At 58.4% G+C, this 132,595-nt stretch overlaps 3 protein-coding genes and 37 non-coding genes across 44 annotated transcripts in view; 36 read left to right on the plus strand and 4 right to left on the minus strand.

The window, feature by feature from the left end:
* Positions 1-1,849: 1,849 nt before the first annotated feature.
* Positions 1,850-1,922, plus strand: TRNAK-CUU (transfer RNA lysine (anticodon CUU)). Its single transcript has one exon. It is a non-coding gene; the product is annotated as a tRNA-Lys (tRNA).
* A 2,443-nt stretch (positions 1,923-4,365) lies between these two features.
* Positions 4,366-4,438, plus strand: TRNAK-CUU (transfer RNA lysine (anticodon CUU)). Its single transcript has one exon. It is a non-coding gene; the product is annotated as a tRNA-Lys (tRNA).
* Positions 4,439-6,881: 2,443 nt separating this feature from the next.
* On the plus strand, positions 6,882-6,954 carry TRNAK-CUU (transfer RNA lysine (anticodon CUU)). The gene has a single exon. It is a non-coding gene; the product is annotated as a tRNA-Lys (tRNA).
* A 2,443-nt stretch (positions 6,955-9,397) lies between these two features.
* TRNAK-CUU (transfer RNA lysine (anticodon CUU)) lies at positions 9,398-9,470 on the plus strand. The gene has a single exon. It is a non-coding gene; the product is annotated as a tRNA-Lys (tRNA).
* Positions 9,471-11,919: 2,449 nt separating this feature from the next.
* On the plus strand, positions 11,920-11,992 carry TRNAK-CUU (transfer RNA lysine (anticodon CUU)). The gene has a single exon. It is a non-coding gene; the product is annotated as a tRNA-Lys (tRNA).
* A 2,449-nt stretch (positions 11,993-14,441) lies between these two features.
* Positions 14,442-14,514, plus strand: TRNAK-CUU (transfer RNA lysine (anticodon CUU)). The gene has a single exon. It is a non-coding gene; the product is annotated as a tRNA-Lys (tRNA).
* Positions 14,515-16,963: 2,449 nt separating this feature from the next.
* Positions 16,964-17,036, plus strand: TRNAK-CUU (transfer RNA lysine (anticodon CUU)). Its single transcript has one exon. It is a non-coding gene; the product is annotated as a tRNA-Lys (tRNA).
* Positions 17,037-19,479: 2,443 nt separating this feature from the next.
* TRNAK-CUU (transfer RNA lysine (anticodon CUU)) lies at positions 19,480-19,552 on the plus strand. The gene has a single exon. It is a non-coding gene; the product is annotated as a tRNA-Lys (tRNA).
* A 2,453-nt stretch (positions 19,553-22,005) lies between these two features.
* Positions 22,006-22,078, plus strand: TRNAK-CUU (transfer RNA lysine (anticodon CUU)). Its single transcript has one exon. It is a non-coding gene; the product is annotated as a tRNA-Lys (tRNA).
* Positions 22,079-24,531: 2,453 nt separating this feature from the next.
* TRNAK-CUU (transfer RNA lysine (anticodon CUU)) lies at positions 24,532-24,604 on the plus strand. The gene has a single exon. It is a non-coding gene; the product is annotated as a tRNA-Lys (tRNA).
* A 2,453-nt stretch (positions 24,605-27,057) lies between these two features.
* On the plus strand, positions 27,058-27,130 carry TRNAK-CUU (transfer RNA lysine (anticodon CUU)). Its single transcript has one exon. It is a non-coding gene; the product is annotated as a tRNA-Lys (tRNA).
* Positions 27,131-29,583: 2,453 nt separating this feature from the next.
* TRNAK-CUU (transfer RNA lysine (anticodon CUU)) lies at positions 29,584-29,656 on the plus strand. Its single transcript has one exon. It is a non-coding gene; the product is annotated as a tRNA-Lys (tRNA).
* Positions 29,657-32,109: 2,453 nt separating this feature from the next.
* TRNAK-CUU (transfer RNA lysine (anticodon CUU)) lies at positions 32,110-32,182 on the plus strand. Its single transcript has one exon. It is a non-coding gene; the product is annotated as a tRNA-Lys (tRNA).
* Positions 32,183-34,635: 2,453 nt separating this feature from the next.
* Positions 34,636-34,708, plus strand: TRNAK-CUU (transfer RNA lysine (anticodon CUU)). Its single transcript has one exon. It is a non-coding gene; the product is annotated as a tRNA-Lys (tRNA).
* Positions 34,709-37,161: 2,453 nt separating this feature from the next.
* Positions 37,162-37,234, plus strand: TRNAK-CUU (transfer RNA lysine (anticodon CUU)). Its single transcript has one exon. It is a non-coding gene; the product is annotated as a tRNA-Lys (tRNA).
* Positions 37,235-39,677: 2,443 nt separating this feature from the next.
* On the plus strand, positions 39,678-39,750 carry TRNAK-CUU (transfer RNA lysine (anticodon CUU)). The gene has a single exon. It is a non-coding gene; the product is annotated as a tRNA-Lys (tRNA).
* Positions 39,751-42,203: 2,453 nt separating this feature from the next.
* On the plus strand, positions 42,204-42,276 carry TRNAK-CUU (transfer RNA lysine (anticodon CUU)). Its single transcript has one exon. It is a non-coding gene; the product is annotated as a tRNA-Lys (tRNA).
* Positions 42,277-44,729: 2,453 nt separating this feature from the next.
* Positions 44,730-44,802, plus strand: TRNAK-CUU (transfer RNA lysine (anticodon CUU)). Its single transcript has one exon. It is a non-coding gene; the product is annotated as a tRNA-Lys (tRNA).
* A 2,453-nt stretch (positions 44,803-47,255) lies between these two features.
* TRNAK-CUU (transfer RNA lysine (anticodon CUU)) lies at positions 47,256-47,328 on the plus strand. The gene has a single exon. It is a non-coding gene; the product is annotated as a tRNA-Lys (tRNA).
* A 2,453-nt stretch (positions 47,329-49,781) lies between these two features.
* Positions 49,782-49,854, plus strand: TRNAK-CUU (transfer RNA lysine (anticodon CUU)). The gene has a single exon. It is a non-coding gene; the product is annotated as a tRNA-Lys (tRNA).
* A 2,453-nt stretch (positions 49,855-52,307) lies between these two features.
* TRNAK-CUU (transfer RNA lysine (anticodon CUU)) lies at positions 52,308-52,380 on the plus strand. Its single transcript has one exon. It is a non-coding gene; the product is annotated as a tRNA-Lys (tRNA).
* Positions 52,381-54,828: 2,448 nt separating this feature from the next.
* Positions 54,829-54,901, plus strand: TRNAK-CUU (transfer RNA lysine (anticodon CUU)). The gene has a single exon. It is a non-coding gene; the product is annotated as a tRNA-Lys (tRNA).
* Positions 54,902-57,354: 2,453 nt separating this feature from the next.
* On the plus strand, positions 57,355-57,427 carry TRNAK-CUU (transfer RNA lysine (anticodon CUU)). Its single transcript has one exon. It is a non-coding gene; the product is annotated as a tRNA-Lys (tRNA).
* A 2,448-nt stretch (positions 57,428-59,875) lies between these two features.
* TRNAK-CUU (transfer RNA lysine (anticodon CUU)) lies at positions 59,876-59,948 on the plus strand. The gene has a single exon. It is a non-coding gene; the product is annotated as a tRNA-Lys (tRNA).
* Positions 59,949-62,391: 2,443 nt separating this feature from the next.
* On the plus strand, positions 62,392-62,464 carry TRNAK-CUU (transfer RNA lysine (anticodon CUU)). Its single transcript has one exon. It is a non-coding gene; the product is annotated as a tRNA-Lys (tRNA).
* Positions 62,465-64,897: 2,433 nt separating this feature from the next.
* TRNAK-CUU (transfer RNA lysine (anticodon CUU)) lies at positions 64,898-64,970 on the plus strand. The gene has a single exon. It is a non-coding gene; the product is annotated as a tRNA-Lys (tRNA).
* Positions 64,971-67,413: 2,443 nt separating this feature from the next.
* On the plus strand, positions 67,414-67,486 carry TRNAK-CUU (transfer RNA lysine (anticodon CUU)). The gene has a single exon. It is a non-coding gene; the product is annotated as a tRNA-Lys (tRNA).
* Positions 67,487-69,929: 2,443 nt separating this feature from the next.
* TRNAK-CUU (transfer RNA lysine (anticodon CUU)) lies at positions 69,930-70,002 on the plus strand. Its single transcript has one exon. It is a non-coding gene; the product is annotated as a tRNA-Lys (tRNA).
* A 2,443-nt stretch (positions 70,003-72,445) lies between these two features.
* On the plus strand, positions 72,446-72,518 carry TRNAK-CUU (transfer RNA lysine (anticodon CUU)). The gene has a single exon. It is a non-coding gene; the product is annotated as a tRNA-Lys (tRNA).
* A 2,445-nt stretch (positions 72,519-74,963) lies between these two features.
* On the plus strand, positions 74,964-75,039 carry TRNAK-CUU (transfer RNA lysine (anticodon CUU)). Its single transcript has one exon. It is a non-coding gene; the product is annotated as a tRNA-Lys (tRNA).
* A 2,443-nt stretch (positions 75,040-77,482) lies between these two features.
* Positions 77,483-77,555, plus strand: TRNAK-CUU (transfer RNA lysine (anticodon CUU)). Its single transcript has one exon. It is a non-coding gene; the product is annotated as a tRNA-Lys (tRNA).
* Positions 77,556-80,008: 2,453 nt separating this feature from the next.
* On the plus strand, positions 80,009-80,081 carry TRNAK-CUU (transfer RNA lysine (anticodon CUU)). The gene has a single exon. It is a non-coding gene; the product is annotated as a tRNA-Lys (tRNA).
* Positions 80,082-82,524: 2,443 nt separating this feature from the next.
* TRNAK-CUU (transfer RNA lysine (anticodon CUU)) lies at positions 82,525-82,597 on the plus strand. The gene has a single exon. It is a non-coding gene; the product is annotated as a tRNA-Lys (tRNA).
* Positions 82,598-85,040: 2,443 nt separating this feature from the next.
* On the plus strand, positions 85,041-85,113 carry TRNAK-CUU (transfer RNA lysine (anticodon CUU)). The gene has a single exon. It is a non-coding gene; the product is annotated as a tRNA-Lys (tRNA).
* Positions 85,114-87,561: 2,448 nt separating this feature from the next.
* Positions 87,562-87,634, plus strand: TRNAK-CUU (transfer RNA lysine (anticodon CUU)). The gene has a single exon. It is a non-coding gene; the product is annotated as a tRNA-Lys (tRNA).
* A 2,448-nt stretch (positions 87,635-90,082) lies between these two features.
* On the plus strand, positions 90,083-90,155 carry TRNAK-CUU (transfer RNA lysine (anticodon CUU)). The gene has a single exon. It is a non-coding gene; the product is annotated as a tRNA-Lys (tRNA).
* A 14,977-nt stretch (positions 90,156-105,132) lies between these two features.
* On the minus strand, positions 105,133-105,214 carry TRNAS-UGA (transfer RNA serine (anticodon UGA)). The gene has a single exon. It is a non-coding gene; the product is annotated as a tRNA-Ser (tRNA).
* A 4,056-nt stretch (positions 105,215-109,270) lies between these two features.
* LOC106737511 (uncharacterized) lies at positions 109,271-116,351 on the minus strand. Its single transcript, XM_059714072.1, has 5 exons — positions 116,336-116,351; positions 115,726-116,106; positions 114,814-114,945; positions 113,956-114,092; positions 109,271-111,540 (listed from the first exon to the last, which is right to left on the minus strand). The coding sequence occupies exons 1-5, from the start codon at positions 116,349-116,351 to the stop codon at positions 111,442-111,444; spliced, it is 765 nt and encodes a 254-aa protein (XP_059570055.1). The 3' UTR covers positions 109,271-111,441.
* Positions 116,352-121,440: 5,089 nt separating this feature from the next.
* On the minus strand, positions 121,441-123,676 carry LOC102565861 (protein S100-A16). Of its 4 annotated transcripts, none has more exons than XM_019478763.2 (3): positions 123,145-123,676; positions 122,128-122,290; positions 121,441-121,772 (listed from the first exon to the last, which is right to left on the minus strand). In XM_019478763.2, the coding sequence occupies exons 2-3, from the start codon at positions 122,269-122,271 to the stop codon at positions 121,635-121,637; spliced, it is 282 nt and encodes a 93-aa protein (XP_019334308.1). In that variant the 5' UTR covers positions 122,272-122,290; positions 123,145-123,676; the 3' UTR covers positions 121,441-121,634. The 4 variants fall into 4 exon arrangements, with proteins under 4 accessions (XP_019334308.1, XP_019334307.1, XP_059570288.1 ...); XM_019478762.2 differs by having other exon boundaries at positions 122,128-122,313; XM_059714305.1 differs by having other exon boundaries at positions 122,128-122,391; positions 123,145-123,675.
* Positions 123,677-125,846: 2,170 nt separating this feature from the next.
* LOC102565696 (nuclear factor 7, ovary) overlaps positions 125,847-132,595 on the minus strand; it is an 8,519-nt gene continuing 1,770 nt past the window's right edge. Inside the window, exons 2-6 of one of the 2 annotated variants that reach the window (XM_019478830.2) lie at positions 131,741-131,836; positions 131,288-131,476; positions 130,762-130,784; positions 129,804-130,114; positions 125,847-129,490 (exon numbers count right to left, since the gene is read on the minus strand). In XM_019478830.2, the coding sequence (XP_019334375.1) occupies positions 128,967-129,490; positions 129,804-130,114; positions 130,762-130,784; positions 131,288-131,476; positions 131,741-131,836 (1,143 nt within the window). In that variant the 3' untranslated portion in view covers positions 125,847-128,966. Of the gene's footprint in view, positions 129,491-129,803; positions 130,115-130,761; positions 130,785-131,242; positions 131,477-131,740; positions 131,837-132,595 lie in introns of both variants that reach the window. The other variant, XM_019478829.2, reaches the window with a different exon arrangement.

A 132,595-nucleotide genomic window follows, 5' to 3' on the forward strand; every position in this document is an offset into this window, starting at 1 on the left:
AGTTGGCCTAAGGTACAAGATGGCTTCCCTCTTGGGAAAGCCCAAGTCTCCCCAAGGAGGCAGGCACCAACCTCGGAAGAAAATGCAGGGACCTGTGACAAGGCAAGTGAGACAGCGCTGCAGGAGGCCCTGAGTCTCCGGGCTGCACTTTCCCTGGTGGTCTAGTTGCTGGGATTTGGCGCGTTCATCGCTGAGGCCTGGGTTCCTTTCCCGGCCAAAGAACGTGGGCTTTTTCTCCAGCGCCTCCTTCCAATTCAAGCAAAGCCCAAACAGACATGGGAGTGGCAGGACAACCAGGACCTTGTGTGGCTTCTCAGCTTCAGCTCCAGGCAGGGGGAGGCAGAAGCCAAGAGCTGGCTGAGAGGAGAGGCCGGGAACAACCGCTTTCCAAGGGGGGACTGACTTGGGCAGGTCCAGCACCAAAGCTTGCCCTTGCTAGGCCTGCTCCTGGCAGAGGTGGTGCAGTGGGAGGAACCCTGCCCCCCGCCACTTGATTGGACTGCAGCTGGGCTTTGCCCTATGCAGAGCTGGCCTCCACTCTCCTTCTTGCAGGCCCTTGTATAGTTGATGGTCTTAGATTTTCTCCAGGCAACGGGGAACTTACACAACCACGCAGGGCTTGGTCATGTTCCCCTGCCGCAAAACTGACACGTGCACCCGCACAGCAAGTTTGGGATTGGGGCCCCTGGGCATGGGCTCTTCCCTAGCCAGGGCCTATGTGGGGCTAGCTTCTCCGCAAGGAAGAGAAGCACCCTTCCCCTCTTCTTCCCAAGCAGCTGCATCCTTAGGAACAGAGCCAAGGAGATGGAGACTTTGTGGCAAGCGAGTTTGGGAAGCCGGCCTCCAAGGAGATCTGGCCACCACCTGGTGCCTAGGTCTACCTGGGCCTGGCCTGCCAAATCAAGCGTGATTTCCACAGGGCCTTTTTCTGGTTGACAGCTCTCTTTCCTTTCCAGTCTTTGGGAAAGATGAGGGGCCCAGCACTGAAGCTCCGCACAAGGCCCCCACAAGAGCCACACCCGCTGTGGCTTTGCTCACTTGGAACGCCTACGAGTGTGGGTCAACTCTCGCTGGGCCAAAATTGTGGTCCATATGCGGTAGCGGGGATGGCAATCCGCACGCCCTCTCCCGGAAGGGGCACTGGCACTTCCAATTCCCCGTGTTCTCTTCACATGACAACGGGCCCAGGATTGGAGGTGGGCTGAAGCAGACCCGCAGCCCTGGGCCTGTTCTTCTCTCTGTCCTTGGCCAGCCCCATGCGCAAGCTAGCTCTGACCTGAGATGGAGCTCCTGGATCCCAACAGCATGTGTAGGCCAATGGCTCTCTCTCCTTGCCAAATGGAGGGGAAAAAAGAGACAGGCAGTGGGCAAGAGGGGGAAAAAAGCAGGGAATGGGGCGGGGCGGGGTGGGACGGGGCGGGGCGGGTGGTTTTTGCACCTGGAAACTGATCTTTTGCCACAAAGGTGAAAGCGCCAAAGCCAAAGCAGTCCAAGCCCCTGACCTTTGAGTTGCCACGTTTGTTGACTCACCGTCGGATCTCTTGTCCTGGCAGGAGCGTTTGGACTGCTCCAGGAGTAGAGACGAGAGCAAGATGAGCTCAGGGCTACAGGAAGCTTGGCTACCCAAAACCATAAGCAAACAAAACCCGCGGCTGCTCCTGTTCCTGTTCTGTGGCACGTCCTGGCCCCAAGTTCCTCCTCCTCCTGCCACAGCGCCTCTCGGACCCTTGCGCCCGAGCCCTGCTGGCAGAGGCTGGGCCTGCCGGGCCCTGGTGCTGACAGCTGATGCAGCCGTTCCCTAAAGACAGTGCAAGGGCAGAAAAGCGAGGCACGGCCCCTGCCCACAGCTGCCCGACTAGCTCAGTCGGTAGAGCATGAGACTCTTAAACTCAGGGTCGTGGGTTCGAGCCCCACGTTGGGCGTATGGACCTTTGATCCCACGCGTGCCTTTTGGTCCCAGGCCAAGACTCGGCACCAGCTTGCCCCCAGCCGCCGCTCTTGGCGGGAAGGCACCTGGCACCTCCTGCCCGCACAGCCCCGGCCATGCCATTCACGTTCCTGGGCGCGGCCAGGCCGGTGCCGGGAACACACTGCAGCCACTTCCCCCGGCTGCGAGGGCCAGGGACGGCATGGCGGGTAGCCACTTGGGGAACACAACCAGGACTCGGCCCCACCTCCAAGCGCCGCTGCCCTTGGGGGTGAGGACTCGGGTCTCGTGGGGTGGGAGCGGGCGGCCAGGAAGTGGTTCTCCCAGGTGGACCAGGCGCTGAGCGTGGCTGGGCGCATCCCAGCCATGAGTCTGGCCAGGCTGCTCCGCGGAGCCCGCCAAGTGCCGGTGCGCGGCGTGTGCTGGGAGAAGCAGCCATGCAGGAGTGGCTGCGCTGAGCTCAAAGCGCAGCCTGGCAGCACCTGGATTTCAATGCCAGGAGCGAGGAAGATCAGGCTGGAAGGGCTCGGCCCCGTGCGGGCGGCTCGCAGATCCCCACACCCTGGCATTTGCCCAGTTGGGGAATTCAAGTTGGCCTAAGGTACAAGATGGCTTCCCTCTTGGGAATGCCCAAGTCTCCCCAAAGAGGCAGGCACCAGCCTCGGAAGAAAATGCAGGGACCTGTGACAAGGCAAGTGAGACAGCGCTGCAGGAGGCCCTGAGTCTCCGGGCTGCACTTTCCCTGGTGGTCTAGTTGCTGGGATTTGGCGCGTTCATCGCTGAGGCCTGGGTTCCTTTCCCGGCCAAAGAACATGGGCTTTTTCTCCAGCGCCTCCTTCCAATTCAAGCAAAGCCCAAACAGACATGGGAGTGGCAGGACAACCAGGACCTTGTGTGGCTTCTCAGCTTCAGCTCCAGGCAGGGGGAGGCAGAAGCCAAGAGCTGGCTGAGAGGAGAGGCCGGGAACAACCGCTTTCCAAGGGGGGACTGACTTGGGCAGGTCCAGCACCAAAGCTTGCCCTTGCTAGGCCTGCTCCTGGCAGAGGTGGTGCAGTGGGAGGAACCCTGCCCCCCGCCACTTGATTGGACTGCAGCTGGGCTTTGCCCTATGCAGAGCTGGCCTCCACTCTCCTTCTTGCAGGCCCTTGTATAGTTGATGGTCTTAGATTTTCTCCAGGCAACGGGGAACTTACACAACCACGCAGGGCTTGGTCATGTTCCCCTGCCGCAAAACTGACACGTGCACCCGCACAGCAAGTTTGGGATTGGGGCCCCTGGGCATGGGCTCTTCCCTAGCCAGGGCCTATGTGGGGCTAGCTTCTCCGCAAGGAAGAGAAGCACCCTTCCCCTCTTCTTCCCAAGCAGCTGCATCCTTAGGAACAGAGCCAAGGAGATGGAGACTTTGTGGCAAGCGAGTTTGGGAAGCCGGCCTCCAAGGAGATCTGGCCACCACCTGGTGCCTAGGTCTACCTGGGCCTGGCCTGCCAAATCAAGCGTGATTTCCACAGGGCCTTTTTCTGGTTGACAGCTCTCTTTCCTTTCCAGTCTTTGGGAAAGATGAGGGGCCCAGCACTGAAGCTCCGCACAAGGCCCCCACAAGAGCCACACCCGCTGTGGCTTTGCTCACTTGGAACGCCTACGAGTGTGGGTCAACTCTCGCTGGGCCAAAATTGTGGTCCATATGCGGTAGCGGGGATGGCAATCCGCACGCCCTCTCCCAGAAGGGGCACTGGCACTTCCAATTCCTCGTGTTCTCTTCACATGACAACGGGCCCAGGATTGGAGGTGGGCTGAAGCAGACCCGCAGCCCTGGGCCTGTTCTTCTCTCTGTCCTTGGCCAGCCCCATGCGCAAGCTAGCTCTGACCTGAGATGGAGCTCCTGGTTCCCAACAGCATGTGTAGGCCAATGGCTCTCTCTCCTTGCCAAATGGAGGGGAAAAAAGAGACAGGCAGTGGGCAAGAGGGGGAAAAAAGCAGGGAATGGGGCAGGGCGGGGCGGGACGGGGCGGGGCGGGTGGTTTTTGCACCTGGAAACTGATCTTTTGCCACAAAGGTGAAAGCGCCAAAGCCAAAGCAGTCCAAGCCCCTGACCTTTGAGTTGCCACGTTTGTTGACTCACCGTCGGATCTCTTGTCCTGGCAGGAGCGTTTGGACTGCTCCAGGAGTAGAGACGAGAGCAAGATGAGCTCAGGGCTACAGGAAGCTTGGCTACCCAAAACCATAAGCAAACAAAACCCGCGGCTGCTCCTGTTCCTGTTCTGTGGCACGTCCTGGCCCCAAGTTCCTCCTCCTCCTGCCACAGCGCCTCTCGGACCCTTGCGCCCGAGCCCTGCTGGCAGAGGCTGGGCCTGCCGGGCCCTGGTGCTGACAGCTGATGCAGCCGTTCCCTAAAGACAGTGCAAGGGCAGAAAAGCGAGGCGCGGCCCCTGCCCCCAGCTGCCCGACTAGCTCAGTCGGTAGAGCATGAGACTCTTAATCTCAGGGTCGTGGGTTCGAGCCCCACGTTGGGCGTATGGACCTTTGATCCCACGCGTGCCTTTTGGTCCCAGGCCAAGACTCGGCACCAGCTTGCCCCCAGCCGCCGCTCTTGGCGGGAAGGCACCTGGCACCTCCTGCCCGCACAGCCCCGGCCATGCCATTCACGTTCCTGGGCGCGGCCAGGCCGGTGCCGGGAACACACTGCAGCCACTTCCCCCGGCTGCGAGGGCCAGGGACGGCATGGCGGGTAGCCACTTGGGGAACACAACCAGGACTCGGCCCCACCTCCAAGCGCCGCTGCCCTTGGGGGTGAGGACTCGGGTCTCGTGGGGTTGGAGCGGGCGGCCAGGAAGTGGTTCTCCCAGGGGGACCAGGCGCTGAGGGTGGCTGGGCGCATCCCAGCCATGAGTCTGGCCAGGCTGCTCCGCGGAGCCCGCCAAGTGCCGGTGCGCGGCGTGTGCTGGGAGAAGCAGCCATGCAGGAGTGGCTGCGCTGAGCTCAAAGCGCAGCCTGGCAGCACCTGGATTTCAATGCCAGGAGCGAGGAAGATCAGGCTGGAAGGGCTCGGCCCCGTGCGGGCGGCTCGCAGATCCCCACACCCTGGCATTTGCCCAGTTGGGGAATTCAAGTTGGCCTAAGGTACAAGATGGCTTCCCTCTTGGGAATGCCCAAGTCTCCCCAAGGAGGCAGGCACCAGCCTCGGAAGAAAATGCAGGGACCTGTGACAAGGCAAGTGAGACAGCGCTGCAGGAGGCCCTGAGTCTCCAGGCTGCACTTTCCCTGGTGGTCTAGTTGCTGGGATTTGGCGCGTTCATCGCTGAGGCCTGGGTTCCTTTCCCGGCCAAAGAACGTGGGCTTTTTCTCCAGCGCCTCCTTCCAATTCAAGCAAAGCCCAAACAGACATGGGAGTGGCAGGACAACCAGGACCTTGTGTGGCTTCTCAGCTTCAGCTCCAGGCAGGGGGAGGCAGAAGCCAAGAGCTGGCTGAGAGGAGAGGCCGGGAACAACCGCTTTCCAAGGGGGGACTGACTTGGGCAGGTCCAGCACCAAAGCTTGCCCTTGCTAGGCCTGCTCCTGGCAGAGGTGGTGCAGTGGGAGGAACCCTGCCCCCCGCCACTTGATTGGACTGCAGCTGGGCTTTGCCCTATGCAGAGCTGGCCTCCACTCTCCTTCTTGCAGGCCCTTGTATAGTTGATGGTCTTAGATTTTCTCCAGGCAACGGGGAACTTACACAACCACGCAGGGCTTGGTCATGTTCCCCTGCCGCAAAACTGACACGTGCACCCGCACAGCAAGTTTGGGATTGGGGCCCCTGGGCATGGGCTCTTCCCTAGCCAGGGCCTATGTGGGGCTAGCTTCTCCGCAAGGAAGAGAAGCACCCTTCCCCTCTTCTTCCCAAGCAGCTGCATCCTTAGGAACAGAGCCAAGGAGATGGAGACTTTGTGGCAAGCGAGTTTGGGAAGCCGGCCTCCAAGGAGATCTGGCCACCACCTGGTGCCTAGGTCTACCTGGGCCTGGCCTGCCAAATCAAGCGTGATTTCCACAGGGCCTTTTTCTGGTTGACAGCTCTCTTTCCTTTCCAGTCTTTGGGAAAGATGAGGGGCCCAGCACTGAAGCTCCGCACAAGGCCCCCACAAGAGCCACACCCGCTGTGGCTTTGCTCACTTGGAATGCCTACGAGTGTGGGTCAACTCTCGCTGGGCCAAAATTGTGGTCCATATGCGGTAGCGGGGATGGCAATCCGCACGCCCTCTCCCGGAAGGGGCACTGGCACTTCCAATTCCTCGTGTTCTCTTCACATGACAACGGGCCCAGGATTGGAGGTGGGCTGAAGCAGACCCGCAGCCCTGGGCCTGTTCTTCTCTCTGTCCTTGGCCAGCCCCATGCGCAAGCTAGCTCTGACCTGAGATGGAGCTCCTGGTTCCCAACAGCATGTGTAGGCCAATGGCTCTCTCTCCTTGCCAAATGGAGGGGAAAAAAGAGACAGGCAGTGGGCAAGAGGGGGAAAAAAGCAGGGAATGGGGCAGGGCGGGGCGGGACGGGGCGGGGCGGGTGGTTTTTGCACCTGGAAACTGATCTTTTGCCACAAAGGTGAAAGCGCCAAAGCCAAAGCAGTCCAAGCCCCTGACCTTTGAGTTGCCACGTTTGTTGACTCACCGTCGGATCTCTTGTCCTGGCAGGAGCGTTTGGACTGCTCCAGGAGTAGAGACGAGAGCAAGATGAGCTCAGGGCTACAGGAAGCTTGGCTACCCAAAACCATAAGCAAACAAAACCCGCGGCTGCTCCTGTTCCTGTTCTGTGGCACGTCCTGGCCCCAAGTTCCTCCTCCTCCTGCCACAGCGCCTCTCGGACCCTTGCGCCCGAGCCCTGCTGGCAGAGGCTGGGCCTGCCGGGCCCTGGTGCTGACAGCTGACGCAGCCGTTCCCTAAAGACAGTGCAAGGGCAGAAAAGCGAGGCGCGGCCCCTGCCCCCAGCTGCCCGACTAGCTCAGTCGGTAGAGCATGAGACTCTTAATCTCTGGGTCGTGGGTTCGAGCCCCACGTTGGGCGTATGGACCTTTGATCCCACGCGTGCCTTTTGGTCCCAGGCCAAGACTCGGCACCAGCTTGCCCCCAGCCGCCGCTCTTGGCGGGAAGGCACCTGGCACCTCCTGCCCGCACAGCCCCGGCCATGCCATTCACGTTCCTGGGCGCGGCCAGGCCGGTGCCGGGAACACACTGCAGCCACTTCCCCCGGCTGCGAGGGCCAGGGACGGCATGGCGGGTAGCCACTTGGGGAACACAACCAGGACTCGTCCCCACCTCCAAGCGCCGCTGCCCTTGGGGGTGAGGACTCGGGTCTCGTGGGGTGGGAGCGGGCGGCCAGGAAGTGGTTCTCCCAGGGGGACCAGGCGCTGAGGGTGGCTGGGCGCATCCCAGCCATGAGTCTGGCCAGGCTGCTCCGCGGAGCCCGCCAAGTGCCGGTGCGCGGCGTGTGCTGGGAGAAGCAGCCATGCAGGAGTGGCTGCGCTGAGCTCAAAGCGCAGCCTGGCAGCACCTGGATTTCAATGCCAGGAGCGAGGAAGATCAGGCTGGAAGGGCTCGGCCCCGTGCGGGCGGCTCGCAGATCCCCACACCCTGGCATTTGCCCAGTTGGGGAATTCAAGTTGGCCTAAGGTACAAGATGGCTTCCCTCTTGGGAATGCCCAAGTCTCCCCAAGGAGGCAGGCACCAGCCTCGGAAGAAAATGCAGGGACCTGTGACAAGGCAAGTGAGACAGCGCTGCAGGAGGCCCTGAGTCTCCGGGCTGCACTTTCCCTGGTGGTCTAGTTGCTGGGATTTGGCGCGTTCATCGCTGAGGCCTGGGTTCCTTTCCCGGCCAAAGAACGTGGGCTTTTTCTCCAGCGCCTCCTTCCAATTCAAGCAAAGCCCAAACAGACATGGGAGTGGCAGGACAACCAGGACCTTGTGTGGCTTCTCAGCTTCAGCTCCAGGCAGGGGGAGGCAGAAGCCAAGAGCTGGCTGAGAGGAGAGGCCGGGAACAACCGCTTTCCAAGGGGGGACTGACTTGGGCAGGTCCAGCACCAAAGCTTGCCCTTGCTAGGCCTGCTCCTGGCAGAGGTGGTGCAGTGGGAGGAACCCTGCCCCCCGCCACTTGATTGGACTGCAGCTGGGCTTTGCCCTATGCAGAGCTGGCCTCCACTCTCCTTCTTGCAGGCCCTTGTATAGTTGATGGTCTTAGATTTTCTCCAGGCAACGGGGAACTTACACAACCACGCAGGGCTTGGTCATGTTCCCCTGCCGCAAAACTGACACGTGCACCCGCACAGCAAGTTTGGGATTGGGGCCCCTGGGCATGGGCTCTTCCCTAGCCAGGGCCTATGTGGGGCTAGCTTCTCCGCAAGGAAGAGAAGCACCCTTCCCCTCTTCTTCCCAAGCAGCTGCATCCTTAGGAACAGAGCCAAGGAGATGGAGACTTTGTGGCAAGCGAGTTTGGGAAGCCGGCCTCCAAGGAGATCTGGCCACCACCTGGTGCCTAGGTCTACCTGGGCCTGGCCTGCCAAATCAAGCGTGATTTCCACAGGGCCTTTTTCTGGTTGACAGCTCTCTTTCCTTTCCAGTCTTTGGGAAAGATGAGGGGCCCAGCACTGAAGCTCCGCACAAGGCCCCCACAAGAGCCACACCCGCTGTGGCTTTGCTCACTTGGAACGCCTACGAGTGTGGGTCAACTCTCGCTGGGCCAAAATTGTGGTCCATATGCGGTAGCGGGGATGGCAATCCGCACGCCCTCTCCCGGAAGGGGCACTGGCACTTCCAATTCCTCGTGTTCTCTTCACATGACAACGGGCCCAGGATTGGAGGTGGGCTGAAGCAGACCCGCAGCCCTGGGCCTGTTCTTCTCTCTGTCCTTGGCCAGCCCCATGCGCAAGCTAGCTCTGACCTGAGATGGAGCTCCTGGTTCCCAACAGCATGTGTAGGCCAATGGCTCTCTCTCCTTGCCAAATGGAGGGGAAAAAAGAGACAGGCAGTGGGCAAGAGGGGGAAAAAAGCAGGGAATGGGGCAGGGCGGGGCGGGACGGGGCGGGGCGGGTGGTTTTTGCACCTGGAAACTGATCTTTTGCCACAAAGGTGAAAGCGCCAAAGCCAAAGCAGTCCAAGCCCCTGACCTTTGAGTTGCCACGTTTGTTGACTCACCGTCGGATCTCTTGTCCTGGCAGGAGCGTTTGGACTGCTCCAGGAGTAGAGACGAGAGCAAGATGAGCTCAGGGCTACAGGAAGCTTGGCTACCCAAAACCATAAGCAAACAAAACCCGCGGCTGCTCCTGTTCCTGTTCTGTGGCACGTCCTGGCCCCAAGTTCCTCCTCCTCCTGCCACAGCGCCTCTCGGACCCTTGCGCCCGAGCCCTGCTGGCAGAGGCTGGGCCTGCCGGGCCCTGGTGCTGACAGCTGATGCAGCCGTTCCCTAAAGACAGTGCAAGGGCAGAAAAGCGAGGCGCGGCCCCTGCCCCCAGCTGCCCGACTAGCTCAGTCGGTAGAGCATGAGACTCTTAATCTCAGGGTCGTGGGTTCGAGCCCCACGTTGGGCGTATGGACCTTTGATCCCACGCGTGCCTTTTGGTCCCAGGCCAAGACTCGGCACCAGCTTGCCCCCAGCCGCCGCTCTTGGCGGGAAGGCACCTGGCACCTCCTGCCCGCACAGCCCCGGCCATGCCATTCACGTTCCTGGGCGCGGCCAGGCCGGTGCCGGGAACACACTGCAGCCACTTCCCCCGGCTGCGAGGGCCAGGGACGGCATGGCGGGTAGCCACTTGGGGAACACAACCAGGACTCGGCCCCACCTCCAAGCGCCGCTGCCCTTGGGGGTGAGGACTCGGGTCTCGTGGGGTGGGAGCGGGCGGCCAGGAAGTGGTTCTCCCAGGGGGACCAGGCGCTGAGGGTGGCTGGGCGCATCCCAGCCATGAGTCTGGCCAGGCTGCTCCGCGGAGCCCGCCAAGTGCCGGTGCGCGGCGTGTGCTGGGAGAAGCAGCCATGCAGGAGTGGCTGCGCTGAGCTCAAAGCGCAGCCTGGCAGCACCTGGATTTCAATGCCAGGAGCGAGGAAGATCAGGCTGGAAGGGCTCGGCCCCGTGCGGGCGGCTCGCAGATCCCCACACCCTGGCATTTGCCCAGTTGGGGAATTCAAGTTGGCCTAAGGTACAAGATGGCTTCCCTCTTGGGAATGCCCAAGTCTCCCCAAGGAGGCAGGCACCAGCCTCGGAAGAAAATGCAGGGACCTGTGACAAGGCAAGTGAGACAGCGCTGCAGGAGGCCCTGAGTCTCCGGGCTGCACTTTCCCTGGTGGTCTAGTTGCTGGGATTTGGCGCGTTCATCGCTGAGGCCTGGGTTCCTTTCCCGGCCAAAGAACGTGGGCTTTTTCTCCAGCGCCTCCTTCCAATTCAAGCAAAGCCCAAACAGACATGGGAGTGGCAGGACAACCAGGACCTTGTGTGGCTTCTCAGCTTCAGCTCCAGGCAGGGGGAGGCAGAAGCCAAGAGCTGGCTGAGAGGAGAGGCCGGGAACAACCGCTTTCCAAGGGGGGACTGACTTGGGCAGGTCCAGCACCAAAGCTTGCCCTTGCTAGGCCTGCTCCTGGCAGAGGTGGTGCAGTGGGAGGAACCCTGCCCCCCGCCACTTGATTGGACTGCAGCTGGGCTTTGCCCTATGCAGAGCTGGCCTCCACTCTCCTTCTTGCAGGCCCTTGTATAGTTGATGGTCTTAGATTTTCTCCAGGCAACGGGGAACTTACACAACCACGCAGGGCTTGGTCATGTTCCCCTGCCGCAAAACTGACACGTGCACCCGCACAGCAAGTTTGGGATTGGGGCCCCTGGGCATGGGCTCTTCCCTAGCCAGGGCCTATGTGGGGCTAGCTTCTCCGCAAGGAAGAGAAGCACCCTTCCCCTCTTCTTCCCAAGCAGCTGCATCCTTAGGAACAGAGCCAAGGAGATGGAGACTTTGTGGCAAGCGAGTTTGGGAAGCCGGCCTCCAAGGAGATCTGGCCACCACCTGGTGCCTAGGTCTACCTGGGCCTGGCCTGCCAAATCAAGCGTGATTTCCACAGGGCCTTTTTCTGGTTGACAGCTCTCTTTCCTTTCCAGTCTTTGGGAAAGATGAGGGGCCCAGCACTGAAGCTCCGCACAAGGCCCCCACAAGAGCCACACCCGCTGTGGCTTTGCTCACTTGGAATGCCTACGAGTGTGGGTCAACTCTCGCTGGGCCAAAATTGTGGTCCATATGCGGTAGCGGGGATGGCAATCCGCACGCCCTCTCCCGGAAGGGGCACTGGCACTTCCAATTCCTCGTGTTCTCTTCACATGACAACGGGCCCAGGATTGGAGGTGGGCTGAAGCAGACCCGCAACCCTGGGCCTGTTCTTCTCTCTGTCCTTGGCCAGCCCAATGCGCAAGCTAGCTCTGACCTGAGATGGAGCTCCTGGTTCCCAACAGCATGTGTAGGCCAATGGCTCTCTCTCCTTGCCAAATGGAGGGGAAAAAAGAGACAGGCAGTGGGCAAGAGGGGGAAAAAAGCAGGGAATGGGGCAGGGCGGGGCGGGACGGGGCGGGGCGGGTGGTTTTTGCACCTGGAAACTGATCTTTTGCCACAAAGGTGAAAGCGCCAAAGCCAAAGCAGTCCAAGCCCCTGACCTTTGAGTTGCCACGTTTGTTGACTCACCGTCGGATCTCTTGTCCTGGCAGGAGCGTTTGGACTGCTCCAGGAGTAGAGACGAGAGCAAGATGAGCTCAGGGCTACAGGAAGCTTGGCTACCCAAAACCATAAGCAAACAAAACCCGCGGCTGCTCCTGTTCCTGTTCCTGTTCTGTGGCACGTCCTGGCCCCAAGTTCCTCCTCCTCCTGCCACAGCGCCTCTCGGACCCTTGCGCCCGAGCCCTGCTGGCAGAGGCTGGGCCTGCCGGGCCCTGGTGCTGACAGCTGATGCAGCCGTTCCCTAAAGACAGTGCAAGGGCAGAAAAGCGAGGCGCGGCCACTGCCCCCAGCTGCCCGACTAGCTCAGTCGGTAGAGCATGAGACTCTTAATCTCAGGGTCGTGGGTTCGAGCCCCACGTTGGGCGTATGGACCTTTGATCCCACGCGTGCCTTTTGGTCCCAGGCCAAGACTCGGCACCAGCTTGCCCCCAGCCGCCGCTCTTGGCGGGAAGGCACCTGGCACCTCCTGCCCGCACAGCCCCGGCCATGCCATTCACGTTCCTGGGCGCGGCCAGGCCGGTGCCGGGAACACACTGCAGCCACTTCCCCCGGCTGCGAGGGCCAGGGACGGCATGGCGGGTAGCCACTTGGGGAACACAACCAGGACTCGGCCCCACCTCCAAGCGCCGCTGCCCTTGGGGGTGAGGACTCGGGTCTCGTGGGGTGGGAGCGGGCGGCCAGGAAGTGGTTCTCCCAGGGGGACCAGGCGCTGAGGGTGGCTGGGCGCATCCCAGCCATGAGTCTGGCCAGGCTGCTCCGCGGAGCCCGCCAAGTGCCGGTGCGCGGCGTGTGCTGGGAGAAGCAGCCATGCAGGAGTGGCTGCGCTGAGCTCAAAGCGCAGCCTGGCAGCACCTGGATTTCAATGCCAGGAGCGAGGAAGATCAGGCTGGAAGGGCTCGGCCCCGTGCGGGCGGCTCGCAGATCCCCACACCCTGGCATTTGCCCAGTTGGGGAATTCAAGTTGGCCTAAGGTACAAGATGGCTTCCCTCTTGGGAAAGCCCAAGTCTCCCCAAGGAGGCAGGCACCAGCCTCGGAAGAAAATGCAGGGACCTGTGACAAGGCAAGTGAGACAGCGCTGCAGGAGGCCCTGAGTCTCCGGGCTGCACTTTCCCTGGTGGTCTAGTTGCTGGGATTTGGCGCGTTCATCGCTGAGGCCTGGGTTCCTTTCCCGGCCAAAGAACGTGGGCTTTTTCTCCAGCGCCTCCTTCCAATTCAAGCAAAGCCCAAACAGACATGGGAGTGGCAGGACAACCAGGACCTTGTGTGGCTTCTCAGCTTCAGCTCCAGGCAGGGGGAGGCAGAAGCCAAGAGCTGGCTGAGAGGAGAGGCCGGGAACAACCGCTTTCCAAGGGGGGACTGACTTGGGCAGGTCCAGCACCAAAGCTTGCCCTTGCTAGGCCTGCTCCTGGCAGAGGTGGTGCAGTGGGAGGAACCCTGCCCCCCGCCACTTGATTGGACTGCAGCTGGGCTTTGCCCTATGCAGAGCTGGCCTCCACTCTCCTTCTTGCAGGCCCTTGTATAGTTGATGGTCTTAGATTTTCTCCAGGCAACGGGGAACTTACACAACCACGCAGGGCTTGGTCATGTTCCCCTGCCGCAAAACTGACACGTGCACCCGCACAGCAAGTTTGGGATTGGGGCCCCTGGGCATGGGCTCTTCCCTAGCCAGGGCCTATGTGGGGCTAGCTTCTCCGCAAGGAAGAGAAGCACCCTTCCCCTCTTCTTCCCAAGCAGCTGCATCCTTAGGAACAGAGCCAAGGAGATGGAGACTTTGTGGCAAGCGAGTTTGGGAAGCCGGCCTCCAAGGAGATCTGGCCACCACCTGGTGCCTAGGTCTACCTGGGCCTGGCCTGCCAAATCAAGCGTGATTTCCACAGGGCCTTTTTCTGGTTGACAGCTCTCTTTCCTTTCCAGTCTTTGGGAAAGATGAGGGGCCCAGCACTGAAGCTCCGCACAAGGCCCCCACAAGAGCCACACCCGCTGTGGCTTTGCTCACTTGGAACGCCTACGAGTGTGGGTCAACTCTCGCTGGGCCAAAATTGTGGTCCATATGCGGTAGCGGGGATGGCAATCCGCACGCCCTCTCCCGGAAGGGGCACTGGCACTTCCAATTCCCCGTGTTCTCTTCACATGACAACGGGCCCAGGATTGGAGGTGGGCTGAAGCAGACCCGCAACCCTGGGCCTGTTCTTCTCTCTGTCCTTGGCCAGCCCCATGCGCAAGCTAGCTCTGACCTGAGATGGAGCTCCTGGTTCCCAACAGCATGTGTAGGCCAATGGCTCTCTCTCCTTGCCAAATGGAGGGGAAAAAAGAGACAGGCAGTGGGCAAGAGGGGGAAAAAAGCAGGGAATGGGGCAGGGCGGGGCGGGACGGGGCGGGGCGGGTGGTTTTTGCACCTGGAAACTGATCTTTTGCCACAAAGGTGAAAGCGCCAAAGCCAAAGCAGTCCAAGCCCCTGACCTTTGAGTTGCCACGTTTGTTGACTCACCGTCGGATCTCTTGTCCTGGCAGGAGCGTTTGGACTGCTCCAGGAGTAGAGACGAGAGCAAGATGAGCTCAGGGCTACAGGAAGCTTGGCTACCCAAAACCATAAGCAAACAAAACCCGCGGCTGCTCCTGTTCCTGTTCCTGTTCTGTGGCACGTCCTGGCCCCAAGTTCCTCCTCCTCCTGCCACAGCGCCTCTCGGACCCTTGCGCCCGAGCCCTGCTGGCAGAGGCTGGGCCTGCCGGGCCCTGGTGCTGACAGCTGATGCAGCCGTTCCCTAAAGACAGTGCAAGGGCAGAAAAGCGAGGCGCGGCCCCTGCCCCCAGCTGCCCGACTAGCTCAGTCGGTAGAGCATGAGACTCTTAATCTCAGGGTCGTGGGTTCGAGCCCCACGTTGGGCGTATGGACCTTTGATCCCACGCGTGCCTTTTGGTCCCAGGCCAAGACTCGGCACCAGCTTGCCCCCAGCCGCCGCTCTTGGCGGGAAGGCACCTGGCACCTCCTGCCCGCACAGCCCCGGCCATGCCATTCACGTTCCTGGGCGCGGCCAGGCCGGTGCCGGGAACACACTGCAGCCACTTCCCCCGGCTGCGAGGGCCAGGGACGGCATGGCGGGTAGCCACTTGGGGAACACAACCAGGACTCGGCCCCACCTCCAAGCGCCGCTGCCCTTGGGGGTGAGGACTCGGGTCTCGTGGGGTGGGAGCGGGCGGCCAGGAAGTGGTTCTCCCAGGGGGACCAGGCGCTGAGGGTGGCTGGGCGCATCCCAGCCATGAGTCTGGCCAGGCTGCTCCGCGGAGCCCGCCAAGTGCCGGTGCGCGGCGTGTGCTGGGAGAAGCAGCCATGCAGGAGTGGCTGCGCTGAGCTCAAAGCGCAGCCTGGCAGCACCTGGATTTCAATGCCAGGAGCGAGGAAGATCAGGCTGGAAGGGCTCGGCCCCGTGCGGGCGGCTCGCAGATCCCCACACCCTGGCATTTGCCCAGTTGGGGAATTCAAGTTGGCCTAAGGTACAAGATGGCTTCCCTCTTGGGAAAGCCCAAGTCTCCCCAAGGAGGCAGGCACCAGCCTCGGAAGAAAATGCAGGGACCTGTGACAAGGCAAGTGAGACAGCGCTGCAGGAGGCCCTGAGTCTCCGGGCTGCACTTTCCCTGGTGGTCTAGTTGCTGGGATTTGGCGCGTTCATCGCTGAGGCCTGGGTTCCTTTCCCGGCCAAAGAACGTGGGCTTTTTCTCCAGCGCCTCCTTCCAATTCAAGCAAAGCCCAAACAGACATGGGAGTGGCAGGACAACCAGGACCTTGTGTGGCTTCTCAGCTTCAGCTCCAGGCAGGGGGAGGCAGAAGCCAAGAGCTGGCTGAGAGGAGAGGCCGGGAACAACCGCTTTCCAAGGGGGGACTGACTTGGGCAGGTCCAGCACCAAAGCTTGCCCTTGCTAGGCCTGCTCCTGGCAGAGGTGGTGCAGTGGGAGGAACCCTGCCCCCCGCCACTTGATTGGACTGCAGCTGGGCTTTGCCCTATGCAGAGCTGGCCTCCACTCTCCTTCTTGCAGGCCCTTGTATAGTTGATGGTCTTAGATTTTCTCCAGGCAACGGGGAACTTACACAACCACGCAGGGCTTGGTCATGTTCCCCTGCCGCAAAACTGACACGTGCACCCGCACAGCAAGTTTGGGATTGGGGCCCCTGGGCATGGGCTCTTCCCTAGCCAGGGCCTATGTGGGGCTAGCTTCTCCGCAAGGAAGAGAAGCACCCTTCCCCTCTTCTTCCCAAGCAGCTGCATCCTTAGGAACAGAGCCAAGGAGATGGAGACTTTGTGGCAAGCGAGTTTGGGAAGCCGGCCTCCAAGGAGATCTGGCCACCACCTGGTGCCTAGGTCTACCTGGGCCTGGCCTGCCAAATCAAGCGTGATTTCCACAGGGCCTTTTTCTGGTTGACAGCTCTCTTTCCTTTCCAGTCTTTGGGAAAGATGAGGGGCCCAGCACTGAAGCTCCGCACAAGGCCCCCACAAGAGCCACACCCGCTGTGGCTTTGCTCACTTGGAACGCCTACGAGTGTGGGTCAACTCTCGCTGGGCCAAAATTGTGGTCCATATGCGGTAGCGGGGATGGCAATCCGCACGCCCTCTCCCGGAAGGGGCACTGGCACTTCCAATTCCCCGTGTTCTCTTCACATGACAACGGGCCCAGGATTGGAGGTGGGCTGAAGCAGACCCGCAACCCTGGGCCTGTTCTTCTCTCTGTCCTTGGCCAGCCCCATGCGCAAGCTAGCTCTGACCTGAGATGGAGCTCCTGGTTCCCAACAGCATGTGTAGGCCAATGGCTCTCTCTCCTTGCCAAATGGAGGGGAAAAAAGAGACAGGCAGTGGGCAAGAGGGGGAAAAAAGCAGGGAATGGGGCAGGGCGGGGCGGGACGGGGCGGGGCGGGTGGTTTTTGCACCTGGAAACTGATCTTTTGCCACAAAGGTGAAAGCGCCAAAGCCAAAGCAGTCCAAGCCCCTGACCTTTGAGTTGCCACGTTTGTTGACTCACCGTCGGATCTCTTGTCCTGGCAGGAGCGTTTGGACTGCTCCAGGAGTAGAGACGAGAGCAAGATGAGCTCAGGGCTACAGGAAGCTTGGCTACCCAAAACCATAAGCAAACAAAACCCGCGGCTGCTCCTGTTCCTGTTCCTGTTCTGTGGCACGTCCTGGCCCCAAGTTCCTCCTCCTCCTGCCACAGCGCCTCTCGGACCCTTGCGCCCGAGCCCTGCTGGCAGAGGCTGGGCCTGCCGGGCCCTGGTGCTGACAGCTGATGCAGCCGTTCCCTAAAGACAGTGCAAGGGCAGAAAAGCGAGGCGCGGCCCCTGCCCCCAGCTGCCCGACTAGCTCAGTCGGTAGAGCATGAGACTCTTAATCTCAGGGTCGTGGGTTCGAGCCCCACGTTGGGCGTATGGACCTTTGATCCCACGCGTGCCTTTTGCTCCCAGGCCAAGACTCGGCACCAGCTTGCCCCCAGCCGCCGCTCTTGGCGGGAAGGCACCTGGCACCTCCTGCCCGCACAGCCCCGGCCATGCCATTCACGTTCCTGGGCGCGGCCAGGCCGGTGCCGGGAACACACTGCAGCCACTTCCCCCGGCTGCGAGGGCCAGGGACGGCATGGCGGGTAGCCACTTGGGGAACACAACCAGGACTCGGCCCCACCTCCAAGCGCCGCTGCCCTTGGGGGTGAGGACTCGGGTCTCGTGGGGTGGGAGCGGGCGGCCAGGAAGTGGTTCTCCCAGGGGGACCAGGCGCTGAGGGTGGCTGGGCGCATCCCAGCCATGAGTCTGGCCAGGCTGCTCCGCGGAGCCCGCCAAGTGCCGGTGCGCGGCGTGTGCTGGGAGAAGCAGCCATGCAGGAGTGGCTGCGCTGAGCTCAAAGCGCAGCCTGGCAGCACCTGGATTTCAATGCCAGGAGCGAGGAAGATCAGGCTGGAAGGGCTCGGCCCCGTGCGGGCGGCTCGCAGATCCCCACACCCTGGCATTTGCCCAGTTGGGGAATTCAAGTTGGCCTAAGGTACAAGATGGCTTCCCTCTTGGGAATGCCCAAGTCTCCCCAAGGAGGCAGGCACCAGCCTCGGAAGAAAATGCAGGGACCTGTGACAAGGCAAGTGAGACAGCGCTGCAGGAGGCCCTGAGTCTCCGGGCTGCACTTTCCCTGGTGGTCTAGTTGCTGGGATTTGGCGCGTTCATCGCTGAGGCCTGGGTTCCTTTCCCGGCCAAAGAACGTGGGCTTTTTCTCCAGCGCCTCCTTCCAATTCAAGCAAAGCCCAAACAGACATGGGAGTGGCAGGACAACCAGGACCTTGTGTGGCTTCTCAGCTTCAGCTCCAGGCAGGGGGAGGCAGAAGCCAAGAGCTGGCTGAGAGGAGAGGCCGGGAACAACCGCTTTCCAAGGGGGGACTGACTTGGGCAGGTCCAGCACCAAAGCTTGCCCTTGCTAGGCCTGCTCCTGGCAGAGGTGGTGCAGTGGGAGGAACCCTGCCCCCCGCCACTTGATTGGACTGCAGCTGGGCTTTGCCCTATGCAGAGCTGGCCTCCACTCTCCTTCTTGCAGGCCCTTGTATAGTTGATGGTCTTAGATTTTCTCCAGGCAACGGGGAACTTACACAACCACGCAGGGCTTGGTCATGTTCCCCTGCCGCAAAACTGACACGTGCACCCGCACAGCAAGTTTGGGATTGGGGCCCCTGGGCATGGGCTCTTCCCTAGCCAGGGCCTATGTGGGGCTAGCTTCTCCGCAAGGAAGAGAAGCACCCTTCCCCTCTTCTTCCCAAGCAGCTGCATCCTTAGGAACAGAGCCAAGGAGATGGAGACTTTGTGGCAAGCGAGTTTGGGAAGCCGGCCTCCAAGGAGATCTGGCCACCACCTGGTGCCTAGGTCTACCTGGGCCTGGCCTGCCAAATCAAGCGTGATTTCCACAGGGCCTTTTTCTGGTTGACAGCTCTCTTTCCTTTCCAGTCTTTGGGAAAGATGAGGGGCCCAGCACTGAAGCTCCGCACAAGGCCCCCACAAGAGCCACACCCGCTGTGGCTTTGCTCACTTGGAACGCCTACGAGTGTGGGTCAACTCTCGCTGGGCCAAAATTGTGGTCCATATGCGGTAGCGGGGATGGCAATCCGCACGCCCTCTCCCGGAAGGGGCACTGGCACTTCCAATTCCCCGTGTTCTCTTCACATGACAACGGGCCCAGGATTGGAGGTGGGCTGAAGCAGACCCGCAGCCCTGGGCCTGTTCTTCTCTCTGTCCTTGGCCAGCCCCATGCGCAAGCTAGCTCTGACCTGAGATGGAGCTCCTGGATCCCAACAGCATGTGTAGGCCAATGGCTCTCTCTCCTTGCCAAATGGAGGGGAAAAAAGAGACAGGCAGTGGGCAAGAGGGGGAAAAAAGCAGGGAATGGGGCAGGGCGGGGCGGGACGGGGCGGGGCGGGTGGTTTTTGCACCTGGAAACTGATCTTTTGCCACAAAGGTGAAAGCGCCAAAGCCAAAGCAGTCCAAGCCCCTGACCTTTGAGTTGCCACGTTTGTTGACTCACCGTCGGATCTCTTGTCCTGGCAGGAGCGTTTGGACTGCTCCAGGAGTAGAGACGAGAGCAAGATGAGCTCAGGGCTACAGGAAGCTTGGCTACCCAAAACCATAAGCAAACAAAACCCGCGGCTGCTCCTGTTCCTGTTCTGTGGCACGTCCTGGCCCCAAGTTCCTCCTCCTCCTGCCACAGCGCCTCTCGGACCCTTGCGCCCGAGCCCTGCTGGCAGAGGCTGGGCCTGCCGGGCCCTGGTGCTGACAGCTGATGCAGCCGTTCCCTAAAGACAGTGCAAGGGCAGAAAAGCGAGGCGCGGCCCCTGCCCCCAGCTGCCCGACTAGCTCAGTCGGTAGAGCATGAGACTCTTAATCTCAGGGTCGTGGGTTCGAGCCCCACGTTGGGCGTATGGACCTTTGATCCCACGCGTGCCTTTTGGTCCCAGGCCAAGACTCGGCACCAGCTTGCCCCCAGCCGCTGCTCTTGGCGGGAAGGCACCTGGCACCTCCTGCCCACACAGCCCCGGCCATGCCATTCACGTTCCTGGGCGCGGCCAGGCCGGTGCCGGGAACACACTGCAGCCACTTCCCCCGGCTGCGAGGGCCAGGGACGGCATGGCGGGTAGCCACTTGGGGAACACAACCAGGACTCGGCCCCACCTCCAAGCGCCGCTGCCCTTGGGGGTGAGGACTCGGGTCTCGTGGGGTGGGAGCGGGCGGCCAGGAAGTGGTTCTCCCAGGGGGACCAGGCGCTGAGGGTGGCTGGGCGCATCCCAGCCATGAGTCTGGCCAGGCTGCTCCGCGGAGCCCGCCAAGTGCCGGTGCGCGGCGTGTGCTGGGAGAAGCAGCCATGCAGGAGTGGCTGCGCTGAGCTCAAAGCGCAGCCTGGCAGCACCTGGATTTCAATGCCAGGAGCGAGGAAGATCAGGCTGGAAGGGCTCGGCCCCGTGCGGGCGGCTCGCAGATCCCCACACCCTGGCATTTGCCCAGTTGGGGAATTCAAGTTGGCCTAAGGTACAAGATGGCTTCCCTCTTGGGAATGCCCAAGTCTCCCCAAGGAGGCAGGCACCAGCCTCGGAAGAAAATGCAGGGACCTGTGACAAGGCAAGTGAGACAGCGCTGCAGGAGGCCCTGAGTCTCCGGGCTGCACTTTCCCTGGTGGTCTAGTTGCTGGGATTTGGCGCGTTCATCGCTGAGGCCTGGGTTCCTTTCCCGGCCAAAGAACGTGGGCTTTTTCTCCAGCGCCTCCTTCCAATTCAAGCAAAGCCCAAACAGACATGGGAGTGGCAGGACAACCAGGACCTTGTGTGGCTTCTCAGCTTCAGCTCCAGGCAGGGGGAGGCAGAAGCCAAGAGCTGGCTGAGAGGAGAGGCCGGGAACAACCGCTTTCCAAGGGGGGACTGACTTGGGCAGGTCCAGCACCAAAGCTTGCCCTTGCTAGGCCTGCTCCTGGCAGAGGTGGTGCAGTGGGAGGAACCCTGCCCCCCGCCACTTGATTGGACTGCAGCTGGGCTTTGCCCTATGCAGAGCTGGCCTCCACTCTCCTTCTTGCAGGCCCTTGTATAGTTGATGGTCTTAGATTTTCTCCAGGCAACGGGGAACGTACACAACCACGCAGGGCTTGGTCATGTTCCCCTGCCGCAAAACTGACACGTGCACCCGCACAGCAAGTTTGGGATTGGGGCCCCTGGGCATGGGCTCTTCCCTAGCCAGGGCCTATGTGGGGCTAGCTTCTCCGCAAGGAAGAGAAGCACCCTTCCCCTCTTCTTCCCAAGCAGCTGCATCCTTAGGAACAGAGCCAAGGAGATGGAGACTTTGTGGCAAGCGAGTTTGGGAAGCCGGCCTCCAAGGAGATCTGGCCACCACCTGGTGCCTAGGTCTACCTGGGCCTGGCCTGCCAAATCAAGCGTGATTTCCACAGGGCCTTTTTCTGGTTGACAGCTCTCTTTCCTTTCCAGTCTTTGGGGAAGATGAGGGGCCCAGCACTGAAGCTCCGCACAAGGCCCCCACAAGAGCCACACCCGCTGTGGCTTTGCTCACTTGGAACGCCTACGAGTGTGGGTCAACTCTCGCTGGGCCAAAATTGTGGTCCATATGCGGTAGCGGGGATGGCAATCCGCACGCCCTCTCCCAGAAGGGGCACTGGCACTTCCAATTCCTCGTGTTCTCTTCACATGACAACGGGCCCAGGATTGGAGGTGGGCTGAAGCAGACCCGCAACCCTGGGCCTGTTCTTCTCTCTGTCCTTGGCCAGCCCCATGCGCAAGCTAGCTCTGACCTGAGATGGAGCTCCTGGTTCCCAACAGCATGTGTAGGCCAATGGCTCTCTCTCCTTGCCAAATGGAGGGGAAAAAAGAGACAGGCAGTGGGCAAGAGGGGGAAAAAAGCAGGGAATGGGGCAGGGCGGGGCGGGGCGGGACGGGGCGGGGCGGGGCGGGTGGTTTTTGCACCTGGAAACTGATCTTTTGCCACAAAGGTGAAAGCGCCAAAGCCAAAGCAGTCCAAGCCCCTGACCTTTGAGTTGCCACGTTTGTTGACTCACCGTCGGATCTCTTGTCCTGGCAGGAGCGTTTGGACTGCTCCAGGAGTAGAGACGAGAGCAAGATGAGCTCAGGGCTACAGGAAGCTTGGCTACCCAAAACCATAAGCAAACAAAACCCGCGGCTGCTCCTGTTCCTGTTCTGTGGCACGTCCTGGCCCCAAGTTCCTCCTCCTCCTGCCACAGCGCCTCTCGGACCCTTGCGCCCGAGCCCTGCTGGCAGAGGCTGGGCCTGCCGGGCCCTGGTGCTGACAGCTGATGCAGCCGTTCCCTAAAGACAGTGCAAGGGCAGAAAAGCGAGGCGCGGCCCCTGCCCCCAGCTGCCCGACTAGCTCAGTCGGTAGAGCATGAGACTCTTAATCTCAGGGTCGTGGGTTCGAGCCCCACGTTGGGCGTATGGACCTTTGATCCCACGCGTGCCTTTTGCTCCCAGGCCAAGACTCGGCACCAGCTTGCCCCCAGCCGCCGCTCTTGGCGGGAAGGCACCTGGCACCTCCTGCCCGCACAGCCCCGGCCATGCCATTCACGTTCCTGGGCGCGGCCAGGCCGGTGCCGGGAACACACTGCAGCCACTTCCCCCGGCTGCGAGGGCCAGGGACGGCATGGCGGGTAGCCACTTGGGGAACACAACCAGGACTCGGCCCCACCTCCAAGCGCCGCTGCCCTTGGGGGTGAGGACTCGGGTCTCGTGGGGTGGGAGCGGGCGGCCAGGAAGTGGTTCTCCCAGGGGGACCAGGCGCTGAGGGTGGCTGGGCGCATCCCAGCCATGAGTCTGGCCAGGCTGCTCCGCGGAGCCCGCCAAGTGCCGGTGCGCGGCGTGTGCTGGGAGAAGCAGCCATGCAGGAGTGGCTGCGCTGAGCTCAAAGCGCAGCCTGGCAGCACCTGGATTTCAATGCCAGGAGCGAGGAAGATCAGGCTGGAAGGGCTCGGCCCCGTGCGGGCGGCTCGCAGATCCCCACACCCTGGCATTTGCCCAGTTGGGGAATTCAAGTTGGCCTAAGGTACAAGATGGCTTCCCTCTTGGGAAAGCCCAAGTCTCCCCAAGGAGGCAGGCACCAGCCTCGGAAGAAAATGCAGGGACCTGTGACAAGGCAAGTGAGACAGCGCTGCAGGAGGCCCTGAGTCTCCGGGCTGCACTTTCCCTGGTGGTCTAGTTGCTGGGATTTGGCGCGTTCATCGCTGAGGCCTGGGTTCCTTTCCCGGCCAAAGAACGTGGGCTTTTTCTCCAGCGCCTCCTTCCAATTCAAGCAAAGCCCAAACAGACATGGGAGTGGCAGGACAACCAGGACCTTGTGTGGCTTCTCAGCTTCAGCTCCAGGCAGGGGGAGGCAGAAGCCAAGAGCTGGCTGAGAGGAGAGGCCGGGAACAACCGCTTTCCAAGGGGGGACTGACTTGGGCAGGTCCAGCACCAAAGCTTGCCCTTGCTAGGCCTGCTCCTGGCAGAGGTGGTGCAGTGGGAGGAACCCTGCCCCCCGCCACTTGATTGGACTGCAGCTGGGCTTTGCCCTATGCAGAGCTGGCCTCCACTCTCCTTCTTGCAGGCCCTTGTATAGTTGATGGTCTTAGATTTTCTCCAGGCAACGGGGAACTTACACAACCACGCAGGGCTTGGTCATGTTCCCCTGCCGCAAAACTGACACGTGCACCCGCACAGCAAGTTTGGGATTGGGGCCCCTGGGCATGGGCTCTTCCCTAGCCAGGGCCTATGTGGGGCTAGCTTCTCCGCAAGGAAGAGAAGCACCCTTCCCCTCTTCTTCCCAAGCAGCTGCATCCTTAGGAACAGAGCCAAGGAGATGGAGACTTTGTGGCAAGCGAGTTTGGGAAGCCGGCCTCCAAGGAGATCTGGCCACCACCTGGTGCCTAGGTCTACCTGGGCCTGGCCTGCCAAATCAAGCGTGATTTCCACAGGGCCTTTTTCTGGTTGACAGCTCTCTTTCCTTTCCAGTCTTTGGGAAAGATGAGGGGCCCAGCACTGAAGCTCCGCACAAGGCCCCCACAAGAGCCACACCCGCTGTGGCTTTGCTCACTTGGAACGCCTACGAGTGTGGGTCAACTCTCGCTGGGCCAAAATTGTGGTCCATATGCGGTAGCGGGGATGGCAATCCGCACGCCCTCTCCCGGAAGGGGCACTGGCACTTCCAATTCCCCGTGTTCTCTTCACATGACAACGGGCCCAGGATTGGAGGTGGGCTGAAGCAGACCCGCAGCCCTGGGCCTGTTCTTCTCTCTGTCCTTGGCCAGCCCCATGCGCAAGCTAGCTCTGACCTGAGATGGAGCTCCTGGATCCCAACAGCATGTGTAGGCCAATGGCTCTCTCTCCTTGCCAAATGGAGGGGAAAAAAGAGACAGGCAGTGGGCAAGAGGGGGGAAAAAGCAGGGAATGGGGCAGGGCGGGGCGGGGCGGGACGGGACGGGGCGGGGCGGGTGGTTTTTGCACCTGGAAACTGATCTTTTGCCACAAAGGTGAAAGCGCCAAAGCCAAAGCAGTCCAAGCCCCTGACCTTTGAGTTGCCACGTTTGTTGACTCACCGTCGGATCTCTTGTCCTGGCAGGAGCGTTTGGACTGCTCCAGGAGTAGAGACGAGAGCAAGATGAGCTCAGGGCTACAGGAAGCTTGGCTACCCAAAACCATAAGCAAACAAAACCCGCGGCTGCTCCTGTTCCTGTTCTGTGGCACGTCCTGGCCCCAAGTTCCTCCTCCTCCTGCCACAGCGCCTCTCGGACCCTTGCGCCCGAGCCCTGCTGGCAGAGGCTGGGCCTGCCGGGCCCTGGTGCTGACAGCTGATGCAGCCGTTCCCTAAAGACAGTGCAAGGGCAGAAAAGCGAGGCGCGGCCCCTGCCCCCAGCTGCCCGACTAGCTCAGTCGGTAGAGCATGAGACTCTTAATCTCAGGGTCGTGGGTTCGAGCCCCACGTTGGGCGTATGGACCTTTGATCCCACGCGTGCCTTTTGGTCCCAGGCCAAGACTCGGCACCAGCTTGCCCCCAGCCGCCGCTCTTGGCGGGAAGGCACCTGGCACCTCCTGCCCGCACAGCCCCGGCCATGCCATTCACGTTCCTGGGCGCGGCCAGGCCGGTGCCGGGAACACACTGCAGCCACTTCCCCCGGCTGCGAGGGCCAGGGACGGCATGGCGGGTAGCCACTTGGGGAACACAACCAGGACTCGGCCCCACCTCCAAGCGCCGCTGCCCTTGGGGGTGAGGACTCGGGTCTCGTGGGGTGGGAGCGGGCGGCCAGGAAGTGGTTCTCCCAGGGGGACCAGGCGCTGAGGGTGGCTGGGCGCATCCCAGCCATGAGTCTGGCCAGGCTGCTCCGCGGAGCCCGCCAAGTGCCGGTGCGCGGCGTGTGCTGGGAGAAGCAGCCATGCAGGAGTGGCTGCGCTGAGCTCAAAGCGCAGCCTGGCAGCACCTGGATTTCAATGCCAGGAGCGAGGAAGATCAGGCTGGAAGGGCTCGGCCCCGTGCGGGCGGCTCGCAGATCCCCACACCCTGGCATTTGCCCAGTTGGGGAATTCAAGTTGGCCTAAGGTACAAGATGGCTTCCCTCTTGGGAAAGCCCAAGTCTCCCCAAGGAGGCAGGCACCAGCCTCGGAAGAAAATGCAGGGACCTGTGACAAGGCAAGTGAGACAGCGCTGCAGGAGGCCCTGAGTCTCCGGGCTGCACTTTCCCTGGTGGTCTAGTTGCTGGGATTTGGCGCGTTCATCGCTGAGGCCTGGGTTCCTTTCCCGGCCAAAGAACGTGGGCTTTTTCTCCAGCGCCTCCTTCCAATTCAAGCAAAGCCCAAACAGACATGGGAGTGGCAGGACAACCAGGACCTTGTGTGGCTTCTCAGCTTCAGCTCCAGGCAGGGGGAGGCAGAAGCCAAGAGCTGGCTGAGAGGAGAGGCCGGGAACAACCGCTTTCCAAGGGGGGACTGACTTGGGCAGGTCCAGCACCAAAGCTTGCCCTTGCTAGGCCTGCTCCTGGCAGAGGTGGTGCAGTGGGAGGAACCCTGCCCCCCGCCACTTGATTGGACTGCAGCTGGGCTTTGCCCTATGCAGAGCTGGCCTCCACTCTCCTTCTTGCAGGCCCTTGTATAGTTGATGGTCTTAGATTTTCTCCAGGCAACGGGGAACTTACACAACCACGCAGGGCTTGGTCATGTTCCCCTGCCGCAAAACTGACACGTGCACCCGCACAGCAAGTTTGGGATTGGGGCCCCTGGGCATGGGCTCTTCCCTAGCCAGGGCCTATGTGGGGCTAGCTTCTCCGCAAGGAAGAGAAGCACCCTTCCCCTCTTCTTCCCAAGCAGCTGCATCCTTAGGAACAGAGCCAAGGAGATGGAGACTTTGTGGCAAGCGAGTTTGGGAAGCCGGCCTCCAAGGAGATCTGGCCACCACCTGGTGCCTAGGTCTACCTGGGCCTGGCCTGCCAAATCAAGCGTGATTTCCACAGGGCCTTTTTCTGGTTGACAGCTCTCTTTCCTTTCCAGTCTTTGGGAAAGATGAGGGGCCCAGCACTGAAGCTCCGCACAAGGCCCCCACAAGAGCCACACCCGCTGTGGCTTTGCTCACTTGGAACGCCTACGAGTGTGGGTCAACTCTCGCTGGGCCAAAATTGTGGTCCATATGCGGTAGCGGGGATGGCAATCCGCACGCCCTCTCCCGGAAGGGGCACTGGCACTTCCAATTCCCCGTGTTCTCTTCACATGACAACGGGCCCAGGATTGGAGGTGGGCTGAAGCAGACCCGCAGCCCTGGGCCTGTTCTTCTCTCTGTCCTTGGCCAGCCCCATGCGCAAGCTAGCTCTGACCTGAGATGGAGCTCCTGGATCCCAACAGCATGTGTAGGCCAATGGCTCTCTCTCCTTGCCAAATGGAGGGGAAAAAAGAGACAGGCAGTGGGCAAGAGGGGGGAAAAAGCAGGGAATGGGGCAGGGCGGGGCGGGGCGGGACGGGACGGGGCGGGGCGGGTGGTTTTTGCACCTGGAAACTGATCTTTTGCCACAAAGGTGAAAGCGCCAAAGCCAAAGCAGTCCAAGCCCCTGACCTTTGAGTTGCCACGTTTGTTGACTCACCGTCGGATCTCTTGTCCTGGCAGGAGCGTTTGGACTGCTCCAGGAGTAGAGACGAGAGCAAGATGAGCTCAGGGCTACAGGAAGCTTGGCTACCCAAAACCATAAGCAAACAAAACCCGCGGCTGCTCCTGTTCCTGTTCTGTGGCACGTCCTGGCCCCAAGTTCCTCCTCCTCCTGCCACAGCGCCTCTCGGACCCTTGCGCCCGAGCCCTGCTGGCAGAGGCTGGGCCTGCCGGGCCCTGGTGCTGACAGCTGATGCAGCCGTTCCCTAAAGACAGTGCAAGGGCAGAAAAGCGAGGCGCGGCCCCTGCCCCCAGCTGCCCGACTAGCTCAGTCGGTAGAGCATGAGACTCTTAATCTCAGGGTCGTGGGTTCGAGCCCCACGTTGGGCGTATGGACCTTTGATCCCACGCGTGCCTTTTGGTCCCAGGCCAAGACTCGGCACCAGCTTGCCCCCAGCCGCCGCTCTTGGCGGGAAGGCACCTGGCACCTCCTGCCCGCACAGCCCCGGCCATGCCATTCACGTTCCTGGGCGCGGCCAGGCCGGTGCCGGGAACACACTGCAGCCACTTCCCCCGGCTGCGAGGGCCAGGGACGGCATGGCGGGTAGCCACTTGGGGAACACAACCAGGACTCGGCCCCACCTCCAAGCGCCGCTGCCCTTGGGGGTGAGGACTCGGGTCTCGTGGGGTGGGAGCGGGCGGCCAGGAAGTGGTTCTCCCAGGGGGACCAGGCGCTGAGGGTGGCTGGGCGCATCCCAGCCATGAGTCTGGCCAGGCTGCTCCGCGGAGCCCGCCAAGTGCCGGTGCGCGGCGTGTGCTGGGAGAAGCAGCCATGCAGGAGTGGCTGCGCTGAGCTCAAAGCGCAGCCTGGCAGCACCTGGATTTCAATGCCAGGAGCGAGGAAGATCAGGCTGGAAGGGCTCGGCCCCGTGCGGGCGGCTCGCAGATCCCCACACCCTGGCATTTGCCCAGTTGGGGAATTCAAGTTGGCCTAAGGTACAAGATGGCTTCCCTCTTGGGAAAGCCCAAGTCTCCCCAAGGAGGCAGGCACCAGCCTCGGAAGAAAATGCAGGGACCTGTGACAAGGCAAGTGAGACAGCGCTGCAGGAGGCCCTGAGTCTCCGGGCTGCACTTTCCCTGGTGGTCTAGTTGCTGGGATTTGGCGCGTTCATCGCTGAGGCCTGGGTTCCTTTCCCGGCCAAAGAACGTGGGCTTTTTCTCCAGCGCCTCCTTCCAATTCAAGCAAAGCCCAAACAGACATGGGAGTGGCAGGACAACCAGGACCTTGTGTGGCTTCTCAGCTTCAGCTCCAGGCAGGGGGAGGCAGAAGCCAAGAGCTGGCTGAGAGGAGAGGCCGGGAACAACCGCTTTCCAAGGGGGGACTGACTTGGGCAGGTCCAGCACCAAAGCTTGCCCTTGCTAGGCCTGCTCCTGGCAGAGGTGGTGCAGTGGGAGGAACCCTGCCCCCCGCCACTTGATTGGACTGCAGCTGGGCTTTGCCCTATGCAGAGCTGGCCTCCACTCTCCTTCTTGCAGGCCCTTGTATAGTTGATGGTCTTAGATTTTCTCCAGGCAACGGGGAACTTACACAACCACGCAGGGCTTGGTCATGTTCCCCTGCCGCAAAACTGACACGTGCACCCGCACAGCAAGTTTGGGATTGGGGCCCCTGGGCATGGGCTCTTCCCTAGCCAGGGCCTATGTGGGGCTAGCTTCTCCGCAAGGAAGAGAAGCACCCTTCCCCTCTTCTTCCCAAGCAGCTGCATCCTTAGGAACAGAGCCAAGGAGATGGAGACTTTGTGGCAAGCGAGTTTGGGAAGCCGGCCTCCAAGGAGATCTGGCCACCACCTGGTGCCTAGGTCTACCTGGGCCTGGCCTGCCAAATCAAGCGTGATTTCCACAGGGCCTTTTTCTGGTTGACAGCTCTCTTTCCTTTCCAGTCTTTGGGAAAGATGAGGGGCCCAGCACTGAAGCTCCGCACAAGGCCCCCACAAGAGCCACACCCGCTGTGGCTTTGCTCACTTGGAACGCCTACGAGTGTGGGTCAACTCTCGCTGGGCCAAAATTGTGGTCCATATGCGGTAGCGGGGATGGCAATCCGCACGCCCTCTCCCGGAAGGGGCACTGGCACTTCCAATTCCCCGTGTTCTCTTCACATGACAACGGGCCCAGGATTGGAGGTGGGCTGAAGCAGACCCGCAGCCCTGGGCCTGTTCTTCTCTCTGTCCTTGGCCAGCCCCATGCGCAAGCTAGCTCTGACCTGAGATGGAGCTCCTGGATCCCAACAGCATGTGTAGGCCAATGGCTCTCTCTCCTTGCCAAATGGAGGGGAAAAAAGAGACAGGCAGTGGGCAAGAGGGGGAAAAAAGCAGGGAATGGGGCAGGGCGGGGCGGGACGGGACGGGGCGGGGCGGGGCGGGTGGTTTTTGCACCTGGAAACTGATCTTTTGCCACAAAGGTGAAAGCGCCAAAGCCAAAGCAGTCCAAGCCCCTGACCTTTGAGTTGCCACGTTTGTTGACTCACCGTCGGATCTCTTGTCCTGGCAGGAGCGTTTGGACTGCTCCAGGAGTAGAGACGAGAGCAAGATGAGCTCAGGGCTACAGGAAGCTTGGCTACCCAAAACCATAAGCAAACAAAACCCGCGGCTGCTCCTGTTCCTGTTCTGTGGCACGTCCTGGCCCCAAGTTCCTCCTCCTCCTGCCACAGCGCCTCTCGGACCCTTGCGCCCGAGCCCTGCTGGCAGAGGCTGGGCCTGCCGGGCCCTGGTGCTGACAGCTGATGCAGCCGTTCCCTAAAGACAGTGCAAGGGCAGAAAAGCGAGGCGCGGCCCCTGCCCCCAGCTGCCCGACTAGCTCAGTCGGTAGAGCATGAGACTCTTAATCTCAGGGTCGTGGGTTCGAGCCCCACGTTGGGCGTATGGACCTTTGATCCCACGCGTGCCTTTTGGTCCCAGGCCAAGACTCGGCACCAGCTTGCCCCCAGCCGCCGCTCTTGGCGGGAAGGCACCTGGCACCTCCTGCCCGCACAGCCCCGGCCATGCCATTCACGTTCCTGGGCGCGGCCAGGCCGGTGCCGGGAACACACTGCAGCCACTTCCCCCGGCTGCGAGGGCCAGGGACGGCATGGCGGGTAGCCACTTGGGGAACACAACCAGGACTCGGCCCCACCTCCAAGCGCCGCTGCCCTTGGGGGTGAGGACTCGGGTCTCGTGGGGTGGGAGCGGGCGGCCAGGAAGTGGTTCTCCCAGGGGGACCAGGCGCTGAGGGTGGCTGGGCGCATCCCAGCCATGAGTCTGGCCAGGCTGCTCCGCGGAGCCCGCCAAGTGCCGGTGCGCGGCGTGTGCTGGGAGAAGCAGCCATGCAGGAGTGGCTGCGCTGAGCTCAAAGCGCAGCCTGGCAGCACCTGGATTTCAATGCCAGGAGCGAGGAAGATCAGGCTGGAAGGGCTCGGCCCCGTGCGGGCGGCTCGCAGATCCCCACACCCTGGCATTTGCCCAGTTGGGGAATTCAAGTTGGCCTAAGGTACAAGATGGCTTCCCTCTTGGGAAAGCCCAAGTCTCCCCAAGGAGGCAGGCACCAGCCTCGGAAGAAAATGCAGGGACCTGTGACAAGGCAAGTGAGACAGCGCTGCAGGAGGCCCTGAGTCTCCGGGCTGCACTTTCCCTGGTGGTCTAGTTGCTGGGATTTGGCGCGTTCATCGCTGAGGCCTGGGTTCCTTTCCCGGCCAAAGAACGTGGGCTTTTTCTCCAGCGCCTCCTTCCAATTCAAGCAAAGCCCAAACAGACATGGGAGTGGCAGGACAACCAGGACCTTGTGTGGCTTCTCAGCTTCAGCTCCAGGCAGGGGGAGGCAGAAGCCAAGAGCTGGCTGAGAGGAGAGGCCGGGAACAACCGCTTTCCAAGGGGGGACTGACTTGGGCAGGTCCAGCACCAAAGCTTGCCCTTGCTAGGCCTGCTCCTGGCAGAGGTGGTGCAGTGGGAGGAACCCTGCCCCCCGCCACTTGATTGGACTGCAGCTGGGCTTTGCCCTATGCAGAGCTGGCCTCCACTCTCCTTCTTGCAGGCCCTTGTATAGTTGATGGTCTTAGATTTTCTCCAGGCAACGGGGAACTTACACAACCACGCAGGGCTTGGTCATGTTCCCCTGCCGCAAAACTGACACGTGCACCCGCACAGCAAGTTTGGGATTGGGGCCCCTGGGCATGGGCTCTTCCCTAGCCAGGGCCTATGTGGGGCTAGCTTCTCCGCAAGGAAGAGAAGCACCCTTCCCCTCTTCTTCCCAAGCAGCTGCATCCTTAGGAACAGAGCCAAGGAGATGGAGACTTTGTGGCAAGCGAGTTTGGGAAGCTGGCCTCCAAGGAGATCTGGCCACCACCTGGTGCCTAGGTCTACCTGGGCCTGGCCTGCCAAATCAAGCGTGATTTCCACAGGGCCTTTTTCTGGTTGACAGCTCTCTTTCCTTTCCAGTCTTTGGGAAAGATGAGGGGCCCAGCACTGAAGCTCCGCACAAGGCCCCCACAAGAGCCACACCCGCTGTGGCTTTGCTCACTTGGAACGCCTACGAGTGTGGGTCAACTCTCGCTGGGCCAAAATTGTGGTCCATATGCGGTAGCGGGGATGGCAATCCGCACGCCCTCTCCCGGAAGGGGCACTGGCACTTCCAATTCCCCGTGTTCTCTTCACATGACAACGGGCCCAGGATTGGAGGTGGGCTGAAGCAGACCCGCAGCCCTGGGCCTGTTCTTCTCTCTGTCCTTGGCCAGCCCCATGCGCAAGCTAGCTCTGACCTGAGATGGAGCTCCTGGATCCCAACAGCATGTGTAGGCCAATGGCTCTCTCTCCTTGCCAAATGGAGGGGAAAAAAGAGACAGGCAGTGGGCAAGAGGGGGAAAAAAGCAGGGAATGGGGCAGGGCGGGGCGGGACGGGACGGGGCGGGGCGGGGCGGGTGGTTTTTGCACCTGGAAACTGATCTTTTGCCACAAAGGTGAAAGCGCCAAAGCCAAAGCAGTCCAAGCCCCTGACCTTTGAGTTGCCACGTTTGTTGACTCACCGTCGGATCTCTTGTCCTGGCAGGAGCGTTTGGACTGCTCCAGGAGTAGAGACGAGAGCAAGATGAGCTCAGGGCTACAGGAAGCTTGGCTACCCAAAACCATAAGCAAACAAAACCCGCGGCTGCTCCTGTTCCTGTTCTGTGGCACGTCCTGGCCCCAAGTTCCTCCTCCTCCTGCCACAGCGCCTCTCGGACCCTTGCGCCCGAGCCCTGCTGGCAGAGGCTGGGCCTGCCGGGCCCTGGTGCTGACAGCTGATGCAGCCGTTCCCTAAAGACAGTGCAAGGGCAGAAAAGCGAGGCGCGGCCCCTGCCCCCAGCTGCCCGACTAGCTCAGTCGGTAGAGCATGAGACTCTTAATCTCAGGGTCGTGGGTTCGAGCCCCACGTTGGGCGTATGGACCTTTGATCCCACGCGTGCCTTTTGGTCCCAGGCCAAGACTCGGCACCAGCTTGCCCCCAGCCGCCGCTCTTGGCGGGAAGGCACCTGGCACCTCCTGCCCGCACAGCCCCGGCCATGCCATTCACGTTCCTGGGCGCGGCCAGGCCGGTGCCGGGAACACACTGCAGCCACTTCCCCCGGCTGCGAGGGCCAGGGACGGCATGGCGGGTAGCCACTTGGGGAACACAACCAGGACTCGGCCCCACCTCCAAGCGCCGCTGCCCTTGGGGGTGAGGACTCGGGTCTCGTGGGGTGGGAGCGGGCGGCCAGGAAGTGGTTCTCCCAGGGGGACCAGGCGCTGAGGGTGGCTGGGCGCATCCCAGCCATGAGTCTGGCCAGGCTGCTCCGCGGAGCCCGCCAAGTGCCGGTGCGCGGCGTGTGCTGGGAGAAGCAGCCATGCAGGAGTGGCTGCGCTGAGCTCAAAGCGCAGCCTGGCAGCACCTGGATTTCAATGCCAGGAGCGAGGAAGATCAGGCTGGAAGGGCTCGGCCCCGTGCGGGCGGCTCGCAGATCCCCACACCCTGGCATTTGCCCAGTTGGGGAATTCAAGTTGGCCTAAGGTACAAGATGGCTTCCCTCTTGGGAAAGCCCAAGTCTCCCCAAGGAGGCAGGCACCAGCCTCGGAAGAAAATGCAGGGACCTGTGACAAGGCAAGTGAGACAGCGCTGCAGGAGGCCCTGAGTCTCCGGGCTGCACTTTCCCTGGTGGTCTAGTTGCTGGGATTTGGCGCGTTCATCGCTGAGGCCTGGGTTCCTTTCCCGGCCAAAGAACGTGGGCTTTTTCTCCAGCGCCTCCTTCCAATTCAAGCAAAGCCCAAACAGACATGGGAGTGGCAGGACAACCAGGACCTTGTGTGGCTTCTCAGCTTCAGCTCCAGGCAGGGGGAGGCAGAAGCCAAGAGCTGGCTGAGAGGAGAGGCCGGGAACAACCGCTTTCCAAGGGGGGACTGACTTGGGCAGGTCCAGCACCAAAGCTTGCCCTTGCTAGGCCTGCTCCTGGCAGAGGTGGTGCAGTGGGAGGAACCCTGCCCCCCGCCACTTGATTGGACTGCAGCTGGGCTTTGCCCTATGCAGAGCTGGCCTCCACTCTCCTTCTTGCAGGCCCTTGTATAGTTGATGGTCTTAGATTTTCTCCAGGCAACGGGGAACTTACACAACCACGCAGGGCTTGGTCATGTTCCCCTGCCGCAAAACTGACACGTGCACCCGCACAGCAAGTTTGGGATTGGGGCCCCTGGGCATGGGCTCTTCCCTAGCCAGGGCCTATGTGGGGCTAGCTTCTCCGCAAGGAAGAGAAGCACCCTTCCCCTCTTCTTCCCAAGCAGCTGCATCCTTAGGAACAGAGCCAAGGAGATGGAGACTTTGTGGCAAGCGAGTTTGGGAAGCCGGCCTCCAAGGAGATCTGGCCACCACCTGGTGCCTAGGTCTACCTGGGCCTGGCCTGCCAAATCAAGCGTGATTTCCACAGGGCCTTTTTCTGGTTGACAGCTCTCTTTCCTTTCCAGTCTTTGGGAAAGATGAGGGGCCCAGCACTGAAGCTCCGCACAAGGCCCCCACAAGAGCCACACCCGCTGTGGCTTTGCTCACTTGGAACGCCTACGAGTGTGGGTCAACTCTCGCTGGGCCAAAATTGTGGTCCATATGCGGTAGCGGGGATGGCAATCCGCACGCCCTCTCCCGGAAGGGGCACTGGCACTTCCAATTCCCCGTGTTCTCTTCACATGACAACGGGCCCAGGATTGGAGGTGGGCTGAAGCAGACCCGCAGCCCTGGGCCTGTTCTTCTCTCTGTCCTTGGCCAGCCCCATGCGCAAGCTAGCTCTGACCTGAGATGGAGCTCCTGGATCCCAACAGCATGTGTAGGCCAATGGCTCTCTCTCCTTGCCAAATGGAGGGGAAAAAAGAGACAGGCAGTGGGCAAGAGGGGGAAAAAAGCAGGGAATGGGGCAGGGCGGGGCGGGACGGGACGGGGCGGGGCGGGGCGGGTGGTTTTTGCACCTGGAAACTGATCTTTTGCCACAAAGGTGAAAGCGCCAAAGCCAAAGCAGTCCAAGCCCCTGACCTTTGAGTTGCCACGTTTGTTGACTCACCGTCGGATCTCTTGTCCTGGCAGGAGCGTTTGGACTGCTCCAGGAGTAGAGACGAGAGCAAGATGAGCTCAGGGCTACAGGAAGCTTGGCTACCCAAAACCATAAGCAAACAAAACCCGCGGCTGCTCCTGTTCCTGTTCTGTGGCACGTCCTGGCCCCAAGTTCCTCCTCCTCCTGCCACAGCGCCTCTCGGACCCTTGCGCCCGAGCCCTGCTGGCAGAGGCTGGGCCTGCCGGGCCCTGGTGCTGACAGCTGATGCAGCCGTTCCCTAAAGACAGTGCAAGGGCAGAAAAGCGAGGCGCGGCCCCTGCCCCCAGCTGCCCGACTAGCTCAGTCGGTAGAGCATGAGACTCTTAATCTCAGGGTCGTGGGTTCGAGCCCCACGTTGGGCGTATGGACCTTTGATCCCACGCGTGCCTTTTGGTCCCAGGCCAAGACTCGGCACCAGCTTGCCCCCAGCCGCCGCTCTTGGCGGGAAGGCACCTGGCACCTCCTGCCCGCACAGCCCCGGCCATGCCATTCACGTTCCTGGGCGCGGCCAGGCCGGTGCCGGGAACACACTGCAGCCACTTCCCCCGGCTGCGAGGGCCAGGGACGGCATGGCGGGTAGCCACTTGGGGAACACAACCAGGACTCGGCCCCACCTCCAAGCGCCGCTGCCCTTGGGGGTGAGGACTCGGGTCTCGTGGGGTGGGAGCGGGCGGCCAGGAAGTGGTTCTCCCAGGGGGACCAGGCGCTGAGGGTGGCTGGGCGCATCCCAGCCATGAGTCTGGCCAGGCTGCTCCGCGGAGCCCGCCAAGTGCCGGTGCGCGGCGTGTGCTGGGAGAAGCAGCCATGCAGGAGTGGCTGCGCTGAGCTCAAAGCGCAGCCTGGCAGCACCTGGATTTCAATGCCAGGAGCGAGGAAGATCAGGCTGGAAGGGCTCGGCCCCGTGCGGGCGGCTCGCAGATCCCCACACCCTGGCATTTGCCCAGTTGGGGAATTCAAGTTGGCCTAAGGTACAAGATGGCTTCCCTCTTGGGAATGCCCAAGTCTCCCCAAGGAGGCAGGCACCAGCCTCGGAAGAAAATGCAGGGACCTGTGACAAGGCAAGTGAGACAGCGCTGCAGGAGGCCCTGAGTCTCCGGGCTGCACTTTCCCTGGTGGTCTAGTTGCTGGGATTTGGCGCGTTCATCGCTGAGGCCTGGGTTCCTTTCCCGGCCAAAGAACGTGGGCTTTTTCTCCAGCGCCTCCTTCCAATTCAAGCAAAGCCCAAACAGACATGGGAGTGGCAGGACAACCAGGACCTTGTGTGGCTTCTCAGCTTCAGCTCCAGGCAGGGGGAGGCAGAAGCCAAGAGCTGGCTGAGAGGAGAGGCCGGGAACAACCGCTTTCCAAGGGGGGACTGACTTGGGCAGGTCCAGCACCAAAGCTTGCCCTTGCTAGGCCTGCTCCTGGCAGAGGTGGTGCAGTGGGAGGAACCCTGCCCCCCGCCACTTGATTGGACTGCAGCTGGGCTTTGCCCTATGCAGAGCTGGCCTCCACTCTCCTTCTTGCAGGCCCTTGTATAGTTGATGGTCTTAGATTTTCTCCAGGCAACGGGGAACTTACACAACCACGCAGGGCTTGGTCATGTTCCCCTGCCGCAAAACTGACACGTGCACCCGCACAGCAAGTTTGGGATTGGGGCCCCTGGGCATGGGCTCTTCCCTAGCCAGGGCCTATGTGGGGCTAGCTTCTCCGCAAGGAAGAGAAGCACCCTTCCCCTCTTCTTCCCAAGCAGCTGCATCCTTAGGAACAGAGCCAAGGAGATGGAGACTTTGTGGCAAGCGAGTTTGGGAAGCCGGCCTCCAAGGAGATCTGGCCACCACCTGGTGCCTAGGTCTACCTGGGCCTGGCCTGCCAAATCAAGCGTGATTTCCACAGGGCCTTTTTCTGGTTGACAGCTCTCTTTCCTTTCCAGTCTTTGGGAAAGATGAGGGGCCCAGCACTGAAGCTCCGCACAAGGCCCCCACAAGAGCCACACCCGCTGTGGCTTTGCTCACTTGGAACGCCTACGAGTGTGGGTCAACTCTCGCTGGGCCAAAATTGTGGTCCATATGCGGTAGCGGGGATGGCAATCCGCACGCCCTCTCCCGGAAGGGGCACTGGCACTTCCAATTCCCCGTGTTCTCTTCACATGACAACGGGCCCAGGATTGGAGGTGGGCTGAAGCAGACCCGCAGCCCTGGGCCTGTTCTTCTCTCTGTCCTTGGCCAGCCCCATGCGCAAGCTAGCTCTGACCTGAGATGGAGCTCCTGGATCCCAACAGCATGTGTAGGCCAATGGCTCTCTCTCCTTGCCAAATGGAGGGGAAAAAAGAGACAGGCAGTGGGCAAGAGGGGGAAAAAAGCAGGGAATGGGGCAGGGCGGGGCGGGACGGGACGGGGCGGGGCGGGGCGGGTGGTTTTTGCACCTGGAAACTGATCTTTTGCCACAAAGGTGAAAGCGCCAAAGCCAAAGCAGTCCAAGCCCCTGACCTTTGAGTTGCCACGTTTGTTGACTCACCGTCGGATCTCTTGTCCTGGCAGGAGCGTTTGGACTGCTCCAGGAGTAGAGACGAGAGCAAGATGAGCTCAGGGCTACAGGAAGCTTGGCTACCCAAAACCATAAGCAAACAAAACCCGCGGCTGCTCCTGTTCCTGTTCTGTGGCACGTCCTGGCCCCAAGTTCCTCCTCCTCCTGCCACAGCGCCTCTCGGACCCTTGCGCCCGAGCCCTGCTGGCAGAGGCTGGGCCTGCCGGGCCCTGGTGCTGACAGCTGATGCAGCCGTTCCCTAAAGACAGTGCAAGGGCAGAAAAGCGAGGCGCGGCCCCTGCCCCCAGCTGCCCGACTAGCTCAGTCGGTAGAGCATGAGACTCTTAATCTCAGGGTCGTGGGTTCGAGCCCCACGTTGGGCGTATGGACCTTTGATCCCACGCGTGCCTTTTGGTCCCAGGCCAAGACTCGGCACCAGCTTGCCCCCAGCCGCCGCTCTTGGCGGGAAGGCACCTGGCACCTCCTGCCCGCACAGCCCCGGCCATGCCATTCACGTTCCTGGGCGCGGCCAGGCCGGTGCCGGGAACACACTGCAGCCACTTCCCCCGGCTGCGAGGGCCAGGGACGGCATGGCGGGTAGCCACTTGGGGAACACAACCAGGACTCGGCCCCACCTCCAAGCGCCGCTGCCCTTGGGGGTGAGGACTCGGGTCTCGTGGGGTGGGAGCGGGCGGCCAGGAAGTGGTTCTCCCAGGGGGACCAGGCGCTGAGGGTGGCTGGGCGCATCCCAGCCATGAGTCTGGCCAGGCTGCTCCGCGGAGCCCGCCAAGTGCCGGTGCGCGGCGTGTGCTGGGAGAAGCAGCCATGCAGGAGTGGCTGCGCTGAGCTCAAAGCGCAGCCTGGCAGCACCTGGATTTCAATGCCAGGAGCGAGGAAGATCAGGCTGGAAGGGCTCGGCCCCGTGCGGGCGGCTCGCAGATCCCCACACCCTGGCATTTGCCCAGTTGGGGAATTCAAGTTGGCCTAAGGTACAAGATGGCTTCCCTCTTGGGAATGCCCAAGTCTCCCCAAGGAGGCAGGCACCAGCCTCGGAAGAAAATGCAGGGACCTGTGACAAGGCAAGTGAGACAGCGCTGCAGGAGGCCCTGAGTCTCCGGGCTGCACTTTCCCTGGTGGTCTAGTTGCTGGGATTTGGCGCGTTCATCGCTGAGGCCTGGGTTCCTTTCCCGGCCAAAGAACGTGGGCTTTTTCTCCAGCGCCTCCTTCCAATTCAAGCAAAGCCCAAACAGACATGGGAGTGGCAGGACAACCAGGACCTTGTGTGGCTTCTCAGCTTCAGCTCCAGGCAGGGGGAGGCAGAAGCCAAGAGCTGGCTGAGAGGAGAGGCCGGGAACAACCGCTTTCCAAGGGGGGACTGACTTGGGCAGGTCCAGCACCAAAGCTTGCCCTTGCTAGGCCTGCTCCTGGCAGAGGTGGTGCAGTGGGAGGAACCCTGCCCCCCGCCACTTGATTGGACTGCAGCTGGGCTTTGCCCTATGCAGAGCTGGCCTCCACTCTCCTTCTTGCAGGCCCTTGTATAGTTGATGGTCTTAGATTTTCTCCAGGCAACGGGGAACTTACACAACCACGCAGGGCTTGGTCATGTTCCCCTGCCGCAAAACTGACACGTGCACCCGCACAGCAAGTTTGGGATTGGGGCCCCTGGGCATGGGCTCTTCCCTAGCCAGGGCCTATGTGGGGCTAGCTTCTCCGCAAGGAAGAGAAGCACCCTTCCCCTCTTCTTCCCAAGCAGCTGCATCCTTAGGAACAGAGCCAAGGAGATGGAGACTTTGTGGCAAGCGAGTTTGGGAAGCCGGCCTCCAAGGAGATCTGGCCACCACCTGGTGCCTAGGTCTACCTGGGCCTGGCCTGCCAAATCAAGCGTGATTTCCACAGGGCCTTTTTCTGGTTGACAGCTCTCTTTCCTTTCCAGTCTTTGGGAAAGATGAGGGGCCCAGCACTGAAGCTCCGCACAAGGCCCCCACAAGAGCCACACCCGCTGTGGCTTTGCTCACTTGGAACGCCTACGAGTGTGGGTCAACTCTCGCTGGGCCAAAATTGTGGTCCATATGCGGTAGCGGGGATGGCAATCCGCACGCCCTCTCCCAGAAGGGGCACTGGCACTTCCAATTCCTCGTGTTCTCTTCACATGACAACGGGCCCAGGATTGGAGGTGGGCTGAAGCAGACCCGCAACCCTGGGCCTGTTCTTCTCTCTGTCCTTGGCCAGCCCCATGCGCAAGCTAGCTCTGACCTGAGATGGAGCTCCTGGTTCCCAACAGCATGTGTAGGCCAATGGCTCTCTCTCCTTGCCAAATGGAGGGGAAAAAAGAGACAGGCAGTGGGCAAGAGGGGGAAAAAAGCAGGGAATGGGGCAGGGCGGGGCGGGACGGGGCGGGGCGGGTGGTTTTTGCACCTGGAAACTGATCTTTTGCCACAAAGGTGAAAGCGCCAAAGCCAAAGCAGTCCAAGCCCCTGACCTTTGAGTTGCCACGTTTGTTGACTCACCGTCGGATCTCTTGTCCTGGCAGGAGCGTTTGGACTGCTCCAGGAGTAGAGACGAGAGCAAGATGAGCTCAGGGCTACAGGAAGCTTGGCTACCCAAAACCATAAGCAAACAAAACCCGCGGCTGCTCCTGTTCCTGTTCTGTGGCACGTCCTGGCCCCAAGTTCCTCCTCCTCCTGCCACAGCGCCTCTCGGACCCTTGCGCCCGAGCCCTGCTGGCAGAGGCTGGGCCTGCCGGGCCCTGGTGCTGACAGCTGATGCAGCCGTTCCCTAAAGACAGTGCAAGGGCAGAAAAGCGAGGCGCGGGCCCTGCCCCCAGCTGCCCGACTAGCTCAGTCGGTAGAGCATGAGACTCTTAATCTCAGGGTCGTGGGTTCGAGCCCCACGTTGGGCGTATGGACCTTTGATCCCACGCGTGCCTTTTGGTCCCAGGCCAAGACTCGGCACCAGCTTGCCCCCAGCCGCCGCTCTTGGCGGGAAGGCACCTGGCACCTCCTGCCCGCACAGCCCCGGCCATGCCATTCACGTTCCTGGGCGCGGCCAGGCCGGTGCCGGGAACACACTGCAGCCACTTCCCCCGGCTGCGAGGGCCAGGGACGGCATGGCGGGTAGCCACTTGGGGAACACAACCAGGACTCGGCCCCACCTCCAAGCGCCGCTGCCCTTGGGGGTGAGGACTCGGGTCTCGTGGGGTGGGAGCGGGCGGCCAGGAAGTGGTTCTCCCAGGGGGACCAGGCGCTGAGGGTGGCTGGGCGCATCCCAGCCATGAGTCTGGCCAGGCTGCTCCGCGGAGCCCGCCAAGTGCCGGTGCGCGGCGTGTGCTGGGAGAAGCAGCCATGCAGGAGTGGCTGCGCTGAGCTCAAAGCGCAGCCTGGCAGCACCTGGATTTCAATGCCAGGAGCGAGGAAGATCAGGCTGGAAGGGCTCGGCCCCGTGCGGGCGGCTCGCAGATCCCCACACCCTGGCATTTGCCCAGTTGGGGAATTCAAGTTGGCCTAAGGTACAAGATGGCTTCCCTCTTGGGAATGCCCAAGTCTCCCCAAGGAGGCAGGCACCAGCCTCGGAAGAAAATGCAGGGACCTGTGACAAGGCAAGTGAGACAGCGCTGCAGGAGGCCCTGAGTCTCCGGGCTGCACTTTCCCTGGTGGTCTAGTTGCTGGGATTTGGCGCGTTCATCGCTGAGGCCTGGGTTCCTTTCCCGGCCAAAGAACGTGGGCTTTTTCTCCAGCGCCTCCTTCCAATTCAAGCAAAGCCCAAACAGACATGGGAGTGGCAGGACAACCAGGACCTTGTGTGGCTTCTCAGCTTCAGCTCCAGGCAGGGGGAGGCAGAAGCCAAGAGCTGGCTGAGAGGAGAGGCCGGGAACAACCGCTTTCCAAGGGGGGACTGACTTGGGCAGGTCCAGCACCAAAGCTTGCCCTTGCTAGGCCTGCTCCTGGCAGAGGTGGTGCAGTGGGAGGAACCCTGCCCCCCGCCACTTGATTGGACTGCAGCTGGGCTTTGCCCTATGCAGAGCTGGCCTCCACTCTCCTTCTTGCAGGCCCTTGTATAGTTGATGGTCTTAGATTTTCTCCAGGCAACGGGGAACTTACACAACCACGCAGGGCTTGGTCATGTTCCCCTGCCGCAAAACTGACACGTGCACCCGCACAGCAAGTTTGGGATTGGGGCCCCTGGGCATGGGCTCTTCCCTAGCCAGGGCCTATGTGGGGCTAGCTTCTCCGCAAGGAAGAGAAGCACCCTTCCCCTCTTCTTCCCAAGCAGCTGCATCCTTAGGAACAGAGCCAAGGAGATGGAGACTTTGTGGCAAGCGAGTTTGGGAAGCCGGCCTCCAAGGAGATCTGGCCACCACCTGGTGCCTAGGTCTACCTGGGCCTGGCCTGCCAAATCAAGCGTGATTTCCACAGGGCCTTTTTCTGGTTGACAGCTCTCTTTCCTTTCCAGTCTTTGGGAAAGATGAGGGGCCCAGCACTGAAGCTCCGCAAAAGGCCCCCACAAGAGCCACACCCGCTGTGGCTTTGCTCACTTGGAACGCCTACGAGTGTGGGTCAACTCTCGCTGGGCCAAAATTGTGGTCCATATGCGGTAGCGGGGATGGCAATCCGCACGCCCTCTCCCGGAAGGGGCACTGGCACTTCCAATTCCCCGTGTTCTCTTCACATGACAACGGGCCCAGGATTGGAGGTGGGCTGAAGCAGACCCGCAGCCCTGGGCCTGTTCTTCTCTCTGTCCTTGGCCAGCCCCATGCGCAAGCTAGCTCTGACCTGAGATGGAGCTCCTGGATCCCAACAGCATGTGTAGGCCAATGGCTCTCTCTCCTTGCCAAATGGAGGGGAAAAAAGAGACAGGCAGTGGGCAAGAGGGGGAAAAAAGCAGGGAATGGGGCAGGGCGGGGCGGGACGGGACGGGGCGGGGCGGGGCGGGTGGTTTTTGCACCTGGAAACTGATCTTTTGCCACAAAGGTGAAAGCACCAAAGCCAAAGCAGTCCAAGCCCCTGACCTTTGAGTTGCCACGTTTGTTGACTCACCGTCGGATCTCTTGTCCTGGCAGGAGCGTTTGGACTGCTCCAGGAGTAGAGACGAGAGCAAGATGAGCTCAGGGCTACAGGAAGCTTGGCTACCCAAAACCATAAGCAAACAAAACCCGCGGCTGCTCCTGTTCCTGTTCTGTGGCACGTCCTGGCCCCAAGTTCCTCCTCCTCCTGCCACAGCGCCTCTCGGACCCTTGCGCCCGAGCCCTGCTGGCAGAGGCTGGGCCTGCCGGGCCCTGGTGCTGACAGCTGATGCAGCCGTTCCCTAAAGACAGTGCAAGGGCAGAAAAGCGAGGCGCGGCCCCTGCCCCCAGCTGCCCGACTAGCTCAGTCGGTAGAGCATGAGACTCTTAATCTCAGGGTCGTGGGTTCGAGCCCCACGTTGGGCGTATGGACCTTTGATCCCACGCGTGCCTTTTGGTCCCAGGCCAAGACTCGGCACCAGCTTGCCCCCAGCCGCCGCTCTTGGCGGGAAGGCACCTGGCACCTCCTGCCCGCACAGCCCCGGCCATGCCATTCACGTTCCTGGGCGCGGCCAGGCCGGTGCCGGGAACACACTGCAGCCACTTCCCCCGGCTGCGAGGGCCAGGGACGGCATGGCGGGTAGCCACTTGGGGAACACAACCAGGACTCGGCCCCACCTCCAAGCGCCGCTGCCCTTGGGGGTGAGGACTCGGGTCTCGTGGGGTGGGAGCGGGCGGCCAGGAAGTGGTTCTCCCAGGGGGACCAGGCGCTGAGGGTGGCTGGGCGCATCCCAGCCATGAGTCTGGCCAGGCTGCTCCGCGGAGCCCGCCAAGTGCCGGTGCGCGGCGTGTGCTGGGAGAAGCAGCCATGCAGGAGTGGCTGCGCTGAGCTCAAAGCGCAGCCTGGCAGCACCTGGATTTCAATGCCAGGAGCGAGGAAGATCAGGCTGGAAGGGCTCGGCCCCGTGCGGGCGGCTCGCAGATCCCCACACCCTGGCATTTGCCCAGTTGGGGAATTCAAGTTGGCCTAAGGTACAAGATGGCTTCCCTCTTGGGAAAGCCCAAGTCTCCCCAAGGAGGCAGGCACCAGCCTCGGAAGAAAATGCAGGGACCTGTGACAAGGCAAGTGAGACAGCGCTGCAGGAGGCCCTGAGTCTCCGGGCTGCACTTTCCCTGGTGGTCTAGTTGCTGGGATTTGGCGCGTTCATCGCTGAGGCCTGGGTTCCTTTCCCGGCCAAAGAACGTGGGCTTTTTCTCCAGCGCCTCCTTCCAATTCAAGCAAAGCCCAAACAGACATGGGAGTGGCAGGACAACCAGGACCTTGTGTGGCTTCTCAGCTTCAGCTCCAGGCAGGGGGAGGCAGAAGCCAAGAGCTGGCTGAGAGGAGAGGCCGGGAACAACCGCTTTCCAAGGGGGGACTGACTTGGGCAGGTCCAGCACCAAAGCTTGCCCTTGCTAGGCCTGCTCCTGGCAGAGGTGGTGCAGTGGGAGGAACCCTGCCCCCCGCCACTTGATTGGACTGCAGCTGGGCTTTGCCCTATGCAGAGCTGGCCTCCACTCTCCTTCTTGCAGGCCCTTGTATAGTTGATGGTCTTAGATTTTCTCCAGGCAACGGGGAACTTACACAACCACGCAGGGCTTGGTCATGTTCCCCTGCCGCAAAACTGACACGTGCACCCGCACAGCAAGTTTGGGATTGGGGCCCCTGGGCATGGGCTCTTCCCTAGCCAGGGCCTATGTGGGGCTAGCTTCTCCGCAAGGAAGAGAAGCACCCTTCCCCTCTTCTTCCCAAGCAGCTGCATCCTTAGGAACAGAGCCAAGGAGATGGAGACTTTGTGGCAAGCGAGTTTGGGAAGCCGGCCTCCAAGGAGATCTGGCCACCACCTGGTGCCTAGGTCTACCTGGGCCTGGCCTGCCAAATCAAGCGTGATTTCCACAGGGCCTTTTTCTGGTTGACAGCTCTCTTTCCTTTCCAGTCTTTGGGAAAGATGAGGGGCCCAGCACTGAAGCTCCGCACAAGGCCCCCACAAGAGCCACACCCGCTGTGGCTTTGCTCACTTGGAACGCCTACGAGTGTGGGTCAACTCTCGCTGGGCCAAAATTGTGGTCCATATGCGGTAGCGGGGATGGCAATCCGCACGCCCTCTCCCGGAAGGGGCACTGGCACTTCCAATTCCCCGTGTTCTCTTCACATGACAACGGGCCCAGGATTGGAGGTGGGCTGAAGCAGACCCGCAGCCCTGGGCCTGTTCTTCTCTCTGTCCTTGGCCAGCCCCATGCGCAAGCTAGCTCTGACCTGAGATGGAGCTCCTGGATCCCAACAGCATGTGTAGGCCAATGGCTCTCTCTCCTTGCCAAATGGAGGGGAAAAAAGAGACAGGCAGTGGGCAAGAGGGGGAAAAAAGCAGGGAATGGGGCAGGGCGGGGCGGGACGGGACGGGGCGGGGCGGGGCGGGTGGTTTTTGCACCTGGAAACTGATCTTTTGCCACAAAGGTGAAAGCGCCAAAGCCAAAGCAGTCCAAGCCCCTGACCTTTGAGTTGCCACGTTTGTTGACTCACCGTCGGATCTCTTGTCCTGGCAGGAGCGTTTGGACTGCTCCAGGAGTAGAGACGAGAGCAAGATGAGCTCAGGGCTACAGGAAGCTTGGCTACCCAAAACCATAAGCAAACAAAACCCGCGGCTGCTCCTGTTCCTGTTCTGTGGCACGTCCTGGCCCCAAGTTCCTCCTCCTCCTGCCACAGCGCCTCTCGGACCCTTGCGCCCGAGCCCTGCTGGCAGAGGCTGGGCCTGCCGGGCCCTGGTGCTGACAGCTGATGCAGCCGTTCCCTAAAGACAGTGCAAGGGCAGAAAAGCGAGGCGCGGCCCCTGCCCCCAGCTGCCCGACTAGCTCAGTCGGTAGAGCATGAGACTCTTAATCTCAGGGTCGTGGGTTCGAGCCCCACGTTGGGCGTATGGACCTTTGATCCCACGCGTGCCTTTTGGTCCCAGGCCAAGACTCGGCACCAGCTTGCCCCCAGCCGCCGCTCTTGGCAGGAAGGCACCTGGCACCTCCTGCCCGCACAGCCCCGGCCATGCCATTCACGTTCCTGGGCGCGGCCAGGCCGGTGCCGGGAACACACTGCAGCCACTTCCCCCGGCTGCGAGGGCCAGGGACGGCATGGCGGGTAGCCACTTGGGGAACACAACCAGGACTCGGCCCCACCTCCAAGCGCCGCTGCCCTTGGGGGTGAGGACTCGGGTCTCGTGGGGTGGGAGCGGGCGGCCAGGAAGTGGTTCTCCCAGGGGGACCAGGCGCTGAGGGTGGCTGGGCGCATCCCAGCCATGAGTCTGGCCAGGCTGCTCCGCGGAGCCCGCCAAGTGCCGGTGCGCGGCGTGTGCTGGGAGAAGCAGCCATGCAGGAGTGGCTGCGCTGAGCTCAAAGCGCAGCCTGGCAGCACCTGGATTTCAATGCCAGGAGCGAGGAAGATCAGGCTGGAAGGGCTCGGCCCCGTGCGGGCGGCTCGCAGATCCCCACACCCTGGCATTTGCCCAGTTGGGGAATTCAAGTTGGCCTAAGGTACAAGATGGCTTCCCTCTTGGGAATGCCCAAGTCTCCCCAAGGAGGCAGGCACCAGCCTCGGAAGAAAATGCAGGGACCTGTGACAAGGCAAGTGAGACAGCGCTGCAGGAGGCCCTGAGTCTCCGGGCTGCACTTTCCCTGGTGGTCTAGTTGCTGGGATTTGGCGCGTTCATCGCTGAGGCCTGGGTTCCTTTCCCGGCCAAAGAACGTGGGCTTTTTCTCCAGCGCCTCCTTCCAATTCAAGCAAAGCCCAAACAGACATGGGAGTGGCAGGACAACCAGGACCTTGTGTGGCTTCTCAGCTTCAGCTCCAGGCAGGGGGAGGCAGAAGCCAAGAGCTGGCTGAGAGGAGAGGCCGGGAACAACCGCTTTCCAAGGGGGGACTGACTTGGGCAGGTCCAGCACCAAAGCTTGCCCTTGCTAGGCCTGCTCCTGGCAGAGGTGGTGCAGTGGGAGGAACCCTGCCCCCCGCCACTTGATTGGACTGCAGCTGGGCTTTGCCCTATGCAGAGCTGGCCTCCACTCTCCTTCTTGCAGGCCCTTGTATAGTTGATGGTCTTAGATTTTCTCCAGGCAACGGGGAACTTACACAACCACGCAGGGCTTGGTCATGTTCCCCTGCCGCAAAACTGACACGTGCACCCGCACAGCAAGTTTGGGATTGGGGCCCCTGGGCATGGGCTCTTCCCTAGCCAGGGCCTATGTGGGGCTAGCTTCTCCGCAAGGAAGAGAAGCACCCTTCCCCTCTTCTTCCCAAGCAGCTGCATCCTTAGGAACAGAGCCAAGGACATGGAGACTTTGTGGCAAGCGAGTTTGGGAAGCCGGCCTCCAAGGAGATCTGGCCACCACCTGGTGCCTAGGTCTACCTGGGCCTGGCCTGCCAAATCAAGCGTGATTTCCACAGGGCCTTTTTCTGGTTGACAGCTCTCTTTCCTTTCCAGTCTTTGGGAAAGATGAGGGGCCCAGCACTGAAGCTCCGCAAAAGGCCCCCACAAGAGCCACACCCGCTGTGGCTTTGCTCACTTGGAACGCCTACGAGTGTGGGTCAACTCTCGCTGGGCCAAAATTGTGGTCCATATGCGGTAGCGGGGATGGCAATCCGCACGCCCTCTCCCGGAAGGGGCACTGGCACTTCCAATTCCCCGTGTTCTCTTCACATGACAACGGGCCCAGGATTGGAGGTGGGCTGAAGCAGACCCGCAGCCCTGGGCCTGTTCTTCTCTCTGTCCTTGGCCAGCCCCATGCGCAAGCTAGCTCTGACCTGAGATGGAGCTCCTGGATCCCAACAGCATGTGTAGGCCAATGGCTCTCTCTCCTTGCCAAATGGAGGGGAAAAAAGAGACAGGCAGTGGGCAAGAGGGGGAAAAAAGCAGGGAATGGGGCAGGGCGGGGCGGGACGGGACGGGGCGGGGCGGGGCGGGTGGTTTTTGCACCTGGAAACTGATCTTTTGCCACAAAGGTGAAAGCGCCAAAGCCAAAGCAGTCCAAGCCCCTGACCTTTGAGTTGCCACGTTTGTTGACTCACCGTCGGATCTCTTGTCCTGGCAGGAGCGTTTGGACTGCTCCAGGAGTAGAGACGAGAGCAAGATGAGCTCAGGGCTACAGGAAGCTTGGCTACCCAAAACCATAAGCAAACAAAACCCGCGGCTGCTCCTGTTCCTGTTCTGTGGCACGTCCTGGCCCCAAGTTCCTCCTCCTCCTGCCACAGCGCCTCTCGGACCCTTGCGCCCGAGCCCTGCTGGCAGAGGCTGGGCCTGCCGGGCCCTGGTGCTGACAGCTGATGCAGCCGTTCCCTAAAGACAGTGCAAGGGCAGAAAAGCGAGGCGCGGCCCCTGCCCCCAGCTGCCCGACTAGCTCAGTCGGTAGAGCATGAGACTCTTAATCTCAGGGTCGTGGGTTCGAGCCCCACGTTGGGCGTATGGACCTTTGATCCCACGCGTGCCTTTTGCTCCCAGGCCAAGACTCGGCACCAGCTTGCCCCCAGCCGCCGCTCTTGGCGGGAAGGCACCTGGCACCTCCTGCCCGCACAGCCCCGGCCATGCCATTCACGTTCCTGGGCGCGGCCAGGCCGGTGCCGGGAACACACTGCAGCCACTTCCCCCGGCTGCGAGGGCCAGGGACGGCATGGCGGGTAGCCACTTGGGGAACACAACCAGGACTCGGCCCCACCTCCAAGCGCCGCTGCCCTTGGGGGTGAGGACTCGGGTCTCGTGGGGTGGGAGCGGGCGGCCAGGAAGTGGTTCTCCCAGGGGGACCAGGCGCTGAGGGTGGCTGGGCGCATCCCAGCCATGAGTCTGGCCAGGCTGCTCCGCGGAGCCCGCCAAGTGCCGGTGCGCGGCGTGTGCTGGGAGAAGCAGCCATGCAGGAGTGGCTGCGCTGAGCTCAAAGCGCAGCCTGGCAGCACCTGGATTTCAATGCCAGGAGCGAGGAAGATCAGGCTGGAAGGGCTCGGCCCCGTGCGGGCGGCTCGCAGATCCCCACACCCTGGCATTTGCCCAGTTGGGGAATTCAAGTTGGCCTAAGGTACAAGATGGCTTCCCTCTTGGGAAAGCCCAAGTCTCCCCAAGGAGGCAGGCACCAGCCTCGGAAGAAAATGCAGGGACCTGTGACAAGGCAAGTGAGACAGCGCTGCAGGAGGCCCTGAGTCTCCGGGCTGCACTTTCCCTGGTGGTCTAGTTGCTGGGATTTGGCGCGTTCATCGCTGAGGCCTGGGTTCCTTTCCCGGCCAAAGAACGTGGGCTTTTTCTCCAGCGCCTCCTTCCAATTCAAGCAAAGCCCAAACAGACATGGGAGTGGCAGGACAACCAGGACCTTGTGTGGCTTCTCAGCTTCAGCTCCAGGCAGGGGGAGGCAGAAGCCAAGAGCTGGCTGAGAGGAGAGGCCGGGAACAACCGCTTTCCAAGGGGGGACTGACTTGGGCAGGTCCAGCACCAAAGCTTGCCCTTGCTAGGCCTGCTCCTGGCAGAGGTGGTGCAGTGGGAGGAACCCTGCCCCCCGCCACTTGATTGGACTGCAGCTGGGCTTTGCCCTATGCAGAGCTGGCCTCCACTCTCCTTCTTGCAGGCCCTTGTATAGTTGATGGTCTTAGATTTTCTCCAGGCAACGGGGAACTTACACAACCACGCAGGGCTTGGTCATGTTCCCCTGCCGCAAAACTGACACGTGCACCCGCACAGCAAGTTTGGGATTGGGGCCCCTGGGCATGGGCTCTTCCCTAGCCAGGGCCTATGTGGGGCTAGCTTCTCCGCAAGGAAGAGAAGCACCCTTCCCCTCTTCTTCCCAAGCAGCTGCATCCTTAGGAACAGAGCCAAGGAGATGGAGACTTTGTGGCAAGCGAGTTTGGGAAGCCGGCCTCCAAGGAGATCTGGCCACCACCTGGTGCCTAGGTCTACCTGGGCCTGGCCTGCCAAATCAAGCGTGATTTCCACAGGGCCTTTTTCTGGTTGACAGCTCTCTTTCCTTTCCAGTCTTTGGGAAAGATGAGGGGCCCAGCACTGAAGCTCCGCACAAGGCCCCCACAAGAGCCACACCCGCTGTGGCTTTGCTCACTTGGAACGCCTACGAGTGTGGGTCAACTCTCGCTGGGCCAAAATTGTGGTCCATATGCGGTAGCGGGGATGGCAATCCGCACGCCCTCTCCCGGAAGGGGCACTGGCACTTCCAATTCCCCGTGTTCTCTTCACATGACAACGGGCCCAGGATTGGAGGTGGGCTGAAGCAGACCCGCAGCCCTGGGCCTGTTCTTCTCTCTGTCCTTGGCCAGCCCCATGCGCAAGCTAGCTCTGACCTGAGATGGAGCTCCTGGATCCCAACAGCATGTGTAGGCCAATGGCTCTCTCTCCTTGCCAAATGGAGGGGAAAAAAGAGACAGGCAGTGGGCAAGAGGGGGAAAAAAGCAGGGAATGGGGCAGGGCGGGGCGGGACGGGACGGGGCGGGGCGGGGCGGGTGGTTTTTGCACCTGGAAACTGATCTTTTGCCACAAAGGTGAAAGCGCCAAAGCCAAAGCAGTCCAAGCCCCTGACCTTTGAGTTGCCACGTTTGTTGACTCACCGTCGGATCTCTTGTCCTGGCAGGAGCGTTTGGACTGCTCCAGGAGTAGAGACGAGAGCAAGATGAGCTCAGGGCTACAGGAAGCTTGGCTACCCAAAACCATAAGCAAACAAAACCCGCGGCTGCTCCTGTTCCTGTTCTGTGGCACGTCCTGGCCCCAAGTTCCTCCTCCTCCTGCCACAGCGCCTCTCGGACCCTTGCGCCCGAGCCCTGCTGGCAGAGGCTGGGCCTGCCGGGCCCTGGTGCTGACAGCTGATGCAGCCGTTCCCTAAAGACAGTGCAAGGGCAGAAAAGCGAGGCGCGGCCCCTGCCCCCAGCTGCCCGACTAGCTCAGTCGGTAGAGCATGAGACTCTTAATCTCAGGGTCGTGGGTTCGAGCCCCACGTTGGGCGTATGGACCTTTGATCCCACGCGTGCCTTTTGGTCCCAGGCCAAGACTCGGCACCAGCTTGCCCCCAGCCGCCGCTCTTGGCGGGAAGGCACCTGGCACCTCCTGCCCGCACAGCCCCGGCCATGCCATTCACGTTCCTGGGCGCGGCCAGGCCGGTGCCGGGAACACACTGCAGCCACTTCCCCCGGCTGCGAGGGCCAGGGACGGCATGGCGGGTAGCCACTTGGGGAACACAACCAGGACTCAGCCCCACCTCCAAGCGCCGCTGCCCTTGGGGGTGAGGACTCGGGTCTCGTGGGGTGGGAGCGGGCGGCCAGGAAGTGGTTCTCCCAGGGGGACCAGGCGCTGAGGGTGGCTGGGCGCATCCCAGCCATGAGTCTGGCCAGGCTGCTCCGCGGAGCCCGCCAAGTGCCGGTGCGCGGCGTGTGCTGGGAGAAGCAGCCATGCAGGAGTGGCTGCGCTGAGCTCAAAGCGCAGCCTGGCAGCACCTGGATTTCAATGCCAGGAGCGAGGAAGATCAGGCTGGAAGGGCTCGGCCCCGTGCGGGCGGCTCGCAGATCCCCACACCCTGGCATTTGCCCAGTTGGGGAATTCAAGTTGGCCTAAGGTACAAGATGGCTTCCCTCTTGGGAAAGCCCAAGTCTCCCCAAGGAGGCAGGCACCAGCCTCGGAAGAAAATGCAGGGACCTGTGACAAGGCAAGTGAGACAGCGCTGCAGGAGGCCCTGAGTCTCCGGGCTGCACTTTCCCTGGTGGTCTAGTTGCTGGGATTTGGCGCGTTCATCGCTGAGGCCTGGGTTCCTTTCCCGGCCAAAGAACGTGGGCTTTTTCTCCAGCGCCTCCTTCCAATTCAAGCAAAGCCCAAACAGACATGGGAGTGGCAGGACAACCAGGACCTTGTGTGGCTTCTCAGCTTCAGCTCCAGGCAGGGGGAGGCAGAAGCCAAGAGCTGGCTGAGAGGAGAGGCCGGGAACAACCGCTTTCCAAGGGGGGACTGACTTGGGCAGGTCCAGCACCAAAGCTTGCCCTTGCTAGGCCTGCTCCTGGCAGAGGTGGTGCAGTGGGAGGAACCCTGCCCCCCGCCACTTGATTGGACTGCAGCTGGGCTTTGCCCTATGCAGAGCTGGCCTCCACTCTCCTTCTTGCAGGCCCTTGTATAGTTGATGGTCTTAGATTTTCTCCAGGCAACGGGGAACTTACACAACCACGCAGGGCTTGGTCATGTTCCCCTGCCGCAAAACTGACACGTGCACCCGCACAGCAAGTTTGGGATTGGGGCCCCTGGGCATGGGCTCTTCCCTAGCCAGGGCCTATGTGGGGCTAGCTTCTCCGCAAGGAAGAGAAGCACCCTTCCCCTCTTCTTCCCAAGCAGCTGCATCCTTAGGAACAGAGCCAAGGAGATGGAGACTTTGTGGCAAGCGAGTTTGGGAAGCCGGCCTCCAAGGAGATCTGGCCACCACCTGGTGCCTAGGTCTACCTGGGCCTGGCCTGCCAAATCAAGCGTGATTTCCACAGGGCCTTTTTCTGGTTGACAGCTCTCTTTCCTTTCCAGTCTTTGGGAAAGATGAGGGGCCCAGCACTGAAGCTCCGCACAAGGCCCCCACAAGAGCCACACCCGCTGTGGCTTTGCTCACTTGGAACGCCTACGAGTGTGGGTCAACTCTCGCTGGGCCAAAATTGTGGTCCATATGCGGTAGCGGGGATGGCAATCCGCACGCCCTCTCCCGGAAGGGGCACTGGCACTTCCAATTCCCCGTGTTCTCTTCACATGACAACGGGCCCAGGATTGGAGGTGGGCTGAAGCAGACCCGCAGCCCTGGGCCTGTTCTTCTCTCTGTCCTTGGCCAGCCCCATGCGCAAGCTAGCTCTGACCTGAGATGGAGCTCCTGGATCCCAACAGCATGTGTAGGCCAATGGCTCTCTCTCCTTGCCAAATGGAGGGGAAAAAAGAGACAGGCAGTGGGCAAGAGGGGGAAAAAAGCAGGGAATGGGGCAGGGCGGGGCGGGACGGGACGGGGCGGGGCGGGGCGGGTGGTTTTTGCACCTGGAAACTGATCTTTTGCCACAAAGGTGAAAGCGCCAAAGCCAAAGCAGTCCAAGCCCCTGACCTTTGAGTTGCCACGTTTGTTGACTCACCGTCGGATCTCTTGTCCTGGCAGGAGCGTTTGGACTGCTCCAGGAGTAGAGACGAGAGCAAGATGAGCTCAGGGCTACAGGAAGCTTGGCTACCCAAAACCATAAGCAAACAAAACCCGCGGCTGCTCCTGTTCCTGTTCTGTGGCACGTCCTGGCCCCAAGTTCCTCCTCCTCCTGCCACAGCGCCTCTCGGACCCTTGCGCCCGAGCCCTGCTGGCAGAGGCTGGGCCTGCCGGGCCCTGGTGCTGACAGCTGATGCAGCCGTTCCCTAAAGACAGTGCAAGGGCAGAAAAGCGAGGCGCGGCCCCTGCCCCCAGCTGCCCGACTAGCTCAGTCGGTAGAGCATGAGACTCTTAATCTCAGGGTCGTGGGTTCGAGCCCCACGTTGGGCGTATGGACCTTTGATCCCACGCGTGCCTTTTGGTCCCAGGCCAAGACTCGGCACCAGCTTGCCCCCAGCCGCCGCTCTTGGCGGGAAGGCACCTGGCACCTCCTGCCCGCACAGCCCCGGCCATGCCATTCACGTTCCTGGGCGCGGCCAGGCCGGTGCCGGGAACACACTGCAGCCACTTCCCCCGGCTGCGAGGGCCAGGGACGGCATGGCGGGTAGCCACTTGGGGAACACAACCAGGACTCAGCCCCACCTCCAAGCGCCGCTGCCCTTGGGGGTGAGGACTCGGGTCTCGTGGGGTGGGAGCGGGCGGCCAGGAAGTGGTTCTCCCAGGGGGACCAGGCGCTGAGGGTGGCTGGGCGCATCCCAGCCATGAGTCTGGCCAGGCTGCTCCGCGGAGCCCGCCAAGTGCCGGTGCGCGGCGTGTGCTGGGAGAAGCAGCCATGCAGGAGTGGCTGCGCTGAGCTCAAAGCGCAGCCTGGCAGCACCTGGATTTCAATGCCAGGAGCGAGGAAGATCAGGCTGGAAGGGCTCGGCCCCGTGCGGGCGGCTCGCAGATCCCCACACCCTGGCATTTGCCCAGTTGGGGAATTCAAGTTGGCCTAAGGTACAAGATGGCTTCCCTCTTGGGAATGCCCAAGTCTCCCCAAGGAGGCAGGCACCAGCCTCGGAAGAAAATGCATAGACCTGTGACAAGGCAAGTGAGACAGCGCTGCAGGAGGCCCTGAGTCTCCGGGCTGCACTTTCCCTGGTGGTCTAGTTGCTGGGATTTGGCGCGTTCATCGCTGAGGCCTGGGTTCCTTTCCCGGCCAAAGAACGTGGGCTTTTTCTCCAGCGCCTCCTTCCAATTCAAGCAAAGCCCAAACAGACATGGGAGTGGCAGGACAACCAGGACCTTGTGTGGCTTCTCAGCTTCAGCTCCAGGCAGGGGGAGGCAGAAGCCAAGAGCTGGCTGAGAGGAGAGGCCGGGAACAACCGCTTTCCAAGGGGGGACTGACTTGGGCAGGTCCAGCACCAAAGCTTGCCCTTGCTAGGCCTGCTCCTGGCAGAGGTGGTGCAGTGGGAGGAACCCTGCCCCCCGCCACTTGATTGGACTGCAGCTGGGCTTTGCCCTATGCAGAGCTGGCCTCCACTCTCCTTCTTGCAGGCCCTTGTATAGTTGATGGTCTTAGATTTTCTCCAGGCAACGGGGAACGTACACAACCACGCAGGGCTTGGTCATGTTCCCCTGCCGCAAAACTGACACGTGCACCCGCACAGCAAGTTTGGGATTGGGGCCCCTGGGCATGGGCTCTTCCCTAGCCAGGGCCTATGTGGGGCTAGCTTCTCCGCAAGGAAGAGAAGCACCCTTCCCCTCTTCTTCCCAAGCAGCTGCATCCTTAGGAACAGAGCCAAGGAGATGGAGACTTTGTGGCAAGCGAGTTTGGGAAGCCGGCCTCCAAGGAGATCTGGCCACCACCTGGTGCCTAGGTCTACCTGGGCCTGGCCTGCCAAATCAAGCGTGATTTCCACAGGGCCTTTTTCTGGTTGACAGCTCTCTTTCCTTTCCAGTCTTTGGGAAAGATGAGGGGCCCAGCACTGAAGCTCCGCACAAGGCCCCCACAAGAGCCACACCCGCTGTGGCTTTGCTCACTTGGAACGCCTACGAGTGTGGGTCAACTCTCGCTGGGCCAAAATTGTGGTCCATATGCGGTAGCGGGGATGGCAATCCGCACGCCCTCTCCCGGAAGGGGCACTGGCACTTCCAATTCCCCGTGTTCTCTTCACATGACAACGGGCCCAGGATTGGAGGTGGGCTGAAGCAGACCCGCAGCCCTGGGCCTGTTCTTCTCTCTGTCCTTGGCCAGCCCCATGCGCAAGCTAGCTCTGACCTGAGATGGAGCTCCTGGATCCCAACAGCATGTGTAGGCCAATGGCTCTCTCTCCTTGCCAAATGGAGGGGAAAAAAGAGACAGGCAGTGGGCAAGAGGGGGAAAAAAGCAGGGAATGGGGCAGGGCGGGGCGGGACGGGACGGGGCGGGGCGGGTGGTTTTTGCACCTGGAAACTGATCTTTTGCCACAAAGGTGAAAGCGCCAAAGCCAAAGCAGTCCAAGCCCCTGACCTTTGAGTTGCCACGTTTGTTGACTCACCGTCGGATCTCTTGTCCTGGCAGGAGCGTTTGGACTGCTCCAGGAGTAGAGACGAGAGCAAGATGAGCTCAGGGCTACAGGAAGCTTGGCTACCCAAAACCATAAGCAAACAAAACCCGCGGCTGCTCCTGTTCCTGTTCTGTGGCACGTCCTGGCCCCAAGTTCCTCCTCCTCCTGCCACAGCGCCTCTCGGACCCTTGCGCCCGAGCCCTGCTGGCAGAGGCTGGGCCTGCCGGGCCCTGGTGCTGACAGCTGATGCAGCCGTTCCCTAAAGACAGTGCAAGGGCAGAAAAGCGAGGCGCGGCCCCTGCCCCCAGCTGCCCGACTAGCTCAGTCGGTAGAGCATGAGACTCTTAATCTCAGGGTCGTGGGTTCGAGCCCCACGTTGGGCGTATGGACCTTTGATCCCACGCGTGCCTTTTGGTCCCAGGCCAAGACTCGGCACCAGCTTGCCCCCAGCCGCCGCTCTTGGCGGGAAGGCACCTGGCACCTCCTGCCCGCACAGCCCCGGCCATGCCATTCACGTTCCTGGGCGCGGCCAGGCCGGTGCCGGGAACACACTGCAGCCACTTCCCCCGGCTGCGAGGGCCAGGGACGGCATGGCGGGTAGCCACTTGGGGAACACAACCAGGACTCGGCCCCACCTCCAAGCGCCGCTGCCCTTGGGGGTGAGGACTCGGGTCTCGTGGGGTGGGAGCGGGCGGCCAGGAAGTGGTTCTCCCAGGGGGACCAGGCGCTGAGGGTGGCTGGGCGCATCCCAGCCATGAGTCTGGCCAGGCTGCTCCGCGGAGCCCGCCAAGTGCCGGTGCGCGGCGTGTGCTGGGAGAAGCAGCCATGCAGGAGTGGCTGCGCTGAGCTCAAAGCGCAGCCTGGCAGCACCTGGATTTCAATGCCAGGAGCGAGGAAGATCAGGCTGGAAGGGCTCGGCCCCGTGCGGGCGGCTCGCAGATCCCCACACCCTGGCATTTGCCCAGTTGGGGAATTCAAGTTGGCCTAAGGTACAAGATGGCTTCCCTCTTGGGAATGCCCAAGTCTCCCCAAGGAGGCAGGCACCAGCCTCGGAAGAAAATGCAGGGACCTGTGACAAGGCAAGTGAGACAGCGCTGCAGGAGGCCCTGAGTCTCCGGGCTGCACTTTCCCTGGTGGTCTAGTTGCTGGGATTTGGCGCGTTCATCGCTGAGGCCTGGGTTCCTTTCCCGGCCAAAGAACGTGGGCTTTTTCTCCAGCGCCTCCTTCCAATTCAAGCAAAGCCCAAACAGACATGGGAGTGGCAGGACAACCAGGACCTTGTGTGGCTTCTCAGCTTCAGCTCCAGGCAGGGGGAGGCAGAAGCCAAGAGCTGGCTGAGAGGAGAGGCCGGGAACAACCGCTTTCCAAGGGGGGACTGACTTGGGCAGGTCCAGCACCAAAGCTTGCCCTTGCTAGGCCTGCTCCTGGCAGAGGTGGTGCAGTGGGAGGAACCCTGCCCCCCGCCACTTGATTGGACTGCAGCTGGGCTTTGCCCTATGCAGAGCTGGCCTCCACTCTCCTTCTTGCAGGCCCTTGTATAGTTGATGGTCTTAGATTTTCTCCAGGCAACGGGGAACTTACACAACCACGCAGGGCTTGGTCATGTTCCCCTGCCGCAAAACTGACACGTGCACCCGCACAGCAAGTTTGGGATTGGGGCCCCTGGGCATGGGCTCTTCCCTAGCCAGGGCCTATGTGGGGCTAGCTTCTCCGCAAGGAAGAGAAGCACCCTTCCCCTCTTCTTCCCAAGCAGCTGCATCCTTAGGAACAGAGCCAAGGAGATGGAGACTTTGTGGCAAGCGAGTTTGGGAAGCCGGCCTCCAAGGAGATCTGGCCACCACCTGGTGCCTAGGTCTACCTGGGCCTGGCCTGCCAAATCAAGCGTGATTTCCACAGGGCCTTTTTCTGGTTGACAGCTCTCTTTCCTTTCCAGTCTTTGGGAAAGATGAGGGGCCCAGCACTGAAGCTCCGCACAAGGCCCCCACAAGAGCCACACCCGCTGTGGCTTTGCTCACTTGGAACGCCTACGAGTGTGGGTCAACTCTCGCTGGGCCAAAATTGTGGTCCATATGCGGTAGCGGGGATGGCAATCCGCACGCCCTCTCCCGGAAGGGGCACTGGCACTTCCAATTCCCCGTGTTCTCTTCACATGACAACGGGCCCAGGATTGGAGGTGGGCTGAAGCAGACCCGCAGCCCTGGGCCTGTTCTTCTCTCTGTCCTTGGCCAGCCCCATGCGCAAGCTAGCTCTGACCTGAGATGGAGCTCCTGGATCCCAACAGCATGTGTAGGCCAATGGCTCTCTCTCCTTGCCAAATGGAGGGGAAAAAAGAGACAGGCAGTGGGCAAGAGGGGGAAAAAAGCAGGGAATGGGGCAGGGCGGGGCGGGACGGGACGGGGCGGGGCGGGGCGGGTGGTTTTTGCACCTGGAAACTGATCTTTTGCCACAAAGGTGAAAGCGCCAAAGCCAAAGCAGTCCAAGCCCCTGACCTTTGAGTTGCCACGTTTGTTGACTCACCGTCGGATCTCTTGTCCTGGCAGGAGCGTTTGGACTGCTCCAGGAGTAGAGACGAGAGCAAGATGAGCTCAGGGCTACAGGAAGCTTGGCTACCCAAAACCATAAGCAAACAAAACCCGCGGCTGCTCCTGTTCCTGTTCTGTGGCACGTCCTGGCCCCAAGTTCCTCCTCCTCCTGCCACAGCGCCTCTCGGACCCTTGCGCCCGAGCCCTGCTGGCAGAGGCTGGGCCTGCCGGGCCCTGGTGCTGACAGCTGATGCAGCCGTTCCCTAAAGACAGTGCAAGGGCAGAAAAGCGAGGCGCGGCCCCTGCCCCCAGCTGCCCGACTAGCTCAGTCGGTAGAGCATGAGACTCTTAATCTCAGGGTCGTGGGTTCGAGCCCCACGTTGGGCGTATGGACCTTTGATCCCACGCGTGCCTTTTGGTCCCAGGCCAAGACTCGGCACCAGCTTGCCCCCAGCCGCCGCTCTTGGCGGGAAGGCACCTGGCACCTCCTGCCCGCACAGCCCCGGCCATGCCATTCACGTTCCTGGGCGCGGCCAGGCCGGTGCCGGGAACACACTGCAGCCACTTCCCCCGGCTGCGAGGGCCAGGGACGGCATGGCAGGTAGCCACTTGGGGAACACAACCAGGACTCGGCCCCACCTCCAAGCGCCGCTGCCCTTGGGGGTGAGGACTCGGGTCTCGTGGGGTGGGAGCGGGCGGCCAGGAAGTGGTTCTCCCAGGGGGACCAGGCGCTGAGGGTGGCTGGGCGCATCCCAGCCATGAGTCTGGCCAGGCTGCTCCGCAGAGCCCGCCAAGTGCCGGTGCGCGGCGTGTGCTGGGAGAAGCAGCCATGCAGGAGTGGCTGCGCTGAGCTCAAAGCGCAGCCTGGCAGCACCTGGATTTCAATGCCAGGAGCGAGGAAGATCAGGCTGGAAGGGCTCGGCCCCGTGCGGGCGGCTCGCAGATCCCCACACCCTGGCATTTGCCCAGTTGGGGAATTCAAGTTGGCCTAAGGTACAAGATGGCTTCCCTCTTGGGAATGCCCAAGTCTCCCCAAGGAGGCAGGCACCAGCCTCGGAAGAAAATGCAGGGACCTGTGACAAGGCAAGTGAGACAGCGCTGCAGGAGGCCCTGAGTCTCCGGGCTGCACTTTCCCTGGTGGTCTAGTTGCTGGGATTTGGCGCGTTCATCGCTGAGGCCTGGGTTCCTTTCCCGGCCAAAGAACGTGGGCTTTTTCTCCAGCGCCTCCTTCCAATTCAAGCAAAGCCCAAACAGACATGGGAGTGGCAGGACAACCAGGACCTTGTGTGGCTTCTCAGCTTCAGCTCCAGGCAGGGGGAGGCAGAAGCCAAGAGCTGGCTGAGAGGAGAGGCCGGGAACAACCGCTTTCCAAGGGGGGACTGACTTGGGCAGGTCCAGCACCAAAGCTTGCCCTTGCTAGGCCTGCTCCTGGCAGAGGTGGTGCAGTGGGAGGAACCCTGCCCCCCGCCACTTGATTGGACTGCAGCTGGGCTTTGCCCTATGCAGAGCTGGCCTCCACTCTCCTTCTTGCAGGCCCTTGTATAGTTGATGGTCTTAGATTTTCTCCAGGCAACGGGGAACTTACACAACCACGCAGGGCTTGGTCATGTTCCCCTGCCGCAAAACTGACACGTGCACCCGCACAGCAAGTTTGGGATTGGGGCCCCTGGGCATGGGCTCTTCCCTAGCCAGGGCCTATGTGGGGCTAGCTTCTCCGCAAGGAAGAGAAGCACCCTTCCCCTCTTCTTCCCAAGCAGCTGCATCCTTAGGAACAGAGCCAAGGAGATGGAGACTTTGTGGCAAGCGAGTTTGGGAAGCCGGCCTCCAAGGAGATCTGGCCACCACCTGGTGCCTAGGTCTACCTGGGCCTGGCCTGCCAAATCAAGCGTGATTTCCACAGGGCCTTTTTCTGGTTGACAGCTCTCTTTCCTTTCCAGTCTTTGGGAAAGATGAGGGGCCCAGCACTGAAGCTCCGCACAAGGCCCCCACAAGAGCCACACCCGCTGTGGCTTTGCTCACTTGGAACGCCTACGAGTGTGGGTCAACTCTCGCTGGGCCAAAATTGTGGTCCATATGCGGTAGCGGGGATGGCAATCCGCACGCCCTCTCCCGGAAGGGGCACTGGCACTTCCAATTCCCCGTGTTCTCTTCACATGACAACGGGCCCAGGATTGGAGGTGGGCTGAAGCAGACCCGCAGCCCTGGGCCTGTTCTTCTCTCTGTCCTTGGCCAGCCCCATGCGCAAGCTAGCTCTGACCTGAGATGGAGCTCCTGGATCCCAACAGCATGTGTAGGCCAATGGCTCTCTCTCCTTGCCAAATGGAGGGGAAAAAAGAGACAGGCAGTGGGCAAGAGGGGGAAAAAAGCAGGGAATGGGGCAGGGCGGGGCGGGACGGGACGGGGCGGGGCGGGTGGTTTTTGCACCTGGAAACTGATCTTTTGCCACAAAGGTGAAAGCGCCAAAGCCAAAGCAGTCCAAGCCCCTGACCTTTGAGTTGCCACGTTTGTTGACTCACCGTCGGATCTCTTGTCCTGGCAGGAGCGTTTGGACTGCTCCAGGAGTAGAGACGAGAGCAAGATGAGCTCAGGGCTACAGGAAGCTTGGCTACCCAAAACCATAAGCAAACAAAACCCGCGGCTGCTCCTGTTCCTGTTCTGTGGCACGTCCTGGCCCCAAGTTCCTCCTCCTCCTGCCACAGCGCCTCTCGGACCCTTGCGCCCGAGCCCTGCTGGCAGAGGCTGGGCCTGCCGGGCCCTGGTGCTGACAGCTGATGCAGCCGTTCCCTAAAGACAGTGCAAGGGCAGAAAAGCGAGGCGCGGCCCCTGCCCCCAGCTGCCCGACTAGCTCAGTCGGTAGAGCATGAGACTCTTAATCTCAGGGTCGTGGGTTCGAGCCCCACGTTGGGCGTATGGACCTTTGATCCCACGCGTGCCTTTTGGTCCCAGGCCAAGACTCGGCACCAGCTTGCCCCCAGCCGCCGCTCTTGGCGGGAAGGCACCTGGCACCTCCTGCCCGCACAGCCCCGGCCATGCCATTCACGTTCCTGGGCGCGGCCAGGCCGGTGCCGGGAACACACTGCAGCCACTTCCCCCGGCTGCGAGGGCCAGGGACGGCATGGCGGGTAGCCACTTGGGGAACACAACCAGGACTCGGCCCCACCTCCAAGCGCCGCTGCCCTTGGGGGTGAGGACTCGGGTCTCGTGGGGTGGGAGCGGGCGGCCAGGAAGTGGTTCTCCCAGGGGGACCAGGCGCTGAGGGTGGCTGGGCGCATCCCAGCCATGAGTCTGGCCAGGCTGCTCCGCGGAGCCCGCCAAGTGCCGGTGCGCGGCGTGTGCTGGGAGAAGCAGCCATGCAGGAGTGGCTGCGCTGAGCTCAAAGCGCAGCCTGGCAGCACCTGGATTTCAATGCCAGGAGCGAGGAAGATCAGGCTGGAAGGGCTCGGCCCCGTGCGGGCGGCTCGCAGATCCCCACACCCTGGCATTTGCCCAGTTGGGGAATTCAAGTTGGCCTAAGGTACAAGATGGCTTCCCTCTTGGGAAAGCCCAAGTCTCCCCAAGGAGGCAGGCACCAGCCTCGGAAGAAAATGCAGGGACCTGTGACAAGGCAAGTGAGACAGCGCTGCAGGAGGCCCTGAGTCTCCGGGCTGCACTTTCCCTGGTGGTCTAGTTGCTGGGATTTGGCGCGTTCATCGCTGAGGCCTGGGTTCCTTTCCCGGCCAAAGAACGTGGGCTTTTTCTCCAGCGCCTCCTTCCAATTCAAGCAAAGCCCAAACAGACATGGGAGTGGCAGGACAACCAGGACCTTGTGTGGCTTCTCAGCTTCAGCTCCAGGCAGGGGGAGGCAGAAGCCAAGAGCTGGCTGAGAGGAGAGGCCGGGAACAACCGCTTTCCAAGGGGGGACTGACTTGGGCAGGTCCAGCACCAAAGCTTGCCCTTGCTAGGCCTGCTCCTGGCAGAGGTGGTGCAGTGGGAGGAACCCTGCCCCCCGCCACTTGATTGGACTGCAGCTGGGCTTTGCCCTATGCAGAGCTGGCCTCCACTCTCCTTCTTGCAGGCCCTTGTATAGTTGATGGTCTTAGATTTTCTCCAGGCAACGGGGAACTTACACAACCACGCAGGGCTTGGTCATGTTCCCCTGCCGCAAAACTGACACGTGCACCCGCACAGCAAGTTTGGGATTGGGGCCCCTGGGCATGGGCTCTTCCCTAGCCAGGGCCTATGTGGGGCTAGCTTCTCCGCAAGGAAGAGAAGCACCCTTCCCCTCTTCTTCCCAAGCAGCTGCATCCTTAGGAACAGAGCCAAGGAGATGGAGACTTTGTGGCAAGCGAGTTTGGGAAGCCGGCCTCCAAGGAGATCTGGCCACCACCTGGTGCCTAGGTCTACCTGGGCCTGGCCTGCCAAATCAAGCGTGATTTCCACAGGGCCTTTTTCTGGTTGACAGCTCTCTTTCCTTTCCAGTCTTTGGGAAAGATGAGGGGCCCAGCACTGAAGCTCCGCACAAGGCCCCCACAAGAGCCACACCCGCTGTGGCTTTGCTCACTTGGAACGCCTACGAGTGTGGGTCAACTCTCGCTGGGCCAAAATTGTGGTCCATATGCGGTAGCGGGGATGGCAATCCGCACGCCCTCTCCCGGAAGGGGCACTGGCACTTCCAATTCCCCGTGTTCTCTTCACATGACAACGGGCCCAGGATTGGAGGTGGGCTGAAGCAGACCCGCAGCCCTGGGCCTGTTCTTCTCTCTGTCCTTGGCCAGCCCCATGCGCAAGCTAGCTCTGACCTGAGATGGAGCTCCTGGATCCCAACAGCATGTGTAGGCCAATGGCTCTCTCTCCTTGCCAAATGGAGGGGAAAAAAGAGACAGGCAGTGGGCAAGAGGGGGAAAAAAGCAGGGAATGGGGCAGGGCGGGGCGGGACGGGGCGGGGCGGGTGGTTTTTGCACCTGGAAACTGATCTTTTGCCACAAAGGTGAAAGCGCCAAAGCCAAAGCAGTCCAAGCCCCTGACCTTTGAGTTGCCACGTTTGTTGACTCACCGTCGGATCTCTTGTCCTGGCAGGAGCGTTTGGACTGCTCCAGGAGTAGAGACGAGAGCAAGATGAGCTCAGGGCTACAGGAAGCTTGGCTACCCAAAACCATAAGCAAACAAAACCCGCGGCTGCTCCTGTTCCTGTTCTGTGGCACGTCCTGGCCCCAAGTTCCTCCTCCTCCTGCCACAGCGCCTCTCGGACCCTTGCGCCCGAGCCCTGCTGGCAGAGGCTGGGCCTGCCGGGCCCTGGTGCTGACAGCTGATGCAGCCGTTCCCTAAAGACAGTGCAAGGGCAGAAAAGCGAGGCGCGGCCCCTGCCCCCAGCTGCCCGACTAGCTCAGTCGGTAGAGCATGAGACTCTTAATCTCAGGGTCGTGGGTTCGAGCCCCACGTTGGGCGTATGGACCTTTGATCCCACGCGTGCCTTTTGGTCCCAGGCCAAGACTCGGCACCAGCTTGCCCCCAGCCGCCGCTCTTGGCGGGAAGGCACCTGGCACCTCCTGCCCGCACAGCCCCGGCCATGCCATTCACGTTCCTGGGCGCGGCCAGGCCGGTGCCGGGAACACACTGCAGCCACTTCCCCCGGCTGCGAGGGCCAGGGACGGCATGGCGGGTAGCCACTTGGGGAACACAACCAGGACTCGGCCCCACCTCCAAGCGCCGCTGCCCTTGGGGGTGAGGACTCGGGTCTCGTGGGGTGGGAGCGGGCGGCCAGGAAGTGGTTCTCCCAGGGGGACCAGGCGCTGAGGGTGGCTGGGCGCATCCCAGCCATGAGTCTGGCCAGGCTGCTCCGCGGAGCCCGCCAAGTGCCGGTGCGCGGCGTGTGCTGGGAGAAGCAGCCATGCAGGAGTGGCTGCGCTGAGCTCAAAGCGCAGCCTGGCAGCACCTGGATTTCAATGCCAGGAGCGAGGAAGATCAGGCTGGAAGGGCTCGGCCCCGTGCGGGCGGCTCGCAGATCCCCACACCCTGGCATTTGCCCAGTTGGGGAATTCAAGTTGGCCTAAGGTACAAGATGGCTTCCCTCTTGGGAATGCCCAAGTCTCCCCAAGGAGGCAGGCACCAGCCTCGGAAGAAAATGCAGGGACCTGTGACAAGGCAAGTGAGACAGCGCTGCAGGAGGCCCTGAGTCTCCGGGCTGCACTTTCCCTGGTGGTCTAGTTGCTGGGATTTGGCGCGTTCATCGCTGAGGCCTGGGTTCCTTTCCCGGCCAAAGAACGTGGGCTTTTTCTCCAGCGCCTCCTTCCAATTCAAGCAAAGCCCAAACAGACATGGGAGTGGCAGGACAACCAGGACCTTGTGTGGCTTCTCAGCTTCAGCTCCAGGCAGGGGGAGGCAGAAGCCAAGAGCTGGCTGAGAGGAGAGGCCGGGAACAACCGCTTTCCAAGGGGGGACTGACTTGGGCAGGTCCAGCACCAAAGCTTGCCCTTGCTAGGCCTGCTCCTGGCAGAGGTGGTGCAGTGGGAGGAACCCTGCCCCCCGCCACTTGATTGGACTGCAGCTGGGCTTTGCCCTATGCAGAGCTGGCCTCCACTCTCCTTCTTGCAGGCCCTTGTATAGTTGATGGTCTTAGATTTTCTCCAGGCAACGGGGAACTTACACAACCACGCAGGGCTTGGTCATGTTCCCCTGCCGCAAAACTGACACGTGCACCCGCACAGCAAGTTTGGGATTGGGGCCCCTGGGCATGGGCTCTTCCCTAGCCAGGGCCTATGTGGGGCTAGCTTCTCCGCAAGGAAGAGAAGCACCCTTCCCCTCTTCTTCCCAAGCAGCTGCATCCTTAGGAACAGAGCCAAGGAGATGGAGACTTTGTGGCAAGCGAGTTTGGGAAGCCGGCCTCCAAGGAGATCTGGCCACCACCTGGTGCCTAGGTCTACCTGGGCCTGGCCTGCCAAATCAAGCGTGATTTCCACAGGGCCTTTTTCTGGTTGACAGCTCTCTTTCCTTTCCAGTCTTTGGGAAAGATGAGGGGCCCAGCACTGAAGCTCCGCACAAGGCCCCCACAAGAGCCACACCCGCTGTGGCTTTGCTCACTTGGAACGCCTACGAGTGTGGGTCAACTCTCGCTGGGCCAAAATTGTGGTCCATATGCGGTAGCGGGGATGGCAATCCGCACGCCCTCTCCCGGAAGGGGCGCTGGCACTTCCAATTCCCCGTGTTCTCTTCACATGACAACGGGCCCAGGATTGGAGGTGGGCTGAAGCAGACCCGCAGCCCTGGGCCTGTTCTTCTCTCTGTCCTTGGCCAGCCCCATGCGCAAGCTAGCTCTGACCTGAGATGGAGCTCCTGGATCCCAACAGCATGTGTAGGCCAATGGCTCTCTCTCCTTGCCAAATGGAGGGGAAAAAAGAGACAGGCAGTGGGCAAGAGGGGGAAAAAAGCAGGGAATGGGGCAGGGCGGGGCGGGGCGGGTGGTTTTTGCACCTGGAAACTGATCTTTTGCCACAAAGGTGAAAGCGCCAAAGCCAAAGCAGTCCAAGCCCCTGACCTTTGAGTTGCCACGTTTGTTGACTCACCGTCGGATCTCTTGTCCTGGCAGGAGCGTTTGGACTGCTCCAGGAGTAGAGACGAGAGCAAGATGAGCTCAGGGCTACAGGAAGCTTGGCTACCCAAAACCATAAGCAAACAAAACCCGCGGCTGCTCCTGTTCCTGTTCTGTGGCACGTCCTGGCCCCAAGTTCCTCCTCCTCCTGCCACAGCGCCTCTCGGACCCTTGCGCCCGAGCCCTGCTGGCAGAGGCTGGGCCTGCCGGGCCCTGGTGCTGACAGCTGATGCAGCCGTTCCCTAAAGACAGTGCAAGGGCAGAAAAGCGAGGCGCGGCCCCTGCCCCCAGCTGCCCGACTAGCTCAGTCGGTAGAGCATGAGACTCTTAATCTCAGGGTCGTGGGTTCGAGCCCCACGTTGGGCGTATGGACCTTTGATCCCACGCGTGCCTTTTGGTCCCAGGCCAAGACTCGGCACCAGCTTGCCCCCAGCCGCCGCTCTTGGCGGGAAGGCACCTGGCACCTCCTGCCCGCACAGCCCCGGCCATGCCATTCACGTTCCTGGGCGCGGCCAGGCCGGTGCCGGGAACACACTGCAGCCACTTCCCCCGGCTGCGAGGGCCAGGGACGGCATGGCGGGTAGCCACTTGGGGAACACAACCAGGACTCGGCCCCACCTCCAAGCGCCGCTGCCCTTGGGGGTGAGGACTCGGGTCTCGTGGGGTGGGAGCGGGCGGCCAGGAAGTGGTTCTCCCAGGGGGACCAGGCGCTGAGGGTGGCTGGGCGCATCCCAGCCATGAGTCTGGCCAGGCTGCTCCGCGGAGCCCGCCAAGTGCCGGTGCGCGGCGTGTGCTGGGAGAAGCAGCCATGCAGGAGTGGCTGCGCTGAGCTCAAAGCGCAGCCTGGCAGCACCTGGATTTCAATGCCAGGAGCGAGGAAGATCAGGCTGGAAGGGCTCGGCCCCGTGCGGGCGGCTCGCAGATCCCCACACCCTGGCATTTGCCCAGTTGGGGAATTCAAGTTGGCCTAAGGTACAAGATGGCTTCCCTCTTGGGAATGCCCAAGTCTCCCCAAGGAGGCAGGCACCAGCCTCGGAAGAAAATGCAGGGACCTGTGACAAGGCAAGTGAGACAGCGCTGCAGGAGGCCCTGAGTCTCCGGGCTGCACTTTCCCTGGTGGTCTAGTTGCTGGGATTTGGCGCGTTCATCGCTGAGGCCTGGGTTCCTTTCCCGGCCAAAGAACGTGGGCTTTTTCTCCAGCGCCTCCTTCCAATTCAAGCAAAGCCCAAACAGACATGGGAGTGGCAGGACAACCAGGACCTTGTGTGGCTTCTCAGCTTCAGCTCCAGGCAGGGGGAGGCAGAAGCCAAGAGCTGGCTGAGAGGAGAGGCCGGGAACAACCGCTTTCCAAGGGGGGACTGACTTGGGCAGGTCCAGCACCAAAGCTTGCCCTTGCTAGGCCTGCTCCTGGCAGAGGTGGTGCAGTGGGAGGAACCCTGCCCCCCGCCACTTGATTGGACTGCAGCTGGGCTTTGCCCTATGCAGAGCTGGCCTCCACTCTCCTTCTTGCAGGCCCTTGTATAGTTGATGGTCTTAGATTTTCTCCAGGCAACGGGGAACGTACACAACCACGCAGGGCTTGGTCATGTTCCCCTGCCGCAAAACTGACACGTGCACCCGCACAGCAAGTTTGGGATTGGGGCCCCTGGGCATGGGCTCTTCCCTAGCCAGGGCCTATGTGGGGCTAGCTTCTCCGCAAGGAAGAGAAGCACCCTTCCCCTCTTCTTCCCAAGCAGCTGCATCCTTAGGAACAGAGCCAAGGAGATGGAGACTTTGTGGCAAGCGAGTTTGGGAAGCCGGCCTCCAAGGAGATCTGGCCACCACCTGGTGCCTAGGTCTACCTGGGCCTGGCCTGCCAAATCAAGCGTGATTTCCACAGGGCCTTTTTCTGGTTGACAGCTCTCTTTCCTTTCCAGTCTTTGGGAAAGATGAGGGGCCCAGCACTGAAGCTCCGCACAAGGCCCCCACAAGAGCCACACCCGCTGTGGCTTTGCTCACTTGGAACGCCTACGAGTGTGGGTCAACTCTCGCTGGGCCAAAATTGTGGTCCATATGCGGTAGCGGGGATGGCAATCCGCACGCCCTCTCCCAGAAGGGGCACTGGCACTTCCAATTCCTCGTGTTCTCTTCACATGACAACGGGCCCAGGATTGGAGGTGGGCTGAAGCAGACCCGCAACCCTGGGCCTGTTCTTCTCTCTGTCCTTGGCCAGCCCCATGCGCAAGCTAGCTCTGACCTGAGATGGAGCTCCTGGTTCCCAACAGCATGTGTAGGCCAATGGCTCTCTCTCCTTGCCAAATGGAGGGGAAAAAAGAGACAGGCAGTGGGCAAGAGGGGGAAAAAAGCAGGGAATGGGGCAGGGCGGGGCGGGACGGGGCGGGGCGGGTGGTTTTTGCACCTGGAAACTGATCTTTTGCCACAAAGGTGAAAGCGCCAAAGCCAAAGCAGTCCAAGCCCCTGACCTTTGAGTTGCCACGTTTGTTGACTCACCGTCGGATCTCTTGTCCTGGCAGGAGCGTTTGGACTGCTCCAGGAGTAGAGACGAGAGCAAGATGAGCTCAGGGCTACAGGAAGCTTGGCTACCCAAAACCATAAGCAAACAAAACCCGCGGCTGCTCCTGTTCCTGTTCTGTGGCACGTCCTGGCCCCAAGTTCCTCCTCCTCCTGCCACAGCGCCTCTCGGACCCTTGCGCCCGAGCCCTGCTGGCAGAGGCTGGGCCTGCCGGGCCCTGGTGCTGACAGCTGATGCAGCCGTTCCCTAAAGACAGTGCAAGGGCAGAAAAGCGAGGCGCGGCCCCTGCCCCCAGCTGCCCGACTAGCTCAGTCGGTAGAGCATGAGACTCTTAATCTCAGGGTCGTGGGTTCGAGCCCCACGTTGGGCGTATGGACCTTTGATCCCACGCGTGCCTTTTGGTCCCAGGCCAAGACTCGGCACCAGCTTGCCCCCAGCCGCCGCTCTTGGCAGGAAGGCACCTGGCACCTCCTGCCCGCACAGCCCCGGCCATGCCATTCACGTTCCTGGGCGCGGCCAGGCCGGTGCCGGGAACACACTGCAGCCACTTCCCCCGGCTGCGAGGGCCAGGGACGGCATGGCGGGTAGCCACTTGGGGAACACAACCAGGACTCGGCCCCACCTCCAAGCGCCGCTGCCCTTGGGGGTGAGGACTCGGGTCTCGTGGGGTGGGAGCGGGCGGCCAGGAAGTGGTTCTCCCAGGGGGACCAGGCGCTGAGGGTGGCTGGGCGCATCCCAGCCATGAGTCTGGCCAGGCTGCTCCGCGGAGCCCGCCAAGTGCCGGTGCGCGGCGTGTGCTGGGAGAAGCAGCCATGCAGGAGTGGCTGCGCTGAGCTCAAAGCGCAGCCTGGCAGCACCTGGATTTCAATGCCAGGAGCGAGGAAGATCAGGCTGGAAGGGCTCGGCCCCGTGCGGGCGGCTCGCAGATCCCCACACCCTGGCATTTGCCCAGTTGGGGAATTCAAGTTGGCCTAAGGTACAAGATGGCTTCCCTCTTGGGAATGCCCAAGTCTCCCCAAGGAGGCAGGCACCAGCCTCGGAAGAAAATGCAGGGACCTGTGACAAGGCAAGTGAGACAGCGCTGCAGGAGGCCCTGAGTCTCCGGGCTGCACTTTCCCTGGTGGTCTAGTTGCTGGGATTTGGCGCGTTCATCGCTGAGGCCTGGGTTCCTTTCCCGGCCAAAGAACGTGGGCTTTTTCTCCAGCGCCTCCTTCCAATTCAAGCAAAGCCCAAACAGACATGGGAGTGGCAGGACAACCAGGACCTTGTGTGGCTTCTCAGCTTCAGCTCCAGGCAGGGGGAGGCAGAAGCCAAGAGCTGGCTGAGAGGAGAGGCCGGGAACAACCGCTTTCCAAGGGGGGACTGACTTGGGCAGGTCCAGCACCAAAGCTTGCCCTTGCTAGGCCTGCTCCTGGCAGAGGTGGTGCAGTGGGAGGAACCCTGCCCCCCGCCACTTGATTGGACTGCAGCTGGGCTTTGCCCTATGCAGAGCTGGCCTCCACTCTCCTTCTTGCAGGCCCTTGTATAGTTGATGGTCTTAGATTTTCTCCAGGCAACGGGGAACTTACACAACCACGCAGGGCTTGGTCATGTTCCCCTGCCGCAAAACTGACACGTGCACCCGCACAGCAAGTTTGGGATTGGGGCCCCTGGGCATGGGCTCTTCCCTAGCCAGGGCCTATGTGGGGCTAGCTTCTCCGCAAGGAAGAGAAGCACCCTTCCCCTCTTCTTCCCAAGCAGCTGCATCCTTAGGAACAGAGCCAAGGAGATGGAGACTTTGTGGCAAGCGAGTTTGGGAAGCCGGCCTCCAAGGAGATCTGGCCACCACCTGGTGCCTAGGTCTACCTGGGCCTGGCCTGCCAAATCAAGCGTGATTTCCACAGGGCCTTTTTCTGGTTGACAGCTCTCTTTCCTTTCCAGTCTTTGGGAAAGATGAGGGGCCCAGCACTGAAGCTCCGCACAAGGCCCCCACAAGAGCCACACCCGCTGTGGCTTTGCTCACTTGGAACGCCTACGAGTGTGGGTCAACTCTCGCTGGGCCAAAATTGTGGTCCATATGCGGTAGCGGGGATGGCAATCCGCACGCCCTCTCCCGGAAGGGGCACTGGCACTTCCAATTCCCCGTGTTCTCTTCACATGACAACGGGCCCAGGATTGGAGGTGGGCTGAAGCAGACCCGCAGCCCTGGGCCTGTTCTTCTCTCTGTCCTTGGCCAGCCCCATGCGCAAGCTAGCTCTGACCTGAGATGGAGCTCCTGGATCCCAACAGCATGTGTAGGCCAATGGCTCTCTCTCCTTGCCAAATGGAGGGGAAAAAAGAGACAGGCAGTGGGCAAGAGGGGGAAAAAAGCAGGGAATGGGGCAGGGCGGGGCGGGACGGGGCGGGGCGGGTGGTTTTTGCACCTGGAAACTGATCTTTTGCCACAAAGGTGAAAGCGCCAAAGCCAAAGCAGTCCAAGCCCCTGACCTTTGAGTTGCCACGTTTGTTGACTCACCGTCGGATCTCTTGTCCTGGCAGGAGCGTTTGGACTGCTCCAGGAGTAGAGACGAGAGCAAGATGAGCTCAGGGCTACAGGAAGCTTGGCTACCCAAAACCATAAGCAAACAAAACCCGCGGCTGCTCCTGTTCCTGTTCTGTGGCACGTCCTGGCCCCAAGTTCCTCCTCCTCCTGCCACAGCGCCTCTCGGACCCTTGCGCCCGAGCCCTGCTGGCAGAGGCTGGGCCTGCCGGGCCCTGGTGCTGACAGCTGATGCAGCCGTTCCCTAAAGACAGTGCAAGGGCAGAAAAGCGAGGCGCGGCCCCTGCCCCCAGCTGCCCGACTAGCTCAGTCGGTAGAGCATGAGACTCTTAATCTCAGGGTTGTGGGTTCGAGCCCCACGTTGGGCGTATGGACCTTTGATCCCACGCGTGCCTTTTGGTCCCAGGCCAAGACTCGGCACCAGCTTGCCCCCAGCCGCCGCTCTTGGCGGGAAGGCACCTGGCACCTCCTGCCCACACATCCCCGGCCATGCCATTCACGTTCCTGGGCGCGGCCAGGCCGGTGCCGGGAACACACTGCAGCCACTTCCCCCGGCTGCGAGGGCCAGGGACGGCATGGCGGGTAGCCACTTGGGGAACACAACCAGGACTCGGCCCCACCTCCAAGCGCCGCTGCCCTTGGGGGTGAGGACTCGGGTCTCGTGGGGTGGGAGCGGGCGGCCAGGAAGTGGTTCTCCCAGGGGGACCAGGCGCTGAGGGTGGCTGGGCGCATCCCAGCCATGAGTCTGGCCAGGCTGCTCCGCGGAGCCCGCCAAGTGCCGGTGCGCGGCGTGTGCTGGGAGAAGCAGCCATGCAGGAGTGGCTGCGCTGAGCTCAAAGCGCAGCCTGGCAGCACCTGGATTTCAATGCCAGGAGCGAGGAAGATCAGGCTGGAAGGGCTCGGCCCCGTGCGGGCGGCTCGCAGATCCCCACACCCTGGCATTTGCCCAGTTGGGGAATTCAAGTTGGCCTAAGGTACAAGATGGCTTCCCTCTTGGGAATGCCCAAGTCTCCCCAAGGAGGCAGGCACCAGCCTCGGAAGAAAATGCAGGGACCTGTGACAAGGCAAGTGAGACAGCGCTGCAGGAGGCCCTGAGTCTCCGGGCTGCACTTTCCCTGGTGGTCTAGTTGCTGGGATTTGGCGCGTTCATCGCTGAGGCCTGGGTTCCTTTCCCGGCCAAAGAACGTGGGCTTTTTCTCCAGCGCCTCCTTCCAATTCAAGCAAAGCCCAAACAGACTTGGGAGTGGCAGGACAACCAGGACCTTGTGTGGCTTCTCAGCTTCAGCTCCAGGCAGGGGGAGGCAGAAGCCAAGAGCTGGCTGAGAGGAGAGGCCGGGAACAACCGCTTTCCAAGGGGGGACTGACTTGGGCAGGTCCAGCACCAAAGCTTGCCCTTGCTAGGCCTGCTCCTGGCAGAGGTGGTGCAGTGGGAGGAACCCTGCCCCCCGCCACTTGATTGGACTGCAGCTGGGCTTTGCCCTATGCAGAGCTGGCCTCCACTCTCCTTCTTGCAGGCCCTTGTATAGTTGATGGTCTTAGATTTTCTCCAGGCAACGGGGAACTTACACAACCACACAGGGCTTGGTCATGTTCCCCTGCCGCAAAACTGACACGTGCACCCGCACAGCAAGTTTGGGATTGGGGCCCCTGGGCATGGGCTCTTCCCTAGCCAGGGCCTATGTGGGGCTAGCTTCTCCGCAAGGAAGAGAAGCACCCTTCCCCTCTTCTTCCCAAGCAGCTGCATCCTTAGGAACAGAGCCAAGGAGATGGAGACTTTGTGGCAAGCGAGTTTGGGAAGCCGGCCTCCAAGGAGATCTCGCCACCACCTGGTGCCTAGGTCTACCTGGGCCTGGCCTGCCAAATCAAGCGTGATTTCCACAGGGCCTTTTTCTGGTTGACAGCTCTCTTTCCTTTCCAGTCTTTGGGAAAGATGAGGGGCCCAGCACTGAAGCTCCGCACAAGGCCCCCACAAGAGCCACACCCGCTGTGGCTTTGCTCACTTGGAACGCCTACGAGTGTGGGTCAACTCTCGCTGGGCCAAAATTGTGGTCCATATGCGGTAGCGGGGATGGCAATCCGCACGCCCTCTCCCAGAAGGGGCACTGGCACTTCCAATTCCTCGTGTTCTCTTCACATGACAACGGGCCCAGGATTGGAGGTGGGCTGAAGCAGACCCGCAGCCCTGGGCCTGTTCTTCTCTCTGTCCTTGGCCAGCCCCATGCGCAAGCTAGCTCTGACCTGAGATGGAGCTCCTGGTTCCCAACAGCATGTGTAGGCCAATGGCTCTCTCTCCTTGCCAAATGGAGGGGAAAAAAGAGACAGGCAGTGGGCAAGAGGGGGAAAAAAGCAGGGAATGGGGCAGGGCGTAGCGGGACGGGGCGGGGCGGGTGGTTTTTGCACCTGGAAACTGATCTTTTGCCACAAAGGTGAAAGCGCCAAAGCCAAAGCAGTCCAAGCCCCTGACCTTTGAGTTGCCACGTTTGTTGACTCACCGTCGGATCTCTTGTCCTGGCAGGAGCGTTTGGACTGCTCCAGGAGTAGAGACGAGAGCAAGATGAGCTCAGGGCTACAGGAAGCTTGGCTACCCAAAACCATAAGCAAACAAAACCCGCGGCTGCTCCTGTTCCTGTTCTGTGGCACGTCCTGGCCCCAAGTTCCTCCTCCTCCTGCCACAGCGCCTCTCGGACCCTTGCGCCCGAGCCCTGCTGGCAGAGGCTGGGCCTGCCGGGCCCTGGTGCTGACAGCTGACGCAGCCGTTCCCTAAAGACAGTGCAAGGGCAGAAAAGCGAGGCGCGGGCCCTGGCCACAGCTGTCCGACTAGCTCAGTCGGTAGAGCATGAGACTCTTAATCTCAGGGTCGTGGGTTCGAGCCCCATGTTGGGCGTATGGACCTTTGATCCCACGCGTGCCTTTTGGTCCCAGGCCAAGACTCGGCACCAGCTTGCCCCCAGCCGCCGCTCTTGGCGGGAAGGCACCTGGCACCTCCTGCCCGCACAGCCCCGGCCATGCCATTCACGTTCCTGGGCGCGGCCAGGCCGGTGCCGGGAACACACTGCAGCCACTTCCCCCGGCTGCGAGGGCCAGGGACGGCATGGCGGGTAGCCACTTGGGGAACACAACCAGGACTCGGCCCCACCTCCAAGCGCCGCTGCCCTTGGGGGTGAGGACTCGGGTCTCGTGGGGTGGGAGCGGGCGGCCAGGAAGTGGTTCTCCCAGGGGGACCAGGCGCTGAGGGTGGCTGGGCGCATCCCAGCCATGAGTCTGGCCAGGCTGCTCCGCGGAGCCCGCCAAGTGCCGGTGCGCGGCGTGTGCTGGGAGAAGCAGCCATGCAGGAGTGGCTGCGCTGAGCTCAAAGCGCAGCCTGGCAGCACCTGGATTTCAATGCCAGGAGCGAGGAAGATCAGGCTGGAAGGGCTCGGCCCCGTGCGGGCGGCTCGCAGATCCCCACACCCTGGCATTTGCCCAGTTGGGGAATTCAAGTTGGCCTAAGGTACAAGATGGCTTCCCTCTTGGGAATGCCCAAGTCTCCCCAAGGAGGCAGGCACCAGCCTCGGAAGAAAATGCAGGGACCTGTGACAAGGCAAGTGAGACAGCGCTGCAGGAGGCCCTGAGTCTCCGGGCTGCACTTTCCCTGGTGGTCTAGTTGCTGGGATTTGGCGCGTTCATCGCTGAGGCCTGGGTTCCTTTCCCGGCCAAAGAACGTGGGCTTTTTCTCCAGCGCCTCCTTCCAATTCAAGCAAAGCCCAAACAGACATGGGAGTGGCAGGACAACCAGGACCTTGTGTGGCTTCTCAGCTTCAGCTCCAGGCAGGGGGAGGCAGAAGCCAAGAGCTGGCTGAGAGGAGAGGCCGGGAACAACCGCTTTCCAAGGGGGGACTGACTTGGGCAGGTCCAGCACCAAAGCTTGCCCTTGCTAGGCCTGCTCCTGGCAGAGGTGGTGCAGTGGGAGGAACCCTGCCCCCCGCCACTTGATTGGACTGCAGCTGGGCTTTGCCCTATGCAGAGCTGGCCTCCACTCTCCTTCTTGCAGGCCCTTGTATAGTTGATGGTCTTAGATTTTCTCCAGGCAACGGGGAACTTTCACAACCACGCAGGGCTTGGTCATGTTCCCCTGCCGCAAAACTGACACGTGCACCCGCACAGCAAGTTTGGGATTGGGGCCCCTGGGCATGGGCTCTTCCCTAGCCAGGGCCTATGTGGGGCTAGCTTCTCCGCAAGGAAGAGAAGCACCCTTCCCCTCTTCTTCCCAAGCAGCTGCATCCTTAGGAACAGAGCCAAGGAGATGGGGACTTTGTGGCAAGCGAGTTTGGGAAGCCGGCCTCCAAGGAGATCTGGCCACCACCTGGTGCCTAGGTCTACCTGGGCCTGGCCTGCCAAATCAAGCGTGATTTCCACAGGGCCTTTTTCTGGTTGACAGCTCTCTTTCCTTTCCAGTCTTTCGGAAAGATGAGGGGCCCAGCACTGAAGCTCCGCACAAGGCCCCCACAAGAGCCACACCCGCTGTGGCTTTGCTCACTTGGAACGCCTACGAGTGTGGGTCAACTCTCGCTGGGCCAAAATTGTGGTCCATATGCGGTAGCGGGGATGGCAATCCGCACGCCCTCTCCCAGAAGGGGCACTGGCACTTCCAATTCCTCGTGTTCTCTTCACATGACAACGGGCCCAGGATTGGAGGTGGGCTGAAGCAGACCCGCAACCCTGGGCCTGTTCTTCTCTCTGTCCTTGGCCAGCCCCATGCGCAAGCTAGCTCTGACCTGAGATGGAGCTCCTGGTTCCCAACAGCATGTGTAGGCCAATGGCTCTCTCTCCTTGCCAAATGGAGGGGAAAAAAGAGACAGGCAGTGGGCAAGAGGGGGAAAAAAGCAGGGAATGGGGCGGGGCGGGGCGGAGCGGGACGGGGCGGGGCGGGTGGTTTTTGCACCTGGAAACTGATCTTTTGCCACAAAGGTGAAAGCGCCAAAGCCAAAGCAGTCCAAGCCCCTGACCTTTGAGTTGCCACGTTTGTTGACTCACCGTCGGATCTCTTGTCCTGGCAGGAGCGTTTGGACTGCTCCAGGAGTAGAGACGAGAGCAAGATGAGCTCAGGGCTACAGGAAGCTTGGCTACCCAAAACCATAAGCAAACAAAACCCGCGGCTGCTCCTGTTCCTGTTCTGTGGCACGTCCTGGCCCCAAGTTCCTCCTCCTCCTGCCACAGCGCCTCTCGGACCCTTGCGCCCGAGCCCTGCTGGCAGAGGCTGGGCCTGCCGGGCCCTGGTGCTGACAGCTGACGCAGCCGTTCCCTAAAGACAGTGCAAGGGCAGAAAAGCGAGGCGCGGGCCCTGGCCACAGCTCTCCGACTAGCTCAGTCGGTAGAGCATGAGACTCTTAATCTCAGGGTCGTGGGTTCGAGCCCCATGTTGGGCGTATGGACTTTTGATCCCACGCGTGCCTTTTGGTCCCAGGCCAAGACTCGGCACCAGCTTGCCCCCAGCCGCCGCTCTTGGCGGGAAGGCACCTGGCACCTCCTGCCCGCACAGCCCCGGCCATGCCATTCACGTTCCTGGGCGCGGCCAGGCCGGTGCCGGGAACACACTGCAGCCACTTCCCCCGGCTGCGAGGGCCAGGGACGGCATGGCGGGTAGCCACTTGGGGAACACAACCAGGACTCGGCCCCACCTCCAAGCGCCGCTGCCCTTGGGGGTGAGGACTCGGGTCTCGTGGGGTGGGAGCGGGCGGCCAGGAAGTGGTTCTCCCAGGGGGACCAGGCGCTGAGGGTGGCTGGGCGCATCCCAGCCATGAGTCTGGCCAGGCTGCTCCGCGGAGCCCGCCAAGTGCCGGTGCGCGGCGTGTGCTGGGAGAAGCAGCCATGCAGGAGTGGCTGCGCTGAGCTCAAAGCGCAGCCTGGCAGCACCTGGATTTCAATGCCAGGAGCGAGGAAGATCAGGCTGGAAGGGCTCGGCCCCGTGCGGGCGGCTCGCAGATCCCCACACCCTGGCATTTGCCCAGTTGGGGAATTCAAGTTGGCCTAAGGTACAAGATGGCTTCCCTCTTGGGAATGCCCAAGTCTCCCCAAGGAGGCAGGCACCAGCCTCGGAAGAAAATGCAGGGACCTGTGACAAGGCAAGTGAGACAGCGCTGCAGGAGGCCCTGAGTCTCCGGGCTGCACTTTCCCTGGTGGTCTAGTTGCTGGGATTTGGCGCGTTCATCGCTGAGGCCTGGGTTCCTTTCCCGGCCAAAGAACGTGGGCTTTTTCTCCAGCGCCTCCTTCCAATTCAAGCAAAGCCCAAACAGACATGGGAGTGGCAGGACAACCAGGACCTTGTGTGGCTTCTCAGCTTCAGCTCCAGGCAGGGGGAGGCAGAAGCCAAGAGCTGGCTGAGAGGAGAGGCCGGGAACAACCGCTTTCCAAGGGGGGACTGACTTGGGCAGGTCCAGCACCAAAGCTTGCCCTTGCTAGGCCTGCTCCTGGCAGAGGTGGTGCAGTGGGAGGAACCCTGCCCCCCGCCACTTGATTGGACTGCAGCTGGGCTTTGCCCTATGCAGAGCTGGCCTCCACTCTCCTTCTTGCAGGCCCTTGTATAGTTGATGGTCTTAGATTTTCTCCAGGCAACGGGGAACTTACACAACCACACAGGGCTTGGTCATGTTCCCCTGCCGCAAAACTGACACGTGCACCCGCACAGCAAGTTTGGGATTGGGGCCCCTGGGCATGGGCTCTTCCCTAGCCAGGGCCTATGTGGGGCTAGCTTCTCCGCAAGGAAGAGAAGCACCCTTCCCCTCTTCTTCCCAAGCAGCTGCATCCTTAGGAACAGAGCCAAGGAGATGGAGACTTTGTGGCAAGCGAGTTTGGGAAGCCGGCCTCCAAGGAGATCTGGCCACCACCTGGTGCCTAGGTCTACCTGGGCCTGGCCTGCCAAATCAAGCGTGATTTCCACAGGGCCTTTTTCTGGTTGACAGCTCTCTTTCCTTTCCAGTCTTTGGGAAAGATGAGGGGCCCAGCACTGAAGCTCCGCACAAGGCCCCCACAAGAGCCACACCCGCTGTGGCTTTGCTCACTTGGAACGCCTACGAGTGTGGGTCAACTCTCGCTGGGCCAAAATTGTGGTCCATATGCGGTAGCGGGGATGGCAATCCGCACGCCCTCTCCCGGAAGGGGCACTGGCACTTCCAATTCCCCGTGTTCTCTTCACATGACAACGGGCCCAGGATTGGAGGTGGGCTGAAGCAGACCCGCAGCCCTGGGCCTGTTCTTCTCTCTGTCCTTGGCCAGCCCCATGCGCAAGCTAGCTCTGACCTGAGATGGAGCTCCTGGATCCCAACAGCATGTGTAGGCCAATGGCTCTCTCTCCTTGCCAAATGGAGGGGAAAAAAGAGACAGGCAGTGGGCAAGAGGGGGAAAAAAGCAGGGAATGGGGCAGGGCGGGGCGGGACGGGGCGGGGCGGGTGGTTTTTGCACCTGGAAACTGATCTTTTGCCACAAAGGTGAAAGCGCCAAAGCCAAAGCAGTCCAAGCCCCTGACCTTTGAGTTGCCACGTTTGTTGACTCACCGTCGGATCTCTTGTCCTGGCAGGAGCGTTTGGACTGCTCCAGGAGTAGAGACGAGAGCAAGATGAGCTCAGGGCTACAGGAAGCTTGGCTACCCAAAACCATAAGCAAACAAAACCCGCGGCTGCTCCTGTTCCTGTTCTGTGGCACGTCCTGGCCCCAAGTTCCTCCTCCTCCTGCCACAGCGCCTCTCGGACCCTTGCGCCCGAGCCCTGCTGGCAGAGGCTGGGCCTGCCGGGCCCTGGTGCTGACAGCTGATGCAGCCGTTCCCTAAAGACAGTGCAAGGGCAGAAAAGCGAGGCGCGGCCCCTGCCCCCAGCTGCCCGACTAGCTCAGTCGGTAGAGCATGAGACTCTTAATCTCAGGGTCGTGGGTTCGAGCCCCACGTTGGGCGTATGGACCTTTGATCCCACGCGTGCCTTTTGGTCCCAGGCCAAGACTCGGCACCAGCTTGCCCCCAGCCGCCGCTCTTGGCGGGAAGGCACCTGGCACCTCCTGCCCGCACAGCCCCGGCCATGCCATTCACGTTCCTGGGCGCGGCCAGGCCGGTGCCGGGAACACACTGCAGCCACTTCCCCCGGCTGCGAGGGCCAGGGACGGCATGGCGGGTAGCCACTTGGGGAACACAACCAGGACTCGGCCCCACCTCCAAGCGCCGCTGCCCTTGGGGGTGAGGACTCGGGTCTCGTGGGGTGGGAGCGGGCGGCCAGGAAGTGGTTCTCCCAGGGGGACCAGGCGCTGAGGGTGGCTGGGCGCATCCCAGCCATGAGTCTGGCCAGGCTGCTCCGCGGAGCCCGCCAAGTGCCGGTGCGCGGCGTGTGCTGGGAGAAGCAGCCATGCAGGAGTGGCTGCGCTGAGCTCAAAGCGCAGCCTGGCAGCACCTGGATTTCAATGCCAGGAGCGAGGAAGATCAGGCTGGAAGGGCTCGGCCCCGTGCGGGCGGCTCGCAGATCCCCACACCCTGGCATTTGCCCAGTTGGGGAATTCAAGTTGGCCTAAGGTACAAGATGGCTTCCCTCTTGGGAATGCCCAAGTCTCCCCAAGGAGGCAGGCACCAGCCTCGGAAGAAAATGCAGGGACCTGTGACAAGGCAAGTGAGACAGCGCTGCAGGAGGCCCTGAGTCTCCGGGCTGCACTTTCCCTGGTGGTCTAGTTGCTGGGATTTGGCGCGTTCATCGCTGAGGCCTGGGTTCCTTTCCCGGCCAAAGAACGTGGGCTTTTTCTCCAGCGCCTCCTTCCAATTCAAGCAAAGCCCAAACAGACATGGGAGTGGCAGGACAACCAGGACCTTGTGTGGCTTCTCAGCTTCAGCTCCAGGCAGGGGGAGGCAGAAGCCAAGAGCTGGCTGAGAGGAGAGGCCGGGAACAACCGCTTTCCAAGGGGGGACTGACTTGGGCAGGTCCAGCACCAAAGCTTGCCCTTGCTAGGCCTGCTCCTGGCAGAGGTGGTGCAGTGGGAGGAACCCTGCCCCCCGCCACTTGATTGGACTGCAGCTGGGCTTTGCCCTATGCAGAGCTGGCCTCCACTCTCCTTCTTGCAGGCCCTTGTATAGTTGATGGTCTTAGATTTTCTCCAGGCAACGGGGAACTTACACAACCACGCAGGGCTTGGTCATGTTCCCCTGCCGCAAAACTGACACGTGCACCCGCACAGCAAGTTTGGGATTGGGGCCCCTGGGCATGGGCTCTTCCCTAGCCAGGGCCTATGTGGGGCTAGCTTCTCCGCAAGGAAGAGAAGCACCCTTCCCCTCTTCTTCCCAAGCAGCTGCATCCTTAGGAACAGAGCCAAGGAGATGGAGACTTTGTGGCAAGCGAGTTTGGGAAGCTGGCCTCCAAGGAGATCTGGCCACCACCTGGTGCCTAGGTCTACCTGGGCCTGGCCTGCCAAATCAAGCGTGATTTCCACAGGGCCTTTTTCTGGTTGACAGCTCTCTTTCCTTTCCAGTCTTTGGGAAAGATGAGGGGCCCAGCACTGAAGCTCCGCACAAGGCCCCCACAAGAGCCACACCCGCTGTGGCTTTGCTCACTTGGAACGCCTACGAGTGTGGGTCAACTCTCGCTGGGCCAAAATTGTGGTCCATATGCGGTAGCGGGGATGGCAATCCGCACGCCCTCTCCCGGAAGGGGCACTGGCACTTCCAATTCCCCGTGTTCTCTTCACATGACAACGGGCCCAGGATTGGAGGTGGGCTGAAGCAGACCCGCAGCCCTGGGCCTGTTCTTCTCTCTGTCCTTGGCCAGCCCCATGCGCAAGCTAGCTCTGACCTGAGATGGAGCTCCTGGATCCCAACAGCATGTGTAGGCCAATGGCTCTCTCTCCTTGCCAAATGGAGGGGAAAAAAGAGACAGGCAGTGGGCAAGAGGGGGAAAAAAGCAGGGAATGGGGCAGGGCGGGGCGGGACGGGACGGGGCGGGGCGGGGCGGGTGGTTTTTGCACCTGGAAACTGATCTTTTGCCACAAAGGTGAAAGCGCCAAAGCCAAAGCAGTCCAAGCCCCTGACCTTTGAGTTGCCACGTTTGTTGACTCACCGTCGGATCTCTTGTCCTGGCAGGAGCGTTTGGACTGCTCCAGGAGTAGAGACGAGAGCAAGATGAGCTCAGGGCTACAGGAAGCTTGGCTACCCAAAACCATAAGCAAACAAAACCCGCGGCTGCTCCTGTTCCTGTTCTGTGGCACGTCCTGGCCCCAAGTTCCTCCTCCTCCTGCCACAGCGCCTCTCGGACCCTTGCGCCCGAGCCCTGCTGGCAGAGGCTGGGCCTGCCGGGCCCTGGTGCTGACAGCTGATGCAGCCGTTCCCTAAAGACAGTGCAAGGGCAGAAAAGCGAGGCGCGGCCCCTGCCCCCAGCTGCCCGACTAGCTCAGTCGGTAGAGCATGAGACTCTTAATCTCAGGGTCGTGGGTTCGAGCCCCACGTTGGGCGTATGGACCTTTGATCCCACGCGTGCCTTTTGGTCCCAGGCCAAGACTCGGCACCAGCTTGCCCCCAGCCGCCGCTCTTGGCGGGAAGGCACCTGGCACCTCCTGCCCGCACAGCCCCGGCCATGCCATTCACGTTCCTGGGCGCGGCCAGGCCGGTGCCGGGAACACACTGCAGCCACTTCCCCCGGCTGCGAGGGCCAGGGACGGCATGGCGGGTAGCCACTTGGGGAACACAACCAGGACTCGGCCCCACCTCCAAGCGCCGCTGCCCTTGGGGGTGAGGACTCGGGTCTCGTGGGGTGGGAGCGGGCGGCCAGGAAGTGGTTCTCCCAGGGGGACCAGGCGCTGAGGGTGGCTGGGCGCATCCCAGCCATGAGTCTGGCCAGGCTGCTCCGCGGAGCCCGCCAAGTGCCGGTGCGCGGCGTGTGCTGGGAGAAGCAGCCATGCAGGAGTGGCTGCGCTGAGCTCAAAGCGCAGCCTGGCAGCACCTGGATTTCAATGCCAGGAGCGAGGAAGATCAGGCTGGAAGGGCTCGGCCCCGTGCGGGCGGCTCGCAGATCCCCACACCCTGGCATTTGCCCAGTTGGGGAATTCAAGTTGGCCTAAGGTACAAGATGGCTTCCCTCTTGGGAAAGCCCAAGTCTCCCCAAGGAGGCAGGCACCAGCCTCGGAAGAAAATGCAGGGACCTGTGACAAGGCAAGTGAGACAGCGCTGCAGGAGGCCCTGAGTCTCCGGGCTGCACTTTCCCTGGTGGTCTAGTTGCTGGGATTTGGCGCGTTCATCGCTGAGGCCTGGGTTCCTTTCCCGGCCAAAGAACGTGGGCTTTTTCTCCAGCGCCTCCTTCCAATTCAAGCAAAGCCCAAACAGACATGGGAGTGGCAGGACAACCAGGACCTTGTGTGGCTTCTCAGCTTCAGCTCCAGGCAGGGGGAGGCAGAAGCCAAGAGCTGGCTGAGAGGAGAGGCCGGGAACAACCGCTTTCCAAGGGGGGACTGACTTGGGCAGGTCCAGCACCAAAGCTTGCCCTTGCTAGGCCTGCTCCTGGCAGAGGTGGTGCAGTGGGAGGAACCCTGCCCCCCGCCACTTGATTGGACTGCAGCTGGGCTTTGCCCTATGCAGAGCTGGCCTCCACTCTCCTTCTTGCAGGCCCTTGTATAGTTGATGGTCTTAGATTTTCTCCAGGCAACGGGGAACTTACACAACCACGCAGGGCTTGGTCATGTTCCCCTGCCGCAAAACTGACACGTGCACCCGCACAGCAAGTTTGGGATTGGGGCCCCTGGGCATGGGCTCTTCCCTAGCCAGGGCCTATGTGGGGCTAGCTTCTCCGCAAGGAAGAGAAGCACCCTTCCCCTCTTCTTCCCAAGCAGCTGCATCCTTAGGAACAGAGCCAAGGAGATGGAGACTTTGTGGCAAGCGAGTTTGGGAAGCCGGCCTCCAAGGAGATCTGGCCACCACCTGGTGCCTAGGTCTACCTGGGCCTGGCCTGCCAAATCAAGCGTGATTTCCACAGGGCCTTTTTCTGGTTGACAGCTCTCTTTCCTTTCCAGTCTTTGGGAAAGATGAGGGGCCCAGCACTGAAGCTCCGCACAAGGCCCCCACAAGAGCCACACCCGCTGTGGCTTTGCTCACTTGGAACGCCTACGAGTGTGGGTCAACTCTCGCTGGGCCAAAATTGTGGTCCATATGCGGTAGCGGGGATGGCAATCCGCACGCCCTCTCCCGGAAGGGGCACTGGCACTTCCAATTCCCCGTGTTCTCTTCACATGACAACGGGCCCAGGATTGGAGGTGGGCTGAAGCAGACCCGCAGCCCTGGGCCTGTTCTTCTCTCTGTCCTTGGCCAGCCCCATGCGCAAGCTAGCTCTGACCTGAGATGGAGCTCCTGGATCCCAACAGCATGTGTAGGCCAATGGCTCTCTCTCCTTGCCAAATGGAGGGGAAAAAAGAGACAGGCAGTGGGCAAGAGGGGGAAAAAAGCAGGGAATGGGGCAGGGCGGGGCGGGACGGGGCGGGGCGGGTGGTTTTTGCACCTGGAAACTGATCTTTTGCCACAAAGGTGAAAGCGCCAAAGCCAAAGCAGTCCAAGCCCCTGACCTTTGAGTTGCCACGTTTGTTGACTCACCGTCGGATCTCTTGTCCTGGCAGGAGCGTTTGGACTGCTCCAGGAGTAGAGACGAGAGCAAGATGAGCTCAGGGCTACAGGAAGCTTGGCTACCCAAAACCATAAGCAAACAAAACCCGCGGCTGCTCCTGTTCCTGTTCTGTGGCACGTCCTGGCCCCAAGTTCCTCCTCCTCCTGCCACAGCGCCTCTCGGACCCTTGCGCCCGAGCCCTGCTGGCAGAGGCTGGGCCTGCCGGGCCCTGGTGCTGACAGCTGATGCAGCCGTTCCCTAAAGACAGTGCAAGGGCAGAAAAGCGAGGCGCGGCCCCTGCCCCCAGCTGCCCGACTAGCTCAGTCGGTAGAGCATGAGACTCTTAATCTCAGGGTCGTGGGTTCGAGCCCCACGTTGGGCGTATGGACCTTTGATCCCACGCGTGCCTTTTGGTCCCAGGCCAAGACTCGGCACCAGCTTGCCCCCAGCCGCCGCTCTTGGCGGGAAGGCACCTGGCACCTCCTGCCCGCACAGCCCCGGCCATGCCATTCACGTTCCTGGGCGCGGCCAGGCCGGTGCCGGGAACACACTGCAGCCACTTCCCCCGGCTGCGAGGGCCAGGGACGGCATGGCGGGTAGCCACTTGGGGAACACAACCAGGACTCGGCCCCACCTCCAAGCGCCGCTGCCCTTGGGGGTGAGGACTCGGGTCTCGTGGGGTGGGAGCGGGCGGCCAGGAAGTGGTTCTCCCAGGGGGACCAGGCGCTGAGGGTGGCTGGGCGCATCCCAGCCATGAGTCTGGCCAGGCTGCTCCGCGGAGCCCGCCAAGTGCCGGTGCGCGGCGTGTGCTGGGAGAAGCAGCCATGCAGGAGTGGCTGCGCTGAACTCAAAGCGCAGCCTGGCAGCACCTGGATTTCAATGCCAGGAGCGAGGAAGATCAGGCTGGAAGGGCTCGGCCCCGTGCGGGCGGCTCGCAGATCCCCACACCCTGGCATTTGCCCAGTTGGGGAATTCAAGTTGGCCTAAGGTACAAGATGGCTTCCCTCTTGGGAATGCCCAAGTCTCCCCAAGGAGGCAGGCACCAGCCTCGGAAGAAAATGCAGGGACCTGTGACAAGGCAAGTGAGACAGCGCTGCAGGAGGCCCTGAGTCTCCGGGCTGCACTTTCCCTGGTGGTCTAGTTGCTGGGATTTGGCGCGTTCATCGCTGAGGCCTGGGTTCCTTTCCCGGCCAAAGAACGTGGGCTTTTTCTCCAGCGCCTCCTTCCAATTCAAGCAAAGCCCAAACAGACATGGGAGTGGCAGGACAACCAGGACCTTGTGTGGCTTCTCAGCTTCAGCTCCAGGCAGGGGGAGGCAGAAGCCAAGAGCTGGCTGAGAGGAGAGGCCGGGAACAACCGCTTTCCAAGGGGGGACTGACTTGGGCAGGTCCAGCACCAAAGCTTGCCCTTGCTAGGCCTGCTCCTGGCAGAGGTGGTGCAGTGGGAGGAACCCTGCCCCCCGCCACTTGATTGGACTGCAGCTGGGCTTTGCCCTATGCAGAGCTGGCCTCCACTCTCCTTCTTGCAGGCCCTTGTATAGTTGATGGTCTTAGATTTTCTCCAGGCAACGGGGAACTTACACAACCACGCAGGGCTTGGTCATGTTCCCCTGCCGCAAAACTGACACGTGCACCCGCACAGCAAGTTTGGGATTGGGGCCCCTGGGCATGGGCTCTTCCCTAGCCAGGGCCTATGTGGGGCTAGCTTCTCCGCAAGGAAGAGAAGCACCCTTCCCCTCTTCTTCCCAAGCAGCTGCATCCTTAGGAACAGAGCCAAGGAGATGGAGACTTTGTGGCAAGCGAGTTTGGGAAGCCGGCCTCCAAGGAGATCTGGCCACCACCTGGTGCCTAGGTCTACCTGGGCCTGGCCTGCCAAATCAAGCGTGATTTCCACAGGGCCTTTTTCTGGTTGACAGCTCTCTTTCCTTTCCAGTCTTTCGGAAAGATGAGGGGCCCAGCACTGAAGCTCCGCACAAGGCCCCCACAAGAGCCACACCCGCTGTGGCTTTGCTCACTTGGAACGCCTACGAGTGTGGGTCAACTCTCGCTGGGCCAAAATTGTGGTCCATATGCGGTAGCGGGGATGGCAATCCGCACGCCCTCTCCCGGAAGGGGCACTGGCACTTCCAATTCCCCGTGTTCTCTTCACATGACAACGGGCCCAGGATTGGAGGTGGGCTGAAGCAGACCCGCAGCCCTGGGCCTGTTCTTCTCTCTGTCCTTGGCCAGCCCCATGCGCAAGCTAGCTCTGACCTGAGATGGAGCTCCTGGATCCCAACAGCATGTGTAGGCCAATGGCTCTCTCTCCTTGCCAAATGGAGGGGAAAAAAGAGACAGGCAGTGGGCAAGAGGGGGAAAAAAGCAGGGAATGGGGCAGGGCGGGGCGGGACGGGGCGGGGCGGGTGGTTTTTGCACCTGGAAACTGATCTTTTGCCACAAAGGTGAAAGCGCCAAAGCCAAAGCAGTCCAAGCCCCTGACCTTTGAGTTGCCACGTTTGTTGACTCACCGTCGGATCTCTTGTCCTGGCAGGAGCGTTTGGACTGCTCCAGGAGTAGAGACGAGAGCAAGATGAGCTCAGGGCTACAGGAAGCTTGGCTACCCAAAACCATAAGCAAACAAAACCCGCGGCTGCTCCTGTTCCTGTTCTGTGGCACGTCCTGGCCCCAAGTTCCTCCTCCTCCTGCCACAGCGCCTCTCGGACCCTTGCGCCCGAGCCCTGCTGGCAGAGGCTGGGCCTGCCGGGCCCTGGTGCTGACAGCTGATGCAGCCGTTCCCTAAAGACAGTGCAAGGGCAGAAAAGCGAGGCGCGGCCCCTGCCCCCAGCTGCCCGACTAGCTCAGTCGGTAGAGCATGAGACTCTTAATCTCAGGGTCGTGGGTTCGAGCCCCACGTTGGGTGTATGGACCTTTGATCCCACACGTGCCTTTTGGTCCCAGGCCAAGACTCGGCACCAGCTTGCCCCCAGCCGCCGCTCTTGGCGGGAAGGCACCTGGCACCTCCTGCCCGCACAGCCCCGGCCATGCCATTCACGTTCCTGGGCGCGGCCAGGCCGGTGCCGGGAACACACTGCAGCCACTTCCCCCGGCTGCGAGGGCCAGGGACGGCATGGCGGGTAGCCACTTGGGGAACACAACCAGGACTCGGCCCCACCTCCAAGCGCCGCTGCCCTTGGGGGTGAGGACTCGGGTCTCGTGGGGTGGGAGCGGGCGGCCAGGAAGTGGTTCTCCCAGGGGGACCAGGCGCTGAGGGTGGCTGGGCGCATCCCAGCCATGAGTCTGGCCAGGCTGCTCCGCGGAGCCCGCCAAGTGCCGGTGTGCGGCGTGTGCTGGGAGAAGCAGCCATGCAGGAGTGGCTGCGCTGAGCTCAAAGCGCAGCCTGGCAGCACCTGGATTTCAATGCCAGGAGCGAGGAAGATCAGGCTGGAAGGGCTCGGCCCCGTGCGGGCGGCTCGCAGATCCCCACACCCTGGCATTTGCCCAGTTGGGGAATTCAAGTTGGCCTAAGGTACAAGATGGCTTCCCTCTTGGGAATGCCCAAGTCTCCCCAAGGAGGCAGGCACCAGCCTCGGAAGAAAATGCAGGGACCTGTGACAAGGCAAGTGAGACAGCGCTGCAGGAGGCCCTGAGTCTCCGGGCTGCACTTTCCCTGGTGGTCTAGTTGCTGGGATTTGGCGCGTTCATCGCTGAGGCCTGGGTTCCTTTCCCGGCCAAAGAACGTGGGCTTTTTCTCCAGCGCCTCCTTCCAATTCAAGCAAAGCCCAAACAGACATGGGAGTGGCAGGACAACCAGGACCTTGTGTGGCTTCTCAGCTTCAGCTCCAGGCAGGGGGAGGCAGAAGCCAAGAGCTGGCTGAGAGGAGAGGCCGGGAACAACCGCTTTCCAAGGGGGGACTGACTTGGGCAGGTCCAGCACCAAAGCTTGCCCTTGCTAGGCCTGCTCCTGGCAGAGGTGGTGCAGTGGGAGGAACCCTGCCCCCCGCCACTTGATTGGACTGCAGCTGGGCTTTGCCCTATGCAGAGCTGGCCTCCACTCTCCTTCTTGCAGGCCCTTGTATAGTTGATGGTCTTAGATTTTCTCCAGGCAACGGGGAACTTACACAACCACGCAGGGCTTGGTCATGTTCCCCTGCCGCAAAACTGACACGTGCACCCGCACAGCAAGTTTGGGATTGGGGCCCCTGGGCATGGGCTCTTCCCTAGCCAGGGCCTATGTGGGGCTAGCTTCTCCGCAAGGAAGAGAAGCACCCTTCCCCTCTTCTTCCCAAGCAGCTGCATCCTTAGGAACAGAGCCAAGGAGATGGAGACTTTGTGGCAAGCGAGTTTGGGAAGCCGGCCTCCAAGGAGATCTGGCCACCACCTGGTGCCTAGGTCTACCTGGGCCTGGCCTGCCAAATCAAGCGTGATTTCCACAGGGCCTTTTTCTGGTTGACAGCTCTCTTTCCTTTCCAGTCTTTGGGGAAGATGAGGGGCCCAGCACTGAAGCTCCGCACAAGGCCCCCACAAGAGCCACACCCGCTGTGGCTTTGCTCACTTGGAACGCCTACGAGTGTGGGTCAACTCTCGCTGGGCCAAAATTGTGGTCCATATGCGGTAGCGGGGATGGCAATCCGCACGCCCTCTCCCGGAAGGGGCACTGGCACTTCCAATTCCCCGTGTTCTCTTCACATGACAACGGGCCCAGGATTGGAGGTGGGCTGAAGCAGACCCGCAGCCCTGGGCCTGTTCTTCTCTCTGTCCTTGGCCAGCCCCATGCGCAAGCTAGCTCTGACCTGAGATGGAGCTCCTGGTTCCCAACAGCATGTGTAGGCCAATGGCTCTCTCTCCTTGCCAAATGGAGGGGAAAAAAGAGACAGGCAGTGGGCAAGAGGGGGAAAAAAGCAGGGAATGTGGCAGGGCGGGGCGGGGCGGGACGGGGCGGGGCGGGTGGTTTTTGCACCTGGAAACTGATCTTTTGCCACAAAGGTGAAAGCGCCAAAGCCAAAGCAGTCCAAGCCCCTGACCTTTGAGTTGCCACGTTTGTTGACTCACCGTCGGATCTCTTGTCCTGGCAGGAGCGTTTGGACTGCTCCAGGAGTAGAGACGAGAGCAAGATGAGCTCAGGGCTACAGGAAGCTTGGCTACCCAAAACCATAAGCAAACAAAACCCGCGGCTGCTCCTGTTCCTGTTCTGTGGCACGTCCTGGCCCCAAGTTCCTCCTCCTCCTGCCACAGCGCCTCTCGGACCCTTGCGCCCGAGCCCTGCTGGCAGAGGCTGGGCCTGCCGGGCCCTGGTGCTGACAGCTGATGCAGCCGTTCCCTAAAGACAGTGCAAGGGCAGAAAAGCGAGGCGCGGCCCCTGCCCCCAGCTGCCCGACTAGCTCAGTCGGTAGAGCATGAGACTCTTAATCTCAGGGTCGTGGGTTCGAGCCCCACGTTGGGCGTATGGACCTTTGATCCCACGCGTGCCTTTTGGTCCCAGGCCAAGACTCGGCACCAGCTTGCCCCCAGCCGCCGCTCTTGGCGGGAAGGCACCTGGCACCTCCTGCCCGCACAGCCCCGGCCATGCCATTCACGTTCCTGGGCGCGGCCAGGCCGGTGCCGGGAACACACTGCAGCCACTTCCCCCGGCTGCGAGGGCCAGGGACGGCATGGCAGGTAGCCACTTGGGGAACACAACCAGGACTCGGCCCCACCTCCAAGCGCCGCTGCCCTTGGGGGTGAGGACTCGGGTCTCGTGGGGTGGGAGCGGGCGGCCAGGAAGTGGTTCTCCCAGGGGGACCAGGCGCTGAGGGTGGCTGGGCGCATCCCAGCCATGAGTCTGGCCAGGCTGCTCCGCAGAGCCCGCCAAGTGCCGGTGCGCGGCGTGTGCTGGGAGAAGCAGCCATGCAGGAGTGGCTGCGCTGAGCTCAAAGCGCAGCCTGGCAGCACCTGGATTTCAATGCCAGGAGCGAGGAAGATCAGGCTGGAAGGGCTCGGCCCCGTGCGGGCGGCTCGCAGATCCCCACACCCTGGCATTTGCCCAGTTGGGGAATTCAAGTTGGCCTAAGGTACAAGATGGCTTCCCTCTTGGGAATGCCCAAGTCTCCCCAAGGAGGCAGGCACCAGCCTCGGAAGAAAATGCAGGGACCTGTGACAAGGCAAGTGAGACAGCGCTGCAGGAGGCCCTGAGTCTCCGGGCTGCACTTTCCCTGGTGGTCTAGTTGCTGGGATTTGGCGCGTTCATCGCTGAGGCCTGGGTTCCTTTCCCGGCCAAAGAACGTGGGCTTTTTCTCCAGCGCCTCCTTCCAATTCAAGCAAAGCCCAAACAGACATGGGAGTGGCAGGACAACCAGGACCTTGTGTGGCTTCTCAGCTTCAGCTCCAGGCAGGGGGAGGCAGAAGCCAAGAGCTGGCTGAGAGGAGAGGCCGGGAACAACCGCTTTCCAAGGGGGGACTGACTTGGGCAGGTCCAGCACCAAAGCTTGCCCTTGCTAGGCCTGCTCCTGGCAGAGGTGGTGCAGTGGGAGGAACCCTGCCCCCCGCCACTTGATTGGACTGCAGCTGGGCTTTGCCCTATGCAGAGCTGGCCTCCACTCTCCTTCTTGCAGGCCCTTGTATAGTTGATGGTCTTAGATTTTCTCCAGGCAACGGGGAACTTACACAACCACGCAGGGCTTGGTCATGTTCCCCTGCCGCAAAACTGACACGTGCACCCGCACAGCAAGTTTGGGATTGGGGCCCCTGGGCATGGGCTCTTCCCTAGCCAGGGCCTATGTGGGGCTAGCTTCTCCGCAAGGAAGAGAAGCACCCTTCCCCTCTTCTTCCCAAGCAGCTGCATCCTTAGGAACAGAGCCAAGGAGATGGAGACTTTGTGGCAAGCGAGTTTGGGAAGCCGGCCTCCAAGGAGATCTGGCCACCACCTGGTGCCTAGGTCTACCTGGGCCTGGCCTGCCAAATCAAGCGTGATTTCCACAGGGCCTTTTTCTGGTTGACAGCTCTCTTTCCTTTCCAGTCTTTGGGGAAGATGAGGGGCCCAGCACTGAAGCTCCGCACAAGGCCCCCACAAGAGCCACACCCGCTGTGGCTTTGCTCACTTGGAACGCCTACGAGTGTGGGTCAACTCTCGCTGGGCCAAAATTGTGGTCCATATGCGGTAGCGGGGATGGCAATCCGCACGCCCTCTCCCGGAAGGGGCACTGGCACTTCCAATTCCCCGTGTTCTCTTCACATGACAACGGGCCCAGGATTGGAGGTGGGCTGAAGCAGACCCGCAGCCCTGGGCCTGTTCTTCTCTCTGTCCTTGGCCAGCCCCATGCGCAAGCTAGCTCTGACCTGAGATGGAGCTCCTGGTTCCCAACAGCATGTGTAGGCCAATGGCTCTCTCTCCTTGCCAAATGGAGGGGAAAAAAGAGACAGGCAGTGGGCAAGAGGGGGAAAAAAGCAGGGAATGTGGCAGGGCGGGGCGGGGCGGGACGGGGCGGGGCGGGTGGTTTTTGCACCTGGAAACTGATCTTTTGCCACAAAGGTGAAAGCGCCAAAGCCAAAGCAGTCCAAGCCCCTGACCTTTGAGTTGCCACGTTTGTTGACTCACCGTCGGATCTCTTGTCCTGGCAGGAGCGTTTGGACTGCTCCAGGAGTAGAGACGAGAGCAAGATGAGCTCAGGGCTACAGGAAGCTTGGCTACCCAAAACCATAAGCAAACAAAACCCGCGGCTGCTCCTGTTCCTGTTCTGTGGCACGTCCTGGCCCCAAGTTCCTCCTCCTCCTGCCACAGCGCCTCTCGGACCCTTGCGCCCGAGCCCTGCTGGCAGAGGCTGGGCCTGCCGGGCCCTGGTGCTGACAGCTGATGCAGCCGTTCCCTAAAGACAGTGCAAGGGCAGAAAAGCGAGGCGCGGCCCCTGCCCCCAGCTGCCCGACTAGCTCAGTCGGTAGAGCATGAGACTCTTAATCTCAGGGTCGTGGGTTCGAGCCCCACGTTGGGCGTATGGACCTTTGATCCCACGCGTGCCTTTTGGTCCCAGGCCAAGACTCGGCACCAGCTTGCCCCCAGCCGCCGCTCTTGGCAGGAAGGCACCTGGCACCTCCTGCCCGCACAGCCCCGGCCATGCCATTCACGTTCCTGGGCGCGGCCAGGCCGGTGCCGGGAACACACTGCAGCCACTTCCCCCGGCTGCGAGGGCCAGGGACGGCATGGCGGGTAGCCACTTGGGGAACACAACCAGGACTCGGCCCCACCTCCAAGCGCCGCTGCCCTTGGGGGTGAGGACTCGGGTCTCGTGGGGTGGGAGCGGGCGGCCAGGAAGTGGTTCTCCCAGGGGGACCAGGCGCTGAGGGTGGCTGGGCGCATCCCAGCCATGAGTCTGGCCAGGCTGCTCCGCGGAGCCCGCCAAGTGCCGGTGCGCGGCGTGTGCTGGGAGAAGCAGCCATGCAGGAGTGGCTGCGCTGAGCTCAAAGCGCAGCCTGGCAGCACCTGGATTTCAATGCCAGGAGCGAGGAAGATCAGGCTGGAAGGGCTCGGCCCCGTGCGGGCGGCTCGCAGATCCCCACACCCTGGCATTTGCCCAGTTGGGGAATTCAAGTTGGCCTAAGGTACAAGATGGCTTCCCTCTTGGGAATGCCCAAGTCTCCCCAAGGAGGCAGGCACCAGCCTCGGAAGAAAATGCAGGGACCTGTGACAAGGCAAGTGAGACAGCGCTGCAGGAGGCCCTGAGTCTCCGGGCTGCACTTTCCCTGGTGGTCTAGTTGCTGGGATTTGGCGCGTTCATCGCTGAGGCCTGGGTTCCTTTCCCGGCCAAAGAACGTGGGCTTTTTCTCCAGCGCCTCCTTCCAATTCAAGCAAAGCCCAAACAGACATGGGAGTGGCAGGACAACCAGGACCTTGTGTGGCTTCTCAGCTTCAGCTCCAGGCAGGGGGAGGCAGAAGCCAAGAGCTGGCTGAGAGGAGAGGCCGGGAACAACCGCTTTCCAAGGGGGGACTGACTTGGGCAGGTCCAGCACCAAAGCTTGCCCTTGCTAGGCCTGCTCCTGGCAGAGGTGGTGCAGTGGGAGGAACCCTGCCCCCCGCCACTTGATTGGACTGCAGCTGGGCTTTGCCCTATGCAGAGCTGGCCTCCACTCTCCTTCTTGCAGGCCCTTGTATAGTTGATGGTCTTAGATTTTCTCCAGGCAACGGGGAACTTACACAACCACGCAGGGCTTGGTCATGTTCCCCTGCCGCAAAACTGACACGTGCACCCGCACAGCAAGTTTGGGATTGGGGCCCCTGGGCATGGGCTCTTCCCTAGCCAGGGCCTATGTGGGGCTAGCTTCTCCGCAAGGAAGAGAAGCACCCTTCCCCTCTTCTTCCCAAGCAGCTGCATCCTTAGGAACAGAGCCAAGGACATGGAGACTTTGTGGCAAGCGAGTTTGGGAAGCCGGCCTCCAAGGAGATCTGGCCACCACCTGGTGCCTAGGTCTACCTGGGCCTGGCCTGCCAAATCAAGCGTGATTTCCACAGGGCCTTTTTCTGGTTGACAGCTCTCTTTCCTTTCCAGTCTTTGGGGAAGATGAGGGGCCCAGCACTGAAGCTCCGCACAAGGCCCCCACAAGAGCCACACCCGCTGTGGCTTTGCTCACTTGGAACGCCTACGAGTGTGGGTCAACTCTCGCTGGGCCAAAATTGTGGTCCATATGCGGTAGCGGGGATGGCAATCCGCACGCCCTCTCCCAGAAGGGGCACTGGCACTTCCAATTCCCCGTGTTCTCTTCACATGACAACGGGCCCAGGATTGGAGGTGGGCTGAAGCAGACCCGCAACCCTGGGCCTGTTCTTCTCTCTGTCCTTGGCCAGCCCCATGCGCAAGCTAGCTCTGACCTGAGATGGAGCTCCTGGTTCCCAACAGCATGTGTAGGCCAATGGCTCTCTCTCCTTGCCAAATGGAGGGGAAAAAAGAGACAGGCAGTGGGCAAGAGGGGGGAAAAAAGCAGGGAATGGGGTGGGGTCACGTTGGGCGGTTGGCCTTATTGGGGTGGTGTGTGGTGGGGCGGTTGTACAAGGTGCATTTGGCCTTATTGACTGCGTCCTGACATTGGCGGCCCATGTTCATTTTGGAATCAATAATGCCTCTGAGATCTCTTTCTGGCACTGTGCTTATGAGAAGGGAGTTCTCTATCCTATAGGTATGCTGCTGGTTCTTACTGCCCAAGTGCAGTACTCTGCATTTATCAGTATTGAATCCCAACCTATTCCCAGTTGCCCACCCCTGTAACCTGTCCAGCTCCATTGTTATATCCTGTCCTTCCCTTCTAGTGTGCCCACCTTACCTCAAATCTTGGTGTCATCAGTGAATTTGAACAGGGTGCTTTTCACCCCCCCTACCAAATTGCTAATAAAGCAATTAAACAGTGAGGACCCAAGGACCGCGCCACGGGGGACTCCACTGCCCACATCCCTCCAGGTCGAATATGACCCATCCACCACCACTCTCTGGGTGTGGGCACTCAGCCAATTTGTGATCCATCTGACTGTAGGCATCAATGCCACAGTCACATAGCTTTTTAATGAGAATGGGGTGGGAGACAGTGTCAAAGGCCTTCTTGAAGTCCAGAAAGGCTACATCTACCATGACACATGCATCCATTGATTTTGTGACCTGATCATAGAAGGCTATCAGGTTGGTCTGACAGGACCTGCCCCTAACGAAGCCATGCTGGTTGCCCCTGAGCATCATCTCCGTGCTGGTCCTTCACAGATATGCTTATGGATAATTTTCTGAAAGAGCTTCTAAAGGATCAAAGTAAGACTATTGGGTCTATAGTTCTCTGGGTCCTCCCTTCTCCCTTTTTTGAAAATGGAGACCACATTGGCCTTCTTCCAGTCTTCTAACACCCGGACAGAGCACCATGAGTGCTTGTAAAGCCATGCCAGGGGCCCCGCGATGACCCCTACCAATTCCTTCAGCACCCTGGGATGGAGAGCATCTGGACCTGCTGATTTGAACATGTCCAGCCCCTTCAGAAATTCCCTAACTCAGTCCTCACTGACCCTAGGCCTGGTGGAGTTTCTCCAGGGTCTGTCCTGAATCCCAGTGGGTAGATGTCCCAGTCCCTGACCAAAAAAATGGAGGCAAAGAATTTGTTTAAAAGTTCTGCCTTTTCCTTTGGTGTGACCACCAGATTCCCAAGCGTATCCTGCTGGGACATGACTGGGCCTGGCTTCTATGGCAGGCATGAAGGCACCCCTCCCCTCTTCTTCCTAATCAGCCTCTTTCCAAGTAAGAAAGCCAGAAACCTGGACAATGTTGCGAGTGAGGTTTGGGACCTAGTTTCTCAAGAGAGCTCTCCATCCCCAGGTGCCTAGGTCTGCTTGGGACCAAGAGGCAGAGGGTGGGGGGCAACATGTGATGCTGTGGGCAGCAAAGCTGACCAAACTCTGCCACACATCCATCGATGCATCTATAGCAAAACCTGGGATGTCATCCACCCACTTTACTGAGTCATGGTGAGGCTGCAACTGGAGTACTGCATCCACTTTTGGGACCCCCAGTTCAGGAGGGATGTGGATAAGCTCAAGAGAGATCAAAGGAGAGCCAACCATATGATGAAAAACAAAGACAGAAAACCTTATGAGGAGAGCCTGAGGGACATAGGACTTTCAGGCCAGAGAAGAGAAGGCTCAGGGGAGATTTGGTGGCAGCCTGTAGATACATAAGAGGAGTACATGAGGATCTGGGAGAACAGTTGTTCACCAGGGCTCCCCAAGGAATAACAAGGTCCAATGGCCACAAACTCCTAGAAGACTGATATAGATTGAACGTGAAGAAAAACTTCTTCATGGTCCAAGTGTTCAAGGTCTGAAACAGACTCCCCCTGGAGATGGTGCAAGCACCTACTCTGGAATCATTTAAAAGGCGTTTGGATGTTTATGTTGCTGGGATCACTTGATCCCTGAAGACTTGCTGTCTATGGCAGGGGGGCTGGACTTGATGATCTCATGTGGTCCCTTTCAGCTCCTAATGTCTATGAAATCTGTGAGTATGCCGATACATGTAGAGCACAATTGCCAAGGCCCTTCCTTCTTTTACACTTATAATTCACATTCATGCTGCAGATGAAGGGTGCAGGACTGAGTCAGAAATGAGCACAAAGAATAGGGTATGCAGGTCCCTGGTGGTTAGCCCTTGGTGCTCTCACTACTGCAGCCTGAGTTTGATTCCCAACCAGGGAAGGCTCCTTTTCCTCCTCCACCACTCCTCTGCTTTTCTTCTGGCAGTGGAACAGCATGGATTTTCTAAACCCAGCTACACAAGGGAGCCCTTCAACCCACTCCCCACAGCTCCTACAGCATGTGGGAGACAAGATGTGAATAAAGCAGTTCCCTTACTCAGTTCTGCACCAGCATTACATCTGGCTAGGGTAGGTTGTGGCTGAAAGGTGCAAAAATATGAAGTGGGCATGGGTGGATCTGGGAGGGAGTGGGAGACAGGCTTCTCACATGATTTCCAACCAGGGGAACCTTTCCCATGTCAGGACAACGTGACAACTGCTGCGTGACAGAAAATGGGGAACCCTCTCAAACCTGTAAACTACGGCTCTGCTGATTGAATCTGACATCACCTTCCTCCAAAGGCAGTTTGGGGCCAACGCCATGCTGGCAGCTCTGAGCCTCACGCCCACCCTTCCCAGAACAATGCCAGGGTTTTGGGTCTGCAATGGGCTGCGGGATGTGCTTGGACATTTCTACAGGCCTTTCATGTTCATCACAGAAAAAGCCATTCCCTCTCTCCCAGGACACTGACTCTGGCTAATGCTCAGCTCCTGAGAGCTCTGGAACTCGGCCAACTCTGGGCTTGTCTAGCAATGGGCATGAGGGCAGCCAGGGGCTGCTGCATATCCACTGTGAGACCAGCCTTGCCTGGTTGCCCTTGCACCTGCCAGGTTGTCACACACCTTCCTAATGCCTTCCGTTCTGGGTGTCAGGGTTACTTTCTTCATGGGCAGTGGGAGTCATGCCCATTCAGGGATCGGTGACAGGCAGCAGGGAGTGGGATTGTCAGACCCAGCACCATGGTCTGACTGCCCAAAGGAGCATGATGTGGGCTTGTTCCCTGGGCAGGAGTGTGTCAATGCTGGGGTTGAGGTGAAGTCCAAAGAGGACCGGTGACTCCAGTGTTTTCCTAAGGAATGAGGGACCTGCGAGGACCTGAAAACTAAAATATCCATAAGGATATCAGGCCATGACCTCTGCCTAGCCTTCCCCACCTTAGGGAATGGCAGCAGGAGGCAAAGAGGGAATGACAAAAGATCCCCTGGAGCACAGGGAATGCCACCTTGCATCGGAGCAGGGGCTGCCCCATCCCAGAGGCTGTCTGGACACTTGCAGCTGGAAAAGTGGCAAAATGCTGGAAAGAGAGAGTATATTTGTACGTGAATCTCACATCCCCTCTCAAACCCTCCCTGCATGCCAAACCCTCATGCTCACTAGTATGGCCACCTGAGTGTAGCATTGAACAATGGACTTTGGTACAATAACATATGCAGAGTGATTGTGAGTGTGACTGTGTGTGAGAGAGAGAGCTATTTTGAGTGTTATAATCAATAAATATGGCGTCTTGCCTTATCTCCCTCATAAAGACTAAATCATCACTTGAGCTAACTGGTCATTTGTGTAACACAGAGGCAGACATGTGATGCCAGCCACATCACTCCTTTGTGCCTTACCTGGGAACAGGTGCTAGAAATGAAGACCCACCTACCACTGCCACTGGCCCCATCCAAGACGGGCACCCCAGACTTGGCTCTCCCCCACCTTTTGGTCAGCCACAGAAACCAGAGGCAGGAAGCTCCATGCTTCTTCCACCCTGAAAAAAGTCCTGTTGGAGAGCATGGGAGAGGGGGGCAGTACTGGCACTTCAAAGCAGGGGATTCTGAGCTGTGCTCAGAGTGGTCTAATTGTTTCAGAGAGTGAAAAATTTCATAGATGGATGCTAAAATGTCCTCCTGTACCTGGACAGTGTGGCAGGTGGCACTGGTGGCATCCCTTGCACCTGCTTATCCAATTCTTATAGCTTCCTGTGTCCTTGTATCACAAATATGTAAGGCAGGTGAAACCACTGTATGCTTCAGGGACAACACAGACTTGCTTGCAGAAAGGCATGGAGTAAATGTTGCTAAGGTACTGGAAAGTGTACTATGACCCTGCCACAAGTGAGGCAGAAACTTCTGTTTCCAAAGTCTGCTCTGTTTTTCCCTTTGTAAGAAATGTGAAGGAGCCAGTTCAAGTCTATCATAGGGCAGAGGTCAAAGTGTTGGAAGGACGTAAGTGAGACAGTACACCAGGTTAGCACCAGAGTGACCCTGCACCACACTGCACACCGCACTCCATTGAAGAGCAGCTTCTGTCAAGAACTGCTTGGCTTCAGTCTATTTCATCTCTGCTCCTCCCGATGGTGCAGCTACTAACTTGCCCTGCAGCCCAACTGACCTTATTCCCCTTCCAGTTGTGAAAACGTAAGAAACACATGAGTCCATCAGCCAGGGACACCAAACCTCATGTTTGGTGCTGGGCTGGAGACCCTTGTAGCTCCAGCCCAACTAGGGCCCTGGCCCTGGCCCTGGCCCTGGACTCGGCCCTGGGTGTGGAGAGCCGGGTTTTGGTGCAGGGTGAACTTTTTAGGCCCTGATGACATTCTGCACAGAAAACTTGAGGCTGTCCCCTCCCCAAAGCATTTAGAGGTTGCAGAAATAGACACAGAATATGATTGGTGCCATATCCTGGAACATCTCTGCCTGTGTTTCTGAGGGTGGATTTTGTCCCCATTCTATAGTTGATGGGCTTAGTTTTTCACCACATACCAGGGATTTCACAGGGCCACATAGAGTGTTATGATGCACCCCTAATCTGACGCAGAAACATGCACCAAGATGCCAACTGTGGTGCTGAGACCCTGGGGGTGAGACTATTCCAGAAATATGACACGACTAAAGCTGGCTTCTGTGGCAGAAAGGGAGGCACCCTTCTTTGAGGACAAACTTCTTTACAGTCTGAGTGTCCAGGGTCTGGAACGGACTCCCACTGATGTGGTGCAAGCACCAACTCTGGACTGGTTTTAAATGTATTTAAATGTCTGTTGCTGAGATCATTTGATCCCCACGGACTTGCTGTCTATGGCAGGGAGCCTGATCTTGATGATCTTGCGCAGTCCTTTCCAGCCCCTAATGTTTATGGAATCTACGAGTATGCATATGAATATAGAGTGCAATTGCCCAGGCCCTTCCTTCTTTTACAGATATAATTCATGTCCGTTCTGCAGATGAGGGGCCCAAGACTGAATCAGAAATGAACACGATGGGTTTAAGTGGGTCCCTGGTGGTCTAATATTTAGGATTTAGTGGTCTCTCTGCCATGGCCTTCTTTCAGGTCCTGGTCTGAGAGCACTCCATTTCCTACCCTGACACGCTCTGCTTTGCTTCCAGCAGTAGAGCAGCATGGATTTTACAAAACGAGGTAAACAAGGAAGCCCTTTTACCCACTACAAACCACTCCTACAGCCCATGGGAGACAGGATGTGGGGCAACAGTTCCCTTACTCATTGCCCCACAATTCCCTTACTCAGTTCTGCACCTGTGTTAGCTCTGGCTAGGGTGGGTTGGGGCAGATGGGCACAAAAATATCAGGTGGTGTGACAGGGAGGGCCTCCTGGGGCCAAACTCTGTGGCCCGCCCACCTGTCACCGTGACAGCAGGCCTACTCAGGGCCGAGCTCTTCATGGCCTGCCCACCTGTCTCTGGGCAACCGCCCGCTTATCTCGCCTGCCACGCCTTTGATGATAATGAGTTCAATTAAGATGATAATTAAGCGGGAGGCTGCCCTTTGACTGCCCCGATGCCCAGGGGCACTCTGCACCAGGGTCTGCAACGAGCCCAAATCTAGCATAGCCCAGACCGTTCTGCCCTCTATCGTCACTTCTGTCGTAACCGCAGGTGACTCATCTCCCCCCTCAGGGTCACACTTGGCTACATAGCCACACATCCCTACTGGGATCAGTGGTCGGGTGGGGTTGCTTTCCATCATTTCTACTAACAGAGCCTGTCGCCTAGCGATTTCCCGCAGGCCTTGAATTGCTTGCTGAAGAGACACCACAACCTGTGGCGGAAACTCTGGGTCTAGGCCAGGCCTCTGTTCTCCCCTCTCTTTGTTTCCGGGCCCAAGGATTCTTTCCCTGATACGGCCAAACCAGTGTCCAATGCTGTGCACTGCTGTACGAAACCTTCCCGGCCAATGCACCATTGTAACAGGCATTGCTGCCGAGCCAAGTTGTGGCCCGCTCACTTGTTCCTGCGGCAACCGCCTGCCTTCTCACCTGCCACATCTTGCTGTTAATTAATTAATTAGCGGGAGGCTGCCCATTATAATGCCCTGATGCCAGGGGGCGCTCTGCGGCTCCGACCTCCCCTAATACCACAGCCCAGGCCTCGCAGATGGCATCATGGTGTTCTTCCTCACCGGCCCCACACTGGGCCCCCAGAATCTTCCATGCAAGACCCCACTATGATCTTCGCTACTCAGGCGGCCAATCCGCCGTCAACCGGGCTACCTCACCCCCCCCCCCGAAGCTATCTTCCCCTCTCGGGTGTGGTTCCCCTGGAACCTTCAGCTACCTGGCCCTGGCCCACCTCCAGGCCAGTCGGGACCCCAGGCCCCCGGCTCTTGGGCGTCCCTCGCGGTGGGCCCCCGGCCCTTTTGACCCTCACTGGTCCTGGCCCCAGCATGGGCCAGTCGAGGGTACTATCCCTTTCGGGCTGGGTCTCTCTAGCCACTCACTAACACTGGGCTTCACTGTGCCACTACTCCCTTCCTCCTAGGAGCAACCGTGGCACCTTGCCCACATCACTCCCACTCTCAGGGTCCGCCCTCTCTGGGCCCCTCACAAACACTGGCCCTCTTGGCCCTCATCCAGCTCAGGGGTTACCCACCCGGTGGTGGTGGGAGCTAGGGGTTAAGGCGCCCCGACCCGCCTTTCACCGGGGTGATAACTGGCCTGGCATTTCCTGGGGGCTCCCGCACCACTGAGAGCCCCACCAGACCACCCACTCCCGGCAGGGTGCAGTTTCAGGTCATGCCCAGGACCAGGACCAGGAGCCTCCTGCCAACCCCTTGCAGCTCCCCCTTACTTCCAGGTCATTCACAGCAGCCCTGCAGCCAGGCAATGTTGCTACCTGACCTCCTGCAGCCAAACTGCCTGGTTTATATAAGCCTCAAAATGGCTGCTGCAATCAGGCACCTGGAGGCTGCCAGCTCCAGGCCCTTAAAGTGGCAGAGACACCCTGTGCTCTGCCACAGGTGGGCATGGCCGGATCTGGGAGGGAGAGGGAGACAAGCTTCTCACGTGATTTTCACCTGGGGTAGTCTTTACCAGGTGTGGACAAGGTGCATGATAGAAGATGGGGATCCCAGACTTGTAAACTACGGCTCTGCTGCTTCACATTGACAGCACCTTCCGCCAAAGGTGGATTGGGGCAAGTGCCATCCTGGAAGCTCTGAGCTTCCCTTCCTCCCTCCCATGCCGTGACAATGCAAGGGCTTTTGAACTGCAATGGGATGTAGGGAGATGCTTGGACCTTTCTGCAGGACTTTGGTCTTCAACCCAGGAAAAGCCATGCCCTCATACTCTCTCCAAGGACACTGGCTGAAGCTAATGCTCAGCACCCAGGAGCTCTGCAACTTGGTAACCTCTGGAATTGTCTGGCAATGGGCACAAGTTGCAGGCAGGGGCCGTGGCATATCCACAGTGAGGCTAGCTCTGCCCCATTGCCCTTGCACCTGCCATTCGGACACCTCCATAATACCTTCTTTTGCGGGGTTCAGGGTCGCATTCTTTCCAGGCAGTGGCCGTCATGACTGAGCAGGGATCAGTGCTGGGCAGCAGTGAGTGGGACAGACAGATGCAGCACCATTTTTTGAAAGCCCAAAGGAGCATCTCATGGGCTCGTTCCGTGGGCAGGAGCATGTCAGTCATGGCAGTTGAGGTGGAGCCCAAAGGAGACTGGCATCTCCAGCGTTTTCCTAAGTGATGAGAGACCGGTGGGGACCTGGCAATTAAAATATCCATTTGAATTTCAGCCCACATCTCTGCTCAGCACTCCCCACCTCAGGGAATGCCAGCAGGAGGCAAAGGGGGAATAACAGAAGAACCCCTGGAGATCAAGAAATGCTGTGTTGGGTCAGAGCAGGGGTGGCCCCATCCATGAGGGTGTCTGGACATTAGCAGAAGAAAGGTGGCAAGATGCTGGACAGGGAGAGGATATTTAGGGGTGAATCTTGCTTCCCCTGTCCTCTGTCAAAACCCCCATGGCATCTCCTGTACTCCACTGTTGGATTTCAGAGCCCTCAAAGAATCTGGCCTTCAGGAACGTGGCAAATGTCTTTCCACTCTTGTTGCACTTTCAGCCCCTCCAACCTCTCATGGAGAAAAGTTCTTTGGAGTGACATGCTGTGTAAGGAAGGACTTTCTCATGTTTGTAGACATCGTGATGGGAAATCTGGGTGCTGCACAGCAAGGATGTTCCCCGTGAAGTTCTTCTGTGGTCCCAAGACAGAGAGAACTTTTTGGGGAGATGGGCATGTCCAGGTGCCACATCCCTCTGGGTCATATCTGCACAGGTCAGTGACCTCAGCATCATGACTCTGATCTGACCTGGCAGGCTGCTCCAGTGCAGGAGCTCAAAGGATGAGTGTCGTTGCTTCGCTCCCACGTGTGTGCTCCAGAAAAGCAACTTGTTTCAAGTGTGCTGCTGGGGTGGCAGAGCTGGTGACCCAGTCCCAGAAATGGGGGGATTTGATTCCTTGTAACTGAAGCAGGGTGTTTCAACAGCATTTGCTTTGTATTGTACCCTGGAATGGGAATAATTGTAGTCCACTTGCCTGGCAAGTTAGTAGCAGCAAGTTGAGGGAGAGAAGAAATAGAATCGATTGGAGCCAGGTGCCTTATGGCAGGAACTGGTGATCTTCAGTGGGCAGCAGTGCACACCATGCTGTAGCATTTGGTTGTGAGTGTTCAGACAACCAGCAAACCTGTGAAGCATGTGTTTATGTTGTATGTCCTCAGCTTTCTCCCCTCTGCTCTCTGAGGTATTTGGTCTGCCCCTACGTGTGACTGGGAAAGTGCAGAGTAATCCATGTGGTGCCACTTTTCATTGCTTCTAGCTCTTTTCATGTTCCAGCAGAAATGACATTAGCAAAAAAGGGTAGTGCCCAAAAGGAAATAGGCACAGAGCATGTCCAATGGAAGACCAAGGGCTTCGATTTCTGAGGAGACACCAGCCTCTGCCTTGCTGCTCGCACTGGCACATCAGCCCTAGCCACACAGGGGCAGCTTGCCCAAGACTCTGTGAGCTCCAGCACCGTTTCTCAGGTTGGCTTCTCTCCTGCAGGTGGATCCTCCTGGCTACAAACCAAACATCGTTGCTCGACACATGACCAAGGTCCCAATTTGATGGGGACCAAAATGCTCTTATTTAAATCAAAGCAGTTTATTAGTTTTGAACCACAGAGAGGTAGGCTCTTCAGACTGGGTAACAGGGTCATCGCTCTTCCTGGCAGAATGAGAAAGGAAAGCTTCATGGTAATGCTGGGATAACCTCTGCGCAGGGATCCCTCTCACTGCAAGCAGCATCTCCAGCCTGCTCCCCAGCCACTGCAGCTCTGACATATACTGGGGGAGGGGACCAATGCCACCACTGCCATACTCTTCCACACAAAATAGACATCTGTGGCACATACCAAGTGGGGTAACGTATGACAGGCTGCATTACTGCCAGGTGGAACCAACAGTAACTACACAAACTGTCTGAGTTCCCAAATTAGGCACCCCTCAATGGCAATAACCTGTTGGGCAGTATGTGGTCCTGAGAGCTCATATTCAAATGCTCATTCATCACTTCTCTGAAATATTTTTTGACAGTCATTGCTTCCCAGCAAGCCTGCCCGAGCTTATGAATTGTTGGTGGCTTGATGTGTCCTTCAGAACAGGCATATTCAGGTCATTTTATTCACCTGAGCCTACATTCCCAAGTCACTGGCACTGCACCCATGTGTTGGCCTGTGCTCTTCACTCTTGCCTGCTGCCCTAAATTTTGTGGCACATGCAACTAGCATGTGTTATGAGCAACGTTTCATTCCAAAGTCCTGAAAGCCCAGGTCGGTCCCTTTGAGGCTGACCATACTGGAAATGCACCTGCTCGGTGAAGTTGCCTCTCCTGCAGTTGAATTTGAGGTCTGTCAGTTAACTCATTCATTACCCAGTGAATAGGTGTCATGCCTGTGACTTTGGACAGGTCTTTCCTAGGCAAATTGACTAAGATACCTTCATTTTAGTTGTTGTAGTTGAGGCCTGGATAGGGTGAGATATCAATAAAAACTACAACAATAATACCTCATGAATGTATAAACACAACCCATATATATGAGGTGATTGAGAAACCACAGCTGTAGGTGGGATAAAGAGGACAAACCCTACCATAGATTGCTGGTGCTGAAAGCTGCTACAGGTGATGCTTCAGTAGCCCAAGGTTGGTACTGGATCATTACTGGGCCAGAAATTAAAACCACTTCTTATATGTGGCTCCTGGGCCTCCCTGTGCTCTGAATCCTGGTGCCATGTAGCACAAAAGGGATTTGGAGAAGATGCAAGCCCTGCTCAAGGTGGAGTAGGCAAGGGAGAAGACCGAGTAATTCCGCCAACAGGTAGAGAAGAAGGTGGTGTCAGTCTGCTCAAGATCAGGCGTGCCGTACCTATGCCTGGAGAGCAGCATTCCCTTTTCGCTGTGCAGCATGCATGGATGTGCAGGCGTGCTCATGTTCCGCTGCCAGGTGTGTCTGCAACACCGCTCGCACCACACAGCTTAGAGGGAGCACTACCGGAGAGTAGTGCTTGTTTTAGATGTTGGTCACCACTGAGTTGGGGGTTATCTCTGTTCTTGGCAGAATTAAGAATGAAGCTTTGGGGAACAAGTGGAGAAATCCTGGAGATATGATTGTTGCAAGGAACAAAGAAAGTTGCCAAAGAGGTGATTACTAACAAGGATGGGATTCAAACACATGCATGCAGAACACAGTATATTAGTAGTCTAGCACCTTAACCACTCAGCCACTGGGCTGAATAAGACCTGTACTGTATGTACTTCCTCAGCCTGACAAAGGGTTTTTCAACCCAAAAGGTTTCTAAGATGTATATTTTTCTAACTAGTTCAGTTTTTTTCATAATAAACATATAAAAAATAAAACACAAGATAAGCCGCTACATACCACAAGTAACATATATCCAACACAACATCTTTACTCCTTGCTGTCAATTCCTTTATAAAAAGAAAGGCTCTGTGACAGTTCCACCTGTGTACCTTTGATGCTGCTGGTGCTATTGGTCTTGAACCAGCTAAGTTATTTTGACCTGCCGTCGTTTACAGTGGTGGACTGAGCCAAGGCTGTAGGGGAACAGGAGACGTCACAGTTGCACACCGTCATGTTGTGCAAATGCAGGAAGGGAGCAGCTGAACACGCACAGTCCCACAAGCACCCATGTCATGAGTTTTGCCTGCCTGTGGCCAGAGGTGCAGGGCCCCAGAACCCAGACTCCCCCTACACCTATTTCCTTGACAGCTGGCAGGATTTGTGGTCACAGCAGGCCTTAGGAGGCCTACAGTTTTCATGTCCCCTGTCCTTTAACACACACCCAGTGACACCTGTCATGAGTTTTGCTTGTTTGCAGTTTGAGGTGCAGGTTCCCAGAAACCCTTGTATCTATCTCCTTGAAATTTGGCAGGCTTTGTGGCCTCAGCAAGCTACCACCCCTGCAGTTTTCACCCAGCTGTAGCTTAACACACACAGGTGACATGAGTTTGGCTTTCAGAATTTTGATGTGCAGTTTCCCAGAAACCCCTGCACCTATCACCTTGAAAAGTGGCAGGTGCAATGTCCTCAGCAGAGGATAGCATGCCTGCATGTTTCATCTGAATCATCAAAAAAAACCAAAATAATTATAAATATTTTATTGATTCCCCATTATAGCATATGGCCGAATCTCCATACTCTCCAAATCAGCTCCAAATCTTTTCCGAATCAATTTGGCCGAATTGAAACAGAAGAGTGATTCAAATCTCTGAACTGAATCAGCCAAATCCAAGTCAGTTGAATCCAAATCCAAATTAAATAGTTGCCTATTCACACATGCCTACTATCTATGTTTATTTTGGGGGTTTATCTGTTTCAGATTGGGTACTTACCTCTATCTGGAGTACTGGTGTTAGGTTTTATAGCATTTACCCAGAGGGTATTGTTTATGTTATTTGTTTAGATATCATACATACATACATACATACATACATACATACATACATATATATATATATATATATATAACCTATGTTTATAACTATGTTTCTTTTTCTAGTGAAAACTTAATGTAAATAAATTTGTATGTAGTTAAGTTCCCTGACTGTCCTGGCATGGTGGTATAGGGACAGAGAGAAACTGCGCAGTCTGCAATTCTCCCACAGCACACCTGCCAGTTAACAATTCCCTTCAATTGGAGAAGCTGAGGATATACCCGAGTTCCTTGGGCGACATATAAATGACCTTCTCTTAAAAATCTGTATAGATTCATATATTCTCTTTTGATGGTTTTAGAGGAGTCATGGGTTACAGAAAAGCAGCTGACTTCTCCTTCATCTTTTTCTCTCCGTTTTCAGTAATCCTTTGCTCTTTTCTTAGCCCCAGAGAAGGATTGATTGTGGCATTGGGGGAGGTAGAGGTTGTGAACAGAAATCTCTGGAATGGTACAACTTTGTGTTTCCCCAACTCTTTGTAGCCCACCAAGATATGCTGCCAGTGCTAGAACAAAAAAAAAAGACTTGGCGGGATAGAGGGGAAGTGCTGATAGCTGGACAGTGACCAACTGGTGAAAAATGAAAATAAAGCCAAACACAGCGTAGTTGACAGGATTTGAACCTGCGCAGGGAAACCCCAATGGATTTCAAGTCCACCGCCTTTACCACTCGGCCACAACTACTCCTACAATTTCTATGCTCCTCACAGTGATTTTCTTTTCTTTGTCCTGGGACATGAGTCACTAAGAGGCATTCATCCATTCCTGTTTTAGGCAAATCTTACTTCCACAGCCATCAAGCAGGGGAAAGAAATGAGTTGTGCTAATGATGACCACTCTAGACTTTGAAATCAGTGATCTGAGTAGAACCATTGCATTTGGGGTAGATCCCCAAAACAAAGTCCTGAAAGGCCCCTCTTAAACCTTTGTTCTTTGCAAATATAATTGTGCTTTTTGCTGGGGGGAGGGTGGATGGGCAGGAGGATGAGTGGATGCATGGGTGGACCTACAAATGGACAGATAGGTAATCCAGGGGTGAAGGTCAGGGGAATAAATATGTCAACAGCGATCCCTGAAACACTTGGGTCTTTTATTTTCACTGCTCTGGTCAGGCCTTCTGTCCTGCCTTGTGGCTCCCTTTACTAACACTTGCAGTCTGATCATGACTGCAGTTCCCAGGGATAACACAGGGAGGGATACCTGGTGTTCAGCCCCTGGGAAAACCCTTGCTTAGTCCGAGCTGTGTGTCTGCTTGCTTCACTACCCATTCATAGGGAGAAGCTTCGGGCAGGCTGCATAGCCCTCCCCACCTGCCCCTGCACTCAGGGCTTCAAACTGGACACCAGTGAGACAGCCCGCACACTGCACAGCCTGTTTCTACTCCCTGTGACCAGGAGATGTGGGCCTTTTCTCCAGGGAGGTGCACAGGGAAATGGTCACCAGGCACTGCAGCTTTTCCGTGTCTGTACAAACTTGGGACTCTGGTTCTTAGGCCCGGTGAGTGCTGAAGCCTGGAACTGCCTGAGCCCTGCACTGCTGTTTTCTGGCTGCAGGAAATACTGCTGCTTTTTGCTGACCAGGAGTTGCCACTGTGGGAGGCAGGTTCCCCTCCTGCCTCTCACGGTGGCAGCTCCAGCTGCCCTGGTTGTGGGACATTGGCCACCCTGCTCAAAGCTGTCCCATGGAGCTGTGAGGGGATAGCTGATCCTGGCTCACTTCACTTCCCAGAGCAGCTGTGACAGCCAGTGCTTGGTGGGAGCTGTGGTTGAAACTGGCAGGTGAAGATCCAATTTTTTTAGTGGGTTTTAACAGTGGAGTTGCCCCGTGGCCTCCTCACCCTGCTCCTGCTAGTGTATCAGCAGAGGCAACACCAGAGAAACTTCCTAAAACCCTCTTGACTTTTTCAGTTACCAGGTCCCCAGGCGTTCACAGGAGCCTTGGACCATGACACAGATGCACTGTCACCCTGCAGAGCAGGCGGCTTCTCAGAGCCCTCCTCGCAGCATGGTCAAGGGCTCGTCCTCACTCGGCCCACCCGGAAAAGGAGCAGGACAGGGACCTGGTTCAGGACATCTTCCAGCCCAAGTTGGATTGTGCTCAAGCACCATTAGGGAGGAGATCTGAAACCCCTTTGGGGCTGCATCAGGGCAGGGTCCAGCATTTGACAAAGAGTAGTTGGGGAGCATACACGCAAAACACAAGGATGGCTGTACTTCCACTCTCAGCCTCCACCCCACTTCTCCCATCACCATTGCAGGCAAACTGCATTGTGGGGACCTCTGGGATCTTTTCTAAAGGCCCCAAAGTAGGTAAAAATGATCTGTCTTCCCCTCTACACTCCAAAGCATGTTCTTTCCACTGCCCTTTGCTTCCCTCCCCTCCTCTACTACTGCTTTCCTCACTGTCCCAGAGGTGGTAGAAGCCTCAAAGCTGCTCCTGCCTGCTCCAGGCAAGCTGCATGCTGGCTGGGTTAAGATGAGTTCAGCAGGGAACAGCCACAACTGTAGCACATGGGATGAGTGTGAAGTGGGTTTCCCCTTCCTCCACCTCTTCCCAGGAAACTGAGCAGGATGGGGGAATTCTCTTGTCCCTGTTCTGCATCCCAATGTTTTTCCTCAAGCCAAGAAGGCAAGAACCTTGGAGTAAATTTCATGATAGGACACGAGATCAGAAAGGGAGTCAAAAAAAGTTGGAACTCTCATGTCTGGGGTGCTGTACTGCTTTGGCTTTGGCTCTTTCACCTTTGCAGCACCGGATCAATTCCTGGGCACAACAGGCCGCTTTTTTTTTTTTCTCTTGCCCACTGCCTGTCTCTGGTTTCCTACTTCAAGCAAAGCAAGAGACCATTTCCCTACACAAGCTGTTGGGCACCAGCTGTTCCACCTGAGCTTTGGGCTAGCTTTAGCACTGGGCTGGCTAAGGAAAGAAAGAAGAACAGGCCCACGGTTGCGGGTCTGCTTCAGTCCAGCTCCAATCCTGGGCCCGTTCTCATGTGAAGGGAACATGAGGAATTGGAAGTGCCAGTGCCCCTTCCGGGAGAGGGCGTGCGGATTGCCATCCCTGCTACCGCATATGGACCACAATTTTGGCTCAGGGAGAGTTGACCTCCACTCTTATGCATTCAAACTGACCAAAGCCACATGGGTGTTTATCTTCTGGGGGCCTTGTGAAGAGTTTCAGTGTTGGGCCCCTCATCTTTCCCAAAGACTGAAACTGAAATATAACTGTAAAGCAGAAAAGGGCCCCGGGGATGTCATGCTTTATTTGCCATGCAAGGCCCAGGTAGACCTAGGCACCAGGTGGTGGTGAGATCTCCTTGGAGGCCGGCTTCCCAAACTCACTTGCAACAAAGTCTCCATCTCCTTGGCTCTGTTCCGAAGGATGCGGCTGCTCAGGAAGAAGAGGGGAAGGGTGCTTCTTTTTCTTCCAGAGAAGCTAGCCCCAGATATGCCCTGGTGAGGAAAAGGCCCATCCCCAGGGACTCCAAGCCCAAAATTGGCTGTGTGTGTGCATGTGTGTTTTGCGGCAGGGGAACATTATCAAGCTCTATGTGGTTGTGTAAGTTCCCTGGTCCCTGGACACAATCTAAGACCGTCAACTATACAATGACTTGCAAGTAAGAGAGTGGAGGCCAGCTCTGCATAAGGCAAAGCTCAGGTTCAGTCCATTCAAACAGAGGTGATGATCCTACTCTGCCACCACCTTTCCCAACACACCCAGTGCACCGGTGCTTTGCGGGCTCCGTGGAGCTGCCTGGCCAGAATCATGGCTGGGATGTGCCCAGCTGCTGTCAGTGCCTTGTCCCCCTCAGGGAACTGCTTCCCAGGCATCTGCTCCCGCTCCACTGGTCCTGAGTCCTCACCCTCAAGGCCCGCAGCCCTTGGAAGTGAGGCCCGAGCCCCCTTTCTGCTCCCCAAGTGTCTGGACCCCAACCCCGCTGGCCAGCTCTCAGGTCTGAGGGCAGTCTCCACACCGTGTTCCTGGCACCTCCCCGGCCACCCGGGGCTGCACAGCCTGGCCCGAGGCATGTGAATGGCAGAACAGAGATGTCGGGGTCAGGAAGTACGAGGATGTCCAGAAGCTGGAATCTCAGACCCACAAAGCAAGTGGAAAAAGGAGACGTGCTCCCAAAGACCCTGAGATTAAGAGTCTAATGCTTTACTGGCTGACCTAGCTGGGGACCTGCCACCAGGGAAATCCTATCCTGTCTCAACTTTTTTATTTTTTTTTTGATCTTTCAAGATATTGCCATTCCATGCAAGAGACAGGGCTAGTCCAGCGCTGTCTCACTGCAGTCCAGGGACACTGGTTTGTACTATATGCTGAACTACATTCAGATACATATTTTCAGGCCTAACAGGACTGGTAGGTCTGTGTGCATTGGACTAGAATATCTTCCAGAGAGGCATCCAGTCAGAGTGTGAAATCCTCAGGAGACGGAGAGCCTGCCATTCTCCCTTTGGACATTGCTTCCAAAAAGCAGTCACCCTTGAGAATAAGTCTGCATGCTTAACTTCTGACTGGCACTTGACCCACTTGCCACCAGCCCTGGGTCATGGTTTCCTGAAGCCCTCAGCACCCCATCCTCTAAAATGTGTCAGGACACAACTATAGCTTCATATGAATTTTTCACATCTCAGACATTTCCAGTAAACTCCCCTTGTCCCATTTTCACTTCATTAAAAAAGGTACTTACTTATCAACATATTCACTTTTCAAAGATATCATTTGTCTTTTTTGAAAAGCACTGCAGAAACATTTATTGAACTGAGGGTTTTTTTTACTAAAAGCCAACTTTTTGATAAGCCCAGCATTTCTAAAATCATTTTGATTCAAAACTCAGCAACATTCTTATTAAAAATATGACAAACAATTTCACTAAGTTTTGACCTGATATTAAAAAAAAAAAAAAATCAGCCAAAATCCTATTAGAATGTTCTTTCTAGTCATTCTTCTCAAGCTGCTCCACTAAGCAACTTAACAAAGGAAGAAAGGGAAGGAATAACTCCAAAGACTCAGCTGTGTAATAAGGCTGCTGAACAGTTAAAGAATATATTCTGTCTCGCCCTAGAATGGTGACAACCTGATTTTTTCAAAACTGTTTATAATAAAAAATGATGTTTCAGGATCTGGGCTGGGAACAGTGCTAAAATACACTTAGTGACTGTGTCCCCACACATGGGAATGTGCAGTGTCCAGCATGTCAAAGCCTTTTAAGTCACTGCAAAACGCATGTGGTGCACGGTAATCTGTTTGCTGTACTGCATATTTGCAGTGTGGCAGCACAATTAGAGATACCAGGAAATCCCATTATTTAAAAAAGTTGCACCAAAAAAAAGTGGTACAGTGCACGTGGCAGCAGTAGGTGCCACCAGAAACCAGAGCCTGGCCAGCCACTCCAGCGGTTGCCCAGACTCCACGTGTCTGGATCACTGCCACTGCTGCCCTGGGAGGCCCCAAGGACCCCAGATAAGGCTTCTGGGGCCAGTCCAGCTGCTGGACCCAGACTCCCCTACCCCATCCAGGGCAACTTGTGGGGGTGCTGACCCCACCAGGGGCATGCTTGGGGACAACTAGCAGCAGCACAAATATATGTTGCTGCTATTTGTCCCCAGGGAAATGCATATTCCTGCTCATAGGGATATGCCCAGCAAGTATACCAGCCTCCACGCGTCTTAAGCCCTGCTGGGGAGAAAATTGGATTTCTGGTTACCAGCCACCATCCTGTAACTCAGATAAATCAGCCAAAGAATAAGAACTTGTAAGGATTGCCTTGGCGATGTTGGGCCCTTCAATGGGGCAACCAGGGAGCAAGCACAATAAATACAAGCGAGCTCCCTGGAGTAAGGATCCGGTTGGAAAACCTTTGCAGAAAATAGATGGGTGGTGGGGTAAGGCCTTTAACAGAACCAGGAGTGAGGGGAAGAAAGTCAATTAGGTAGACAGGCTATCAATCATTGGAGACCTGGGTATGTGACTTCCCTGGAAATAATTCTGGGTAGAAAAGGGTCTAAAAAAGCCCTGGTGCCTTTTCAAGAGAAGTTGAAGGGCTGGAAAGGGAGGTATCCAACCAACCAGTGGAAAAGTATGATCTCTTCTGTCTGGCCAACCTTTCTGTTTTATGCTCACCACACTCACATTAGTGCAAAATGAATGAGTGTGAAGTGCTATTGCTGGTAGTGGCTTGTGCTCACTATGCACTGATAAAAAATACCAACACAGAGAGAAAGGAGAACCAGACCTGCAGAGAACCAGGCAGGAGAATCCCACCCAGAAGAGATTGGGTGAGTGTCTTCTGCTCCTCACCGCACTTGTCCTTCAGCTTCAGTCTTACTGCTGACTTAAGCATGGTGAGGAGATACTGCTTAAGGTTCCCACTTGGAAAAATACACACATGAAGCTTGGGCTGAAAGGGGAAGTGGTGGGAAAAGAACATGGAAGTGAGAGAGAGTCTGCATGGCTCTCCTCTCTGTAACAAGCACAAAGCTGGGGAAGAATGAAACTAGCTGGTCCTTGCAAACAAATCCAGCTTCAGGAGGACCACAGTTGATTTACCCCAATGAGAAGACTGGACTTACTGACATCAGAGGAGAGAGATCAACTGTGGGAGAAAGGAGGGAGCTCCCACTCGAACTTTTGGCTTTCTCCCTTTGCTTCAAGCTTCCCCTTCCTATCTTAAATGAAAAGCATCTTTACAGTGGAAGGGTGAAGGATACATGATAATTTGTCAGTTTAGATGTTTCCAACCCAGTGTGTTATCAAGCTCTGGGAATCACCACCATGAGGGTAGAAGTCCAGCAGGTGTTGTCAGCAGATCCTTTCACGGGGGCCCCCGGAAGGCAGAAAGTATGTGGGGTTAGAGGGAACACAAGCCATTGATGTTACACTGAGCTGTCCCAGATAGGTGTCTCTCAAAGGGCTGTTCCCATGGCATTGGGACTGATGGCAACAACTGCATATGGGCACAGCTCCATCTCCAGAGCCTCTTTCTTCCTCGCTGACAGGACGTGCTGGGAGAGAGAAGGAGGAGGGATCTCTTGGTATGTTTAGGTATCCAGGTTGTAGCCGTATTGGTCTAGACCAGGGGTTTTCAACCTTTTTTACAAGTGTACCCCTTCTGCCTCAAACTTTCAGTTCATGTACCCCTTTATATTTTTTTCTTGTTTTTAAGGGGTGGGGGTAGTGGGGTCAGATCAAGGCCCCCACGGTGAGGGAAGGAGTGGGGTTGGGGCTGGGGCAGGGGCAGGGGCAAGAGCAGCTAGTCTGGAGGGCGTAGGGACAGGATGGGGCTCCCGCTGCTGCACACACCCTGGCAGAGGCCCAGGAGCCATGTGCCCCCCAGATCTGCGCACGGAGTAGAGGCAGATGCTGCTACAGGCTGGACTCTGCACTTCACTGCCCCAAGAGCCATGTGCCCCAAGGCAGTCCTGCTGCCACCAGGCTGTCAGGAGACAGACACACACACACAGATACGATACAGACACAGACAGACACACACAAACACACAGAGGTGCAGACAAAGACACCCCCCCAGCCTGATCTGTGCACGGGGTGAGGGCATGCTCGGCTCTGCTCTGCCTCTGCACCTCGCTGCCGCAGCTTCAAGACCAGCATGACACCATGTGCAACCTGCCGCTGGGCAGCTTCCTGCCGGGCTGCTGCCCATCCAGCAACTGGACACACACAGCCATCACGCTGCTCTCAAAGCAAGCAGTGGCAGTGATGCACAGAGGGTCTGAATGGCGGAGGGCAGGGGGTGTGCTTCTGTGCCTGCTCCCAGAAGCAGGGCTGGTGGGGGTGGCAAGGGCAGCGGTGCCCCTCTGTGGGCCGCACAGACACCACCTGGCCAGCCAGATGTGGGGGGAGTGGTCACACACAGCAGCCACTGCCACCAACCACCCACCATCCTGTGCCACCACTGCCACCCACCATCTTGCACCACCGCTGCCACCCCTGAACCCTGCTTTCCGACACCCAATTGCACATGTGGCTCTGCAGGTTGCTGACAGGCCTCATGCCAGGCCAATCACACGCCGCCTGTCAGCAGTCCGTGAAGCCGCGCATGCAACCGGACATTGGAAAGCAGTGCAGGGTGGTGGTGGTGGCAATGGCTGCCAGGTGCGACATCCCCCACATCTTAGCCAGGTGATGCCTGTGTGGCCCGCAGAGGGGCACCACTGCTCTCACTCCTCCCCCCCTCAGCCCTGCTTCTGGGAGCGGGCACAGAAACACACTTACCTTCACACACACAAACACACACACACCATTGAGACCCTCGTGGCTCTGCAGGAAAGGGGTGGCCACGGCACCTCCTTGCTATCAGCTATTGGCACCACCGTCCCAACGCAGCACATCATAGTGCCTCCCCATTCCACACCTCAGGTCACTCTCCTGATTAAGGGTGGGTCGCTGATGGCAAGAAGGCACCATGGCCACCTCTTTTTTGAAAAACTGCTAGGGTTTCAATGGTGGGGGCGGGGTTGGGTCAGTGTGTTTCTGTGCCTACTCCCGGGAGCAGATGGGCGGGGGGGTGAGGGCAGCAGCCCCCCTCTGTGGGCCACACAGGCACCACCCAGCCCGATTGGGGGGGGGGGGGGGGGTGTCACATGTGGCAGCTCCTGCTACCAGCACCACCCCGTGCCGCTTTCCAACAGCTGGTTGCATGTGCAGCTCCATTGGCTGCTAACAGGCAGCGTGTAATTGGCTGGGCACGAGGCCCGTCAGCAGACCATGGAGCCACACGTGCAACCGGCTGTCGGAAACCCCTATTCACCCCTTTAGAAAAGATTGAAAACCCCTGGTTTAGAGGATTCAAAAGGAGGGGTTCCAGTTGGGGCTGGATGGCTAGGTGAGAGGCTTGTGCAACTGCCTGCCCGTCAATTGTGGAGACGGACATGCATGACTACACACACATGCCAAAGGATTAACATGGGCACACACACAGCATGTGGCCCTCCATCAGGGAGCAAAGTTCACCCAGCCTCAGCATAAGCAGACCACAAGTCTGGAGGCTACAATAGTGGTGTGGCAGAGCTGTTCCAGCAGAGGGCAGCACATATGCACATCTGCTAGCACACATTTGCACACACACATGCTGGCACACATGTGAACCCTTCAGTATGTGTGTGCAGCTCCAAATGTGGGGCAGCACTTTTTACACATATGCATACACACTTAAATTGTGTACATTTCCAGTGGTAGCTGGAGGTCACACACACACACACATAGCTGCACATACACTCCAAGCTGCGTCCAATTCCAGCAGGGACAGCGCGCGCGCACACACACACACACACCAAGCTGCTTCCAACTCCAGCAGGGGTAGTACCCATTAGCCCTCATCTGTCTACTGCACCAAGCCATATCCCCATCTTTGTCCCCTGCCCACCCAGGCCTCTCTACTGGGGAGGGGGCCACCCACTTACCTCACCCACGATCAACCCCAGAAAGCAAAGCACCATGCCACTTAGGGCCAGGTGGACAGCATTGGCCAGCACAGGTCCCCTTCCATCATCCTCCACTTTCCCCACCTTGAAGACAGGCCGCACCTCTAGCACCAGCTCTGCAGAGAAAGGAGGAGGAAAGCTTTTCCCCTGTGACTTTGTGGGGGAAGGACCCAAACAAGGGTGATCTTACCCTACATGTGCCCACCCCTCTGTCCCCAGCAGCCAGGATCACAATCCCACAGGGCCTCACACTTCTCCAAGTCCCTCTAGTGCAGTGATTCTGAAACTTTTTAGACTCAAGGCACCCTTCTTTAGACTCAAGAAAATGCCAGCTTTTAGTTTTCACTCCTTTTTTTAACTATGGAAAAATAATATAGCATTTATTCCATTGCAAAGAACTCAAAAAGACCACAAGAGGGCAGAGTATTTTTTTTTTACGCTATGGATTCCTATTTGTAATTGTTGGGTTCATCTTGTGAATCATGTTTGCACACCTGCCAGTGGTAATATTGTGTGGCATCCCCTGAAACAACCTCAAGGCATCCCAGGCTGCGACAGCACCCTGGCTGAGAATCAGTGCTGTAGAGAAAGTGACAGGACCTCAGCTCCCAAGGGAAGTCAGTGGCAGAGCCAGAACTCAGAGCCGTGTCCTCCCATCACAGGGCCAATCTTCTCCCCCAACCCATGGCTCATTGAATCATGAAATCATAGAGAAGTTAGGCTGGAAGGGACTTCCAGAGATCACATCTAGCCCAGGCCCCTGCCTGAGGCAGGATCATTCCTGCCCAAACCATCCCATACAAATCCTTGTTTAACCTATAGGCTGTCCTCACTCACCTTCCTCCACAGTGCTGTTGACAGGAGTCCCTTGCTCAGGCTTGGTGCTGCCAGCAGGAATCTCCTGCTCAGGCATCGGGGCAGTGGTGGTCTCTGGAAGTGGATGGGGATGAGGGGAAGTCTCTGGAAGTGCTGGGCAGATGGAGGGTATTGAGCAAAAGCTCTGATAAGGAAAGAGAAATCAAAGCATTCCCCCCTCCCCCTGCTCTGCACATCTGTAGGGGCTGGGACAGGGTTGCTCTCAGGATACGTGTTGGGGGTGGGGGGGAAGAAGGGGCTCGGGCAGTTGCTTATGGTACAGACAGCAGGGCCCAGGAGAGAGCCTTCAGCTCGCAGAGTAGGGAATTTCAGGGGATGGGTCTGGATCAAACTCCGTGGTGAACTTTCAGACACACACAAAACAGGGGTAATGAATGGGAGAGGAGGGGGCAAAAATGCATTAAGCATTGGAGCATTTCATCTCACCCTTTCCCTAAGGCAGAGCTCCCATCCAGAAACATTGAGATGACCTGACTGGGTTGTGAAGAAAAACCTTTTCACTGTCTTGCTTCAAAAGGGCTAATTTTGCTTTTAAACATTGATTTTTTAGGGCTAAAAGGAGTTTGATTAGCTCAGTGGTTCTCAATCTGGTTAGACTCAAGGGCCGTGCTGGAAAAGGCCAGCTGTTAGGATTCACTCATTTTTGACTATGGAAAAATAATAGAGCAATTCTTCTGTTACAAAGAACTACAAATAAAAAAACAAAACAGGTGAGAATGTGGATTCCTCTCTGAAATCTCTGAGTGTATCTTGTGCAGCATGTGTAGGTGCTTGCACACCTAACAGTGCTTAAAAGGATCTTTCAGTGCCCCAAGGTGCTGCAGCACCCTGCTTGCGAGTCATTGGATTAACCCAACACAGCCCAAAAATTACCTTCCTCCACTCTCAAGCTGACCGTGGCTGAGGAGTCTGTGTCGTGGCCCAGCACGGTCACACAGTAGTTTCCAGCATCCGGGGCCCGCACGCCCCGCAGCAGTAGAGACAAGTTTCCCACCATCAGGCCTGCCCGGGCCTCATAGCCCTGGCCCAGCTCCACGCCGTGTGTGCAGGCTTCCTGCCAGGGGCCCGCTCCATGGCAATGGTGGGCTACGAGCAGCAGAACCAGCCGTCCTGTGGGCAGGAAGCGCCAGCGTACCTGGAAGAACTTGGGCAGGGTTTCCGACACATTCAGGAAGGCGGGCAGCAGGGCCGTGCCCCCCAGAGGGACCTGCAGTGTGCCGGCTGGCACCGTCACGGAGAGAGGGCAGCAGGGCCCTGCATGAGGGGGAAGAAGGGGATGGGGGCAGGGATGAAAGGTGGTCCCACTGGCTATCACCCAGACCCCACATCATCTATGCACCCTGCCCATCTCCAAAACAGGCCTCCCACCCTCCACCCTACCTGTTCCCCTCCCATCGCACCCTGCCCCACACAGAGCCCTCCTACCCCATCGTGCCCCCCAACACCCTGCCGCACAGGCTATGCAGCCTACACCTCACCTCACCCTCTGCACCCCACATGGTGCCCTGACATATGGCCACAGGCACTGAGTCTACACCATGACCCCATTCTTCTCCCATGTACCCCCCACCCCGTCACCACCACAGACTCCTGCTCCCCACATTATGACACTCCTATCTCTGCTACATGTCACGTGTGCATGTTCCCATGACAAATATACACCGTCCCCTTCAGTGTGATCACCCCTTCTACTTCCCACATTGTAATCCCCAGCAGAGGGGCCCCACCACACACAGCCCCCAACACTTTTCCAACAACACCCCATCACACACACATACACACACCCCACAACATCCCACACAATGCCCCCACAGTTTGCTACACCCACACTGCCCCAACACACACATACACACACACAAATAGCCCCTCTACACTCTACCTTCACATGCACAGTTACACACACACTGAGTTTCAGGTATGGTGCTACACACACACACCCTGCTCTGGTCTGTGACTCTATCCCCCGCAACCAGGCACTGTGGCAACATACACCACACACCCCACAACAGTGAATCCCCTTTCATCATACCCTTCCACCATATCACACACAGTATCACGCACTCACACATGCACCTTCCCCCCGCCTCATATCGCCTAGCCCAGGCACAATCCCTAAGAAGGAGAAACTATGGATGGGTTTGCTTGTGGGAGTTGGGGGGCATCAAAGGAACATCTTCCACTAAGACCACACTTTAAAGGAATATTTTTTCCCCATGGGTTCAAACCGCAAGATCCATAGACACCTTTTTTACCTACCCCAAATGCTTAACTATGAGTGAGGAAGGATGGTTAGACTTAATGGTTCACATTAGTCATAAACAACTGTGAATAACACACTGCTAGCAGTTACCAAATATTAATTAGTAGTTTTAAATGATCCAACTTCCTTTGGGGGGTTGAGGGGAAGCAAAATCCCAGAAGGGAGAACATTTCTGGAAAATTCCCCCATTTTTCCACATAGGCAGGGAAGAAAAATGTAGGGGGAAATGCCAAAGGCAAGGATTTTTGTGGATGACACCTTTTATTGGTGGGAAAAAAACCTGTATAGCGGGGAGGGACATAGACCAGCTTTACGGTAGCACAGTCCCTTTCCTCATGTCTCTGGGAGAGACACAGACACAGCATAGCTGAACAGCACGGAAAAAGGGCTTGTGTATTGTTCACCCTAAAGTTTGGCTTTCTTTGGATTTCACCCCTCTCCCCTCACATTTCTAACCAACTTCTTTTCAATCTTTCTCTGTACAGTTCCCACCCCTTGTCCTTGCCCCGCAGTGGGGAGCCCTGGCCTTCCCAAACTCACCCAAGCACGCCCAGAGCAGCAGCACCACACGCATCACAGCAAAGGACGGCGTCCTGCCTAGGCACAGACTCACCAATGTGCTGCCTCAGCCACTGCACTCAGCAAAGGCCTGTTGTGACCTCTGTCATGGGATGGGAGGGCAGGGAAGGATAGCTGGAGCCAGCATTTCCCCTGAGTGTCTGTCTCTCTTCTGCCCCACGCTTCCCTTCTGTGATATGCCCAGGGTTAAAGAAAAATTGCATGGGCTGTAACCTCTGGTCAGGCCACTGGCATAAGGCTTTTGGGTTTACAAGGAACCTGGTACAGGGATGAAGGAAACCCATTCCTGTTCCCTAAGGGATGAACGGGGAAGGGGTTGAGAGTGCCTTGGCTGTGGCATGGCTTTGTGTGAACTGCAGGCACAAAGGGACAGCAAGGAAGGGAGCATGCACCTCTTTCCTGCAGTGAGCCACAAAGATGTAGGGCCACTGCCCCACAGGAAAGGAAAGGCCCCTTTCCTTTCCCCATGCCCTGGGCCAGCCAGTGCTCACCTCATTCCATAATTGTGTCCCTGGGCACATCTGGTCCCCAGATGTGATGCCTTAGCACACCCCATAGCATCAAGACAGGCAACTGCAATTGCTGCTGCTAGGGGGCAGCTGTTGTGTCCAGCTGTTGTGTTCCACTCCCACATCCGTCCACCTCCCTAGAACATGTGGAGCATGGGGCACTGTGACATCACTATGGAATGGCAGAGCAGAGGCTGCCGTGGCAGAGCTGGAGGGATGTGGGGTGCTGAGCTGCACTTGGTATCCCCAGGGGTGGGGTACAGGGCTGTGCTCTTCCTTTTCGGGGGTCTTTTCCCAGGAGAGGGCATGGAGGCTAAGCCACTGCCCCAGGTTGGGAACATAGCAGGTGAGGAGAGGGAGAGAGTTTATGAGTGTGATGTGCTGTAAAGGAAGGCATCCTGGAGGAGTAGGAAAGGATCGAGAATATACTGGGGTAGAAATTGAGAATGTAACTGGACATACCTGAGGGTAGAGAGGTATAGATGGGAGAGCTTCAGGCATATTAGGTAAATTGGGCTATGTACTGGTTATATATTGGGAACAAAGCAGAAGTGTATGGAAAGTGTACTGGGTATGTTCTTGGAAAACTGGGGTATTGTCCTAGGCATATACTAGAAAAGAGGGATGTGTACAGGGGATATGTAGGGACAGTACTGGTAAGATTTGAGAACCTACTGAGAGCAAACTGGTAAGATACCAGTGGAAGACAGGTATGTATTGGTAATATACAGGGGGATATACAGGGGAAACTAAGCTGTGTATTGGGAGTATATTGGGAATAAATTGGGGGAGATGGGTACATACTGGGGTTGTATCAGAAATATTCTGGAAAAAATAAGGAGTGTACTGGACACTGAAGAAGAGTTGTACATACTGGGGATATACCAGGAAACAACGGGGTTTATACACAAAGTGGATTAGATATGTGCTGGAGGAAGAGGGACTGTATTAGGAAGATACTGAAAAAAATGGGTTATCTACTGGGAGTGAAGTGAGAATGCACCTGGGAAGATGGGTATGTACTGGGCTGGACCAGCAAGGGTGCTCAAAGCCTGACACCTACCCTTACTGCAGCCCAAGGGGGAGGAGCTGGTGTGTATCTCACCCCCTGTCTGTTCCCAGATCCTGGCACGTGTCCCATCATCCACCGCTTTGTGGCACCAGGGGTCCAAGCCACCATCCCCCTCCACCTGCCTTGGGCAAGCACAGCACTATGCAAGCTGGACCCTAGGCATGTCCAATGTGCCTGGGTCCTGGTGCTGGCTCTGGGGCAGGCCTACTATCTTGATTCAGCCTTTCAGGGACATATTGTTCTCCATCCACTGGGCCTCGTCATCCAGGACATGACGGCAGAAATGGAGGGGGAGTACCAGGTCCTCCTGGGCCACAATAAGACCTGCCTGGCACGTGTAATCCTGACGCCTGTGGGTGAGTCTGCCTGAAGGGGGGTGCTAGCTGGCTCGAGGGGTGGGGCAAGTCAGAAGGCCTTTCCCTCCAGGATGCATGGTGTGATGCTTGGGGGCAGTGGCTCAGGACACCTAGGTTCTTCTTCTGGCTCTGCTGCTGCTTCACGTGGGCAGTGAGGAGCCATCTGCTGATTTTTGCACCAAAATCCCTGTGTGGCCACTCATATGCCTCCTCCCCCTGTCATCCAATGCTTTGGATCTACTGGAAGGCACCTCTGGGAAATCAAATACATCCATAGAGGTGGAGTGAGGGGGTAGGTTCTGGAAGGGCAGGCATGGACAGCAAATATGGATGTTGATGCTATGGTGCCTGTAGGAGCAAAACCCTAACAGAGGGCCACACTCCTGCCTGTGCATGCATACACCCACATATGTGCAAACATACATATACACATGTGTAAGCATGTTTTAGTCTACCCTCAGGTCACTCCACTCACCACAGACATCTTTTCTTTTTGTTTCCTCCAGGGCACCTCTTCCATTACCGCTTCCTCCTCCTCCTGCCTGGCCTGCTGGTCATGTCTGTGATCCTGCTGCTGTGGGACTGGCTCATCAAAGTCCGCTCTTCCACTGAGACCCATGAGGGGCTGACCCATATGCACAGAGTTCCTCTGTTGTAGGATGGAAACCCTCCCCCACTTTCCCCTGCCACTTGTGGAGACCTCTTGTAACCCCATCGAGAGATCCCCCCTCCCTCACTCCCATGTTCCCCTCCGTGTCTTGTAAATAGATTGACTCCTATGTTTCTAAGCCAATTAGCTTTTAAAATTGGTAACTGTCTTTTTTTTTTTTTTTTTGGTTTTGGTCAATTACTATTACTTTTTTCCCATTAAATACACCCTTTAACTAGAGATAGAGCTCCTGAGGGGGAAAGAACAGAAGTAAAGTGTTTCTAAAGGGATGAAAGAGGACAGACAAATAGATGTAAAGAATTTGGAAGGAGTAAGCATGAGAAAGAATGAATGTCAAGGCATGTGTGGAGGAATGGATGGGAAGATATCTAAAGGGAAGGAGGGTGGGAAGATGGATGAATGGATGGGACCATTTACATGCAATATGCCCCGGACTGGCCTTTCATGCAGGACCCAGGAGGCTCATCATACACAGCACCATTGTACCCAGCATAAATCCTAGACCATCTGGAGAGGGCACTGCCTTTGCCAAGGCAGGAACCCACATGTTGGAGCCAGTGCTGCCTCTGGCCAGTCCAAGACTGCACCATACACAGTGTCCAAGCTGGCACCTGCACTACATGCAACACCCACCCCGAATCAGCTGTACGGGGCGCTGCAGGTGGCTCACATACCCACCCCGAACCAGCTGTAGGGGGTGCTGCAGGTGGCTCACATCCTGGTCTGACCAGAGTGGGTGCTACATGTGCTAGATCCAGCGTGCAGAAAAAGGATGCCACAGGACCACATGAGTTTGAAACTCTTGGAATATAGGATGCATGCTTAGATATATGGATGGAATGATATATATGTCGGTAGGTGGACTGATACATGCAGATGGATGGGAAAATATATTTGTGGACTGAAGGATAGTTGGGTGGATGGATGGAAGGGAAGGTAGATGGATAGATGAATTGGGAATCATCGGGAGCAAGGGAAGGTGGATGGAATACAAGGTATCGCTTAGGATGGGATGACTGGATAGAACAGTATATTTGTGAGTAAAACAAGGCACAAGAGGTATATCTGAGGATGGGTAACTGATGGATGGACTAATAGGTTTCCAAAGCAAAAAAAAAGACTGCCTTAGACAGGACACAGGATTATAAAAACATGTTCTCTGTTTATTGGCTGCTGCTTAGATATAGCCAATCTCTGTACAGGGCATGGAGAGGGGTAGGGCTAGCAAGTGGGAAGGTTACAGAGAGTTGGGGATGGACTGGGAAGGAGCGAAAGGCAGACAAACTTCCTTTGGCCTTAGAAGGTGAAGGTGTCAGCTCCCAGCTGGAAGCATGCCTCAGTTTCCATGCTTGACACAGAGTTTCCGGAGGATGTATGCAATCAGATTCACATATTCATCAAATGAGATTTTCTGGTTCCTGTCAGCATCATAATTGATGAACACCATCCTCACAGTCTCCTGCTGCTCCGTGTCCTATAAAGCAATAAGGACGCAGCCATTCATGGGGGGAACCGTCACACTGCCAGATTCTGTGGCCTTGGGGCACAAAAGGGGCAGGAAGCATTACCCCCTGCCAGTGAGCATGAGACCTGGGGAAAAGTGTGTCCGAGTACGTGTGTGTAGGCTACAGACTAGAGCAACCAAGGAACAGATCAATAGTGTGATGCCTTTCAGCAATGATAGGAATTGGCAGAGCTGTGGAGTGGGAGACAGGGGAAGTGCAGGTTGAGAGTGGGACAAACTGGCAGGTCAAAATTGCGAGGCATCAGTAGGACTGGGACTGGGACGGGGGGGGTGCAGGTTGCTGGTGTGGGGAGCAGGGCCTTACCGTAAGCAGGTGGCACAGCTCACTGCGGAGCAGGCTGTGGAAAGCTGCCTGGTGCAGGTCACCCATCTTGCCCTGGGCATATTTGTGGAAGGTGCATAAGATGGCCAGCAAGCCTTTCTCCAGCTCTGTGTCCACCTGAGACATCCTCACAGCTGCCTGCCACCTCCAAGAGAAAGCAACTCCAACCTCATGGCCCCACCACCCGTAGCAGAGGGAAGAGACTTAGTGTGTGACACTGCCACCTGCTACAAAGACCCTGACCTACTTTGGAAGAGGCAGAAGGTCAGATGGTTAGACAGCTACAGAGGAAGACAGACAGACAGGTAACATTAAGGAGAAAAAGAATGAAGAACATATGGACAGTCAGACAGCGCCTGCATCTGAGCTCTCTATGCCCTGATCCATACCGGAAAGGATGGAGCTGAGGAGCATGGATTCTCTCCTCCCCTCCTTCTTCCTCCCACAGTCCACCCAAAACCTTAGACCCCTTTATAGACATGGGTCAGAGAAAGCTGTGCCTGGTCCTGGGCTGAGAGGCAAATGCAGGGGGCAACATGCCTATGCCCCTCTCCCCCAGGTGGTAGGGAGGACTGAGGCCAGATAAGTGACTGAAATGCCAACTGCAGCCTCCCTCATGCCCCATGCACCAACCACCAGACTCCACTCCCCCCTCCCAAAGCTTTGATGGACCCAAGTATGGATGCACCAGTATCCATACCCCTCCCAGACAAGCCTGGTGTCCTGGCTCCCAGCCCCCTTCTCTACCCACTCTAAACCCACCAGAACCCATTCCTCTTTCAGAGCAAGGAGAGAACCCAGGAGTCCTGGCTGGAGCCCATGCCACAAGATCCCACACCCCTCCTGAAACCCCCCCAGACATCCTGGATCCCAGCCCCCCCTTCTCTAATTCCCCAGACCACACTACCCTTCTAAAAAACTCATGCACCCTGGAGCCCAGTCATTTTCTTAGGAGTCTCCCTCCCTGCAGCCCCATAGCCCTGGCAAGTAGCAACATACCTTGTAAAGCTCCAAAGATGTCTGTTCCCTAGCTGACCTGATTCAGCCTTGTATACCCTGCTGGGGTCTGGCCATTGTCCCAGAGCACCCAGCTCTTAGGGCAGAACCCACTTCCCAGGAAGCCCCACCCCTCACCCACCCCAAGCCTGGGCCCTGAGCCAGATGGCATCTCTCCATGCCAAGCAGCCGCACCCATGGCTCCATCAGGCACACACCTGTGGAGACCGGAGACAAGCCAGCTGTTTAGAGTAGCTCTCATGCGGGGTCATAGGAGCCCTCCCTGCTGCAGCTTGAGGCAGTCCAACCTGCCTGGGAGGCAGTTGTGAGCCCTGTGGGGTTCTCCCAGGGTGTTGAGAAATAGATGAGCCATGTTAAGTCCCATCTTGGTCTAGCCCAGAAGCCCCCACAGCCTCAGGTGAGCTGGGAGAGAACCCAGGAGTTCTGGCTCACAGCGACCCTGTTCCCAGCGACCCTGCTCCCCTCTCCAAGAGGGAAAATGAACTCGGGAATCCTGTCTTCCAGCCCCCCCCCTGCTCTTATCCCTTCAACCATGCTCTGCCCCCAAAGACCCCAGGAGTTCTGGCTCCCTGCCCCCCCTATTCTAACACACTACATCCCATTCACTTCCCAGAGCGGAGGATAGAGTCCCTGTTAGACCCCTCCCCCTCTCCACCCCCCCCACTAGGTGAATAATAACATCCCCCCCCACACATACACAACCCTGATGAATAATATCATCCCATTGCTGAATTATTTGGGGGATCTAACAACTCAAACACATTTTAGTCCATTTTGCTGTGTTGATTCTTCCTGGGAGGGGGAGACGGGGGAATTGTAGCAGGTCTAGGGTTCACTCTACATCTCTCAAGTTTCTTCCAATCTTTAAACTATACAGTCTTTATCTCTTGGGGCCCCCCAGCCCCTCTGTGGTCCCCTTAAACACCAATTATTCCTTAGTAACATGCCTTACCATATTGTATAAAGGGTTAACCCAACCCTGTAGCCTTTTAGGCCTGGAGAGAGCCCTGGCTGGTGCTGCTATCTTCAGCCTCCCAGTCTTTCTTTTGGTTTCAGTCTCCTCTAGCTACCTTCCATAGGAGCTTATAACTTCCTGTGGCCAGTCAATTATCTTTGCTGTCCCAGTCCTCTAGGAGACATGTAGTTAGGTTTGACTGCCTGCAGCTGGCTGTAGTCCCTGCAAGCCTGCAGATTCCTCCCACCTGAAGTGTCAGCAAATGTCCAGGATTTTGCTCTGCCTCTGCTTTCCTGGATTACCTAAGCAAGGAGCTGCTTGGGGCTGGGGGCTGCAGGGGAAGGTGATTGGAGAAGGGCCATCACCTGCTCTGTGTATGCCCCAGCAGCTATAGGCAGGTAAGTGTGTGTATGTGTGTGTAGCGCCTGCATGCCTGCTGGGAATGCAGCAGCAAGGGAAGGGTGCAGGGGTGTTTTTTGGGGGCAGCAGAGAGCTGCATGGGCATCAGGGCGGGGGGAGTCTGGGGGCTGTGGGTCAGGAGTGAGTGGCACTGGCAGGGCTTGCGGGGTGGTAGGGGGCTGCAGGTCAGGAGTACGTGGCACCAGCAGGGCTGGGGGGCAGTGGGCTGTGAATGAGGGGTATCAGCAGGGACAGCGGGGCTGAGGGTTGGGAGTGAGGGGCACCAGCATGGTCTGGGGAGCGGGGTTGTGGCTTGCAAGTGAGGGGCAGGGGCAAGGCATAGGCATATCACTACCCCCTCCCCCCGACTCATATACCCTCTCCCCCACCACGTGTCTTCTTTTTTGAAACTGCAAATATGGTAACCCTATTAAGTATGGAGATGCCGCCTTGCAGGTCTGAAAAAAAGACCTTTAACTGTGCTCAGGAAAAGAGACCAACCCAGTTCCCCTACTCTGCAATTTTTTCAAAGCACTGCTCCAAGCTTGTTTTGAGAGACCTGTTTCCTCAGAAGTGGTGCTGGCATGAGACTAAGGTAAGATGATCCTCCCCTTCCCTCTGATCTTGGCTTCATCATGAGCCAGGCTTGGCGACTGTTCCTATCCCTTCTTGAGAAAGGGGCCAAGTCTCCTGGGGGCTGGGCAATCCCCCAGATCACAGCCACTTACACTCTGGACAGTGTGTAAGACTTCTTGGGAACAGAGGAACCTGCTTAACCATGCTCAGTTACACAGGAAAGAGGCCAAGAGGATCAACACTGACCTAAGGGGTACATCTGGAATAACCTTCCCACAGCCTATGGCAGTTGCTTCAGGAAGTCTATAGGCAGTCCTGTAGCTAGACTACATTGACATGGTTGAGAAGCCCAGCTTAGGATGTAAGTGGGGAATGGCTCCTAATACTTTAGTGGAGTCACTCCAGATGTTCACCCAGGTATGTGAATGGTGGGTAAATCCAAACCCTTCAAGATAACCTCACACTGCTGCTGCTGTATGTAGTGAACAGGGCTATGGTCTCTGGCAGACCTCTTCTGGATTCAGGCCAGCATGTAACTAGTTTAAGCCTAGGCTAACCCTTTTGTTTACACTCACAGAAGATGGGGCCTTCTGGAAACTCAACGTTGCTCTTCCAGACTTACTTTTGGTAAGTAAACTCATGTCCATAGCTGGGACCCTGATCCATTCTGGTGAGGAACCCTGAAAGATGTAACCTCAATATTTCCCCACACACTAAGAGAGGGGAGCCCCACAGAGGCAATGGGATCAACGGCTCTTGAGACCAAATTTATTGCCATCAGCAAAAGTCATAGTGAAGATCCATCGTTCTACAGAAACAGAGTGATCACAAGGAGGGGCCCTACAGAGAAAAAATGGAGGCTCAGACAGGTACTATTGCTGCAGAAAGATCATAGAATCATAAAAAAGTCAGGCTAGAAGGGGCCTTCGGAGGTCACATCTGGTCCAACCCTCCTGCTCAAGTGAGGATCATTGCCATCCCAACCATCCCGTACAAGTTCGTGTCTAACCTGTTCCTAAAACTATATAATTAACCTTGTCACACAACTACAAGGCATATTGCCCAGACACCAAGAGCACTTTAACCTGCCACAGGTAAAGCAGAGGAACAATGGCAGTCACTGAACCACCACTGCAAAGGTTGCTAACAGGGTTGTCACTAAATGCCCTGATGGAAAATATGTTAGAGAAACCAAACAACTGCGTACCAGAATGAAAGCAATCAAGACAGGAGGTGAGAGGCTCCATACCAGCTATGAACTTGCTGCCCAGAGGAGTTCTACATCTATTGACTCCTCTGTGAAATCCCATGAAACATGAACTTTCATTTCTACCCAGGAGAACTTTTACAATCTTTTCTCCAATACCTGATGAAGGGGGTTTGTGCCTGAAAGCTTGCAATTAAAGAATTTTTTTTTTGCAAAAATCTTGTTTGTCTAATAAAAGATATCATCTCTATTATGAGTCCTGATTAATTTTTCCTCTAGACCAATATGGCTACAACCTGGATACGTACCAGAATGAACACACACCACAAATCTATCAAAGACAAAAATATCCAATTAATTCTGGGTTACCACTTGTCACAAGACAACCATTCTTTTTCCAATCTCTCAGTTCAAAGGGAATTTACAAAACACTTTTCATAGACAAGCCTACAAGCTTCACTTCATAAATCTACTGGATACAAAAAATCATGGACTAAATATAGATCCATGTGCTCCTGCATCCAGGAAGAGCACAGACCATCTGTAGATGCTTCCTCAGCCTGAAAAAGGGTGTTTGTGCCCAATAGCTTGCTAAGAAGAATTGTTTCAACTATTTGAGTTGATCTAATAAGATACTGGATTTACTCAAAGAACCTTGTCTGCCTAAGGTTGCTAACATGCACTCAAGAGATCCAAGGAGGAGGGCCAGGCTGCCTGCTACAGAAGAAGGCAAAACCCCCACAGTCCGTACCAATCTGACCCTGGGGTAAAATTCCTTCCTGATCCCAAATGTGAAGATTGGTCTGACCCTGAGCATAGAGGCAAGACCCTCTAATCAGGAACCTCTGGGTTTTAGTCCCAGGAGGAGCACTGGCAAACTCCAGTCAAAATCCCCAGCACTGACTGCAGTCAACACCCAATACTTCTGAGGAAGAGGACCCACACCTACCTCCCACTCCTTCACACACACACCAATATCTGTAACATCAGGAAAGAAAACAATTCTTCCTGGTTTCATGTGCTAAGAAGCAAAGACCAGAAGCATGAGAAAAAACAAATACCCTTTTGTCTGCTCTGCAACCTGGGGACAGCAAGCATAACTCCACACACCACTCTATAATTGGGCAGCCAGAGCTCCCTTTTCTGTATGTCCTCCATGAACCTATGATGATGATGATGGTTCCCAATAGCAACAATGACGATGATAAATGTGAAGACATTTCCTTTGTCTCTGGGTCACAGCATCAAAACCTGGGGGCAACTTAAAAAATCTGTGAGTCCCATTCAGCAGCTGTCAGGGTGGAGAAACCTTGAGGCAGTGAGATCCTGTTTGGGCTAGCTTCAAGGCAGGGCTCCCTCCAAAGCCACCAGTAATGATAGCACCAAGCTGAACCTCAGGTTGGAAGAAGGACTGAGGGTGGGGTAGGCTGTGAGGCTGCCTTGCAAGAGGCTGCCTGTCAGGGGGCCTGGACTCAGGCAAGTCAGGAGCAGTACCCAGCCGTTCATCCATGGCTTAGGATGGAAGGAGTGGTATCCCCACAGTGAGGAGAGGAGGGCTGAGGACAAAGGGTGTGCATGGAGGATGGATGGCACCTAAGTCCAGCTGAGTGATGGCATGGTCCTAGCAACTCAACTGTCCAGAATGACCCCAGTCTGAGCAGCTCAGCACCCAAACCCTCATGGGCTTCCCCAAATTAAGCACTCCCTCTGCCTAAATTGGGTTCCCACTGTGGTAGGCCCCAGCAGAAAGACAAACACATATATTTGCCAAGGTGTCTTCATTCCTGCCATGTAGAATCCTGCTGCAGGGATCCTCTAATGTTTTGGGGGTGGAGATCTCTGTGTACCCACTTTTATGCTGCTGTGAATCCCAAGACTCCACCTGGCCTCCTGTCACCCCTCAACAATGCTGATTGCTCACCAGCTATCTCAGAGAGCCTGCCAAGATGTTCTCCCCATCCACAGATATTTCCCTTTCCTGTGTTTTTCCTTCTTGCTAGGAATTTGACACCCAGCCATCCCAGTGAGTACAATTACCTCAGTTGGGGAGTCAGGCACTCACCCAGGAAGCAGGCAGACCTGGGTTCAAGTGCCCTTCCTCAGCCTGAGAGGGCTGAGACCCACTGCTTCCACCACCCAGGAGAGTGACCCAAACATCAGGCCACTGAGGCTGAAACAGTCTAGCATGCGATGTCCCTGGGGCCAGAATGAGAAATCCCAATGGGAGTGAGGCGGGGAGGGGACCAATTAATTCTGTGGCCTACTGAGTTTGGCCACATCTGGCCTGTGGTTTGAGTGGGGTCGATCCCAGTCCCAGTCTCCTGGTGCATCAAGTATAGGGAGAAAGGGATGCCACACAGGGGGTACCTAGTTCAGCTGATTTACCCTGAACCTTAAGGCTACCTCATCCCCTTTTTGGACCCAGTCCTTGGAGTGAAAAGGCTGGGAATGGGAATAGTGGATGTTCATGGATGGGGGACAACAGTTTTTCAACAGCCTGGGGCCTGAGGGACTCATTTCCCCAAGAAATAGGATCTCTCCCCTCTACAGGGCACTGGCTCCAATATGGCCCTAGGGTAGGAGCCTTGACTGGTTCAAGGGATGGGGATGGAGCCTTTCCTCTTCAGGGAGCCCCAGTCTGGCCTTGGCTCAGGACTGGGCAGTGGCTCAGAGCTCCAGGTCCCACATGGAGAGGGGCTTGCTGGAGTGGGTGCTGAGGAAGGGCAGCAGCTCCTCATGGAAAGCCTCCTGGAAGGTATGCAGGTGGCTCAGGCAGGTGCTGTTGTAGAAGGACAGCTGCCCTCCCTCGAAGTCCAGGTAGACCCCCACCTTTTCCAGCCTCCCACCCACACAGAGCAGAGTCTGGGGCTCTGTGAGGGCCCAGTACTGCTCACCCCTCCGCTCCACGGCCCACACACCTTCCCGTGGGCGAAAGCTCAGGCGCCTCTTGCGCTTCACTGACCGCCGAGCCACCCCCACCACCCAGTCAATGCTATCACCCACCCGCACCTCCCAGTACAGCCGCCCACTGGTGAAGCCCTCCTGGCCCACCACACAGGGGCTGGCAGTGAAGCGCTCGGGCTTTCGGCGCCAGAACCGCCGCCCAGGGCTGAACTTGACGCCAGTGGCCTCCTCGATCAGGACCAGGCTGGGATGCGCTGAGCGGCAGTCCAGGATGATGCAGGCTGGAGCTGGGGGGAATGGAGGGACAGACTTAATTGGTGGCTATGTCATGTTTCATATAGCCCAGGAATAAGCCCCTGATGACCTTCTGTCCATTGTGCTCTGCACAGCACAGTGACGCATAGAGCTGCCCTTGGGTGATGCCTGCCAATGGAAATGTACCTCTGCTGTGCTTCCCCCCGCCCGCACCCCACAGTGCCTCCTAGCACCTAAAATTGCTCTGGGATTTTCATCCAGCCTTGCCTGCTAAGGAGGACATCCCTCTGCTGGACCTCCCAGCCCCACTTCCTGAAGCATAGAGGCAGGACCAGGTCCTCTCACCTGGGTGGACAGTGGCTAGCAGCTCCTTCCAGGCATAGAACTGCAGGGGACCTTTAAACTCTCCAATGTTCAAGTCCACAGGCACCACCTCATCGTCCTCCTCCTCTTTGGCCTCCTGTTCCACAACCTCCTCTTCCTCTTCTTCCTCTTCTTCCTCTTCAGCTTCCTCTTCTTCCTCCTCCTCTTCTTCTCCTTCCTGCTCTTTCTCACTCTCATCCATGTCCTCATCGCTGGTTCTCACCTCCTCTTCTACCTCGACTTGTTCCGTCTTCTCTGCCTCTTTCCCCTGGGGTCCCTGCCCCTGACGGACCCTACAGAGACCACCAGGGCATCACCTATCTTGGGAGCTGGTGTGAGTGGCCTATGGCAGGTAATGGCCTGCCTTCTGCTGACAGCCAATGGGGAGGTAAGGATAATGATCTACCTCCCACTGCCAGGCAATGGTGTCATGAAAAGAATGGCTTAAGATAATGGCCTGCATTCCTCCGCCAACCAATGATTGGGTCAGGATAACAGCCTGCTACCACTGCCAGTCAATGGGGTTACTCCCTTGTACTAAGTGACAGAGCTCAGTAGTGTAAGGTATTGGCCAACATACTAGGTTAACATCCCACCACTTGCTGCTAGCTGATGAGGTCCAGCGCATCTGCTGGCATGCACTGACACAGCAGGGGATAAAAGCCTACTACAGCTACCAGTGATCAGGTTACTCTCCCTGTAGCTCACTCACTGAGGGTGTGTGGTATAGTCACAGGAAGACCATGATCTACCCATTCAGATCATGTACTCATGTATCTCAAATGCTATAGCTCAGTATACCAGGAGAGGATAACAGCCTACTAGTTAAGTTGGGCTCACAGAGGCCAGGGCCAAGCTCAGCAGATCCCTGGCTCCAGCCCTCCTGCATGGCTAAAACTCTCTGGGGGAAATGAGGACAGAAAGCCCCTGGACTGCTCACCTCTCCATCAGTTCTTTAGCATCCTAGAAGGGGTGAGAAGAAGGTGGTGGAGTGAGAAGAAGGTGGTGGGATGGTCACCAATGCAACAATGTCAACAGTTCCCCTTACACCATGTCCCCACTGGGTGTGTCTACACATTGCCCTATGGTAATGTAGGGATCATGTCCATCTACAGTCATTGCCATCTACGTCGCTGTAGTGGCACATTCCACAGCTATAGTGCACTGCTACGGCAACATAGCCGGTCAATCTAAGCATGCACTGCCCATCTGCCCCAGTAAGGACAGTTACTGCGCCTTGTTTTAGTACTTCCTCATACCAAGTACTAAAACATGGCGCAGTTACATCTCTGTATGGCAATGTGTAGTCATGCCCAATGTGTTTGAGAGAGGCTGAGATACCTCCATGATCTACTTTCCCCACAGCACCTTCCTGGTCCCTGCCAGCCCCAGCCCCTGGGTTCCAGCTCAGCCCCCCTCACCTTGAGGAAGCTGACATGGTCCTTGTGCTCCAGCCCTGCTCGCACCTGCGAAAGGGTCTCAGTCCAAGTAGCCACTTTCCAGTTGAACTCCTGGAGCTTGTCCTCCATTTGGGCCAGGTTCTTCTGCCGCTGCTGCTCCAGGGCCTCCTTCAACCCCAGCTCACGCACTGTCAGCAAGTGGTGCATCTTCTCAAACTCCCCTGATACGTGGTCTGACAGGGACTCTGCACAGCTCTGTGGAGTGGTCAGAAGTCAACCTTGAGCCAGCAGGCACCAGAACAACGGCCTTATGCCCGACCTAGGGCCAAGGGTGGAACACACGAGTCCTGATTCTCCACTCCTTTCTTCTTCTGACTCACACTGTAACCCACTAGCTCTCACTCCCTTCCCAGAGCTCAGCTGTCCTGGTTGCCAGACCCAACTCCCCAGACCCCACTTGCCTCCTAGGGCTGGGGAGAGAACCCAAGTATCCTTGGCTGCCAGAATGCCACTTCCTACCTTCAGTTCTAGGATGTTCTCTTGCTGGCGGCACTGGTTCCTGATGAGTCTCTTGAGACCTTCTTCCAGGGGCTCCAGTGAGGCCTTGAGCTGGTCCTGGGTGGCAGAGAAACCCCAGGGTCACCAGCAGGGCTGAGGTGGATGGGGAGGGAGGCAGCCTTTCTCCACAAGGAGGGAGGAGGGTCCTGGTCCAGATCCAGCCCCAGCCCCAGCGTGGTTTTGGGAGGCTCCTGCCCTGCTTTGATTATTAGCCCAGACTGGGGCTCTCATTCCCCAATTCCCACTCAACACCTTGTATGCAGCATGTGTGGACATGCATGTCTTACCCTCTGCTAGAGACTGTGCCAAGGGAGATGCTGTGTGTGGGTGGGTGGGTATGTATGTATGCACTGCTCCCTACTAGAAATTGTGCCGTGTTGTGTGTGTGTGTGCGTGTGTGTGTGTGTGTGTGTGTGCTGGCCCCTGCTGAGATTATGCCAAGGGGTGTGTAAGGGGTGGGGGGTGCACTACCCTCTTCTGAAGGATTGTGTTCTGCTGTGTTTTAGACAATCTGAAAGGAGCTGGGGGTGAGGGGGCAGCACACAACTCTCTGCCCACCCTTCTGCAGTGGATATAAGTCTGAGATATGGGGAATAGAGGGAGTCCCTCAGCCCTTCCCAGAACAGCAGTGCCTGATGCCCCCCCCCGCCCCGCCACTGCTCTTATCATTGTCCAGCTGGGATGGGAGCACCAGGATCCTGAAAGGTGGAGGGCCCAAGAGAAAAATTTAGAGTAATGGGCAGGCAGGGAAGCCATAGCACCAGGAGGGGAAAGGGGTGGAGGATAGGTGGGGGGCTGGGTCATGGGGACTGTTGG

The sequence above is a fragment of the Alligator mississippiensis genome, chromosome 11 (assembly GCF_030867095.1).
Source record: "Alligator mississippiensis isolate rAllMis1 chromosome 11, rAllMis1, whole genome shotgun sequence".
NCBI classification, from domain to species: Eukaryota; Metazoa; Chordata; order Crocodylia; family Alligatoridae; genus Alligator; species Alligator mississippiensis.

What these genes read in the sequence shown, in the direction of transcription:
- LOC106737511 (XM_059714072.1), bottom strand. An exon ending in CAACAGCACTGTGGAGGAAG is followed by an intron (nt 114,093 to 114,813) that starts GTGAGTGAGGAC and finishes CTTTCTCTGCAG; the next exon opens with AGCTGGTGCTAGAGGTGCGG. An exon ending in TGGGGTTGATCGTGGGTGAG is followed by an intron (nt 111,541 to 113,955) that starts GTAAGTGGGTGG and finishes TCTCTCTCCCAG; the next exon opens with CACGTCCTGTCAGCGAGGAA.
- LOC102565861 (XM_019478763.2), bottom strand. Translation starts at nt 122,271, where the DNA reads ATGTCTCAGGTGGACACAGAGCTGGAGAAAGGCTTGCTGGCCATCTTA. An exon ending in AGCTGTGCCACCTGCTTACG is followed by an intron (nt 121,773 to 122,127) that starts GTAAGGCCCTGC and finishes ATTGCTTTATAG; the next exon opens with GACACGGAGCAGCAGGAGAC.